We start from the raw sequence: 129,490 nt of genomic DNA, 5'->3' as shown, positions 1-129,490 counted from the left end.
TCAGGACCCAATGATCTATAGCAAAGTCCTTAAAGCAATAAACCTGGTCAATGCACCCAGGGCCCCCAAAGAGCTTTCTTCATGAGTCAGTCTTAAAAATTAGTGGCCAGTCGGTGTCCATCGAAAGATGAATGGATAAAGAAAATGTGGTTTATGTATACAATGGAATATTACTCAGCCATTAGAAACGACAAATACCCACCATTTGCTTCGACGTGGATGGAACTGGAGGTATTATGCTGAGTGAAATAAGTCAGTCGGAGAAGGACAAACATTATATGGTCTCATTCATTTGGGGAATATAAAAAAAAGTGAAAGGGAATAAAAGGGAAAGGAGAAAAAATGAGTGGGAAATATCAGAAAGGGAGACAGAACATGAGAGACTCCTAACTCTGGAAAACAAACTAGGGGTGGTGGAAGGGGAGGTGGGCGGGGGGGTGGGGGTGACTGGGTGATGGGCACTGAGGGGGGCACTTGAGGGGATGAGCACTGGGTGTTATTCTATATGTTGGCAAATTGAACACTAATAAAAAATAAATTTACAAAAAAATTAAAAATTAAAAAATTAGTGGCCAGCCAAATAAACCAGATATTTGAGAAAAACCTGCAACATGAAGGAAGTATGCCAAAACAGAAAAACGGAAGCCAGAGTCCTCAACCCTAGAAAGAGTAATCTAGTTAGAATCCCTGCTTCTGAGAATGTTTGATCAGCAGTGTTAGAACTACTATGGCCACAGAGTCTCATTGCTAAGATTACATTCAGTTGCAGGTAACAGAGAACCAGACCACAATTGATCAAATAGCAGTTTATCACATGAGAAGAAATTGAAGGTATTCAGCAATATCCTGCTAGAGTTCAAACTACAAATTTAGGGATCTTTGCTTTGTTTCTATCAACAGTGCCTGGAACAGCACATAGAATATATATAGTAGGACTCAAAAAATATTTGTTAACTGAATGAATCTCTTCCTCTATTCTCCTTGCTCCCCTACTCCACCTTCCACCTCTTTTGCAGAAGAAAATCACAACATTTCAGTCATGTGAGGGATTGTCCCTTAGTTCCCATTCTATGCTACACATTGTCCAGCCAGCAAAGGGTATTATCAATCACAACTATCTGAATGACTAAACTTTTAAGAATTATGCCCAAAATGTGATGAAGAAAGAGAATTTGTACAGCCTTATACTACTTGTACTTCTGCCACTATTGCTGGTTGTTTTATAAATAGATCCTTTGTGGGATCCCTGGGTGGCGCAGCGGTTTAGCGCCTGCCTTTGGCCCGGGGCGCGATCCTGGAGACCCAGGATCGAATCCCACGTCGGGCTCCCGGTGCATGGAGCCTGCTTCTCCCTCTGCCTATGTCTCTGCCTCTCTCTCTCTCTCTCTCTCTGTGTGACTATCATAAATAAATAAATAAAAAATAAATTCTAAAAAGTAGATCCTTTGTGACCACTCCCACCAGCAAATGCTCCTATGTTCTCTAGGCTGAAGTTTCAAGGAGAAAGTGGAGTGGTTATGATGGACTGTGATTAGAAGACCAAATAGGGGGCAGTCCAGGTGGCTCAGTGGTTTAGCGCCACCTTCAGCCCAGGGCATGATCCTGGAGACCCGGGATTGAGTCCCACATCAGGCTCCCTGCATGGAGCCTGCTTCTCCTTCTGCCTGTGTCTGTTCCTCTCTCTCTCTCTCTCTCTCTCTCTCTCTCTCTCTGTCTCATGAATAAATAAAAATCTTTAAAAAAAAAAAAAAAGACCAAATAGGACACAGATCTGAAGTGGGGCATTTTTAAACAGCTGTTTTGATGTAGCCAGGCCCAAACGGCCTATATAAATGTGAAATTACTATTTTAAAAATATACCAAGTAATGGATGCAGCAGACATTCTTAACTGTTGCACTATTATTAAGACGTTATTTTCAAACTTAATGATGATTCTGGGAAAGGAGAATAATGGATCCTGTTTTATATATATATATATATATATATATATATATATATATATATATACAGTCTAATATATATTAGATCAAAATCAAAGATAACTAATCATGAGGTCCACAGGATGTAGAACTATCTATCCTCTAGTCTAGAATAGTATTTCTCACCATTTTTTTTTTATCTTTCTCCCCTTTCAGTAAATACAAGAATCTCAGCTCCTGCAGAAATTCATTTCTTACCACCCAAGGAGACTTTGTCAGGCTTTACTTTCTTCAGTTACAATATGAAATTTGTTTTAACTAGCCGATCAAAAGTCTCTTAGGCTCAGCTTTTGAGCAGCCTCTTGGATAACTCAGTCATGAAGGCAGACACTCAGTGACATTCTGAGGATGGTGGTTCAATAATGGGGGATGGCAGGGTAGAAGGAGAGGGGGATCTCAGATCCAGGTGGTATCCAGGATCCTGCTAGTCTCTGCTATGAAAGGACTGATTTCTCAGGACTCTTCTCCCTGCCTGATGGATCCTGAGTGCAAATGTTCCTTCCTCTCTGGCCATATTGGGTATTGTGCTGCCATCACTGATGGAGTTGCTCATTTTGTCCATTTGTTTTGAGACCTAAAATCTCTGTGTATGTGGTTCTTCATCCCAGCACAGGCATCTATATTCAAGGGTGTACTGCGACATGCTTAACAACTATTTCCAACTCACATCATATCCTCAGGCACCTAACTGCACAGGGCGTGTTCTGGGATGCCTTTTCAGGGACCACATGTTACTCTGGCTATACCCTCATGAATACTCCTGAATCTCTGGCTGCTACAGAAGAGAAGAGCTTCTCAAAGATCTCACGGTGTTTTTTCCTGGTCTCTAGCTAAGCGAAGATGAGAGCTTGGGGTGGCCATGAGGGGACAGGGACTTCAGAGAGTTAGAGTGAGTAGATTCATGGTGATGTCCCACATCCACCTCTTCAGCCCTCTTCTCGTGGAAGATTGTCACTGGCCAAGGAAGAGAGAAGCTGAGAGAGCAGGAAACTTTGCTTTTCCCTCCTGGTCTCAGTCTCCAGTAGCTGCCCATCCATCTTGAAAGGTCTCATTCGCTTTTCAACAAATGTTCACTCTTATCAGAAGTCTTTTTTTTTTTTAAAGATTTATTTTATTATTTGTTTGAGAGAGAGAGCACAGGTGGGGTGGGGTGGAGAAAGGGAGAAGGAGAGAATCCCAAGCAAACTCTGCACTGAGCATAGAGCCCAATGAAGGGCTCCATCTCATTGTCCTGAGATCATGACCTGAGCCAAAACCAAGAGTCGGATACTTAACCAATTGTGACACTGAGGCACCCTGTCAGAAGAGTTTTTAAAAACATGAGTCAAAACTCTTATGTGGTCCTATGCCTCAGGTGCTTTGTAAGCATCTCTCATAACTCATGCAGCTTGCATTTGGTTTAAAAATTTGTAATTTAAAGAGCTCTGTCAATCAGCATTAAAAGATATGTAAACTAAACATGGAAAAGTAAAAATGATTAATTTGTTATGGTGCTGGAATTATGGGTGGTTTTCACTCAGTAGTTTTTATTTATATCACTATTACATAATGATGTTTATGAATTTTTTATGCTTTAAGAAAAAAGGCTAAAATTTGTTGTCATCTATAACCCAGCTCCAGAGACTGATTCCCAAGTTAGCCTAGTTCATCTCTGAATTAATCTCTTGAGGATCTGAGAACTCTATAGTGTCACACAGAACACCACCAACTTTACATGGTCATAGCAACATACTTTTAAACCACTTGAGGATGTTTTATGTATCATATACAACATGAAATACAGTTTTAAAATGATAAGTGTTAAACCTTTGAAATGTAATGTGCTCAGAAACAAAATCATACAAAAATCAGTTGTGTTTCTATGTACCAACAGTGAAATATCTGAAAAAGAAATACAGAAAACAGTCCCATTTATAATGGCATCAAAAACAATAAAATACTCAGGAACAAATGTAACCAGGTGAAAGAGCTGTACATGGAAAACTGTAAGACTTTGATGAAAGAAATTGAGAAGATACAAATAAGTGGAAAGATGTCCTGGGTTAATGGATTGGAAGAACAAATATTATTAAAATATCTAAAACCATCTATATATAAATTCAGTGCAATCCCTATCAAAATTCCAATGGCATTTGGCATAGGTCGCAGATTTTTTTTTTTTAAATCCCGATATTTGTACGGAACCACGAAAGACCTAAAATAGCCAAAGCAATCCTGGGAAAGAAGAACAAAGCTTTAGGCATCATCTGCCTTATTTCAAATTTTATTACAAAGCTATAGTAATCAAAACAATATAGTACTGGCATAAAAATAGACACATAAACCAATGGAACAGAATCAAAAGCCCAGGAAAAAAAAACATGTATCTATGGCCAACTAATATTTGACAAGGGAGCCAAGAATACTCACTGGGAAATGGACAGTCTCTTCAATAAATAGTGCTAGGAAAACTGAAAAAGCAATCATGAAAAAGAATGAAATTAGAATCCTTACATCGCTCAAAAAAATTAACTTGAAATGGTTTGAAGACTTAAAGATAAGGCCTAAAACTATAAAATTCTTACAAAATAAAACATAGAGGAAAAGTTCCTTGACATTGGTCCTGGCAACGACTTTTTTGGATATGATACCAAGAGCGCAGGCAACAAAAGTAAAAAGAAAGAAGTGGGACTGTGTCAAACTAAAAAACTTCTGCCAGCAAAAGAAAATATCAACAAAATGAAAAAGCAATCTATTGAATGGGAGTAAATAGTTACAAACCATCTATGGAATAAGAGGTTAAAATCCAAAATATATAAAGAACTCCCACAACTCAATAGCAAAAATAATATTAATAATCAGTTTCAAAATGGGTAGAGGACCCGAATAGACATTTCCAAAGAACGCATACAGGTGACCAACAGGTACATGAAAAGATGCCCGACAATACTAATCAAGGAAATCAAATCACAACCACAGTGAGATACCATTTCACATCTGTTAGCAAGGCTATTTTCAAAAAGACAAAAGAGTTAAGTGCCAGGGAGGGTTTGGAGAAAAGCAGGGCACCCTTGTGCACTGTTGACAGAAATGTAAATTGGTACAGCCAATATGGAAAAACGCTGGAGGCTCCTCAAAAAAATAGAACTAACCATGTGATCCAGCAACGCACTTCTGAGTATATATCTGAAGGAAACAAAATCACTGTCTCAAAGAATCATCGGTACTTCGATGTTCACTGCAGCATTATTCACAATATACAAGACACAGAAACAACCTAAGTGTCTGTGCACAGATGAATGGGTAAAGAACACAGAGAGAGAGAGAGAGAGAATATTATTCAGCCATGAAAAAGGAAGTTCTGCCACTTGGCACAACATGGATGGATCTTAGGGCGTTATGCTAAGTGAAGTAAATCAGAGAGAGAAAGATAAATACTCTATGATTTCTCAGATACATGGACTCTAAAGAAGCCTAACTCCTAGAAAGGTTGGTGGTTGACAGGGCAAGGTGGGGGAAATAGGGAGATGGTGATCAGAGGGTACACACCTGCAGGGATAAGATGAATACATTCTGAGGCCCTAATGTACAGCACGGTGACTATAGTTAACAATACTGTGTTATATACTTGAAAGTTGCTGAAAGAGGAGATCTTAAGTATTCTCACCACACACATATACACACAAAAGGTAACTTTGTGAGGTGATAATGGATGTATACATGTATCAAATCATCACCCTGCACACTGTAAACTTATACAATATTATATTTCAACTACATCTCAATAAAACTGGGGAGAGGGAATGATGTGCTTGCAGAACTCTTTTTTGAAGACCCATTTTACATTTTTTTTTAAAGATTTTATTTGTTTATTCATGAGAGACAGAGAGAGAGAGAGAGGCAGAGACACAGGCAGAGAGAGAAGTAGGCTCCATGCAGGGAGCCCAACGTGGGACTCGATCCCGGGTCTCCTGGATCAGGCCCTGGGCTGCAGGCGGCGCTAAACCGCTGAGCCGTCCAGGCCATTTTACTTTTTTTTTTTTTTTTTTTTTTTTTTGATGCTGATCGTTAACAGTCCCACATGGACACGGTAACTGCCAGTTAACTAGACAGAAAGTTTCCTTAGGGAAAGGAAAGGGTGTCAGCAGCAATACCATCTGCTAATTTACCAATGATCATTATTCTGATTACCTGTATTTAACAATTAGCAGTCTAAACCAAGGGTTCTCAAACGGGAATTGGGCTCTACTAAAACCAAGAAACAGGGAGCAGCCGGGTGGCGGTAGAAACCGTTACAGGAGCCAGAGCTGCTGATTAAGATGACAACCTCCCAAAAGCACCGAGACTTCGTGGCGGAGCCCATGGGGGAAAAGCCAGTGGGGAGTCTGGCTGGGATTGGTGAAGTCTTGGGCAAGAAGCTGGAGGAAAGGGGCCTTGACAAGGCCTATGTGGTCCTTGGCCAGTTTCTGGTGCTAAAAAAAGATGAAGATCTCTTCCGGGAATGGCTGAAGGACACATGTGGTGCCAATGCTAAGCATTCCCGGGACTGCTTCGGGTGCCTTCGAGAGTGGTGCAACGCCTTCTTGTGAGGCTCTCTGGATAGCCCCCAGTCCCAAGTCCCAGCATGGAGTCTCCTGAGTTTGCAGCCGCGTGGGAACTCCTCCCCTGTCCTCTACAAAGGAAGAGATTGCTGTTGTTGTACTCACTTCTGATGTACTTCAAGGTCTTTGGGAGTCCTCTTCCTCTCACCATTTCAACTTTTTTGAAATTCTCACTCTTGCATCTTGCATGCATCTCCCCACTCCTTCCCCCTGCCAGTTTCATGTCAACAATTATCAGCTTTACTGAGTGAGTTCCTGGCCCTTCCCTCACCCCCACCCCCACTAGTCTGGTCTGTTTTATGCTATTTGGCTCCTTTTTTGGCAGAACAGTCACTGTCCTTGTAAAGTTTTTTAAATCAATAAAGTCAGTGGCCTTCAAAAAAAAATAAAATAAAAAAATAAAATAAAACCAGAAACATGCCTCTGAGCTTTGGCAGCCATCAAGCCACTCCTGTTAACAACTTCCCTCACAACCTTCACAGGTCCCCAGCCCCCCAAAAAGGCAAGGGGCCAGCAGCAGCCTCTTCTCTGCTTTGGTCTGGGGTCCCCTCTGGAGAGACACTTGTACCACCCCCTCCCTCTCAGCAACCACACAGGTCTCCCCGTAACCTAAAACTTTCACGGAGGTGCTTAGGAGGTAGAGATCTCCACATTGGGTAGTGACAAGCCCAGGAACGTATCTGAATCTTGGTGGGAAGTCATGTTATAGTGGTGTCATATAATCCTTTGTGGCTTCACAAAGTGTCCTGTACTCGTATATTTGCAGCCTGACTGAAAAAAAAAACAGTAATAAAAATAGCATCTAATGTATTGAGAATGTACCACAGTGCCGAGTACTCTGTTAAACACTCCACATTTATTAATTCACGTTATCCTTAGAGCAATCGTGGCAAATACTCTTACTATCCCATTTACCAACATGTAAAGTGAGGCTAGGAGGTTAAATAACTCACCTAAAGTTACACAGCTAGTAAATAATTGTTAGAATTGGGTTTTCTTACATTGTAAGCAAGAGAAAACCACTTGAGCTATATTCAGGTCCATCCTCCTACACAAAAAGGAGATTTAACAGAGGCTATTACCAGGAACCCAAGGGTCAGGAACATCAGGCATCAAGATGGAATTGAATCAAGAATTGGAAATCTATTACGAACAATGTGAATGCCCAGAATTCATGTGAGGGTATGTTTGTGATTAGGAGTTCATCTCTCTCTTCCTTTCGATCTTCCTTAAGATCTCTTGCCTTATTCTCGGCCTATCTTCCTCCTTCTGTTTCATTCTTTTCTATGCTCCAGGCATAGCCTCTGCTGCTCCATATGTGCATAGCCAAATATAGTTGCCCCCCACCATAGCTTGCAAGTCTACTTGTTCTTAAGTGGGAACAACTCTAAATATTAGGAGAGAGAATTTGATTAATCTTGTTTCCTCCTTTGATCCAATTAAATATGTCCAGTCAGCTATGGGCGTTCTCAGAGGAGGCTGTGGTCTGGGAACATTTCCCAGACCAAAATGTGTATTCCCCAGTGTTTGAGATAGGATTAGAACCCAGATCTTTCTCACTCCAGAGCCAGAGTTCTTAACTACCATGTTATTCTAAAAGAATGAAAGTGAATACCTACGGGATTTCCACATTGCTAAAATCATAGCAAACAACATTTTATAAAGTTGATTTATTAAACTGGATGAAGATTCAGTACATTATTGCACACACTTTTGTGTATCTAAAACATTTCATCATTTAAAAAGCCAACGCATCAGTAGCAACAAGAAAACAAAGCACTTGCTCCCCAGTGGCTTCCCAAAGTTCCTAGTTTCACAAAATCAAGGAGCTTGAAGTGCTGCTGATGGACAACAAACCTCAATGGGCAGAGACTGCTCACAGTATCTTCCCCTAGGACCATGAAGCCATTATGGAAAGAGCAGCCCAGCTGGCCATCAGGGTCACCAAGCCCAATACCAGGCTACACAGCAAAGAAAGTGAATGGACAGATGGCTATGTGCACATCGTATTTGTGTTAATAAAACCGTAAAACTACAAAACAGACTTTCTTAAAAAAAGCCAAAGCATCATAAAACATTGATTTTTAGAAAAAAAATCAAAAGGTGCTTGGGTGGCTCAGTTAAGTGTCTGCCTTTGGCTCTGGTCATGATCCCGGAATCCTGTGATCAAGCTCTGCATTGGGCTCCATGCTTAGTGGGGAGTCTGCTTCTCCCTCTCCCTCTGCCTCTCCTCCTTGCTTGTATGCTCGCTCGCTCTCTCTCTCTCTCTCAAATAAATAGATCATTTTTTAAAAAGGTGATTAAGGACTATCCTTTTTAGCAGTATAGTGCCCTAACTATTCAGAGTAAATTTCCCTGTAAAGAACACCTAAAAATACTGGATAAAGTATTTCTTTTTAAAAACATGGTTGCATATAAAGGAAATCCATGGGGGCCAGAGACAACCAGAGAAGTTAAGTGGTGAGTGTTTGCCCTGAGGCATCTAATGATCCCTGATGACCTAATACTTGAGCTTTTAATAAACTTCTTGAGTATGAGGGCTGCAGGAGAAAAGCTGGAGTCTTTCACAAAATGGGAGATCAGAACAGAAGCTCTCAATGCTACAATGCTCTATGATAACCCACTAAATGGATGATGTAAGAAAAAAAATTCACCTAGTGAAGTGCAACAGGAAAATCCTCATCTGTTTTAGCGCTGAGATCTCCAAACCACAAACCATGTATTATCACATGAATCCTGGACATTCTCCCTATATGGCCTGAAAACTTCGAATCTGAAAACAGCTAAAGTGGTCCTAGACTGCCAGTACTTTCAAGCACTTAGTAGGTTCAAAAAAATTTCTCTTTCCTGGGACACACTTTATATACCCAGGCTTTGGAGAGTCCCATAAAGTTCCAAGGAACATGACCTCACCACCATACATGAAAGTTACCAGAAACAACAAAGAGCGAAATCTACCTACCACAAATGCAAATGGAAAGACCTCTTTTTTTCATAAGTAAGACATCATAAAGACATCAGTTCTCTCAAGGTGATATAGATTCTGTGCAATTTTGAATCATAACCCCTTCGGGTTCTTTCCACTGAACTTCACAAGTTTCTTCTAGCATTTAGATGGAAGAACAGGGTACCAAGTATAGCTAAGACACTCCTGCAAAACAGATACAGAGCTTTGTCCTACTGAATAATCAGATGCATTATAAAGCTATAATATTTAAAACTTTGTGATATTTACTCAGAGACAAATAGACCAACAGAATAGACTAGATAACCCAGAAACAGGTTTACATGTAGAGACCTGAAATATAATAGAACTGGCACTGCAACAGGTTACAGAATATGTATACATGCAATATGATTGCATGTATACAAAAGCTGAAAACAGGCCAAATCAAGCAATGTGTTATTTAGGGATACATAGTCCCTGGTAAAATTATTTTTTTTAAGATTTTTGTTTTGTTTTAAAGATTTTATTTATTCACAAGAAACAGAGAGAGAGAGAGAGAGGCAGAGACACAGGCAGAAGGAGAAGCAGGTTCCATGCAGGGAGCCCGACGTGGGACTTAATCCTAGGACTCCAGGATCACACCCTGGGCCAAAGGCAGGCCCTAAATCGCTGAGCCACCCAGGGATCCCCCCCCCCCTTTTTTTTATGGTTCAGTTTTGTTGGTTTGTTTTTTTTTTAAAGTAAGTTCTACACCTAACATGGGGCTCGAACTCATGACCCTGAGACCGAGAGTCATATGCTCTACTGGCTGAGCCAGCTAGGCGCCCCAAAGATTTTGTTTATTTATTCATGAGAGACAGAGACAGAGAGGCACAGACACAGGCAGAGGGAGGGGCAGGCTCCATGCAGGGAGCCCTACCCGGGACTGGATCCTGGGTCTCCAGGATCAGGCCCCGGGGTGAAGGCGGTGCTAAACCGCTGAGCCACCCAAGCTGCCCTAAAATTATTTGTTTTCTATTTTTTTTCCTAAAATTATTTTTAAAAGCAAAAAATGAAACGCAAACTTTCGCACCCCAGGGCTTAGGGAGAATGGGATTGGAGAGTTGCGTGCAGTTGTCAAAAGTATTAGTAATGCTCTCCTTAAACTGAGTGGGGAATACAAACTTGTTCAATTTATTATTAATCTTTAAACTGTACAAATATGTTATATATACTTTTTTGTTTTAATATCTCCATATTTTTAATTTATAAGATGACTTGAGTTCATTTTAAAAATCACTACATTTTTTTTAAAAGTTGAAAATGCATAAATAACACAGAATTAAAGTATCACTATTGTATACAGCTCATATAAATCCATCAGATAAATACTAAGACCATGTTAGACAATGGAACAGAAGTCAAGAGTCAATAAATTCAAATAAAAGGAAATATAAATAGCAGATCGAATATGCAGAGAAAAAAACAAAGTTTCATCAACCTAGTAGTAAAAAGAAATTAAATATTTAAGTGCTGTCATGTCTTGAATTTTAAAAAATATTAAAAATATATTCATTTTTGGCACTGTACTGCTAATAGATAAATTAATAGAATTTGTGAAAAGCAACTTATCAATACCTATCAAGATTTCTGAAGTGTTTATACTCTTTGGTTAAATAATATCATTTCTAGGAATCTTGTATAGAAATTATTCTTATACACCAGCAAGTATTTTTTATTACAAAGAGGGTGATATTTACTGAATGCTTATGCCATGCACCAAGTATGGTGCTAAAATCATATGAAATCGGAGGTGTCATAATCTCAATCTCACAAATAAGGAGACTTGGGCTACATCACTGCCCAAATTACTCAGCCGGCAGGTACTATGGCCCCATCCAAACCCAGGCAGTGTGATTCTATAACCCATATATTTTTTTTAATTTAATTTTTTTGAGAGAGAGAGAGAGAGAGAGCACAAGCAAGGAGGAGAAGCAGAGGGAGAGGGAGAAGCAGACTCTCCGCTGAGCAGGGAGCCTAATGCAGGGTTTGATCCCAGGGCCCCAAGATCATGACCTGAGCCAAAAGCAGAAGTTTAACTGACTGAGCCACCCAGGCAACCCTAGAATCCATATTTTTAAGTGCCACACTATACTGGAGCATTGCAGCATTGTTTCTAATTGTCAAAAACAAAACCGAACACTTCTTAACAATTCAATAAACAGCATGAGACAACTATTCATGGAGAAGAAATGAAAGGGAAGAAAAACTGGCAACAACCTTAATATCCAATAGTAAGCAAATAGCACAATAAAGTGTGGTACTATGTTTATGTGCAATAAGAGAAGGGAGATTACTCATTTCAGAAAAATGTCAGTACATGGGAGAATAGGCATCTTAGAAATGAAGAAATGTGGCATCATGGTTCAGTGCAAATGTATTACGGTTAAAATTAAACTAAAAATGAAACTCCTACTTATGGTAAATCAATAGCATCATCTTAGTAAGCAAAAGAGAGCACTTCTGCATTTATATTCTAATTTACTGTGAGCAGATAATACGTTCACATTGTCCAAACATCAAACAAGCATAAAAATACACACGGTAGAAAGTCTCAGTCTTGCTCGGTCCCAATTCCAGTCAGTTATCATCCCTAAACCCAACACAGCTCATCAATAGTAGCAGTTTTTTGTTTAGCCTACCATGGGATTGTTCCTGGTCAAAGAGGTCAACTTTTGTCCTCTTCTTTTTTCTCATATTATAAGATACTAGATGCATATTTCCAGCAACTTGACTTTTTTTCATTTAGTCTATCTTTTTTTTTAAATGCTTTTTTAAATTTTATTTGAGAGAGAGGCAGAGACACAGGCAGAGGCAGAGGGAGAAGCAGGCTCCATGCAGGGAGCCTGATGCGGAACTCGATCCCAGGTCTCCAGGATCATGCCCTGGGCAGAAGGCAGGCGCCAAACCTGCTGAGCCATCCAGGTGTCCCTCATTTAGTCTATCTTGAAAATCTTTCTAAATCAATACAAAAAAGCACCTACTCATTCTTTTTAATAGCTGTATAGTATTCCAAAGTAATTGTACCATAAATTCTTTAATGAAGCCTATATTAGTTGACATTTGTGTTGCTTCCAATTTTTTGCTATTACCAAAAAATGCTGCAATGAATAATATTTCTTAGATACTATCTCTAGAAATCATTGTTAAAAGTGGAATGTTGGGGGGCACCTAGGTGGCCCCGTGGTTGAGCATATGCCTTCATCAGCCTCCCCACAGGGAACCTGCTTCTCCCTTTGCCTATGTCTATGCCTCTATCTGTGTCTCTCATGAATAAATAAATAAAATCTTAAAAAAAAAAAGTGAAGTGCCAAGTCCGAATGTATACCAATTTATAGTTTTGATGGATCCTACCAATCCCTAATGCACTAAAACTTTATGCCATTAGGTCTTCCTACCCAGGAACAGGTCTGCTTTTCCATTGATCCCAGCCTTCATTTATGGAGGACAACACATTTTGGCCCACTACGGTTTTTTTTTTTTGTTTCTAAGATTTTATTTATTTATTTGTAAGGGAGAGGAAAAAGTAGACTCCTCGCTGAGTAGAGAGTGTGTGTAAGGCTTGATCTCAGGACCCTGGGCTGATGACCTGAGCCAAAGGCAAATGCTTAACTGACTGAGCCACCCAGGCACCCCAGGACCTACTACTTTTCAAAACACAATGCATATACAAAAAACAAAACAAAACAAAACTATATATCAATGACTTCAGTTATGCAAAAAGAAAAAGAGAGAGCGAGAGAGAGGTTTGGTGAGGTAAAAAAAAAAAAGTAGTTCATTATGTTAACAATCTATCAGGGCAGGTGGGATTATGAGTTACAGGTGTTACCTCTGTAACTACTCTAGTCTTTTTTTTTTTTTATCCTTTTCTACATTTTTCAATTTCTTGCTTTAGTTTGTTTTGATACAGTGAGCATGATTAGTTTTTAAATAAGAGCTTTTTAACTAAATGTCATTTGGCTCAGTCTTTTGCCTTCGGTCTGCCAGTGTGAGACAACTAAAGCAAAAACTTTTAAGTGACAGGCCTGGGGTCACATTAAACTACTCATCTTGGTGGGAGGACAGTTCAAGGTTCCTGCCTCCCAGCATGGGACCTCCCTCTCGCCCACAACTTCCCATACTTCTCTGAGTTATTTGGCAACTATGGAGGTTTTGGTTGCTTTGTAATGTTTGGGAAATTGGGCTCCATAAATTTCATTCTGTTTTAATGTAGTATTTTAAGGCTTGATTTAGTGCTGCATTTTTTTTTTTTGTTTATTTTAGTGCTGCATTTTGATACAACTCTAGGCTGTGTTTTTGTTTTGTTTAAGATTTATTTATTTATTTTTGAGAAAGAATGAGAGAGCTGAGGGGTGGGGGTGCAGAGGAAGAGGGATAGGGAGAGAAAGAGGCTCAAGCAGGCTCCCTGCTGAGCACAGAGCCCCACACAGGACTCCATCTGAGACCCTGAGACCATGACCTGAGGAGAAATCAAGACTCTGTCTGTCGGTTAGCAGACTGAGTCACCCAGGTGCCCCTAGGCTGTGTTTTGAAAATGATGTCATCACCAATATCCCTGCAATAAATGTCTCCTGAAAACCCCAGGTATCCTCATCACTTTCCTGAAGACTGAGCTGAATGCAGTTCAATCTGGCCAACTCTCACTGAGGCACATTTTCACTTCCCAAATGTCCACCTGGCTCTTCACACGTGATGTCTGCCTGCACTATAAAAAAAATATCAGGGAATCCCTGGGTGGCTCAGCAATTTAGCGCCTGCCTTTGGGCGTGATCCTGGAGTCCTGGGATCGAGTCCCACGTCGGGCTCCCTGCATGGAGCCTGCTTCTCCTTCTGCCTGTGTCTCTGCCTCTCTCTCTCTCTCTCTCTGTCTCTCATGAATAAATAAATAAAATCTTTAAAAATATATATCATAAGGCTTTTGCTTGGCAAAATATGGCCCAGTTTTATGACCAATAACTGAGGCAATAAATACACTGGAAATTCTACATTTCCAGGAAAGACATCATTTGATGGAAAAGGTGATGCATGGTAGAGGATAGGAAGCAGGTGGAACCAGGCATATGTGGGGTTTCTAGAAGCCTGAAAAGGAAACACAAGTCTGCAGTTATACCATGAAATTTTTTTCCTTTTTTTTTTTTTTTAATTATAAGTAAGTTCTACACCCAATGTGGGGCTGGAACTCACCACCCCAAGATCAAGAGTCATATGCTCCACCAACTGAGCCAGCAAGGTACCCCTATTTTTTTCTTTCTTTCTTTTTTTCTTTTTTCTTTTATGTAAGCTCTACACCCAACATGGAAGAAAAAAATATTTTATTTGAAATCTCAAATTAGTCAATAACTTTTCAAAGTAATAAGATTTAGCATTATTCATCAGGGGAAAAAAGCAAGATAAATCCACGAAAAATTGGCCCTGAGAGTTAGGTACTTTGAGATGAAATTGTAAAGTGTCTAGATAAAGCAAACTCCCTTTTTGTTCTTACAGCATCTTATATCAAGGGATAAATTCATGAAAGACCAATCAAGAAGCAGCTATATCCTTGCTCTGACTTTGACCTTTCTCAGAGAAGAATGTGGTTTTGCTAAAATAAGAAAAGAATCTATTAAGGTCATGCTATACTTGATTTTTATCTTTTAAAATTTGGCAGAAATTCTGACCTAAACCTACTGGCTGTGCTGACAATCCCATCGAAGAATTTATTTAAACTGGTGCCACTGTCACTGGTGCAGAATCTTGTCTTAGGAAACTTGACAGTTTTGGGAAACCACAGTTTAGAGATGTATAATTTGATTTTCTATGGGACAATTTAAATCAGAATTTTTGAAGGGAAAAATTCTAATATAGAGACTCATTAAGGCAAAAATTTGCTGAAAACTTCCGTTAGGGGATATTTGCTATGTGGCATAAGAGATTTTCCCCTCTTTGGTCAATTCTTATAATAATTCTTTTTTATAGAACAAAGCCCTCTGAACTTCATATTTGGGGAAGGAAAGGAAGGAAGAAAGATCTTAAAATTCGGGGGGAAATAAAAAAATGGCTACTCAGTTACCTTTTAGAGGCTCATCCCAGACAAAACTATAAGCAAGTTTCCTCTCCTGCTATTGTAACTCCCAGTACCCCTGTTTTGTTTTGGGGGTACTGTTTTTACCCCAGTACCCACCTGTTTTGTATTGCTTCAAACTTGTTCTGAGCCAGATGTTTTTTTATAAACAAATTCTCATTAAGATGACTTACCTTTCCAAGGAATACTCACATTTCAAGAAGATTTATAAAGACCGAAAGGCACATAACTCTGTGCCTTTAGACACTGTGCTTTAGAGCTTAGAAGAGGCTGGTGGGGAACATAGTAGGGAACCAAATCAGAATTCCTGATTATAGTACACAGGTTGGCCACACATGTCTCCTGCAGAAGGTTAGTGTCAGGTCACCAAAATGCCAAAGAAAAAGAATCTTGATTATTTCTACATTCAAATAAAGAAGGAAAAGTTTAAAACTGATAACATATACATTTTATTTTTAAATTTTATTTATTTCTTTGAGAGAGAGCACAAACAGGAGGAGGGGCAGAGGAAGAAGCAGACTCCCCACTGAGCAGGAAGCCTGATTCAGGACTTGATCCCAAGACCCTGGGATTTTGGGAGAAGATCACATGGCAGTTGCCCAACCAACTGAGCCCAGTGACCCTATTTTTATTTTTTGAAGCAAAAAAATCAAGCCATGGCTCCAAGTCATATATCATCCATTTCATTTAACACATTCAAGATATTTTAACTGTTAGGCAAAGGAGAGTCACAAAATATTCATAGAAAAATAATAAATGAAGGTATCTACCATGCCTAATACATACCTCAGTATGAGAAATAATTAATCCTTCCAATTATAAATTTTCTTTTCTGTTACTTGTCAGCTCTCTGGGTTTTCCTGGATTAGGAACAATGAAAACTCATACCGACTATAACAGATTGTTAGATTTTCATTCTCCTCGATTTAAAAAAAGTTGGGCATCTTAAAGAAATTCATAAATTATACAGTATAAAAATGTATAAATGAAGAACATTGAGATAAATGGAAATGAAGGTAAGAAAATAAAGTCATGTGATTAATACACAAAAGCCATGCCCTGAGGATCCTTCCTGTTAATAGAGGTGGGCTGTATTTTTGGTTTTGAGCTTCCAGCAGTGAAGAAAGAAAAAAACTCAGATCAGTTACTAAATCAAAAGCCAAGTTGGAGTTCTATTCACAGAGCCCAAGTAAACAGGGCCCAGATGTTGTTAGGTGCAGCACTGTGCATGTATTTGAGCTCCTGTATGAATCTGGAACTAAGGACCAAGATGCAGAATTGTAGTAGAGAGAAGACAAGCCATATTTAGGAAAGAGCAAACTCCTTATGAAATCTGGTAGCTCTAGGGTATTCACAGACCAGTTGCAGAGAGGGCCAGCCTCAGGGGCTTATAGCTGTCACCAGGCTCATCCCCGTACAGCAGCAAACAAAACAAACAGAAACATCCTAGGGGCCTCTAGATGGCTCAGTCAGTTAAACATCTGGCCCAGATCATGATCTCAGGGTTGTGCGATGGAGCTCCATGCTGAGTATGAAGCCTGCTTAAGATGCTCTCTCTCCCTCTCGTTCTGCTCCTCTCCCACCCCTATCTCCCCACCCCTGCTCATGCACGCATGCTCGCTCACTCTCTCCCTAAAAAAAAAAAAATGTCCTAGAGCAACCACCAAGAATTCTATACTAGGGCAGCCCCGGTGGCGCAGTGGTTTAGCACTGCCTGCAGCCCGGTGTGTGATCCTGGAGACCACGGATCGAGTCCTACGTCAGGCTCCCTGCATGGACCCTGCTTTTTCCTTTGCCTGTGTCTCTGCCTCTCTCTCTTTCTGTGTGTGTCTCTATGAATAAATAAATTTAAAAAAAAAAAAAAGAATTCTATACTAAAAAGAAAAAAAAAGAAGGAAAAAAGCATTCATGACAAAAAAGTGAGAAATAGTGAAAAATGAAGTCGAAGGATTCACAGCAAATGTATGGTTGATCATTGCAGAAGATGAGACAGAGATGAGCATGTGATGACAGTGGAGATCAAAGGTACTTTGAATGCATTGGGGAAGGTTTTATTATACACAGAAATACACATAAAGGTTAAAAGCAAATATGCCAACATGCTAACAACTCTCAATTCTGGGAAGTGAGAAAACTTTGTATTTTATACCTATCTGTATTTTTTAATTATTTAAAAATTTAAAAATAAAAATAGAGGAGATGGTAGTAAGAGGGGATACATTGGTAAAAGATTCCTGGAGAAGATGAGTTTTGGGGCAAATTATGAAAAACAGACTTTGGATAGCCTCAGGGGAGACTTGCCAGAGTGTAAGACTGAGGAGCTTTCTGTCTGGAAGCTAATTAGGGACATATAAATTATGTATGTGAAACACCTAGATGCCAATACACAGCCACACAGAACTAAAGTTCCAGCACTTATCATTAATAACAGAGAAAGCGGGCAGCTTGCGTAGCTCAGAGGTTTAGCGCTGCCTTCAGCCCGGGGCGTGGTCCTAGAGTCCCAGGATCGAGTCCCACATCGGGCTCCCTGCATGGACCCTGCTTCTTCCTCTGCCTGTGTCTCTGCCTCTGTGTGTGTGTGTCTCTCATGAATAAATAAATAAAATCTTTTAAAAAATTAAAATTAAAAAATAACAGAGAAAGCAAAAAAATTACTTCAGAATGAATAATTCAGAGTTTTCCACATGACTCAACCTCAAACACATTTCCATTTCTTTATTCTTCCTCATTCATCTTCACCCATACCTATACCATTACTATGTCACTGAATTTCTTTGGAATGGTCTAGAAATAAGAGAGGAAGGAAGGAAGGAAGGAAGGAAGGAAGGAAGGAAGGAAGGAAGGGGTGGACAGGGAAACTAAGGGAGACAGGGAGAGGAGAGAGAAGAGAGTTCAGCATATCATGCAAAGAACTTACTAATGGGCGAGATGATCATGCATCCTAGAAAAGAAAGAAAAACCAAATTAGTTCACAATAGGTGTTCCACAATATCATCTTAGAAAATGAGAAGTCTTAGATTTTGAGGAACAAAAGGAAAGGTTGCCCTAGAGGCCACATGACAAGTCTTCCACCCTGTGACTAAAATATACCTAAACATTTTTTACTTTGTTGGATTGGCTACTTTTCTGAGTATGTGGTTACAACAAAAAAACTCCACCTCATGTTTCTCAATCCTATTTATATCAACTCAAGTTCTTGATGTCATTTCTGTGTTAGAGTCCTTTTCTTTCTTTCTTTCTTTTTTTTTAATATTTTATTTACTTGTGAGAAAGAGCATAAGTATGGGGAGGGGCAGAGGGAAAGGGAGAAGCAGACTCCCCACTGACCAGGGAGCCCAATACGGGGCTTGATCCTAGGACCCTGGGATCATGGCCTGAGCCCAAGGCAGAGTGGGCTCACTGACTGAGCCACCCAGGCAACCCAAGTCCTTTTCTTTTTAAGGACAGTTCATTTTCTTGGTATCTCTGCGTACTGTGTATCAATTAACAGGGTAAGCCACGGGACACCTGGCAATAGATGCTGTTACTACAGCTGCAGAACTCATCTATGCTATAAAACTGCATTTAAATTTTGTCTTTTACAGTTTGAATGAAGTATGATTCCATTATGATGCTATTGAGCACATTTATAATGTGAGCATTCACAAACACTCTGTGGTAAAATGGCTCAATTGCCCTTTCTTCCTGAAGTGTTGAACACCGAGATCTGTTGCCTGGTTTAAAGCAACTGTAATGTGAGGTCAGAGTCAGATACTTTAAGTCCTGCAGATCAAAAAGCATAACACCATAGTGACAATTTTTTGGGGGGGAAAAATGCATATATTTTCACTATAATTACTGTATCTTAGTCCTTAATGAGGTATGTCTTTTCCAGAGAAAATTTAAAAAGAAAGTCTGATGCAGATAAAATGTTTAAATGAGGGAAGAAAGTGAGAACATTCAAATCACTCTGAAATAATGATAAATTATAACAGCTTCCAACAATTACTTAGTTCTTATGAAAAGTATTTACCATGGCAACCACTGCATCAAATTGCTCTTAAATAGGTCCCGAGCCATATGCAAAAAAAAAAAAGCAAGACAAAATTCGTCTCCTAGACCCATATTTGTTCAGTTTAGAGCAAGGAGGTAGCCTACGGTAGCATGATAATACATAATACATGTGTACTATGCTTTCTTTGTCATACAACACCTCACATATACCATCTTATAGTTGTGTTCGTGATGCAGAATCACTTTAATTATCTTGATCTCCTTCTTGATGTTTCAGACTATCTATTTAAGATTTTATTTATTTGAGAGAGAGTGAGAGCACAGAAGCAGGAGAAGGAGGAAAGGGAGAGGGAGAAGCAGGCTCCCCACTGAGCAGGGGAGCTCCACGTGGAACTAGATCCCAGAAACCTGAGATCTTGTCCCAAAGCCCAAGGCAGCAGCTCAATCAACCAAGCCACCTAGGCGCCCCTGTTTCAAACTACTTAAATGTGAAATAAGAGGTCTTCAGTAGCAAATGTGGAGGGGTCTCTCCTCTCATGGAATTACTGAAATAGTGTTAAATTCTTGAGGTCCTTTCCCCAACACAGGTCTCCCTCCACTTTGATTTCATATTATAAATGAATATATACAAGAATCTTAAGGAAGCACTCTAATTTGTGGACAGAGATATAAGAACAAAGATATACAGTGCAGCACTATAAAAATCAAGGAATTAGAGCATGTTCTTATTTATTAGGCCATCAGTCTGAAGGCAGACTGCCTTGTTTTAAAATCCAGATTTTGGGGGCAGCCCCGGTGGCCCAGCAGTTTATATGATTTATAAATCACATACCCTGCGTTTGGCGCAGGGTGTGATCCTGGAGACACTGGATCGAGTCCCACGTCGGGCTCCCTGCATGGAGCCTGCTTTTCCCTCTGCCTGTGTCTCTACCTCTCTCTCTCTCTCTCTCTCTGTCATGAATAAATAAATCTTTAAAAATAAATAAAGTAAATAAATAAATAAAATCCAGCCTTAGCTACTTCCGAGATATGTGACCTCCTTTTCTCTCAGTTTCTCACCTGTAAAATTGGGATAACCCTAATACCTATGTATAAGATTATTATAAGATTTCTTCAAGTCAATACAGGAACAGAGCACATGAACAATGCATAGCAAGTACAATGTGTTTGCTATCATTGTCATCATCATCATTAGTAAGCACATACCATGTGCCTGGCCACAAAATCCTTGATATACATAGGCTCATTTCATCATTGCAGAAAACTTATATAGTAAGTAGTATTAGTCACATTTTACAAATGGAATGTCAGAAGAATTACATAATCTGCCAAAATCACACAAGAAGTAAATGGTGCATAGCTAATCATATAAATAATTATTTATTATAAATAAATTTATTTATAAATTTATTTATTATAAATAATAAAACTGGCTCTGGGCCAGTTTTTGCCAAATTTAGGATAGAAGAGTTGTGAAGAAATATCTGACTTAAAATATAGGTTACATGGTTTACAAAAACATTCACTTTGGTAGGGGACTAAAGAGTAGCTACTGGCAAGAGCATCTGATACTGAAGTATAATGCAAGACCATTGGGAATGCTCACTGGGAGAGACACATGATATTAACAAAAAATTACAGTCAGAGAAAACATGGAACAATACTACACCCAAATTATAAATAGGGTCAGGTACAGCAAATTGCACTGTTAATGCGCAGAATTGTAACCTAGCTGTTTCTCAGATGCACAGCTCTGCACAGGATGGTCCAGGAAGCAAATAATCATTTATTATGTGACAACTGTTGACATTCTAGAAGGTCAGCAAACTATGACTCATGGACCCACTGCTTGTTTTTGCAAGTAAAGTTTTATCAGAACTCAGCCACACCTACGTGTTCATACACACTCTGTGGTTGTTTTTGAACTATAATGGCAGAGATGGGTAGTTGTGAAGAATACCATATGGCCCACCAAAACCTGAAATATTTACTATCTGGCCCATTACAGAAAAAATTTCCTGATCCCTGTTCTAGAGCAATGCTGGAAAGGCCAGCCTATCTATCTATCTATGTTTATAAGAAGAAATTACATCTGAATTAGAAAGAATTAGATTATTAAATAGATGACGTTCATATTTTGTAAAGAACAGTTTGTATGCCCAAGGCTTTTTGTAACGATGACACTTAGATGTGGGTTTTTTTTTTTTTTTTTTTTTTTAAGGAGAGAGCTGGGGAGGAAATAGCTTTGTCTTGAATAGGATAAGCATATGGTGGCAGTGGCACACCCAAGCTTCTACTTAGAATAGTTATTAGGCAGATGGAGATAGAAATCTAATGCCTGGGAGATAGGACAAGACTGGAGTTGTTGATTTGAGAGTCATGAGTCAAAAGGTGCTCTTTTGAGTTCATAAAGATTTAGAAAGCATATGAAAAAAATAAGAAGCACCTTTTTTTTTAAATTTTTTATTTATTTATGATAGTCACACACACAGAGAGAGAGAGAGAGAGAGAGAGGCAGAGACACAGGCAGACTCCATGCACCGGGAGCCTGACGTGGGATTCGATCGCGGGTCTCCAGGATCGCGCCCTGGGCCAAAGGCAGGCGCCAAACCGCTGCGCCACCCAGGGATCCCCAAGAAGCACCTTTTTTTAAAATATTTCATTTATTTATTCATGAGAGACACAAAGAGAGAGAGGCAGACTTAGGCAGAGAGAGAAGCAGACTCCATGCAGGGAGCCCGATGTGGAACTAGATCCTGGGACCCCAGGATCACACCCTGGGTCAAAGGCAGATGCTCAACCACCGAGCCACCCAGATGTCCCCCAAGATTATTTAATGTTTTGGATTCTAGTATATAAAAAGTTGGACAGTTATTAAAATTAGGATCTAATCTCTATTATTCTGACTTGTATTATTATATTTTTTTAAGGATTTCCTCTTACTGACATGATAAAACTCTATTCTTCCTAAAATTGCCTAGCAAATGTAGTAAATATTTGTATTAACTGTTTCTCTATTTTTTTAAAGATTTTTTTTTATTTATTCATGAGAGACACACAGAGAGAGGCAGAGACCCAGGCAGAGGAAGAAGCAGGCTCCATGCAGGGAGCCCAACGTGGGACTCGAACCCCTGTCTCCAGGATCACACCCCTGACCGAAGGCAGGCGTCAAACTGCTGAGCCACCCAGGGATCCCCAACTGTTTCTCTGTTTAACCATTGGAAAGTTCTTAGTATTTTTTACAGCTTTCACATTTAACAATTATACAATTAACAGCTTTCACAATTGTCAATTATTACAGCATATTCCTCTTGCAGTAATAATTACACATTTTTACTTCAACAACTGATAGAATTTCAACATACAAAACCATACAAAGATTCTTTACTCCAAGTTATATCTAAAATGCTAAGCTATATTTAAAAATGAATTTTCAGATATTAACAATAAATCCAAATAACATCTTGTTCGAGTAACTGATATGACAGCACCAGTTAGCTGTAATGTTGCCTATGAGATCACAACTCTTTTTCTTTTTTTAAGATGTTATTTATTTATTCATGAGAGACACAGAGACCTAGGCAGAGGGAGAAACAGGATCCTTGCAGGGAGCCTGATGCGAGACTCCATCCTGGATCCCGGCCCCCGGGATCACGACCTGAGCCAAAGGCAGACGCTTAACCGCTGAGCCACCCAGGGGTCCAAGATCACTTGACTCTTGATCACACCATGAGCCCTGAACTGAGTGCCAAAAATGATCTTTCAGTAGGTATTCAGCTATTTGGTTTCCCCAAAATCAATACTGACAGCGGAATTGTAGTGTCTCCATCTTGAAAAGTTTAAAATATGTAGACAAACCTAATTTTTGTTTAGGATATTAAGAAAAATTCAACTGAGTAGACTTTAAAGATCTTATTAACTATTTAATGATTCATGAATTGGGCAGCATCCAATCTAGCAGATAGAAGGTAGCTCTGAAGAGCTGTACAAAATAAAGGACTTTATAGGCAGAAGGTTACTGGGAACAAGGAGGTTGTACTAGGCAAATCGGGGAATGGTAATTGCATGGACATCTTTAGGGGATGGCAGGGATCTATCAGGCAGATTACCTAACTACTGCTGATCAGGTGATGCCTGATTGTTTTAAGATTCCATTGGCGGGGTGGGGGGCAGCCCTGGTGGCTCAGTGGCTTGGCGCTGCTTTCAGCCTAGGGTGTGATCCTAGAGACCTGGGATCAAGTCCCACGTCAGGCTGTCTGCATGGAGCCTGCTTCTCCCTGTGTCTATGCTTCTCTCTCTGTGTCTCTTGTGAATAAAAAAAAAAAGATTCCATTCCTGGGAGAGCCGGTTTCGGTTTGGTGATGTGGTGCTTAGCATCAGCAGCTCTATTTGGGTCCTTTTGTCTTGTTTTAAATAAAGATTATAATGATAAAGGCATATCTGAGAGTAAAAGCCAAAGTCAGACACAAATTTGGCTCTTCTGTGGGGAAAGATGGGGAATGCAGTAGGGAAAAAATACCCAGAAGGGCCAGTTTTGGGGCACCTGGGTGGCTCAGTGGTTGAGTCTTTGGCTCAGGGTGTGATTCCAGGGTCTGGGGATTGAGACCTACACAACAGGCCAACAAGTCCCCACAGGGAGCCTGCTTCTCCCTGTGTGTCTTCTGAGTAAATAAAATCTTTAAAAAAGAAAACAATTTTATTTGTTACATTTCATTTCTTAAGCAAAGATTTGAAACTTCAGTGTTTATTATATTACTCTCTACGCTTTTTCACATGCCTCAAAAGTTTAATAACAATAAGAAAGATAGCAGCAAATAAAAAAAGCTGCTTATTAAGATGCCCTTGCAGTTCTAGAAACTGGAAATATTTCTCATTTACAAACTTTTTAAATTGGAAAAAGATTCTAAAATAGGGATTTATCTTTTCTTCAAAGGTGAAATTATTGGTTTTTAAATCACCATTCAGCAGTTGATGTATTTAAATCTCAGAAAATAAAGTTAAAAATAAGCATAAAATTCACGTAGTAACGTAGCCACATACCATTTTTTGATGGCAAGCTGATACAAAACATTTTTCTGCTCTAGTGATAGTAATTAAAGGAAAAAGAAAAGAAAAAAGCTGAGAGGAAAAGAAACTGGGTAGTTTGATTGGGTTTGAAACCAAATGAACAACATTCAAATCTGCGGTCTTCAGGGTTAAGATCTCTACGTGATCTGGAACCCCATCTCAAAAGCTGGCTCATGGAAACGTTCCTCCCACTTCTATTTGGGCACAATTTTTCAATTTTCAGTATTACCTGGCACAAATTTTCTGGTTTTCTCCACAGATCCCCCAAACATCTGATCAGAAAGCCCTAGCCCTGGATATTCCTTGGTGAAGGTGGTTGGCCCGGGCAAAGTACCTGCCTCATTCGTTCCTGTTTTCTCTCTCATCTAGGTACAACAGGGACCCAGCAGAGCAGGATATGACAGTTAGAGGGAATGCTGCAAACAAGAATGAAAGCAATTACTCTGCATCTTAGGTACATTTGCTCGTTTGCATTTCAGTAGATAAGTGATACTATCTCTTGCACTTAAATGGGACAGGCTGTACCCCGTCAAGTAGAGAAGAAAAGGCACCTGCCTCCAGTTATCACTATCAATTAGCAGCTTGTTTGGCTTTCTTCTGGACTGCAGGGGGGGGGGTGTACAGGGCATGTGTTTTGTATTTTTTTTTAATGAAAGCCTTCCCCTTGGGGATCCCTGGGTGGCTCGGCGCCTGCCTTTGGCCCAGGGTGTGATCCTGGAGTCCCGGGATTGAGTCCCACGTCCCACGTCCTGCTCCCTGCGTGGAGCCTGTGTCTCTGACTCTCTGTGTCTCTCATGAATAAATAAATAAAAACTTTAAAAAAAAATGAAAGCCTTCCCCCAGTGAGTTTTTTGAATTCCAATTTTGAGTTTGTAACTTTATATCTACTTTATGTCTTTTCCAAGTCTCACTTGAAGAGAGATTGGAATAGAAAACAGCCAAGATTTAGAAAACAGCATGATACTTGTGGACAAAATGAGGAAAGGGATGAGGGGCAGAGAAATTCCTTCACTGAGTGAGATAATGAATCATTTCCTTCACACACACAAAAAAACTCTTACCACAGCAGATGAACTGCATTTCATGATATATTTAGATCTAGGTATCTACTCTGCAGCTCATTTTTATAATGCTTTCTACTGACTTCCTAGCAGAAAATCCCCCTTTAAACATTTGTTCTCAGTAAAATAATGGTTGCCTAGTCCTGGGGGTGCTGTGGGTGGGGATGAGAGTGACTTGCAAGAGGTTACTTTTTGGGATAATGAAAATGTTTCAATCTTAGATTTGGGTGGCGGCTGCATGAGTGTGAATATACGCTGTACAGACCTGAGATTTTTCCTAACACGCTCTCTCCCCACTTCCCATCAGCGCTTCTTTATAATTGATCTCATGGACAATCTAACCCAATATAGCCCCGTGATAGACAGGGGATTAGCAACCCCAAAGCCATTCATAGAATCCTCTTTTCCTGCCTTTTTCTTCTGTAGTGGCTGGAAAGCAAAATACCTGATTTTTTTCATTTTTGCTGTGAGGAGCAGCCATATGATTCAGTTCTGGCCAATACAACACAAACTGGACTCAATTACCTAGGATTTCCAGGAAAGTGTCACTTTCCAGATTCAAAGGGATAGATACAACTGGCAGATACAACTTCATCTCTGGTGCCTTCTCCCCTTCCAACTGCCTACAAGGTAAATATGAGGTGCAACAGCCAGTTGGGGTGGGGGACAAGAAGTGACAAGCATGAGGAGAAAAGCCCAGAAGCTAAGAAAGGTGGAGCAGAAAAACTGAAAAAGCCTTGGTCCTCATCAGCATTTCTTAGTGGCTATACCAGTGCTGGATTGCTCAGTTCTTGATTTCTCATTTTATAAGAAAAAGAAAAGTCTTTTGAGTTAACATATTGCTGCTATTGCTGTTGCCAACAGGTACCCTGTTATTTGCAACCAAAAGCACTCCTAACCAGCCAATTATGAAACTATTTAAAAATGATTTAAAGTGTCAAAGTGGTTTTATTTTAATGGCCAGGGGCTGCTTCTTGTGTATAGAAAAGACAATTTATAGTTAATTGGAGTTTAATTTATTATTTATTGAAGAATCGTATTTTGCTTAAACCTTAAAGTTTATTTTTATTATTTGTTTAAAGATTTATTTATTCATGAGAGTCACAGAGAGAGAGAAGCAGAGACATAGGCAGAGGGAGAAGCAGGCTTCTCGCAGGGAGCCTGATGTGGGACTCAATCCCAGATCCTGGGATCGGACTCTCAGCCGAAGACAGACGCTCAACCGCTGAGCCACCCAAGAGTCCCAAACCTTAAAGTTTAATTTAAAATATTTTATCTTCCTTACAGATCTAGTAAGGTAAGTGCCACACTAGAGATCTGTGCACAGATGAAGACAAAGAGTGGCTTCACAGAAAAGACACAGAGAAGAAGAAACAGAGAAGCATCTGAGCTAGGCCCAAAGAATAAAGGAAAAAGATGTTCCAGAATGAAAGAATCTATAAACTCAGAGGCACGAAAGAGTATGATGTGCTAGATGGGTACATGAGGCTGGAGAAGGTGAGATAATGTTAGGAAACCAATTGAAGCCAAATCCTTTCAAGTCTTGTGTACAAGACTAAGTTGCTTAAACTGTATCCTACAGAAAATAGAAGCTTATAGTGGTTTTGAAGGGAATGACATGATCATATGGATGTTTTATTCCACTTTATTTTTAAAGATTTTATTTATTTATTCATGAGAGACCCAGAGAGAGAGAGAGAGAGGCAGAGACACAGGCAGAAGCAGGCTCCATGCAGGGAGCCCGATGTGTGGGACTCGATCCCAGGACTCCAGGATCATACCCTGGGCTGAAGGCAGGCGCTAAACCACTGAGCCACCCAGGCGTCCCCATATGGATGTTTTAGAAAGTGGGGCACACGCTCAGTTGGTTGAGTGTTCAACTCTTGATTTCAGCTCAAGTCCTGATCTCAGGGTCCTGGGATTGAGCCCCAAGTCAGGCTTTGTTCTCAGTTTAGAATTCTCTCTGTGTCTCCCTCTCCCTCCCAGCTTATGCTCTCTTTCTCTTTTTCTCTCTCTAAAATAAATAATAAAAATAATTAATAATAATAATAAATAAAAATAAATAATAAACAAATAATTAAATCTTTTAAAGAAAGAAAGAAAAAAGAGATTGAAGGCCACAGTTAGGGAGGCTATTTGAAAAATACTGTAGAGAGAATTAGGAACCGAACAAAGAAAAGACCCCACTGCAGAGGCTGCGGGGGACCCCCAGAGTAGGGGTCCAATGCAGGACAAGGCAGAGGCTGAGGTTCCACAGTCAGAGAGAGCTGAGGGGAGGCAAAGCTGGCCAGGGAGAGGGGTTCAGTGTTCCCAGGAGGCATTGCTGAGGCTGTGAAGGGCCAGCTGTTAACTGCTGGAGCCTGCCACTTAGGAACCAGCACAGTGCATAGCAAACAGGTGGACAAGGCAGCAGAGGAGGCAAAGGACACCCCCGTTCCACCCTAGGACCTTGGCTCTTCCTGCAGTGGTAGGCTCCTAAGCCCCACCCCTCCCTCTTCTCCAAACACCTGCTCACCATATTAGGAAAAGAAACCAACAAAGGGGGAGGTTATCTGAAAATTACAATATCTTTAGCCAAGAGAAACTGAACATACCTATTAATTAAACAAGGAGGCCATTAGACTGAGGTGGCCCTGATGCCATGGCAGCCTATGTAAGCAAACCAAAATCTAAGCCCGTAAATGCCTCAAGGTTATGAAACTGAAACCTAAAGACATCCAATCACCAGCAGCCAACCAGACTAAACTATGGCCAATCAATAATTCCTTGCTTCACTTCCACCTTTTCTCCAGAAAAGTCTTACTCCTAACCACTTCCAGTTTGGTGCTGCCCATTCAAGTCGATTTTTTTTTAAGATTTTATTTATTTTTGAGAGAGAGTGAGAGAGAGAGCGTGAGTGGGGAGAAAGGTCAGAGGGACAGGGAGAAGCAGACTCCTCACTGAGCACGGAGCCCCATGGATGCAAGACTCGATCCCAGGACCCTGGGATCATGACCTGAGCAGAAGGCAGATGCTTAACCAACTGAGCCACCCAGGCACCCCTTGTTGATTTTTAATCAAATAAGCTCTTTAAATTTTTAATATGCCTCAGTTTATCTTTTAATACACCCAAGGAGATCATTTCAATTATCAGCATTGTCATGCCTTAAACCAAATCAGACATTTAGCTAATCACCACCACCACCATTAGCAGCTAACCATGTAATTAGGAGCGCTAGAGAGGGCCAGATCAATTATGGACAAAATAATAGGAAAGCCATCTTCTCTGCAAAACATAGGTATAGCACCGGTTAAATTATACACCTCAGATACAGAAGCACCAGGAAAGCAGAGTCAAACATACAAACATTGGTTGATTCTATCCTATACCGTCCATGGGCAGCACTGGATCTGGGGGACATTGGCAATTGGGTCACTATAGATAATTCCCTCTTAGGAAGCAGGTACATTTTGGAGGACCTGGCCCTGACCCGAGACTCTCCAGTTCTTTGCCCCAGTCTGTGTTCATCAAATGACCCATGATTATTATTAGTTCAATCAATTCTTTAATACTAGAGACTGGTATTGGAAAAGGACCCCTTTCCCCCTTACACGAAACAGGAATGGACTTTGATTTTATATAAACAGGACTTAGACCCTTAGTCCAGAGCATACGCCTCATGTCAGAAGCAGCCCAAGTTGGGATCAACCATGTTATAATCAGCATGAGAAATGCAGATCCCAGCAATTTCTAGAACTGCTGGCTGGGTTCTACCTTAGGAATTTGAGTTCTGCAAAAAGACAGGAAACATTTAGCAAGACTGGTGATATCCCAGGATGTATCTGAGAAATGACTGTTTCAGTAAGTAGCATCTGTATGGGCTGAAGGTGTTCATACCTGGTTGTGCAGAGATGCTGCATCAGCACTGCCCTTTCCATAGCAGTGATAATGGAGTGACTGACACTCTATTCTGTGGCTGCAGTGGCTCTAGCTCACAATCAGCTCGTACCAGCTCAACATGTTCCCTTTTTTTAAATGTATTTTTTTTATGTATTTACTTGAGAGAGAACAAGAGCTAGAGAGAGCACAGAGGGAGAGGGAGAAGCAGACTCCCAACCGAGTAGGGAGCTGATGCGAGGCTTGATCCAGGGACCCTGGGGTCATGACCTGAGCCAAAGGCAGGCACTTAACCACCTGAGCCACCCAGGTGCCCCTCGATATGTTCCCTTTTCGTTACTTACCATTTTGATGTAAGAAGTGGAGCTAGGCAGGCCTGAGTCAATACTCACTGTGCCTCCTCTGCCATAGTCTTCCCTGAATCTTGTTTTTTCTCAGCCTTGAGAATAACAATGGTCATTACCTCCCAGGCAGATAAACTAGGTAAAACACCTAACAATGCACAGCCTGGCACCCAACAGCCACAGACCACTGTTAATTCTGATTCCTTTTTCTGAGTTTCTGATTCCAAACTGAGGCAGACTCTCCAGGATCCTCAAGCTTGACCTCGGCTTGGGGTCCTCTGCACCCACTTGTAATTCTTTCTCATCCTTAGTCAGGGGAAGAACATAACCTGCAGTCAGACTTGGGGCCCTTTGTTTAGGGCATGATTGAACATACTTCTGGAAGGAATGGTGTTGGGAGTGTGGGGGACAAATCAAGGAAATGCATGATTCTCAAACTTCAGTGAGCATGGGAATCATTTAGGGAGTTTATTAAAAATACAGATACCCGGGGTCCTGGGATCAAGTCCTGCGTCAGGCTTCCTGCAGGAAACCTGCTTCTCCCTCTGCCTATGTCTCTGCCTCTCTCTGTGTGTCTCTCCTGAATAAATAAATAAAATCTTAAAAAAAAAAAATACAGATACCCAAGTCCCTCCCTCAATGACTAAGAAGAGTCACTGAGCCACTGAGAGTCAGACCCAGGAATCTATATTTTTAATACAGTCCTCAGAAATTCTAAAGTGCACCAAAGTTTCCTCCTCCTTGACCTTGGTTACTCCCTGAAGACAGAGTGGGTGGCAGGGCACAGTTGGGGGCTGTGGGAAAATAAAAAATATTTGGTCTCTATCTCTACTTTCTGGCACGTAGCTCCCCAAACCTTTGGACTTTCTTGAATGATAAGAATGTCTTAAGTGATGAGTGTCTTATGCTAATGAAACAACCCTTGGGCTGTGTCAAGGGGCTAAGAACTCCAGGTTGAGAACTGTCTGGAGAAAAACCAAGTAATTAGAGGGTTAGAATTTTCTACCTCACCCCTTGACTTCCAGGGAGGGAAGAAGAGTGGAAATTGAGTTCGATCACCAATGGCCAGAGATTTAATCAAATTTGCCTACCTAAGAAAACCTTGAGAAAAACCCTAAAGGACAGATTGGTGAAGACATTCATGTGCTTAGAGATGGCACTCCAGGAAAGAACATGGAAACTCTGCACCAATCCCCAGTCCTCACCTTGACCGCTCCCATAACTTATCCTATGTGTCTCCTCTACTTTGCTGTTCCTGAAGTAGAACCTTTAGAATGAACGGGTAAACCTATGTAAAGTGTTTTTCCTGAGTTCTGTGAGTCATTCTTGCAAATGATCAGATCTGAAGGGACTCATGGGAACTCCCAAATTTGTAGTCAGGGTAAACTCTCATAGTCCACTGGCAACTGGTGTGTGTGCCAGCCCATGGGACCGGGCCCTCTAACCCATGAGATCTGACCCAAATTCTAGGTAAAGGGTGTCAGAATTGAATTGTTGGGCACCCAGTTAGTGTCATAGAATTGGTTGGTATCTGTAAAAACATGATACATTTAGTGTCAGAAAAAAAACCACACAGAGGCCCTGTCGTATTTTATCTCCTTCTGACTTCACCTGGCCCTGGTACAACTGCACTTCTTTATAAAATGTGGGTAAGCCTAGAAGAAATGGCCAATTCTGTTGCAAATTCTCTGACCTAAATTCAGTGTTAGCTTTTTGAAGAGTAACAGAAATCGGGCTTAAATTTTCCCTATTCAAATCTACCCAAAGGAGGGCAGAATTTGCCTACGGACCTCTGACCTGCTGATTGTAATCCACACCACAACCAGTGGGCAGTCTTCAACAGGCCAGGGAGGAAAGGGCTCTCTCTGGAACAGGGCACAAGTCCATTTTCTGGAATCATTTTATGGGCTCACTGACCTCCTTGACTCTGGCTAAACCACTTGATATGCCTCTTGACCTTTTGAGCTAGGTCCTGTGGTGTTTGCAAGACCTCTTCCATCTACCCAGATTCTTTGCCTATTTATCAATAGTCAAGCCTCTCCTCATGCCCCAAAGTTGCTACAATAAATTTACTCAGCCATTTATTTCCACCAGAATATGCCACAAGAGTCCAAACAAAGGCTTTTTGGTAAGCTTTCCTGTCCTGGCTTCATGCCCAAGGTCTCAGCTGCACTGCAGTGTTTGTTATTAGGATGCTATACCTTCCCTTCCTTGCTTTCTCTTCCCTTTCCTCCTGGAGAAGCCACACCGTTTTATCAGTCAATGCCACCCATCTTGGTATACCACCTGATATTCCCAAAACCATTCAAAAGTCCCTTCATTCTTAGCCTTTTTTTTTAAATAATATGTTGTGATTTTTGGCAGAGACTTCTATTAAGACCCTGTTAGAACAAAGTTAACCTTGTCAGTGATTGTCTTGCCCACCTGCAGGGAGGGAGACATGATCAATTTGGTAAAAGTTGGCACAAAATCAACCTATTCTGAAGTTTGATACAATTATGTGAATAAGTTATAAGCCACTGTGATATGAGGGGAGGTAATGTATGGAACTTTCAAGATGTATCCTCAAAGGGAAGGGGCCTACTCCTTCTTCAATATCCCCTCCTCCTCACATGCTCCCCTTCAAGCTGTGACTCTCAATGTGGACATGGTGGCATACTTCCTTGGCTAAATGGACTTTAGGTCACACCCTTCAGGTAGTGAAGCAGCAAGCTAGAGGGAACTTATGTACCAGATGACCACATTGAGCAGAGCTGCCATACTAACCTTGGACTACTCGTTGAGAGAAGCACTCCACCAAGGCCCTGAGCATCCCTGAACATCCTTTTTGGGTATACTAAGAATTCAAAGCCTACTCTGGAGGCAACCATTTCTCGAGGTTGAGTTTGCAGTGAGCAGATCCATCTTCTCCTAAAGAGCAGGCTTGCTTACCACTCATTATAAAAGTGGTAGGTTCCAGTTGTAATGCAAATCCACTGTACACATCACGTCCACCTTGGTTCCTCTGTGTTGCCTCTGTGACTCTTGGGGGGCATAAGCAACCAGCCCCAGTAAAATGCATATGCTGCTTGCTATGCAGTGAGAAATGAAATCCTTTGTCTTAGACCCAGGAGTCTGTGTTTTCAGTCAGAATCCATGAAACAGTAATTTATTAACTTGCAAATAGGGTAAAATCCCAGATCTTGGGAACCCTGGGTGGCGCAGCAGTTTAGCGCCTGCCTTTGGCCCAGGGCGCGATCCTGGAGACCCGAGATCGAATCCCACGTCAGGCTCCTGGTGCATGGAGCCTGCTTCTCCCTCTGCCTTTGTCTCTGCCTCTCTCTCTTTCTGTGTGTGACTATCATAAATAAATAAAAATTTTTTAAAAATCCCAGATCTTTTTTTTTAAGATTTTATTTATTTATTCATGAGAGACACAAAGAGAGAGAGAGAGAGAGGCAGACAGAGACATAGGCAGAGGGAGAAGCAGGTTCCATGCAGGAAGCCTGATGCAGGACTCGATCCCCGGACTCCAGGAACACGCCCTGGACAGAAGGCAGACACTTAACCGCTGAGCCACCCAGGTGTCTCTAAAATCCCAGATCTTGACATACCTACCTCTGGACTGTTTTGGGGGAAAAAGAAAACTTGTATCTTTCTTGAGCCACCATTATTTTGGATCTCCATTATAGGCAGCCAAACCTAATTCTAAGTAATCAAAGAGTAACTTTCCAAAGCTCTAATTCGGAAAAACAACAACAATAACAAAACATGCGTGTCACATCTTGTCAGAAATTTATCCTTCAAGCAGAGCCAAATGTGATCCATTCAAAAGCAAGAAATTATAAAAGTAAGAAGTATATGCCCCTTGGGACCCCTTGAACATGTATGCTAGAGAAATTAAGACCACACTATGACTGGTTAGCAGGTATCACAGATACTGAATCAAAGTTTACTTAATCAGCCTGGCAAAACCGCAAGAGCAAATTCTCCACATTTATGTGGGTCAGATCATCTTTAAATGTTTTAAATGCTTGAATGTTACTTTCTGCCAAAACTTCTTTTCAGCCATGCTTTTTGATATAAGATTCCACATTATGAGGGAGGGAGTCCAGACAAACTCAGAGAGCAATTCTCTTGTTCATAGACGAAGAGGCAGGGGTGAATCTACTTCAGGCTTGGCTGAGTCTGAGCTCGTGTTCTTTCTAGAATGTTGGCAGCTCTTGTCCTTTGAAAAACAGCAGGGTGATTGAAGATGTTGAGAAAGGTTCAAGCAAGTTTGCGTCACTACCATTTTAGTCAGGAGACCGAAGCGGACAAAGATAAGAAGTGAGGATGTGGCACACCTGCTACGAAACCACTGACAAAGTGTTGATAGCTCTTCTTGAGACACAGGTATTTTGATGTGTCAAAAATTAAGTGCTTGAATTCTCTGCAAGAATTCCCTGTGCATTTATTTCTTATTTCTCTAACCCATTCACAATTCTCTGACAAAATTACCCCATGACTCTTCTTGGTGGGCAAATGCTGCTTTCGCCTGTTTGGCATCCATTATCACTTTGAGACTAGCATCTAGATCTTCCCTTAGAGAGTCGCTCCCCACTCTCCTCCAACCCACATTGCTATAAGTGAGGTGACTCAGCCCTACCAAGCACCAGGCAATTGGCTCAGAAGAGCACAGAACCTGGTAAGATTCAACATTGGATAATTTTGTTGATGCTATTTGGGAATGTGAGGCTTCCTATGTCCTGAGATTGCTAGTCTAGGGATAATATAAGCTTGGAGATGCTAGGAATCATAGGTAGAGAAAACAGTCTGAAAATGGGGCCAACACATCAGAAAACAGAACAAGAGGAAGAAAGAAACCAAGTTCTCTCTCTCTCTTTTTTTTTTTTTTAAGATTTTATTTATTTATTCATGAGGGACAGAGAGAGAGAGAGAGAGGCAGAGACACAGGCAGTGGGAGAAGCAGGCTCCATGCAAGGAGCTTGACGTGGGACTGGATCCTGGGTCTCCAGGATCAGGCCCTGGGTTGAAGGCGGCACTAAACCACTGCGCCACCGGACTGCCCCGAAACCAAGTCCTCTTGACAGAGTTTTAGCTCAGATCCAGCCATGCCTAAAGGTAGATTCATCCATAGACTTCACTATGTTATTTAATAATTTCCCTTTCCTTTTTTTGCCTAAGCCAAACATGAGCTGGTTTATAACTTGTGGAATTAAAAGAGTTCTGATTCTTGAAAGTATTGCTGTCACAAAGGACAACTCGAAGTGTTTATCCATTCTATATAAAACCAAAGAGGGATCCCTGGGTGGCTCAGCAGTTTAGCGCCTGCCTTCCGCCTGAGGCTTGATCTTGGGGTCCCAGGATCGAGTCCCACGTTAGGCTCCTGCATGGAGCCTGCTTCTCCCTCTGCCTGTGTCTCTGCCTCTCTCTGTGTGTGTCTCTCATGAATAAATAAATAAAACATTAAAAAATAAAATAAAATAAAACCAAAGAATGTGCTCAGGCCAGTTGAGGCTTTAGGATTTGTATAAATAAGTGCCACAATCAAGTAAAAGGGAATGAATGAGGGACTGGTTTTGAAGCTTCTTTACATGAAATTGATTAAACATCTATTATTCATATCAAAAAGTGAGGGGGAAGAAAAGACATCCCCCCCAAACCACTCCCTTGGCAACATCATTCACTCAAACTAAGGAAAGATCAACCAACAGGGTTTCCAGAGCACTATGAGGGTTTAATACATATCTGACTATCAGTGCTTACCTGAGGCTGAAGGATGTAGTAGAAAGTGCTCTGGATTAAAATCTTAGTTCTACAACCCCCTCAAGCTAAATGATCCTAGACTAATGGCTTAAATTCAGGGAGATCTAGCTTATTTTGCAAGGTTTAGTATTTGCTATAAATGATATTCCTGCATCCTTCTGTACTATTTTTTTCTTCCTTAACATAATTAGAGGCGCCTGGGTGGCTCAGTCAGGTAAGTGTCTGCCTTCAGCTCAGGTCATGATCCCAGGATCCTGGGATGGAGTCCCACATCCATCAGGCTCCCTGCTCAGCAGGGAGTCTGCTTCTCTCTCTCTCCCTCTGCCACTCCTCCTGTTTGTGCTCTCTCATTCTCTCTCTGTCAAATAAATAAATATTTTTAAAAAAACATTTAATTATGAAATTTATGCCTGAAGGCCTGTGGAGTCCCTAGTACATTTATTTTCCTGTTATGTCATATTGTGTTACATGGATATATACCAAAATCTTTTTATCCATTTTCAAATTGATGGACTTAGGTTGATTTCAAATTTGTATTCTTATGCATAATACTGCTATAAATATTCTTAAACCTGTATGCAAAAAATCATCTAGTGTATATTCCAAGACACGGAATTGCTGGGTTACATGCAATTTGACTTTATTAGATATTGACAGGTTGTCCTCCAACATGGTTTTATCAATTGAGATTTCTACCAGCTATGTACAAGAGATGCTTCACATACTGTGCCACATTCAAACATCATTCAACAAATATTTTTTAGTGTCTTCTAGTCTGTTCTAGTTATTGGGATATAGCAGTGAAAATTCTTGCTCTCCTGGAGCTTTCATTTTCTTGACAGAAGACCTAATAACAAGTAAACAAATGACAATATAACAGGTCTGGAGGCAATGAGAGCCTCCTTTCCAGAATGTATGGGTGCCAAGGACTAGCTCTTCTCCTTGGGCCCTTCTTAACCTACAGTAAATGAATGCAATACCCTCTTGAGCTCAATGTGACCTAATTCCAGAAACTCATTTTTTAAACTTGTAATTACCATAAGAATTAGGAGATGAACATTTTACACTAGTGTAATATATTAGAATTGCTTTGGAATCCAGGTTCTCAGTTGACCACAGTACCAGGCAGCATATACAGAAGTAGTTAAATGCTCCTATCTCTGCAGTCAAAGTGCTCAGGATCAAATCTTGATTTCCTGACTTAGAAATCATGTGACCTTGAACAAGTTACTTAACCTCAGTAAGTCTCAGTTTCTGTATCAGGTAATAGTGTCTGATTCATTAGAGGTGTTTATCATGGTGCCAGTACATTTTTAGCACTTTATATTTACTAGCAACCAATTAATAAAAATTGGATGGACCAATCCCAATAAAAATAGGATATTATTCCCATTTCATAGTTGAGGAAACTGAAGTTCAGAGTGGTTGAACAAATTGCCTGGCCAGAAAGTTCCAATGCCTTTTGGACCCAGGTCTTCTGATATCAGAGCCAGTTTTCCATTACAGCATTGTAAATATGAACGCATCATGTATTCACTCAATGATTATTTACTGAGCATCTAAAATTGCCAGTCCCCGTGTTTGGTGCTAGGAAATTCTAAAATAGTCCTAATAAAGCTGGGCAATCCTGAAACTACAACTCCTTTGAGGCCAGTCCCAGTGTTTTTTTTTTTTTCATTCAACACTGGTAATGAATTCTGAAGATTTTACCGAAGGCTTTATGGAAGATAGAGATGAGCATTGTATCATATTAAGACTGTAACCTTCTTGAAGGCAAGGATCCTGATTTGTTTTTAAAATTTATTTATTCATGAGAGACACAGAGAGAGAGGTAGAGACATAGCATAGAGAGAAGCAGGCTCTCTGCAGAGAGTCTGATGTGGGACTCGATCCCAGAACCCCGGGATCATGACCTGAGCCAAAGGCAGATGCTCAACCACTGAACCACCCAGGCGTCTCAAGGATCAGGTTTTACATATCAATGGGCAACCAGAGCTTAGCACAGTGCCTGGCACATACTTAATGAATCTTTGATGAATGAACATGTCGTACAGCAAAATTTAATCCATCTTCCTCAACAACTTTTCACCTGCCCTCATCATACTTTCCCCAGCAATCACTCCAAAATTATTGATGAAACAGGTGAGTTGAAGTGTGAAGAATTCTGCCTCTGGTGATCCTATTGGGGTTCTCCCAGGTATTCTGGGCTTCCAGATGAGTAGGTTTCTTCTGAAACCACATATAGTGTTGTTGAGGTTGCAAAAAGTGTATGAGTCAAAATATCAAGTCAGGGAGCCAATAATTGAGTAAACAGTAACAACAAAAATGTACTCCTGGAAAGATAAAGAATGATCTAAGACACTGCATAGTTGAGTGCCCAATGAAGAGAACTGACGATAAACACTATTCAAGTTCAGAGCAATGACAAAGCGAACAGGAAGATGGTAACTAATCAACTGAAAAGAAGCTATTCTGGGTCTCTTTATAGACAAACTATGAGGTGTGGTGAGTTGGTTTTATTATTATGGCTCAGAGACTTTCCTCTGCCTAACACCTTGTCAACGGCTTAAAGCTTTGGAGCCATTTCCACGGGCCCTGGGTCTGATGGATCCCAGGAGCAGCGCACCTGCAGTATCTATACAGAATGAGGAGGTGGGGCCCAGGGTCCAAGGACTCAGATCTCCTCATTCCTAGCACCCCAAGCACTCAACTTTGGAGATTAACCTCTAGCAAAGAAGAAAAACTGACCTATTCTTTACCTGTCTACCCTGGCACCACACTCTCTGGTTGAGAGAAAAGGTATCTATTTTAAGCAACTCCTCTTGACATAAATGTTACAATTCCTTCTCTTTTTACCTCATAACTTCACCCTTGGTGCCCATTCCAAAAATAAAAATAAATACTTCCTTGAATTTGACAGTGCTTCATTTTCAAAGTTACTATCTTACTTCTGACCTAATCCAACCTTGGAGATGGAAAATATTTCCTTAGATTTAGGGTGCCTCTTCCTTTTATTTTTTTAAGTTCACAAATATTCCTTTAATATATTTATTTTAAGTAGGCTCCACACCCAACATGGGGCTTGAACTCTTGACCCTGAGATCAAGAGCCACATGCTCTACCATCTGAGCCAGCCAGATGTCCCAAGTGTACAAATATCCCTTTAGAGTATCACTAGGAAAATGGGATATTTTGGTAAGAAAAGTCAAGGTTCAGGCCTGACAGCTGACCTAGCACAAGCTAGTTCTAGTTAGAACAATATGTTAAGCCCTTAAAAGTGAAAGGAAAGTGAAATAAAGAAATGTCCCCTTACATCTTAGAGAGACATCATAGTCTGTTTCATTTTCTACCAAGCCTAGCTACAATACCTCCCTTAGTGACACTTGGCTTTGGCCATTCAAATGCATTTATCTCTTTCTGTGACAACATGAGCTTGGCAGAACATTGAGAACTGGAGGCTGAGAAAAGAAAATGCAGTCTTCCTGCCCACAGAAGAGAGTCTGAGACATCAGTGCTAACACAGCATTGCCGAAAGGGCTCGTATATGAATCAGCCACAAATGTGAAGTGGGCTGATGAGGATTGCAGAGTTTATGAGAATTTCTGATGAAGCAGCACGCAAGAGCGCTATCGGCTATTGTGTGACGCTGGGGCAGTCTGTAATTTGACTTGTTTGGGTCTTTTTGTTATTATGTGTTTCGCTTCACCAAGGCTTGTTGCAAGCTCTCTTTTTCCTTTGCTATCACAATTCCCCTGCTTCATGAATGAGAATTGAGGCTTGTGGCAAGAATGTTAAATATTCCTTCAAACTGCAGACAGAGAGGGCTGAGAAACAGTTATGTTGCATTAGCATCTGATTCCAGGAACAGGATTCCAGTTCTCCTCATTTTCCAATCATGGATGCATTTTGGCGCTTACTGCGGTCTAGTTGGATTCCTGCTGCAGAACCTAGAAACCAAACTGAAAGCAGTGTCAAGCATAGATGAGTCTAAAGGTGGTCAATAAAACATGTCTTCTGGCTTCCAGCATCCTCCTCCTTCCTAGGCCCAGTACTGTCTAGATTTGACACATTTAGCAAAGAAACGGGCTCCTGTATTTTATATGACAATCCTGTTAAGGCCTTTAGGAGCTCTATCTTAGTCTTATGGCATCAGAGCCTATTTTGGGGGAAAAAAACCCCACAAGAGATCACTCAACAAACTGTTAAGTAGCATTTCTCAAAGTCTGGTCCCAGATAATCTGCATTAGAATAACCTAGGAAAGGAAAGGGGCAGATTCCTGAGTCTTGCCCTCGACTCACAGAATCAGAAATTCCAGGGATAAGCCTGTAAATACACATTCTTGAAAAATCTCAGGTAATTTTGAGGCACTCTACAGCATGATCTGTTGTCTTTTCCTCTCCCACCACCCCTTTTCTGCTTGTAGAAAAGAAATAATGAAAGTACAGTATGTGACATTTAGGGGGGAACTTAATAAATATTCCCTTAATTCCTTCTTTCTCTCTCCCTCTCTCTTTTTTTTTTAAAGATTTATTTATTAATTTGAGAGACAGAGACAGAGCAAGTGAGCATGTGAGCTGGAGGAAGGGTAAAGGGAGAGAATCCCCAAGCAAGCAGACTTCCCCTATGGAGGAGGGAGCCTGGGACTTGATCCCATAACCCTCAATCATGATCTTAACTGACTCAGCTACCCAGGGAACCCTCCCTTAATCCCTTCTTAAAGGAATTTTGGATTTCCTGAACCAAATGGAATAGATCCTCAAGGCCCTTCCCCAGAGCCCTGAGGTAAAGAAAGTCAGATGCTGTCTCTGACCACCTCCATGGAACCAAGCCCTACCTTATCTACACTTGATTCTGTCCAGCTGGGCTGCTACTGTGGGTCCACAGCCAGCACAAGCATGTCCAGAGCTTCACTGTGTGGGACAAACAGAATGACTCTTCAGTGTTCAGAGTCGCCTGCACTTATTTTCCCTTTCTCTAAATCACCTCTGCACTTCTGTACTTCTTTCTCCTCGGGATCAAAGAGTTCATTTAAAACCAGAATCTCCTACCCCACCCCCACCCCCCACATTCGTCTGTGTCTAATTCTGCTCTCTGTGTTTTCCAGGATTTCATCTGAAAGTCTGCCACCAACGTTAATGAACAGCTAGCTCACTGCTAGCTCACTGGCACCTGTTTGAGAACCGCGTGCCAGGAACGGGGGTAGCATCCCGCAGATTCAGGGTTTGGGTTTGGCCTGTAGAAAGACTACAGGCCCCAAGATGCAATTTCACCTTTCAAAGACTACCACTCCCAACATGCAATGCAGCCAGAGTTAGCAAAGGAAAAGACTGTCTGGAAATTTTGCCTTCCTGTCACCCTCAGGCAAAGGAAAGATTCAGAAAGTCGCCAGGGGCTATTTTTTGCAGGAAGGGTCACTCCCTGAATCTAGGCAAGGAAGGGGAGGGGCCTGGGCCGCGACCCGCCTCTTCTCCAGTAAACTTCTCCGGCTCCTGCCTGGGCGGCTGGAGTTCCAGGGCTGGGAGTCGCTGCACGGCCCTGCTTTGCCCATGGTCTCGGTGACTAGAGCCGTGTTCGGGGACCTGCCCTCAGGGGCAGGGACAGTGGAGAAGTTCCAGCTGCAGTCTGACCTGCTCAGAGTGGACATCATCTCCTGGGGCTGCACCATTACGGCCCTGGAGGTCAAAGACAGGCAGGGCAGGGCGTCAGATGTGGTGCTCGGCTTTGCAGAGCTGGAAGGTGGGTTGAACTCTGCCCTGGGCTGCGGGCCCCAGCCCTCCCGCTCAGGCCTCCCGCACACGTCGGGCTGCTGCCGGGACCCGGGGGAAGCCCCGAGCTTGTCGCCGTCAGGGGTGCCTGCAGCCGGCCGACTTTCTGTGTTTCCATCCATTGCCCGGGAAAAGACGAATGAGTGGGAACCGCTATAGGACATGGCCTCTGGTTGTCTATTTAGGCTTTGCTTTAATTAATTGAGAATAGTTGAAGGTAAGATAAAACCCCAGTAACCCAGGAGCCATCTTTGAACCCGAGGGCAAAAAGAAGGAAAAGCTGGCTAAGAAGGGGGTGTGACTCCCAGTTCTTCCCTCAGGTTCTTTTTGTAGAAGGACAAATCAAGACCTGCCTCCTCTACTTCCTTTTTTTTTTTTTCTTTCCTCTTCTACTTCCTCTCTTCTTCATCAACTTCTCTTGGAGGCCTCCTTCTCTTGGTGTCTCAGAAATGCTCCAACATGGCTCAGTGGGTGCAGACAATTTAGCCACTTGGGCTGGAGTAACATAGTGCCCAGCACTGGCTGGCTGCTGAGTGAAAAGCGGAAGACCCACTCATTGTCTAGCAATGAGGTGTCCCACTAGAATGAACCTCCACTTTATTGGAATCCATGGGCAATTGGGATGATGTATTCATCTGTGCATTCAAAAACTGTTCATTCAGTTATCTCATTCAGACAAGGTCCTCAGTCACCCTCACAGAGCTTGCTCTTCAGCTGGGGAGATAGACATTAGCCAAATAATCACATTCAGAAGTAATTGCAGTTGCAGTTTGATCTCAGCAAAGGAAAATGTACGCAGCGCTCTCTTGTCACTACCATGTAGCTAGGCAGGAGATGAGGTCTGAAATAAAGTTGGTGAAGGGAATCTGCTTGAAGATAAAGGCCCTTTGCTCACTGGAAGGGGCCGGGGCAAAAACTGCTAGAGGAGGTTTGAGGTTTTCCTCTAGGTGTGTCTTTCTATCTGTTTGGTTCTTTAGACATGTAACACGGCTTATGGTTAGAAGTCAACCGAAGACTCTGGGTCTTGGCTTTCTCTGGTGGGGGTTCAGATCTTCTGTCATCAGAGTCAGAAGGCAAGGGGGTTGACGAGTGACAAAAGACAATTCTTGAGAATCATTTTGCTGAGTCACCTGTTAGTAGCATAACTATTTTCTAGGCTGACACAGAATCACAAAGAGATTACTTGGCTGGTGCAAAATTGCCCAGTGGGATCGAAAAATTGAACATAGTGCCTAGAATTCCAGAGCCAGCGAAGCATTGGAGATGCTAAGCTGTCAGCATCTGCTTTTTTTTTTTTTTTTAAATTTTATCGCCTCTTCCATCTCTTCCTTATCACTGCTCAGGAGATAAACGCCCTCCCTCTGCACCTCTACACACACACACATTCACCTACCCTCACTCCTTACCACTTTTAATTCCGATAGAAGAGTCACACGGATCTTTTTTTTTTTTTTTTTTTTTTTAGATTTTATTTATTCGTGAGAGACACCGAATGAGAGAGGCAGAGACACAGGCAGAGGGAAAAGCAGGCTCCATGCAAGGAGTCCGATGTGGGACCGGATCCCAGGACTCCAGGATCACGCCCTGGGTTGAAGGCAGGCGCTAAACCGCTGAGCCACCCAGGCGTCCCAAGAGTCACACGGATCTTAAAAGACAAGGCGTCTTTGTGGACTTCTTATGAACCACGTGCCATGACATGACACCTGGGAAACAGCAGTGTCTTTGTAAGCATGGAAGTGTAGATTTTGTGAGGGGGCATCCATACAGTGGAGCCATCCCTAGGAGTCTGTGACTTCTGCAGGAGTCTAAGTGAAGAAAGTACTATCCCCACAGGTTCTTAAAAGGGAGAAAAAAAATAGATCCCCTCGGATTACAGTGATCTAGCTTGTGCTATATTGCCCTCCATGTTAGTAACATGTCTTGAGAACGTTAAATAGCATTTTCTTATTAGGCTTCACAAAAAAGGTTGAATCAAAGTGTCTAAAATATTCTGGGTGCTGAGTTGAGATAGACATCCTCATTCCTGAAAGCTTGAATCAAAATGTCTAACATATTTTGGTTATTGGGTGAAGATAGACATCCTCATTCCTATGCTATAATTTAGATAATTGAATTATTTTTAAGGCTTTTCAATTTTTTTAACTTTTTAAAAAGATTTTATTTATTCATTCATGAGAGACAGAGGCAGAGGGAGAAACAGGCTCGCTTCAGGGAGCCTGATGTGGGACTTGATCCGAGAACTCTGGTATCATGCCCTGAGCCAGAGGCAGACACTCAACCACTGAGCCACCCAGGCGTCCCTTTAAGGCTTTTTAAAAAATATATTTTATTTATTTATTTGACAGAGAGAGAGCGTGTGAACACAAACAGGGGGAGCCGCAGGCAGAGGGAGAGGGAGAAGCAGGCTCTGCCCCGGAGCAGGGAGCAGGGAGCCAGACACAGGACTTAGTCTCAGGACCCAGGGATCATGACCTGCCCCAAAGGCAGACACAACCGACAGAGCCACCCAGGCGCCCCTAGATAATTGAATTACTGATTTTAAAAGGAAAGCAAGCTATTTGCAGAAGAGGAGAGGTTGGAAAAAAGCCCTCACAATATCAAGTAATGCTTTCTAATATGTGTACCCATCTTCGTGGTTAATGCAAGTGGCCCTTTGTTCCCTTTTTACAGCCCTGTCTTTCAGTTTTTTTGTAGATTCTTTCAGTATTGCTGAAGATAAAAGAAGACTTCATATATGTCATAACAGGAAGCATACTTGTCTTGGTTAGAATAGTGTGAAATGGTGCTCTGCTACTATTTTGACCAATTTTTGTGTATTAAAACCCATGTTAAGAAACTGGCAGAAGTGGGGCACCTGCTTGGTTGGTGGAGCAAACGACTCTCCATCCCAGGGTTGTGAGTTTGAGCCCCACAATGGGTGTAGAGATTACTTAAAAAATAAAATAAAATCTTAAAAAAGAGAGAGAAATTGCTAACAGTGATTGTTAGAAGGAGGCTTAATTTTCACTGTTGATTCATTTTGAATATCTGAATATGTAAGTATTATATAAACAAAACTGAGGTAAATCATTTAAAGCTCTAACACATTACAGAATATGACAATAGGGGGTTATCTTGACATTACTATTTCCCTGAAACGTTTTGAACCACAGGAAGGAGCTAAGCATGGGTAATTCCATGAGACAGGGTCCTTTTGTAACTGCCAGGTTCGATGTGAACTCTCTCCAGTTTCCCAGATAGATTATATAAACTGTTTGGATCATGGCCATGACCGGAGGTCAGAATGGTTCAATTTCTCCCTGGGAAAATTAGATCTTTCTTCTGTAGAATTCTAAAGAGGTAAACCATATGATCTTTTAGTTATAGCCTGGAAAAATTAGTAATGCCTCCTATGAATTTTTCTGCCATTTTTTTGTACTTAAAATATTTAAAGTGCTTTTCATCTTCGGGTCCCACCCACAGTCATTATGACTTCTTTCAAAACCTGTGATGAGACTAAATGCGTGTAAGCCACAGGTATAAACAGCCTACCCACACAATCAGTGCCTGTTCTGCCCCCTTGCCTTCCCCCTTCCCCCCCCCCCCCCCCCAGTTACCACCAAATACCCAGCTATTAACTGCCATGAGAGCCATTATGGAAAAAGTAGAAAAAACAGACTTCGTGCTTTTAGAAAACCACAGTTCATAGGGGGTGGAGGAAATGAGACGGGTTTAGAGGCTGTGGTGTGGTACTCCACATGCCCAAGAGTGCCCTTGTAGGAGCACTGGGGATTCCTGATTTAAATCTCCACTTTGTCCCTTAAATCTGTGGGACCCAAGCAAGTTATTTCACCTCCCTAGACTTATTTCCTCACCTTAACTAATGGATAATGATGAGGAAACGTGTTTCTGGTTGCAATAGTGTCTGTCCGTAGTGAGCCATCAATAATTTTTATCTCCTTTCCTTCCCCTGCCCCCAAATATCTTCCCCTCACACTACTTGAACCTTTTACATCCCTTGCTTAACACTGAAAAAAGGGCAGGAAGAGGGGTACCTGGGTGGTTCAGTGGTTGAGTGGCTGCCTTTGGCTCAGTCCTGATCCCAGGGTCCTGGGATTGAGTCCGCATCGGGCTCCCCACACAGAACCTGTTTCTCCCTCTGCCTATGTCTCTGTTTCTCGCTCTGTGTCTCATGAATAATAAATAAAATCTTTAAAAGGGGGGGAGGGGAGGTGAAGATCCATGTGGACAACCAGCAGCCATTTGAAAATAGAGAAAATAGGGATCCCTGGGTGGCGCAGTGGTTTGGCGCCTGCCTTTGGCCTAGGGCACGATCCTGGAGACCCGGGATCGAATCCCACGTTGGGCTCCCGGTGCATGGAGCCTGCTTCTCCCTCTGCCTGTGTCTCTGCCTCTCTCTCTCTCTCTCTCTCTCTCTCTCTCTGTGACTATTATAAATAAATAAAAATTAAAAAAAAAAAAGAAAATAGAGAAAATATTGGGGACAATTAAAGTGCTTGTCAATTAAAGTAGTGTTTGTTTCTCTCCCAAAGCCAAAGGAAAGTCATTCAGTTTGGAGAAGCTTAGACTGGGATTGGAAGGCAATTTTATTTCAACTTCAGGGCACTTTGGCTGGTTTGGGCTGTATGAGGTGGACTGCCCAGCTGGGGTCTGTGGAATGCTAGAGGAGTGGAGAGATCCGTTAATACATTCTGGCCAGTCCTTTGCCCAGGAAAAGGGACAGACTATTTCTTTGCTCTTTACCCAACATGGGCAATTGGCTTGATTAAATCATCATTTGTGGATTGACCTGGAAAACTTTGTCCTTTTTACATGGAAAACACTATTTTCTGCACTTCAAAACAAGCTGTTTAGTCATGTCCTGTTCAGAATTTGAGGATTGTCACTTTTTATAATTCTGATTTGATATAAAAGCTTAGTAAACATATGAAGATAGTATAAAATCCATTTGTTCTAAGGAGTTTTTTGGAGACAGTTGGCAGCATTGGTTTCTGAAATACAATTAGTTATGAGAAGAATGTGGATTTAAACAGTCTGGCTCCTGAGTACTTGTTCTTAAGCATCACATTATTTGAAAAGCACAAGGCTTTCTGGTGAATTGAGCTTACAACCGTCTCTTCTCCTAGGCCACACTGACCTCTTCAACTCCCACCTCCCTTCTGATAACTAGTTGTATTTGGGGGCAAATTACTTCACCTATCTATCCTTAGTTTCCATATTTATAAAATGAGAGTAATAATTTTGTCTACTTCATAACTATCCAGAAGGTGAAATTAGTCAAATGTAGAGCACTTAGAAAGCAGCTGAGCCTTAGGAAGAACTCAGTGGCAACTATTATGATAGTCCATGGGCAGGACTCTGAGGACCTGCAGGTTAGCAAGGGAGTGAATCAGGAAAGATCTGGCAAAGAATGATTGATGTTTTACTTATGCCCAAGGTTGAGTAATGGAAACCTATGACCTGTAACTGGCCCAATGGTCCAGGGTCTGTATCCTGAGAGCCCCTTCAGCCATGGTAAAAATAATTTATATGCTTGAATTGTATACTCTTCTGATCCACATAGATGGGATGGATATAGAATCTACCTCCAAACCTTAGTCTCTACCATTGCAATCATATGGTAGAGGTACTTAGAGAAGGAAAGATCTATGTAACATGCCCATGCACAACTTAAAGTAAAAGGACTCAAGCACATTGCTTTTTATAGCCCCCTAAAAAGCCCAACAACAGTTTTGCTCATCAATATGCCATGTTGCCATCAAAAGGAATATGGTAGATGGATATGTAGTCACTTGGATAGATCTTAAGGCATTTGATAAATGGGAAGTTGCAAAATGATGTGCATAGTACAATTCTCTTTATATAAATATTGCATTTGGGTATTTGTATGTGCTTCTCTGTAGTTAATTAAACAAACAAAAATGGAAGTGTATATGCCAAACCATTAGCTGTGGTTGTCACTGGGAAAAAGAAGAGTTAAAGCATAAAAGAGGGACTTTCACATTTTACTCTTTTTTTTTTAAGAGTTTTATTTTTATTTATTCATGAGAGACACAGAGAGAGAGAGAGGCACAGACACAGGCAGAGAAAGAAGCAGGCTCCATACAGGGACCCCGATGTGGGACTCGATCCTGGGACTCCTGGGCTGAAGGCAGGTGCTCAACCACTGAGCCAACCAGGCATCCCCACATTTTACTCTTTCTTTAAAAAAAAATATTTATTTATTTATTTATTTATTTATTTATTTATTTATTTGAGATAAAGAGAGAGAGAGCCAGAGTGGGGAAGGGGGGGTAGAGGGAGAGAAAGAATCTCAAGCAGACTCCTCTGTGAGCATGGAGCCTAATGTGGGGCTCTATCCCACAACCCCGAGATCATGACCTAAGCTGAAATCAAGAGTTGGATGCCTATCCAACTGAGGCACTCAGGTGCCTCTTTCACATTTTACTCTTTCTTAAGTTTGCCTGATTTAGTGAGTGAAAATACAGGTGTCCTATATTTTTATTTTTATCTTGAGTATGAATTTGAGATAAACAACAAATGAGGGTTTAAAAAAAATTTTTTTAAGTTTTTATTCATTAATTTATCTCTACACCCAACATGGGGCTTATAAACTCACAGCCCCCAAGGTGAAGAGTCACAGGCTCTTCTGACTAAGCCAGCCAGGTGCCCCAGCAAATGGTTTTTAAGTGTCAACTATGTCTCATGTATAATAATAATGTGGTGTACTTATACTAAAAAATTATTGTTTATCTGATGTTCAGATTCAACCAGATGCTGTATTTCCTCTGACAAACCCACTCTGTATATTTGTTTAATGCTTTTTAAAGGATAGATTCATGGGACACCTGGGTGGCTCAGCAGTTGAGCGTTTGCCTTTGGCTCAGGGCGTGATACTAGAGTCCTGGGATCGAGTCCCACATCAGGCTTCCCACAAGGAGCCTGCTTCTCCCTCTGCCTGTGTGTCTGCCTCTCTCTCTCTGTGTCTCTCATGAATAAATAAATAAAATAAAATCTTTTTAAAAAAATAAAGGATAGTTTCATGAAATGATTGTATAATTTATTTTTATTTTTCATTTTAAAAAAAGATTTTATTTATTCATGAGAGACACATGGAGAGAGGGAGAGAGAGAAACAGGCTCCCTGTGGGGAGCCTGATGTGAGACTCAATCCCAGGACCCTGGGATCACACCCTGAGCCAAAGGCAGACGCTCAACCACTGAGCCACCCAGGTGCCCTTGTATTATTTTTTAAAAAATTAAGAAAGAAAGAAAGAAGAATTCTTGTCAAGACAATACAAAAATATAACCTAGGAGATTGGCCTAGAAATGAGCGGATTACAAAACAGCATGTAAACTAAGACTCTTTTTATAAAATGAAGAAAAGCACATGTCTGCATGTACTAAAAGACAGGAGCATATACATAAGAATATTAACAGTAGTTCTCTCTAGTGATGAAGTTAGGATGATTTAAGTTTCTTGGGGCACCTGGGTGGCTCAGTTGGTTGCACATTTGCCTTTTGGTTTTGGCTTGGTCATGACCTCATGGGTTGTGAGATCGAGCCCCAAGTGGGGCTCTGTGCTTAGCACAGCGTCTGCTTAAGACTCTCTCTCCCTCTGCCTTACCCCCCTCAAATAAATAAATCTTAAAAAAAAAAATGTCTTCTTTGTGCTTGATAAAGTTCTTTTAAATTGTTTATAAAGAACAGGCATTACTTTAGGAAAGAGAAAACATTGTGTGTAAAGAACATCATTTTTTCTGTGCTTCCCTGAGGACTTAAATATGTCCAAGTTGTTATTACTTTCAGCTTCTCTCAGGAGAAAGTGGTGTGCAGTACTGTGAGCCTGACCTTTGGTTTGAAGTTTTATTTTACTTTATTTTATTTAAAGGTTGTATTTATTTATTCATGAGAGAGGCAGAGACATAGGCAGAGTGAGAAGCATGCTCCCTGTGGGGACCCCCATGTGGGACTCGATCCCCAGACCCCAGGATCATGCCCTGAGCCAAAGGCAGATTCTCAGCCACTGAGCCACCCAGATGGATGCCCCTGGTTTGAAGGCTTTTTTGTTTTTAGAGATTTTATTTATTTATTCATGAGAGACACAGAGGCAGAGACACAAGCAGAGGGAGAAGCAGGCTCCATGCAGGGAGCCTGACGCAGGACTCAATCCCAGATCTCCAGGATCATGCCCTGGGCGGAAGGCAGACGCTTAACCACTGAGCCACCCAGGCGTCCCCGGTTTGAAGTTTTAAAAAACACTTTTATCTCATGTCCTGCAGGCTACCTCCAAAAGCAGCCCTACTTTGGAGCAGTGGTTGGCAGGGTGGCGAACCGAATTGCCAAAGGGACATTCACATTGGATGGGAAGGAGTACAAGCTGGCCATTAACAATGGGCCCAACAGTCTGCATGGGGGAATCCGAGGGTTCGACAAGGTGAGTCAGGGGCCCTGGACAGAATCCTCACCTAGCACCCCTCACGGAGTACCTTCAAACACACCATCTATTTGCCAGGCTCACTCCCAGGCCCTATAGCAAATGCATGGTGAGGTGATACAGGAAAGAGGCTGCTCCAGTGGTTGGAGGGAGCAGATGCATTCCCTGGTCCGGGACTCATCCTTCTGTAGCTCCTCTGATGGTAACAGGCAGGGGAGCCGTGAGTGAAAGGGCGATAGCCCTTGACTGGGGAAAGTTGGGGAATGACTTTCTCCTAGTGTCGGCATCAGGAAGTCCAGTGGACCTTAGGCACAACAGAAAACTGTACAAGGCATCTGCATGCATTCTCTCTTGTGCTTACTAGAGCGCTGTGTTATCACCAGATGAGGTATCTGAGGGTCTGAAAGGCCATATACCTCCTAGGTTGGGCTGTCTGGCCTGCAGCCCTCATTTCTTTCTTTTTTTTTTTTTTAAGATTTTATTTATTTATTCATGAGAGACACACACACACACACAACACACACACACACACAGAGAGAGAGAGAGAGAGAGAGAGAGAGAGGCAGAGACACAGGCAGAGGGAGAAGCAGGCTCCATGCAGGGAGCCTGACGTGGGACTCAATCCCGGGTCTCCAGGATCACGCCCTGGGCCGAAGGCAGGCGGCAAACCACTGATTCACCCAGGGATCCCCCCCCGCCCCCATTTCTACACTATACCTGCTGGTGTCATCCATGGCTTCTGTAGGTGCCCCCGGTCCAACACACACCCCTGAAACTCACTAAGCCCCTCTCCATGTGGCAGTGTGTGCCACACCCAGGCCTAGCCTTCCACTGAAGTGCCTCATGCCTCAAAATTACCTCAGATTCTTCCCCAATGACCCCTTTCCACATTAAAACTCCCATTCCCCAAGGGAATTCCTGGAAAAACAAGGTTAGGACAGCAAATTGATCAGACAGCTTCTCCCTGAGGTAGAAATGCCTGGCCTGCTTCCTAACTGTGTGGGAGTCTGAGGGTTAACACCCAGCAACTCTCTTACTAGTCTAATTTCAGGGAAACCATTTTGGTAACTAACTCTCCTTTATTTTATTTTATTTTTAAAAATATTTTATTTATTTATTCATGAGAGAGAGAAAGAGAGAGGCAGAGACACAGGCAGAGGGAGAAGCAGGCTCCATGCAGGGAGCCTGACATGGGACATGATCCTGGGTCTCCAGGATCAGGCCCTGGGCCAAAGGCAGTGCTAAACCACTGAGCCACCCAGGCTGCCCACTAACTCTCCTTTAAATTATACCACCCAGTTTATTCCCTAAAGAAGAACCAGAAAATACCGCAACATGTATGGCAGCTAAAGATCACCATTTCTTCTTTTCTGCCTCTTACTGCCACCTGTCCCTTTGAAGGAAGTTGGTCACTCTGTCAGCAACTTCCTTTCTGTGGCCGAGAACCATACTGCCCCTCTATTCCCCATTCCTCCATGATGGGATTCCTCATACCAGGAAGGCATGAAGGCAAGGGGTAGCCCCTGTCCTGGCAGTCCCAGGGCAGAGGGTCTCTGAAATATGGCAGGTGCATGGGCAAAACCCAACCAGAGGAGGTTAGGCCCAGCTGTGTTCTGACAGGGATCTTCCGACAAGCCTCAGAACAACACCTGTTCTGGCTTGTTCCTCTTCCCTCTATTCCACTGTAGTATTTTCTGTGATATTGCTTCACATGTGTCCCCGGTAAAAACACAGCAAGATAATATACACATCCTTCAGGGCACCATGCCTACTGATTCCCGTCTGTGAACCAGGGAGCATGACCCTTAGATAAATAGCTGCTATAGGCAACAAGCCCCATAATATGGATGTCAGTAGTGTGTTATAGAAACTGGGTGTGGACAAATTCATGGCAACTGGGGAGGTAGGATTTGAAGAAAATCCTTTGAAGAAAAAATAGCATTTCATTTAGGAAGTAGGTACTGGAAAAAATGGCTGTGCAGAAGCCCAGAGAGGGTGGGGAAAGACTTGGAATTTATCCTGAAGATATTGAAAGCTTTTGAACTGTAAACTTTTGTACAGAAACATGAGCAGTATCAGGTGAACTTTGTTTCAAGTTGTATTTCATCTCAACAGTTACTGAATAATAGCTGCTTTGTAGATATGTCTTTTTCTATTTATAGCAACACATTTTTTTAAAAGATGAAATTTGAATAACCTAACAGGGTTAGAAATGGTACATAAGTAAGCCTAGAGATGCAAATGTGAAAATTTTCAGGAAATTTTGAAACTGTAGGGTCAGGGATATTCTCGCATGAATAGGAATGGTTTTCCACATAATTATACTTATCTGATAATGACGGTTTACACAAAAAACTTTCCACTGTGTTCTTTCTCTGAAGGACAAAAACTAGGTAGCAAGTTAAGAACATTTTATTTCAAGTACTTTATTCTTAAAATTTTCCATTTGGGGGATTTTTTTCTTTTTTTAGTCATGCATATAACTGGCTTTGTATTTTTTAAGTATCTTGAAAGTTCAACATTTCTAGGAGATAACTAGGTGTAAAATTAATTTTTTTTACTAAGGTCAGTGAATTTGTTTCAGATACCAGCTTCTCTCACCATAGGTAAAGGCAGAGGCCTCCGCTCCTGCTGGGCTTCCCTTCCTGGTAAATGTGGGATCTCTCAACATCAGTGAGAGAGATCCAGGCCACACTAGAAGCAGGTGGGCAGAACCTGGGCTCAAAAGCCATTCTTATAGCCCACAGCAATTATTATCTTTCAAGTCTATTTGGAATGACAGTGTTCAGCCTCAACTCTTCCGTTGAAAAAAGGAGATTCAAACAAAACATTCACTGAAATGAAGATGTGAAATGGTGTAGACTACCTGCATGAGTTTGAATCCTAGTTCTGTCCCTAATGACATGTGTGAGTTTAAAAAAAATATTTTATTTATTTATTCATGAGAGACACACACAGAGAGAGAGGTAGAGACATAGGCAGAAGGAGAAGCTAGCTCCCAATGGGGAGCCTGACGCGGGACTCAGTCCCAGGACCCCAGGATCACGACCTGAGCCGGAAGCAGACACTCAACCACTGAGCCACCCAGGTGCCCCCATGTATGACTTTAAACAAGATTTCCTCCCCTTTAAACAATAGGCATGGGGCACCTGGGTAGCACAATGGGTTAAGCATCTGACTCTTGGTTTCAGCTCAGGTCATGATATCAGAGCTGTGAGATCAAGCCCCTTGTCCAGCTCCATGCTCAGGTCAGAGTCTGCTTAAGACTCTCTCCCTCAAAAAACAAACAAACAAACAAACAAACAAACACTGTCTCTCTCCCTCTTCCTCTGCCCCTCCCCCATTGCATGCACACTCTATCTCTCTGTAAAATAAATAAATAAAATTTTTTTTTTAAAAAAAGAGTTTTAAACAATGAGCATGAAGTATGGAAAGGTTCTACTCAACTACCCTGGAATATGGGAGGTGGAAGTGGGCAAAGTAATACCACTGAATTCAGTTTGCTCATCTGTAAAATGGGGTCATAGTATTAGTTGGAGCCATTTGAAATTGCCAGTGTTCAATTCTTTTGACCTACAAAGACAATCATTTTGTTTGGTTCAACCAAATCCTTACCTTATAAAATGATTTATGTAAAGCACCAGGTCAGTGACTGGTGAGCACCGAACAAATAGAGGTCTCATGTCAGCAAAGACCTCTTGATTAGTGAACCCACTAATCACTAATCAGGGCTCCCCAAAGGGATTGGGCTTTCCAAGCAGTATATTCTCTGAAAGCATAGAATAAGGAAACAAGCTCAGGATAAGACCACTGTCTTCCCAGCTGGAAGAAGCTAGGAAAAGTAGTATATTTTTTCTGAGCCCAGCTCTCTCAGCTCTCTCATCGTTAAAGAGGATAATGGTGCCTACAATGAGTCAGCTTGGAGACAGATAAGACAGTGTCTGTGCAGTTCCTAACAAAGTGTCTGGGCTCATCATGGGCACCCAGTAAATCCTGGTTGTCCCTCCCCTGTATGGGTAATCTTGAGGCCTCTAGGGCAAAGGTGAAAGGAACCGCTGTGCAAATCCAAGATACCTATTTCCAAAAGCAAAAAAACTCCTGGAACCTTCTTTTTCTTGCCACCCTTAGAATCATATTTTCTAGAATGAGAAGAAAACTTCAAGATCATTTTTTCAACCCCTTTGTGGCAGGGACTCATGCCCACCCGACATCACACACTGAGCTAAGAACAAACCTGGCACCCAAATCAGGACTCCTGACTTGTGGGCAGAACTCTTCCTAACAGAACAAGTGCCTTCTTATTTGTTTGGAACTCTGCCCAGGGAATACAGAAACTCTTGAGGCGTTTTTTAAAATAAATATTCATAAATAGTATTTTCCTGGAAAAGAGGGGCTGATTTATTAAGGTCATCTTTTAATACCATTGGCAGATATTGCTATATGACATTTATCAGAATGAGGTACCAAGATTTAAAAAAAAAAACTTTTAAAGAAGGGGAGGAAGAAAATGTTGTAAACACATATATCTAAGTTTAGGGAGAAAGAATATAGGGAATATGAATACATAAAGAGAAAGAAAAAAATTTTTCTCTCAAAGTCTACTTTTTTGTATAAACAAAATTTTAGAACAACTAATATCTAAGCTATTATTTAAACATCTTAAAAATCATACAACCATTTTTCTTCCTAGAATTAGCTAGCTTTAATATTGAAATGTGGCATTTAGCTCAAGATTGCAATGACTGAAAAGCTTTGAAAACACTTTTTTCTAGGTCCTCTGGACCCCTGAAGTGCTGTCAAATGGCGTCCAGTTCTCAAGGGTCAGTCCAGATGGTGAGGAAGGTTACCCTGGAGAGTTGAAAGTCTGGGTGACATACACGCTGGATGGTGGGGAGCTTAAGATCAACTACCGAGCACAGGCCAGTCAGACCACACCAGTCAATCTGACCAACCATTCTTATTTCAACCTGGCAGGCCAGGTAAGTGAACTTGCCTCTGCTCTCCTGCTGTATGCTTTGTGGAATGGCCTAGGGAGTGGCTGGAGAGACCAACCCAGGATAGAATTACTCTTGCAATGGGGTCAGCCCTGGCAATGAGGAAAAATGTCTAGCAAGGCAGCTGACTCATAGTAGGTGCTCAATAAATGGAAGTTATAGAGAAAGATAGAAAGAGTACATTTATTACCCAGAGAATGATCTCTTTCCTACATGTTCAGACAAGTAACTAGCTAATTCAAGAATTCCCTCTCATCTAACTGTACCATGAGCTTACATTTGTTTCCTCATTCCACTCCTACCCCTAAAAAATTCCAGTGAAGGCAGTTTCCACCCGTGGGACTTTAAAAATGGGCTTGGCTCTGTCCCTTTCAACATGCTGCTAACATTTGTGTGCCTCCACTGTGCCGCCCACCCTAAGAGTGGTGGAGAGACACTCCCCACCCCTCAGGTAAACCCCTCTATGTTACCCTATTCCCTCCTAATGGTAATATTTCGGCTTGTTGAAGAAGCTGTTACATGAGGCAGAGTAGAAAGTTTAGCTAAACTCTGTAGACTTCCTCTTCATCATCATTGTCTACTATACTTGAATCGCTTTGGCATGATTTCCTACCACAAGATGATGTTCACAGCCAGCTAGTAATATCTTGCATTTTTACACTCTTTTAGGAGTCTGCTGATGATGTGCTGCTTTTTTTTCTAGGATCTTTCCAAGTAGCACGAATTAATTGGTTCTTATATAATTTCCAAAGTTCTCCCTTTAAAAATAAGATGATTCTAAACTTGTCTATTGCTTATCCTCAGAAACTTCCACCATCTTAAGATCTTAAAGACAAAGCAAAAATCAAAACCAAAACAAACATGCCCAGCCATAAGAGACTCTGCAATAATGTGCATAAAGACCCTACTTTTTATAGTAAGTTCAGAAAGAAACTTGAAGAAATAGGACAAAATATTAGTGGGTTTTTTTTTTTTTATAGGTAGTATATCATGGTCATTTTTCACTATTTTCTGCATTTTTGTATACTTAGGACATCCTATTTTATAATTGGGGGCAGGGGTAGGTGCTCTAAAGAAATAGATTCAGAAATGGAAATTACACTAAGTATTACATCTGCTGATATATTCCAATCAAGGAGACAAAATGAGAATGCAGTTCACTAAAGCTCTTTCCATTTACTTGGCAAGAGGACCCTCACAGATCACAGACCCCACCCACAAGGGTGATCAAGGTTAACTGCCTTCTGTGTACTCTTAGTGAGTGCAACTCAAATCCACAGCCACTAGCTTCAGGGTTGAGGATGGCAGGGGGTCATTAGCCCTTTGGGGCATTTTGATAAGAGTGGGTGGTCATTCACTGGGCCTCGGGTCTAGGGGCCTCTGCATCTTTGGAACATCTCTTGCTCTACCCAGGAAAGTGTGATTATGTGTCTTAAACCCTCCCCAGGGAAATAACTCAGAACTTGATCATTTAAAGTAGTTGACTTCATCTTATATATTTCTTGTTGCTTCTTTATTGGTTTTTAAATTTAATAAGCAATATGTTTGTTCTACCTGGGGCCGAATTTTGACTCATCACTTCTGAGTGTCAGTGGCCTGGGGGGAGGAGAGAACTGTGTTTTTCAAAGAATGAAAAAGGTTTATAGGTTGCAGGTTGTTTGGGCTTTGTTGTTGTTGATGATGTTCCTTCCTTATCTCACCCCAAACTGGACAAACATTCTAAGAGGTACGAAAGTAGCCTGGGGGAATTAGAGATGAAAAGCCATAGTGGGGTTCCAGCATGACTAGGGGATGGGGTATGTCAGCAAGGACCCTGGTTCTTCCATCTTTCTATTCTGCTTCTTCAGTATTTTGGCTTCTGTGTTTGGGCTCAACTTCTCCTGTTCACAAGATGGTTGGCACAGCTCCAGGAATCACTTCTTCATATAGTCACATCCAGAGGCAAGTGAAAAAGGGACCTATTCCTATTCCTCCAATGTTCCATTTTGAAGATTAAACAGAAGTCTTCCCAGAAGCTTCCCAGCAGACTTTGCCTCACATTTCATGGGCCAGAAGTGTGTCCCTGCCCTGCCTAACCCAATACTAGCAAGGGATTTGGACCACCATGATGGGCTTAGGCCAATCAAAATTCACCCGGTGGGATTAGGGGGGCCATCCTTTCCCTGAGTACATGGCCTACCACAGAATGAACCAACAAGTCACCATTCTGCCAGGGAAAAGGGAGGGTGCCAGTAAAGGAGCTGCTGTGGCTTTTGGGTAGTATTGTAGTGTTGGTGATAGCCTGCTAGAGGTGATGAAAGCTGAAGTAAGGCAGTGGTAGTAGCAATGCACGGAAAGGTCTGTAAAGCCCCGTGCAGGCCACAGTGAGCTCTGTAAATGCTTAATGTCCTGAACTAGTAGCAGCTGAGCAAAGCTAACCAAACACTGAACCCAGAGGTGGGCCTCAAGATCTGTTGGTGGATCCGCATTCTTTTGCCAGGTTTTCATCAGCCTAGAAAGGAAATGAATCCAGCAGGAATATTCCACCAGAGTGGATCATCGCATTATTCCAGGTCAGAAGAGTTGTAAAATGAAGCATGCTTCCCTTTAATAAAGGAATGTAGGTGTCGCTTGGTGACCCAGTGCCCATTAAGAGAGTGGCTCTCTAATAAATGTTCCTTTCCTTCCCCCCCAGCTTCTTCCTAACCTCTCAGACTTGTCAATTTATTTGGTGAATCATTTTCTTCCTGCCCTAGAGCTACAAAGCAAATAGAAGAAGGAAATTCCTAAGCAGCTTTATTCATAATAGTAAAAAACTGGAAACAAGCAAAAGTCTGTCAACAAGGGAATGGACAAACAGATTGTGATACATTCATGCAATGGAATACTACTCAGCCTTCGACTGAGCACTGAGCAGATAGAGCCAAGGAGGAGCACCTGGGTGGCTTAGTTGGTTACGTAGCTACCTTTGGCTTAGGTCATGATTCCAGGGTCCTGGGCTTGAGCCCCACATTAGGCTCCCTGCTCGATGGAGAGCCTGCTTCTGTCTCTCCTGCTCCCTCTGCTATGCTCTCTCTCTCTCTCTCTCTCTGTCAAATAAAAAAATAATAAAAACTTTTAAAAAAGAGAGAAAGAGAGACAAGGAAATAGCTCCCAGTTCTCTTCCCTCATCTCTGCTCCCCTCAGAAGTAGAGGCCTCTTCAGTGCTGGCAGTACCCCTGAGGCATGAGGAGATGGGAGTAGGGAGAGCCAGGCAGGAGAGACCACTCTAGCCTAGAGCTGCTCTAGGGGATGCAGTAGACCCCTTCCATTTTGGACCAACCTTCTCACGTCAGAATAGGGGCTAAACGAGTGGCTAAGCGTAGAAACTGTGGGCAGAAGAGAGGCCTCTGCCCTGGTCTTGTCTCCCGTCCACTCCTATCCCTGCCCATATGTACCCATGGGGAGGACACAAGACCATGGCTGTTCTTCAGAAACAGAGCCTTCCCGGGGTGTCATTAAAGCAGTTTCTGGCATGTTTACACATAGATTCTCAAGGTCTCTAAAATGCTGGCATTTGTCCTCAGGGTCCTCAGGACAACACCATTTGATTATGTGGGCCTAAGTTTTTCTGACTAGAGAATCTGTTTCGGTTAACCTGCAGGGTTCCGCCTCCTTCTGCTTGCTTCTCGAGAACCCAGCCTAGCTTTCAGTTTAGCTTAGCTCAGTCTCTCAACCCGAGCATACTAACACGTTGGGTCAGGCAATTTCTTTGCTGCAGGGGTGCGTCTAATAGGGTGTTTGGCAGAATTGCTGGCCTCTTCCCACTAGATGCCAGTATCATTACCACCCCCAGTCATGACAGTCAAAAATGCCTCCAGAACATTGTCAAATTTTGTCCTCTGGCGAAATCATCCCTAGTGGAGACACACTAGTTTAGCTTATTTTTGAGCATTCACTAAGCAAAAGCCCTCTCCTGGTTGCCCTTACACATCTTTTGCTGTGAAGCTTGAAAATATACTATTAAAATATAATCCTTTTTATCAGAAATCTGTATGTGTCTTTTCCAATTTGCAAGTAGCACAACACAGCTTTACTAAACTGTTCTTCACAAGAACCCTGGAAAAGATGGGAGCATCATTGGCCCAGTTTTACCCTGAAAGACAAGAGAGTAAAGGTTAAGTGATTTCCCTGGGGCCACTCCATGATAACCAGAACTAGACCCCAGGCCTTCTGATTACTGACTGGTCTTTGACTCCCACTGGGAAGACAGGCTGCATGGTTAATGGAAGTAACTCCAGTTCTGACTCCCAGGCTTTTGTCATTTGGTACAGGGTGGGTCCTCTGGATGAGAGTTGAGCCAGAGAAAGGAGAGAGATACTCCTACCTCCAAGCCTGCTGGTGATAGTTGGCCATCCAGCACTTGTGTGTTTCAGGTCAACAGCTCTTATTCTTCTGTTTGCGTAGCATGTGAGGAGAGCGTGAGAAACCCCTCTGCTAATAAGTCAAAGTCCAAAAGCCTTTCAAAAACACTGATGTCTCTGACTTTTCACACTAATAATTCTATTTAGAAAAGAAAATACATGCTGGGCTCACACTGGAAAACTTTTTTTTTTTAAAGGATTTTATTTATTTGACACAGAGCACAAACAGGGGGAGCAGCAGGCAGAAGGGAGAGGAAGAAGCAGACTCCCCACTGAGCAGGAAGCCAGACCTGGGGCTCAATCCCAGGACCCTGAGATCACATCCCAAGCCAAGACAGATTCTTAACTGCTGAGCCACTCAGCCACCCCATGGAAAATTTCTTTCAAATGTACAGTTGCTATGTTGAGAACCTAACTACCTACATTTAAATGAACATATTAATCATTGCCGTAGGTCAAATGGGATTTCTTTCTTCTTCTTCTTTTTTTTTTTTTTTATTTTTTTTTTAGGGATTCCTGTTTGGTGCAGCGGTTTGGCGCCTGCCTTTGGCCCAGGGCGCGATCCTGGAGACCCGGGATCGAATCCCACGTCGGGCTCCCAGTGCATGGAGCCTACTTCTCCCTCTGCCTGTGTCTCTGTGCCTCTCTCTCTCTCTGTGACTATCATAAATAAATAAAAATTTATTTTAAAAAATATATATATATTTTTTTTTTTATGAGAGAGAGAGAGATTATGAGCTGGGAGAGGGGCAGAGGAAAAGGGAGAAGCAGACTCCCTGCTAAGCAGGGAGCCTGACATGGGGCTCAATCCCAGGACCCTGGGATCATGACCTGAGCCATAGGCAGACACTTAATCAACTGAGCCACCCAGGTGTCCCGAAATGGGATTTCTTTTTTTTTTTTTTTTAAATTTTTTTTTATTTTTATTTATTTATGATAGTCACAGAGAGAGAGAGAGAGAGGCAGAGACACAGGCAGAGGGAGAAGCAGGCTCCATGCACCGGGAGCCCGACGTGGGATTCGATCCCAGGTCTCCAGGATCGCGCCCTGGGCCAAAGGCAGGCGCTAAACCGCTGCGCCACCCAGGGATCCCCGAAATGGGATTTCTAAAGTGTTTGTCAATGCCTAAAAGTATTTCTGCAAGAGAAGTTAAAAAGCAAAAGTACATGGGGCACCTGAGTGGCTCAGTCGGTTAAATGATTGACTCTTGATTGTGGCTCAGGTCATGATCTCAGGGTTATGGGATTGAGCCCTACATGGGGCTCTCCACTGAGTGCTGAACATGGAGCCTGCTTGGGATTCTCTTTCCCTCTTCCTCTGCCCCTCCCCACTACTTGTGTTCTCTCTCTCTCTCAAATAAATCTTTTTTTTTTTAAGGCAAAAATACAAAATAAGACTAAGCATTAGGTCTTATTTTCTTTCTCAACCTTTCCCTTCCAGGGTTCTCCAAACATATATGACCATGAAGTCACTATAGATGCTGATGCCTTTTTGCCTGTGGATGAAACCCTGATTCCTACAGGTTGGTGAATTTAAACTTTTTTATGGGAATGCAGAGCTGGGGTGTGATTGGGGGAGTACTGAAACTTCATTTACCTAAATGTATTTTCTCTGTTGGCTTCCAAATTACATATAATTACCATGATTAGTCATTTATGTTGGTTAAGGTTGGGTGATCATATAATTAAACACCCAAGTCAGGACATTTTTGAGAGGGAAAGGGGATGCTATTAATAATTAACCCAGGGCAACAGGGCAATTCTAAACAACCTGGGCAACATGGCCATCCTAGCCAAGCCTAGACGGCAAGAATTCTCTGCTAAAATGTAAATCTGATACTTCTTAGCACCTCACCAGAGCTAAATTTATCTAGGCATTACTTCACCAGTGCAGGACACTGATAGAGCCCGATGTGGTTTTTGATGGAGGAGGAAAGGTTGTACCCTGGGTAAGACAAATGCATATGTCACCTTTAGGACAGAGTTGGGTGGATGGGGTAGCATGGAGAGTTCAAAGTATGACAAGGCGTGGTGAGGTGTTGCCAAACTCAAACGTTATGAATGTGTGAGTGTGTGTGCCTCCTAGGTCAACTGAATTGAGATCATCTTGGTTATTATTATTTGGGATCAAAACTACCTTAGCTTGGGATGCCTGGTGGCTCAGTGGTTGAGCATCTGCCTTTGGCTCAGGGCGTGATCCTGGGGTCCCAGGATCAAGTTCCACATCGGACTTCCTGCATGGAGCTTGCTTCTCCTTCTGCCTGAGTCTCTGCCTCTCTCTGTGTCTCTCATGAATAAATAAATAAATTCTTTAAAAAAAAAAAAAACTACCTTAGTTCAAATAGGCAAATCCATTGAAATAGAAAGTAGATTAGGAGGTTGTAGGGGCTGGGGACAGAGGGCAATGGAAAGTAACAATGGCTACAAGATTTCTTTTTGAAAAAAAAAGAAAAAATTTCTTTTTGGGCTGATGAAAAGATTCTGGAATTAGGTAGAGGTGATGGTTGCACAACCTATAAACATAGTAAACACTACTGAACTATGCACTTTAAAAGGGTGAACTTTGTGGTATGTGGATTATATCTCAATTAAAAACAAGAAAAAAAACAAACAACCTTGGTTCATGTGTTGCCTCCAGGATTAAGTGGTATAGATTTGTACTAGATTGTAGGTGTACCACCCATCTGTGTCGAGGGGACAGGTGGATGACCTCAAGATGGCTGACAGGGGTGCTATTATTTGTGGCAGCTTATGGGAATTCATGTAAAGTAATTACCCCAAAGCAGGGGTCCAGAAATTCTTACTGGAATTTTATTAAAATCAGAGCTGAGGTAAGTGTAGAAGGCTTAGTCAAAGAAAACCAAAGTAAACAAAGTAGAGGATGAAGGGAAAGAAGAACAGATATCTAGAAACACACACTTTTGTATCAGCTCCTCTCCCCCTGGGAAGAAGGGCAGCTGCCTGCTGCCCCTTGACAGGCCAAGATCTCTGGTCTGTGTCTGACAGAGACTTAGAGCACTAAATGTCCTGTGTTGCCTGTGTTGAGCTCCAACCTTCCATAAGTCCATCTGCTGGCAGCTACATGTGGGAGGTCAGGAAGGTCTTTTCCTCTCTTCCCACCCTGTGTAGGGGTGCTATTACTTTGGTTATCACCTCTGCTAATGAAGAGCTTAAGAATGATAGATAATGAACAGTTTGAAGCCAAGGGCACCTGTAATCAAATAATCAAGGTTTACATCATCACCAATAAGTTGTATTGTGTCCTCTTCGTATGATATACTGAAAAAGCACATCATTTGTGTCGTATTCTGTCAGAAATGCCTAACCTCATTTCATTTAGGACAAGGCATCCCATGAACCCAATTGAGGGACAGTCTACAAAATAATTGACCAGGACTCTTCAGTAGTGTCAAGGTCATGAAAGACAAAACAAGCCTGAAGAATGGTCTCAGAAGAGAGTAGGGAAATGGGACAACTAAATGTAGTGTGAGATCCCGGACTGGATCCTGAGCCAGAAAGAGGACTCTAGTGGGAACATTGGTGAAATTCTAGTGAAGCATGTAGTAAAAAGTATTGTACCAATGTTAATTTCTTGTGATTATTGTACCATGGTTATATATATGATATCAGCATTAGGGAAAGGACAGGTATACAGAGATGTACTATATTTTTAGATTTTATTTTTAAGAAGTCTCTACCCTCATTGTGGGGCTCAAACTCACAACCCTAAGATTAAGAGTCGCATAGTCAACTGACTGAGCCAGCCAGATGCCCCCAGAGATGTACTATTTTTGTAACCTTTCTGAAGTCTAAAATTATTTCAAAATTAAAAAAAAATTTTAAATCCCAGGGCTCCAAGTAAGATATTACTTTAATTTTCCTGGACACCTGCCTTCCTTTATAGGTAAGGGCTTCTGTTTTATTTTGGCGTCTTTCAAATAATGGGGTTGTGTTTATGGCCACTAATTCAAAATGTTTATAAGAAAATGGTAAGAATGTGAGTCTCCATACAAAATAGCAACTTCCATGAACAGCAGGAATTGGAAACCCATAAATACAGGGACTGCAAAGCTAATTAGAATAATAATGCGAAATCAAGATAAATAGATTAAAATTTTTTGCATCACAGTTTTGAACGTTTTCCTAGCTCCAGGGCTGAGTTTAAAGACTTTTACATTGGTCTTGGTAACATGTGTCATCTTCTGATATTTACATGACTCAACGTGAGGATGAGTAAGCTGGCCCATCTTGTCCTAGATGCGGCAGGATTGCATTTAAACTCTTAGGTTGTGAGCTGCAAGAAAAAAATGGTGGCGGCTGCTGTTTCGTAACTGATAAGAAAATGAATTCAGTAGCTTCTAGGTGGAGGTGATGAAATTAGTGCATATTTATTTGTGTACATTTATAAAATCTTATCCTGTCCTGTTGCGTTTTGATCAGATGAGAATCACAAAAATGCATAATTCATGCCATGTAAAGATTATTTGTCACGATGGTAAGAGATAATGGTGGCAAAACACAGTAGAGCTTAACATGTAATCTGCTGAGATGTGGAAAACTCATTCATCTCAGGTCTGCACTGTGAATGGTTTTAGGACCAAATTCTATACTTTGTACTAATTTTGAACACCTGTGAAGCTGAATAGGGTGTAAGAGCTCTGGATCCTGGGAGGCAAGAGCCCCAGTTGTAGTCTGGGCTCTGTTGTTAACTAGCTAGGCAACCTTCAGTGTGGGTGTGTTTGTAGCGCTTTAACATTTAACTTCCCTATGCCCTCATTTCCTTTTCTGCAAATGGGAGAGATGCTGAACTCAATCCAATTTTATGAACTAGTAAGTTTTCTTTAAAAAATAATTTCAGAGACTTACATGGGGTTGCCCAACTTTTCATTTTGCCAGGTTAGAAAGCCATGATAAATATAGGGCTATTAAAACTAATGGGAATGTATGTATATTATATTTCAATTAAAAATAATTTAAACTAACTGGGATAATAATGAGGAACAGAAATAAATAGACCAGTGATGCTTGGCTGACTCAGTCGGTAAAGCATATGACTCTCAAACTTGAGGTTGTGAGTTCAAGTCTCATGGTGGGCACAGAGCCTACTTAAGAAAAAAAGGAAGGAAGAAATAGACTACATTTTTTTTTAAACCCATGCTGCCATTTATAATCACCAGCTTTTCATAAAAGAAAATATTTTAACACCACAAAAGTGGGGAATTTTTTTTTTAAGATTTTATTTATTTGAGAGAGAAAAAGCCAGAAACAGAGCATGAGCAGGAGGGGCAGAGGGAGAAGGAGAAGCAGACTCCCCCCTGAGCAGGGAGCCCCAAGCAGGACTTGATCCCTGGACTCTGGGATTAAAACCTGAGACTAAGGCAGACATAACTGACTGAGCCACTCAGGTGCCCCATAAAAGTAGGGAAATTTAAATCTCAGGATAAATAACTACCCTTTAAATTGAATTCATCTTGTTTTTTAAAGAAATGTGATAGGGCACCTACAAGGCTCTTAATATAATATTTTACTGCTATTTCTACCACCCTTCAAATCCATTAAAACACTATCATGAAAGTAAATAAGTTGCAACAGCTTCAGAGCACATAAAATCCCTAAGTCTCTTTAACTATGTCTGTTTGCCCAGTGACACTTCAACTGAAATTATAGGGTTATTTCTTCTCCCCCTTTGTCAGAAATGCATGAGAAACAAGTGAATTGTATGTTTCCTTTGGAACTGCCTCCAAAAATGAGTGTTAACTGCACTGTGTACTGCCCTAATGGAAGAATTCATGCATCTGGCGCTCTTTCAGCCAAGAACGAATCTCTAGGAGCCCAGATTTCATCAGACTCGTAACACTGACCCAAAGCCCATGAGCATGTGGCTTCATTCTGAGACCAGTCCGGGTCATTTGGTCATTTGGAGAGTTGACAGTCTAGTGGAGGAGTCAGCCAGAATATTATTCATTAACCTGGAAAATGTCAGGATAGATAGAACTCGAAGACTTGCTACAGAGGGAAAGCACTGCCTGGGGGCTCCCAGATCAAGGCAATGAGAATTAAATAACAACTGAAAGGGCAAGTGGAGCTTTGCCAGGCAGTGAGGAGAAAGATGTTCTGGATAGAGATGAAGAAGAAAAGGGAGTGCAGGCACAGCAGGACTGTCCCCAGGAAAGCGCTGGGCTTCTGAAGCATTCAGGGCATGCTCTTAGTGTCAGAAAACTAATGGGCCTAGAGAGGTTGGCTGGGACCATGTTAGATCTGCACCAGGTTCTGGTATGGCTCCAATCCTGGATGACCCTAGGTTGCCCTGGACTTTGAGTCTGATTTACACAGGCCAGACTCACAGGTGTACCTGAGTCCAGTCTTAAACATCCGGATATTCAGCCAGAAGTGGACTGAACCACAAGGCCACTTCCTTGAGACATGGTACAAGAAACCCATTAGACCAGCCACACTCTGTTAAGAGTTCTGGGGATTGATATGCAGTATCTAGAGATTGTGGTTGTGCTGAATTGAGAAAAAGGAAGATACTGTTTATTTGTGAGATGAGGTGAAGGTTTATGATAATAATAGCTAATATTTCAGAGAGGAATTTATAAATGATAATCTACACTAGATTCCCATAAGGTAGGTTCTGTTAATTTTTCATATTTAACAGATATAGAACCTGTAGCCCAAAAAGTTTAAGTAACTTACTGGGGATCACCCAGTTATCAAGTGGTGTGAAGCTGGGATTCAAACCTAGGGAGACCAGTATTTCAACTCAGACTCTTAACTAGACCCGTACTTTGCAGACCCTACCATGGGGTTAGATGTCAAGAAGGGTTCTGGGATAGGGAAGCGGGATGGGAGGGGAAAGAAAGAAAAGTAAACTAAATTCTTGATAGTATAGATAGCCAAGATTACCATGTAGTCATGACCTGGGAAGTAAGCCAGAAAGAAAAAGCTTCAACAGTTGTCAGTTCTCATTTCCTTTCTACCTTTTATATAAGTAGCCTTACAACATCTCCATTGTCCTCCCTTTATTTTGACTTTTCTGCAAAGAAAACAGAAAATAAGTTATATTGGAAAGGGGGGAGGGGAGGAGAAAGACAAAGATGGAGGCATAAGAGGCTTTCCTGAGACTAAAGAGCATGAATAGAAGTGCCTGGCCGTGTTAGACTGACCAGGAAGGGAATGTGGAAAAGGAACAAGTCGAGAAGAGTCCAGTTTCAAGCTCAGAATTATTCTCCGGGTCCCCTCAGTGACCTCGGAGGTCATTGTGCTGTTGCGATGTAGTACCTTGTTTGGTAATGCATCCTGCTGGCTCTTGGTCTTCTCATCTGCCAAATCTTGTCATGATCAGGCTATTGTTGCAGGTCTGCTGTCTTCAGGTATTCACACTGGTCATCTCTGTTGAAGGTGGTAGGAAGTTCACCAATATAGTAGAAGAAAAGCTTAACCATGTACCTGGGTAGCTTTCAGTTATCTGGAAGGTTTACTTACAATGAGATGCCTCGTTTCACCAGCAGGGTGCTGGGCAATGACTTCATTCTAGATCCTTTGGCTGTCTCTGGCTTTCCCCAGGGCTGCTGCCTGGTGGTGGGGAATCCTCATTATTTTTACTTGGAGCTCCCAGAGAGAAAAGTCTCTCTTACCATCATTGTACCAAAAAAGAAACCAATGACTCCTTACCTGAACTCACTATCACAAGAAGAGACAGCTGCAAAACATGTCTGAAAGAGTGGCTCACAAAGGAGAATTTGTGGTGGATTTGGAGGAAGCTCGGGGCAACATTGTAACCATGAGGACTTTTATCAGATCATTCTTTGAATTCTGTAGGGGTTTGTCCCAAATGCTTTATCTGACAAATTGCAATTTCTTTTTTCTTTTCTTTCCTTTTCTTTTCTTTTTTTCAAATTGCAATTTCTGTAGCTTCATTTAGCCAGCCTCCTTTTGACTTTCTGCCAAGGCCCCTTAGGCTCGCTTCGAAGCCCATGTCTTTCTGTGGTACAAAGATGTTTAATGGTCCCAGGCCCTGCCTTTTGGGACTATTAATTTATACATATGTTTGTTTTTCAGCTCCTTCCTTTTGTTTGCCCTTCATACAACTATTTCTGAGAGAAATGCTGATGCAGATCTAAACTTTGCGGGTGTTTTTCACCTTGGTTATAGATATTTGGTAAATAATTTTTCAGGTGAAGGGAAAACCCATTGCCATAAGAAAGTAGCACCTCTTATTTTACAGTAGCTGTGAGACTGTGGCCGAGGTACTCAGTAAAAAGGGACCTTCCCCCTGTGTGTGTTTGGGGGAGGGGCGGAGTCTTGGCCTCCATTTTGCTTGTTGCAGGCTCACCTCACCAGTTGGGCGTTATCACACAGGAAGGAAAGGGATATGTTGCCATGCAGTTTTCAGGAGCCAGAACAAGCACATATCATGAAATCCCCTTGTCTTAAACTCATAGCCCCCGTTTATACCTCTACCCCAGGCAGGGCCCTCAGACCTAGCAGAGTCTGGCTCTCGTTTTGCTCCTACCTTTCTTCCTGTTAGCAATTTGGGCAACATATAAAATGTCTTCAGCCCTTTCAATCAGTAAAACACAGAAGACAACAGCCTGTATTGCGTGGCTTCTTCATTCTCCCCCTTTCTCTGTGCATCTACTGAAAAGCTATCCTCCTACTGAAAAGCTATCCTTTTCCCAAAGCTCAGTGAAAAAACCTCAGCAAATATGGGGGTAGCAGAAGCCTTCAAAGGGGCCCATTCAAATAATTTAGTCACACGCACACCCCCTCTCTCCCCCTGGAAATTTCTGCCATTTTGCCATTCCTGAGGGCTTCTAGGCAAACAATATTCTTTGTGTGTTGTTAGGCTGCAAGACTCCAGCATCTTTGCTGTTGTTTTTTGGGAGGGGTGGGGGGGTAAGTTAAAAAAAAGAAGAAAATATGTTGAATAAAATAGGAGAATGCCTCACCTAGCTTCTGAAGCTACTGCTCTGGATGTAATTCTGGGCACTTGGGTGTTGGCAGTGCTGTCTGGGTCACATGGTCCTTGCTCACAGGTGTCTCTCCCATGCCACGGCTGCACCACCACCGGAAGGCCTCTGCAAGGCTGAGAGCTTGGTTCACCTGTAGACCAAGAGCAGAATCTGCAGCTAAGCTGTCAGGCTGGGTTTGCATATCAGCAGTTAGTTTAGCTTTGCTTCTTCTGAGCAGTTGTCCTCCCTACTTAAAAAAAAAAAAAAAAAAAAAAATGCAGCCCATAAAGCATTTGCCACTACTTAGGATGGGCTCCTACTCTGTTACTGAGGCATCTTCAGAACTTCTCGAGTGTGTGTTTATGTTTGTTGTTGTCAGGGCTGTCTGTGTAGTTTCCCGAAAGTGCAACTCCTGGAAGCAGTTTATCAGGAAGGACCAGTGTGTGATCGGTGTCCACAGAGAGAGGACATTCCAATGCCAGATCTCTGTACTGCCATGTCGGGCATTTAGCTTCAAGACCTGAGTCTAGTGTCCTGTCCTGTGGCAACCAGAGAAAACTGGTTCCCAGGAACCCTACTCAGGTGGGAAGCCAGCAAATATGAGCAGGTGAGAAAATTCAGGCCTTCTGTTTCCCCAGGGATTAATTCATTCCCAGGGTTGTAAACATTACACGTCCCCCTTTCGCCTTCCAGAACCGTGAGACTCGGAGGCAGTGTGGGCAACCTGCCCAGCAAGATATTATCATGTACACAACATTGTGCAGAACCAAGCACGTGTCTTTCATAGGCATTTTTGGCACATGGCTTTTTTTTCCCTTTAATTTTGCTGTTCTTTACTTGCAGTCGTAGATAAGGAATTTAAAAAGCAAAAAAAAGGAATGCTTTGACTAGGTCTTTTGCCTCTTAAAGTAACATTAGTAAAATTCTTATTCTTTTCCTTGAGAAAAGATACCTTTTATTTTTATAGAAATCTACCCAGCCGACTCTGTCCCCCAGCCCATCTGTGTTCACTCGCTATTCTTGCGGCTCTTGGTTTTTGAAAGCGCCTTCTAAAATTACATGAAAGCAGCCCCATTTTGACAAAATTAGAATTCTGGTATGAACAGCTTACCGTGAGGCTGTGGAGAAAGGCCCAGCAAAACCTTTGTATTTTCTTCCACCGTGTCTGAGTTCAACCCATAGTTCAGTCAATTTTATAATTACTTCCCTAGGGCAGGTCTAAAGTCTCTGCTCTGGAGAAATAACAAATTCCAAAATAGTCTCCTGTTTCAAAGATGGTGCAAACAAAGACTGTTTTGATCTACATGTTTTAATCATTCTGGAGCTTCTTACAGAAAATTCCTTTAGACTTTCTATGATTCTAAAATGTTGGACATAAGACTAGCTTCAAACCTACATCAGCATGGGTCCTCTTTCCTTTTCCTCCACTTACCCCTTACCCAGTATCATTAGTCATAACAATATCCTACCATACCATTTCTTAAACTAAGACTGTATTTTTTTTAGAGAAGTTTTAGGTTCACAGCAAAATTGAGCAGAAGTTACAGCGATTTCCCGTATACCGCATGCCCCCCCATGTGCACAGCATCCCCCTCTCTCTTCCACATCCCCCACCAGGAGTGGAACATTTCTTATAGCTGATGAGCCTACAGTGACATATCATCATCACCCAAAGTTCATAATTTACATTAGGGTTCACTCTTGGACATATGTATAATGACATGTATCCATCATTATGAGAGCACACAGAGTAGTATTCACTGCCCTGAATATCCTCTGGATATAACAGTATTAGTTTCAACCAATCCTTCAGTACGCTTCCTCTTTCCTTTTGAGTCTCCCCTCCCCCCAATATTGTTAAGTCATCAGGATCTGCTGATTTTTAACTCCTAAGTATTTCTCAAATCTGTCTCCTCATTGGGTATCATTGATTATAGGGTTCTGTTTCCATTGTCACTATCCTGGTTAGGCTGTCTTTTCTTGTCTAGATCACTGCCCGGCTTGTATTATGAGTTTCACAAATTGAGAGCAGTGAATGAACAAACGAATCTGGAGAATAGCTCTCTAACTGTTGGGGAAAAAATCTCTTTAGATCTATCCTCCATCTGGTTACTAAACTTATCTATCTAAAATGCAAATCTTACTTTGATACCCCCCAGCTTAAAAACCTTTTACGTGGCTCCCAGGCCACACACCAGCTGCCTCCCAGACCCATCTCCCAGCGTGCCTTACTCATGCCCCACACTCCTGCCACCCACAGGCACCACCCAACTCCCCCTTCTCTGTTGCATAAACCCTCTGCTCTTCAAGGCTATATACTTCCTCCTTAGAAATCCTTCCCCGCCTCCCTCCTGCTTCCTGGAAACAATAGATTCTTTGTTGTTCAAGGTTTTTTGTAATGACAGAAACTCAAGGTGTTTGAGTTTTAGCTCTTTAGAACTCACCCTGTGCCCAGAGCTCACCTTTCTTATATTCCCCTGCACAAGTCTGCCTGGGATGATCTATCAGGATGTAGTTACAGATCTAAAGTAGGGAGCTGGAAGGGAGCTTTAGGCTTGATCTCTTTAGCTTCAAGCAAAACTATGCTGAACACAAAAATGAAACCCAGTAAGAGCCAGGCTATACATTCTAGGAAAGGTACTCCTTCCTTTCCCTACACTCAGTCTCTCTCCTGTCTTCTCTCTTCTTGACATTTGTTTTCAATAGAGCATATTAACACAATACTGCAGGATAACCAGAATTCAGAAATCCTGGGCACGGGTCTCCCTTTTGCTACCTACCAGCTATACGCTCAAGTCAGCCAGGAAAACTCACTGGGCCTCATAACCTAATCTGCTACCGTTCATCAGATGGGGGTTACATCAGTTGAACTCTGAAGTCCTGTTGGTTCTAACTCTGATTCAGAGACCCTGTGGAATCTCTAACCCAGATATTCATCACCAAGATCCATACATGTATGTCTGGGAAGATGAGAGATTTTCAGGGAATTGCTGGCCCCCTGAAATTCTGTGTAAAGCCCTGTATGAGCTGATGGCATCATCTTGGTTCATAGAGGGTTTGTCTTTTTTAAGGCGGTGGGAGTGGTTGTGTGGTCCTTTTTTCCTTTCAAGGTAATGATAGTTTATGGTTATCCTACTATGTATTATTATATATAAAGATAGCCATTGTTTTGGAGATGAACACTAGTGTGTTTTCTTTTTTGTAATCTTCAGGGTGGCTTTAAATTTTTTTTTTTTTTCTAATTTATCATCAGTTGATTTTCTGAAGGGATCTAGAAGACTAGCTTAGCTACAGGAGGAAGATAGCACTCCAGGAGAAAATAACTTCTCCAAGGTTCCATCTGGAGGAACAGCAACTGCCAGGGGTGAGGATTGGATGGCTTTTCTGTTTCTGTTTGATCAGATGAATGAAATTGCCTTTCTGTAGCCACTAGCAGTCAGGACTCCAGGCCAGGCCATCAGTCTGTGGAATGTAGGAGCAGGCAGGCACGCTGGGGCCCTGCTGTAAGTGAGAAGCCAGAGCATGGTGCATGGTGTCCTGGCTGTCACCTTCAACTCTGCATGGAGACAAGCACCTCGAGCTATGGGTCTGCTCCCCAAGCTTCTTCGTTTTCCATTCTTATCACCGGCCCACACCGAGCACCTGCTATGTGTCAGGTACTATGCAAGCCCCAGGGAAGCAATGTGCCCTGCCTGCATGGAAAACATGCAGCCATGTATATAGCACAGGTCCTGTGCTTGAAGAAATAAAACTAGTGTTATTAAAGAAAGAATTTGAATAACACTAAAAAAGTGAAACTCATGATATTGGTACTTATGGAATGTTAGTTACCCTGGAGCTGTTTCTTCTATGACAGGTCCCTCCTAGACAGTTGAAGGAAGTTCACTATAAAAACTCTCCTGGTAGCAATAATACTCTCCAACTGGGTGCATTACTGAATCCTTCTCAATAAAAGGGTCCCAAGAACAGTTTTATGAGGCTCCAGAATAACCCCCAAAGCAATACTTGTGTTCCCTGCTAGAAAACACATCACTGCTACAAGATTGGCAAACACAAGCCAGCCTGGTGGAAATTTGGCAGGAAGAAAGCTCAGAAATTAGCACTTGGCCAGGCATTATGTAATTCCTATGAAAATTTCAGACTAACAACAAGTAAATTTGCCAGAAGAGATGTTATTTGCTAGAGCTCTGACTAGCTGGTGTTTAACACCCACTCTCCCCACCCCGGATCTGGACAGGGGCTGGCTGTGGTTCATTCCTTCAAGGTCACTCCATTCTGAAGGACCTTAGAGATAACTGTGGGTTTTGCACCATGGGCCTGAGGCTGATTCACACAAGTACTCAGAGCAGATTTATATTCAGTTCAACCAACATTTATAGAGCGCCTGCTGATTGCTACCTGCTTCCTGAGGCATTGGCCATGGAAAGATGATTGAACACTATCTCTGCCCTTGAGAAGCTCACAGGGAGTAAAGAATCTAATGTGGTCAGGACAGTGGAAGAGGTAATGCCCATGGGGCTAAGGGAGTACAGAGGCAAGGGTAGAAGGAGGCTTTCTCAAGATCACCCTGAGCTGCAAGAAGTTTCTTAGTGTGAGGATCTAGCAACAAGGAGAATGGGATACATTTGTGAAGGCACCACCAATATTTAAGGTATAAGACAAGCTCACACGAAAAGTACTGAGGGAGTTAGTTAGAGGTAGAAGGCAAACAAAAAGAAAAGGTGAATGGAAGTCATGAATGGCCAACCTCATCAGTACTCCAGAGAGTACTCTCCCTAGGGAGACCTGGGGAGAATGTGTTGGGCTGCAGTGGCTGTTCCTGCTTACCTCATTTTACAGAGTAGTGAGGGTAGAAGCCAGGCCATGACAGCTAGAGAAGCCACTGAAAGTGAGGAAGGAGAATCAAGGAGCACAGGCCAGAGAGGAGTTCCCAAATAAGGCAACTTTCTTGAGTACAGAATTTCAGGCTCCACCTCAGAGATTCTGGTTCATTTACTTTAGTGTGGGGCCAGGGAATCTGGGAACCACTAGTGTTGAATTTGCTTTCAGGAACCTGTGAAAGGAAGAAGACAGGGTGCCTTCATGAGGTGGAGACCCTGGCAGGGTCAGGAAGAGGTTTTTTCAGGAGAGAGGAGCTGATGGAGGGCAGGTAAAATGTTTGTCGAAGGGTACCAGGTGAGGATGGAAACCAGGAATCTGTGGTGGCCTCAGTTGGTGCTTCTGGGAATTTTCTCCAGATTTTCTCAGAGAAGGCGAACTGTGAGATGATCCAAAGCTGGAATTTTGTAAAGTAGGAAGGGCAGAAGGACAGGGTATAAGACAGGTCACTAAGAGTGGTACTAACCAAATTGACTCAGATCATAGACACTGGGCCCAGGCAAAGAGCGAAGGACATGAGGGACCTGATGCACACTATAGCAGCGGAACCTGGAGACCAGGGGAATGTAGTGGCACTCTGGAGAACAGGTCTGTCAGGAATGCCCCTTCAGGAAGGCTGCAGATTGACAGTGGGCGAACTTTCCACTGGCTGCAAATCCCTGGGGGCCATCTTGATGTGAGTCTAAGATGGAAAAATTTTCTGCATGAAAATGCCTCGTTTGGGCCCAACTGTGAAGTGTAAAATTGCGTCCTCACCTGAAAACAACATGTAACTGGGTTTAGCATTTTATGCTTCAGATGACATGTAATATCCAGAAGCAATACCCATTGCAAGTCAAAGTAAAATCAGAAAATGCTCAGTGAAAAGAAAAAGAAAACAGCAGAGAATAAAGCCACAAACCCCAAAGCTTTGGCAGAGGAAAGGGGGAAAACTGCCATAGAGACAAGCTTTGAGGTTGTGTGATCTATGAAAATTTATAGAAATGTTACCTCAAAAAAAAAAAAAAAATCCCAGGGTGCTTTACTTGCCAACCACTGGAATGAAGACAAAATTCCCACCCAGGGTGTTACTTTTAATTATCATTCTCTTTATGTTGTTTCTTAAAATAATAACAGGCATTCTAGAGATGATATACCAAGATGGCTTAATTAGGTGTCAGATGAGTACCTGTGCCCACGAGCCCCATTACCGCTGGCTTCCTTATGCAAATTTGACTGACTTCTGAACCTGACTAGATAAAGAAACAGACAGAACTGGAGCAGCTGGGCTGGAAGCACAGCTGGACTGTCCCCACGGAGACCAGACTCCCATGGCAAGGCGCTCTTCCCATTGCCCCAGCATTCCTCACCCGCCCCACCCCCACCCCCACCCCCACCCCGCCCTGTGCTTTTTTTTAACTCAGATGAACGCACAGCACATCCAGCCTGGGTCTCCCTTAGATGATCTCCACAATCGGTGCCTTTCACCTACAGGGCACACATAGAGCTTGTTAATATGCAGATTATGACTCAGTTGGTCTGAGGTAGAGCTTCTGCGTTCCATGTCTAAAAAGCCCCTGGTGATGGTCCAGGGTCCATCCTTTCTCTAGGCACCTAAAAAGCTCTAAAAAGCTTTTGCTCTGCCTAGCCTCAAGTTTATTAGTTTTTCCCTCTTGGGGCATCTACTTCTCCCTTCCAGCTCTCCTCCCCAACAACCCTGCTGTCCTCCTACTACCCCCTGAGATACCTTTATTCCCTGCCCTCCTTCAACTTTTCATCTCCCACTTCTGGACCTCTCTGTAGGTCATCCTATAAAGAGCTGCTCTCAGCCAATGGCCTCCCTAGATAAGACAAGCTAACAATTATTTATTTATTCATTTATTTATTTATTTATGAGCTAATTTTATTTTATTTTATTTTATTTATTTATTCATGAGAAACACAGAAAGAGGCAGAAACAGAGGCAGAGGGAGAAGCAGGCTCCCTGCAGGAGCCTGATGTGGGACTGGATCCTGGGACCTCAGGATCATGTCCTGAGCCAAAGGCACACAGGCTCAACCGCTGAGCCACCCAGGCATCCCTAAAAATTTGATTTTAAAAAGAGAGAGGGGGCGCACCTGTGTGGCTTAGTCAGTTAATCATCTGTCTGCCTTCTGCTCAGGTCATGATCTCAGGGTCCTGGGATCGAGCCCCACATTGTCAGGCTCTCTGCTCATCAGAGAGTCTGCATCTCCCTCTGGCTCTCCCTCCCTCTCTCTCTCTCTCTCTCTCTCTCTTTTTTAAGATTTTATTTAACCATTAATGAGAGACACAGAGAGAGAGAGGCAGAGACACAGGCAGAGGGAGAAGCAGGCTCCATGCAGGGAGCCTGACATGGGACTTGATCCTGGGTCTCCAGGATCACTCCCTGGGCCAAAGGCAGGTGCCCAACCACTGAGCCACCCAGGGATCCCTGGCTCTCCCTCTCAAATAAATAAATAAATAAATAAAATCTTTTTTAAAAAAATTAAAAACTAAGAGGAGGGAAATAACTAGATGTGTCCCTAAGGGGAACAACCTGCTTCATCGTGTTTATCACCTGGGCCAATGGATCTACAGCCTTGGAAGGTCATAGTTGGAAAAGTTGAAATCCCAGACTTTTGGGCTCCATGGGCACTCAGGTGCCTCTGGGTCAAGATGTTCATGGTCCATCCTGGGTCAACACATCAGAAAGGCCTTTCTGAAATTGAGCTGGGATCCATCTACCTAGACCCAGCCTCAGTTCTCCTACTTCTTGTCTCAAGCCTCAGAAGTTAGTTGTGATGGTGCCCCCCAAGTCATTTCTTCTTCAGGAAGAGCTGTTCTTCTTATGCCATGAGTTGGCCATTCTGGTCATGGTCCTCTGCTTCTGCTTCTGTAGGTCTAGGCCTCTCCATCTGTGATGCTCGCACTGCAAAAAGTAATCAAAAACTGTCACCACCTCATTACACTCTTTATGTAACTCCTTTTGAATTTACTGCCAACCACATCCTTAAACTCATTTTCACACATGCTGTAGCTGAGCTACATCTCCCTTGTCAGTAATAATTGTAGTCATTAGACGTAACATTTATGAGAATTAGTATAACATGATAGCTAAGAACACATGCTCTGGAACCAGACAGCCTAGATGTGAAGCACTTAATGAAGAACTGTGTCATTGTTTGTTATCACCATCATGACTATCATCATCACCCCTGTGCTAAGCACTTGCCCACAATAACTATTTTAATCCCCATGACAACTTCCTGGGATTTATTGGGCTATATTGTCCTGATTTTACAAGTAAGGAGATGCAACCTCAAAAGATTATTTTTTGTGCCCAGGGTTAGAGTTATGGTGCAAAGCTAGGCAGTGTCCTTTGCTTTTTGGTCTTTGGCTTTTGGGACACAAGTACAGGACCATATCAGTTGCCATTATCCACAAATTTCATCTACTTATCAGTGCTTTACTCCCACTTTGTGCTGTCTTTTATATTCCTGGTTCTGTTTATTCCAAGTGAATCTGCCTCCTGGCTTTGTGCTGTCTGTCCTAATTTGAGAAGAGTATATTCTGTGTCTTCATCCAGATCACCCACAGATCAGAGGCCACGTGACAACCCCCTCCAGATTCTGCTCACTGCAGCCCAGGTGGTGTTCCATTTCCTGAAGCTCCCCATGCCACCAGCTTTGTGATCCTGTCAGAGAAGCCTAGGGGGTAGCCTGGGAATTATTTGTATTTGAATATATCTGTATTTGGTTCCTAGTGATCATGCTTCATCTTGCCTTCCAGGTCTCCATTCTAGAATTCTTCCAAGACAGAGAGCAGCTCCTAAATTTATAGTTTGTGAAATATTCCCTCCAGGCAGGGCCAGTTGCAAAGATCAGGTCAAATGCAAGGTCTGCCGAACACGCACAGCAGAGAGGATACTGACCACATGCTACAGATAGTGAGACCTACGAGGCTGGCTCTGCATTTCAAGGCTCCCTTCTTTTGGACTCCACAGGCCTTCTATGTCCTGACTAAACCATAGGAGGCTGAGCAGCGAGGTTGAGCAGTCGTGGTGGCCAATATATCTGTGCAGGGAAAACATGGGGCAGCAGTCTCATTAGAAGGGAGACTGGAGAGGACCTTGAAACTTAAATCATAGGTTTATTTGGAGCGATTTGCAAGAAAGGGGAGCACTGATGGAGATCTGAGAGGCTAGAGCCCCCACAAAAAGCCATTTCTTGGTACTGCCACTGCGCCAATTGACCAGAAAGGCTGGACTAATTTCTTCCTTCTCTCTTCTACTGTACTATTGCCTGACCATTCATTCAATTTGGCTATCTTCAGTTACCACCCTTTTCAATGTCAGGATGTCAACCACCTGTGTCTGGTGCTCTTCCTGGCTTCCTGTGAGCCATAACTGTGGGAGCCTCCTGGCTCTTGGAGGACAGCAGGAAGCCATGGGTCTGCCATGAGCCTGGGCTCCCTAATTATGCCACTGCTGCTGGAGCCTGCCCAAGCTACTGTAAAGCAGCAAAACAAGCGTGCTGGAAAATGCTTCTGCCCCAAAGTGTTCCCTTTTGAAATCATCAAGCAAATGCCAAATACTTTCTTTCTGTGTGGTCAGGCAGCAAAGCTGTCCCTCTCATGCTAGAGCAATTAAGGTGGACTGAGCCCGGTGGATCTAGGATGATTTGGGGAAGGCAGTCTTAGTTCTCAGATCAGCATGTGGCCCTAGCAATGCACCTACTCTTGGGCAGTGGGTCCCCCAGGATGCCATGAAAAATGATGGGGATGGGTGAGGGAGCTTCCACTGGAAAGAGAAGATGCCTCTGATCTTAGTGCAGAGAGTCCTTGGTATGCCGTTGAACACTTAAATGCTGACTTTAACACATCAGGAAAACAAAGTGGTTAAAGGCATGGACTCAAACCCTGACTGCTTAGGTTTAAATGCAGCTCTGTGACATTGGATCATTTATTTAACCTCTGCAAACTTCACGTGTAAAGCAAAGGTAATCGCTGGACCTATCTCACTGGTTGCGAAGATTAAATGAGGTGTTACATGTCAGGTGCATGGAACAACAGCTCCTGACATTTCATAAGAGCTTTGTAAGGATTAACTACTATTATTACCATTATCATTATCCTCACCATCACCACCATTTCTGAGTGTTGAATGCGTACCAGCTACTGAGTTAAGCACATACATGCATTAGCTCGTTTAACTACCCTGTGAAATAGGTGTAATGCTTCAATTATGCCTCAGTCGAGGAAATGGACATTTGGAGAGGTTAATTAACCCGCACAGAGCTAAACAGGTAAAAAATTGGTGAAGTCAGGATTTGGAGCCAAGTTTCCCTAACTCCAGAGTCTATGCTATTATCACCCCTGGCCACGGTCCATAAAAACAGCTGTTACGGAGTACTTTCTGCACACTGGATAGGATGCAGAGCACTCTACATTCCTTATCTTGTTTAATTTTCATAATCCTATGAGGTAGATACTCTTCTTATCCCCAGTTTACAGATGAGGAAAGCAAGGTTCAGAGAGCTAAGCAACCTCCACACATTTTTACAGCAAAGAATTTAAATCCAAGCTGCCTAATGCTTAAAATCCATTCTAATATCTACTGGGATTGACTGCCAAACAAGTGAGCAAGATGCTGCTCCTGGGAGGTTGATAACAGTCAGAGATCTTGACTCCTGAGAGCCACGGTAACCCAGGGGGACACAGTTTGCCGATCAGCCCTTTTCTGAGCTATCATTAGGAGCAATTTGCACTTTTTCTTAAGCTTCACGTTCCTGCAATTTCTGTAAACTGTTGATTTGCTCAGATTAAGATGCGCTCCTGTGCATTTCACATATTCCTTTATTGTATGTCCTGCAAAAATGTGCAAGAATCATAAATAGTCCAGAAGGAGGCCCTGATGTATTGTGCATTGCCATAGGAGGAGTCTGCCGGATTCCCAGACTGCATTTCTTGACCAAAAACACCTGCGGTTGGACGACTACAACATTCCAGATGCGCATTTCAGGATCAGGTCATGAGAGGGCAACTTGCTTGGTGATGAGTAGTGGTCTAGATTTCACCACCCTGGAAATCAGGGATTCTTTACCAGTCATGCGTGACTGATCTTCATACGTTCTGAGAACATTCTTTACGTTCGTGTGCATTTTCCTAGAGAGAGAGCCCATAACTCTTACAATATTCTCAAAGGAGTACATGATTCAAAAAACAGTTTAAAAACTACAGTTCTAGGGATGACTGGGTGGCTCAGCGGTTGAGCGCCTGCCTTCAGCCCAGGGTGTGATCCTGGAGTCCCGGGATCAAATCCCACGTTGGGCTCCCTGCGTGGAGCCTGCTTCTCCGTCTGCCTGTGTCTCTGCCTCTCTCTCTCTGTCTCTCATGAATAAATAAATATAATCTTAAAAAAGAAAAAAAAAAGTTCTAGGTTTAAAAATCACTAAGGGAGGAAACTTCAGAAACAAAACTAAACCAAAAAATCCTGAATCCTTTTTAATGGAAATGGCAGTGCTCCCTGAAGGCAGAAATGCACCTTCCTTTTGCATCTGTGATTTATGCTATAATGAATAATTGTTCTCTCTGTTCTCTATTGAGAGGGGGAGAGGGAGAGAGAGACAGAGAGGAAAGGAACAGAGAGACAAACCACCATGTGCCAGGTACTACCCTAAAGATAAGACTTCCTTTAATCATTCGCTCAATTAAATCTCACACTATCTGTTGTAGGTAGATACCAATATTAACTCTGAATCTTACAGAGGCATAGAAACTTACCCAAGGTCAATTACTAAATTCATCTAAATCCTAAGATGTCTTACATAGATTTGTAGATCAAAATACAGGACAAATCATATAAAATAATTTTCAAATAATATACTTAATTTTACATACTTGATTTTTAAAATATTTTTTTTAATATTTCTTTTCTAAGCGAGAAAAAAATATTGGAAAGAAATTTCTCCTCTCAAAATTTTCTAGAAAGTCTATGCCAGATTTCTTTTTCCCAAAATAATTTTTAATTATTATTATAAATGAGACTTTGCTGAGGACTGTCCAATGGGACTATAATTTTATGGCTGTGCTTGTGTTACTGGGTTGTGAGAAGATGAGAGAGAAAAGGGACCTGCCAGGAAGGGGCTAAAAATGAATGAACATGGAAATGCAGTGACTCTTGCAGTGACCATCTGTTCATCTTCTCAGAGATTCAGGCACTAGGGCCACCAGGCAGAGGAAAAGAGCAATTTCTGATGATGAGAAATTAAAAGCATTGAATTAAAATTCACCCCAGGTGAATTTTCTCAGTCAGACACATGCCTCAGTGTTCATGCCCAGATGTTACAAAAAGACATTTCACTGTAGTCAGTGTTTGATCATGAGTTCAAAGGACTAATTCACCTTCCACTCCACTTTCTTAAGTCGTTTGCCCCCCAAATTAATTCAGAGCTAGGGGCTTCTAGGGTATGTGTAATATAAATGCATCTTGCCTATGCTCTACATACAACTTCACAGGTGACAGGAGTCCATGCCTATGCTTGTTTGGTCTTATACCTTGTCCACTGAGCCAGTCCTGACTTCTTTTTCAAGATAAGGCTCTGTCACCACCTCTGGAAAGCCTTCTCTGCCCCCCACAGCTGCACTGGGAGCTGCTTCTGTCTGTTCCAGGAGAGCCCATTGGATGCCACTCTCACTGCCTTTGTCACACTCCCCTATCAGTGTTAATTTTTTTGTCTGTCTCCTTCACCAGATTCTAGGCTCTCAGGTCAGCTGCATGCCTGGCACTTAAAGCTGCTAAAAAATGTGTGAACCAACAACTTATTTGTTTCTTCCCCACCCAAAAGTAATTACGAGGATTAGTGTTCTTAAGGAAGAACCAGTTAAGGACGCTTCTATGTGATAAAGGGAGGGGAAGGGTGCATTAATTTCCTGTCAAGACCAGTCAAGTGCCAAGAGGTGAAAATATCCTAAGGCAGTGTACTAGTTATCTATTGCTATATAATAAATTACTCCACACTTCATGTATTATCTTTCATTGTTTCTGTGGTCAGGAATTCAGACAGGGTGTATCCTGTGTCTGCATGTGATGTCTGGGGCTCATTTGTTCACATGCCTAGCTGAGGTCATCAGCAAAATACCCCACACGTGGCCTTTCAATGTGACTTGAACTTCCTTACAACATGGCAGCTGGCTTCCAAGAGCAAATATCCTGGAGAGCAAGGGCCAAGCAGAAACCACTTCGTTTTTACAACCTGACCTCAGAAGTCACACAGCATCATTTGTGCCATATTGTATTGGTGGAGGCAGTTACAAGGGTCCTTCCTGGTTTAAGGTAGGGAACAGACTCCACCTCTCAATGAAGGAGTGTCAACATCATATTATAAGTAGAACCTGTGGAATGGCATACACACTGGCGTGGCCATCTTTGAAAAGTAAAATCTGGTGATGCCTGGGTGGCTCAGTCAGTTGGGTACCTGCCTTTGGCTTGGGTCATGATCCTGGAGTCCTAGAATCTAGGCCCACATTAGGAAGATGGCTTCTCCCTCTCCCTCTGTCCCCCACTTGTGATTGCTCTGTCTCTCTAGTGCTTACTCTCTCTCACTCTCTCAGATAAATAAAAATCTTAAAAAAAGAAAAGAGAAGAAAGAAAGAAAGAAAAGAAAGAAAGAAAAAAGAAAAGAAAAGAAAAGAAAGAAAAGAGAAATCTGCCACAAGCAGTCATGGGGAAAAGGCAGAAGTCAGTATAATAGAATACATATAAGAACCCCTTATGTAAGATAAGAGATATGAATGAAGGCAGATGGATTTCATGAAGGCAGTGAGTCTTTCCTTTGCTGCCAGAAGGCAGGTAATTATAACTCTGTCAGGATGCAAATAGGAAAAGGAAGATTTAACACCTTGTGAGAGAGTCACTGTTTTCAGTTATTAGATCTGCATCATCATCTTGCAAAGATGGGGCAGCTGTAGTTGCCAGAGTGACACATCTCTTGAGGTCATCTATAGACATCACCTCATTCCTGGCTTACTTTCTTTTTTTAAAAAGATTCTATTTATTTATTCATGAGAGACATAGAGAGAGAGAAAGAGGCAGAGACACAGGCAGAGGGAGACGCAGGCTCCATGCAGGAAGCCCAATGTGGAACTTGATCCAGGGTCTCTAGGATCATGCCCTGGGCTGAAGGCAGGTGCCAGACCACTGAGCCCCACCCCAGGCATCCCCCTGGCTCACTTTCATTCCAACACCACTCTTGTTGTAGTCCCTAATTATTTCATTATCCATATTGATGATACTCTGACCTCCCAGTTTCTTGACATCGTCTCTTCCAAAGATCTTGTCCCCAAACCTTCTCAGTTACTCACTCCCATGGTCATTGGGTCATACCCTTGACTTCATCGTCACCTCTTACTGTAGCCATCTATAATCCCTAGTTAAATGTCTATTCCATCCCCAACAATTCTTTGATGCCACACAAAGTGATAGTCCCTTGATTTTACCGTCATTTCACTGCCCCTCACCTGCTCATGAGCTCGCTCCTACCTACTGCATCAGAAGTCTGCCATTAGATTCACTCTTTTGCATGTGCTCTGCACTCCCTCACCCACCTCCTCTTTCTGTGTCTTCTCCTAACAAACCCAATCAGCCAAATCCTCCACACCTGCCACCCCGCAGGGCCTGGTCTCTCACTCTAAATTCATGACAGTAACCTCAGGTGAGTGCACAGCGGTGCCTGCAGTCAGTGGGGGAAGTAGAAATGTCACCTCGAGCTGCTCGCCCGCACCAGAGCTGTAACCCCATACCTTTGAATCAGAGCCCACCATCCACTCAGACATCATGGCATTGCTGCTCAGACCCTAAGGCACAGTCAGCCAACCTCCAGGAACATTAAGAAATCCTCTTCAGGAACGCCTGGGTGGCTCAGCAGTTGAGCATCTGCCTTTGGCTCACGGCGTAATCATGGGGTCCCAGGATTGAGTCCCGCATCGGGCTCCCTGTGGGGAGCCTGCTTCTCCCTCTGCCTGTGTCTCTGCGTCTTTCATGAAAAAATAAATAAAATCTTAAAAAAAATATCTTCTTCAGACAACAGCTTCTCTCTGCTGACACCTCAGCTTTCTGGTAGCTTCAAAACTGAAGTCTGGTGATGTGACATCCTCTCTGAGGGCACCCTTTCCATTTCCGCTTCATTTTCTGTACACTCAGCGTTGCTGAGCTATTTTGACATCTTCTATTCTTAGCACCAAAGCACAAAGTCACATATGCAGATATACCAAAATTAGAAGAACAGCACATTGATTTTCCAAACCCTTTGAAAAATCAAGAACACTTGGGGGCTTGGTGGTGGAAGGGGCTGTGACCAAGTCACTTCAGGGTGAGGAGCCTGGAGACTGACACAAAGGAGACGTGTCACCTTGGGCAAGTCCTTTTAGCTGTCTGAGTCCCAATCTTATCTGCGAAGCAAGAGGACTGCATGAGGTAATTCGGAAGGCCCTTTCTAGATCGTTCATTCTGACTTTGACACAGGATGCTACAACATTCACAGTTGTCCCTGCTTTTTCTGCCTCTACTTCATTCATCAGTTTTTCAATCAAGTAAAGGGCCAGTTGCATGCTTAGAGGGTACAAAGATAAAAGGACACAATCCCTGCCCTCTAGGAGTTTGATAAAATCCTATAATTATGCCTAATGTGATAAATGTTTTGAAGAAGGTATGTTTCGAAGTGTGATAGGAACAAAGTAGAAAAGGAGATTAGTTGTAGCTGTAGAGCTTGAATCCTTCACAGAGGAAATGGCTTTAGAGAGTAAGTATTCTTACACAACTTTGCCAAGGTGTGGTGGAGGTAGGCACAGAGAGGACATTTCAGTTATGAGAAAAGGCCCAGAGCCATAGTGAATCTGGGAGACAAATTCCATGTTTTCATTATGCCCAATTATTGGGTACCTGAGGTACATGTTTCAGGGCATGAGGCTGGAAAAAGATGGATTGGAATCCCTCTCTCTTTTTTCCTTCTCATTCAGCAGAAGATCTCATTTTAGATTTATCCCAAGTTTCTCAAATTTAAGTCAGGGTTTCTCTGCCATCCTTGAAGTCTTATCCCCTCTAGGCTCTCCTTTGTGTTACATATGTTATCCTGAAATTTTACCTGTTTATTGATGCCACCCACCTGAAACAATTTATCATTTATTCACATGTAATATATAAAGCTGCAAATAATAGCTTCATTTTACAGAGAAAAAAGTTAACATAAACATTGATTTGTAGATCAATACCAAGTAAATATGCGCTGAAATGTGCCCTGGCTCCCTCCTTCATGAAAATTTCATGACATAAAGTGAGGAGAAATAAGTAATCTTGGCCGATTTGTGCAATATTACATTGGGACTGTCATATAAGGGTTAGATTTTAAGTCAAGCATGGTTTTAAGGAACTAAATATTGTGAATACCATATAAGGGTAGGGAAGAAAGTGTAATGTAAATTAATACTCAGAATATGGGTTGGTAAGACTAAAATAATCTTCTGGAACCCATGAAAACAGCTGCTACTTTTTCCCAGATTAATTCTTTCATAAGGAAGCATTTTACCTTTTTAAAAATCAGTGTGGGGGGGTTGGTCACCCAGACTTTACAAGACAGTAGCACCTGCAGGGTCATTACCATCAGGATTTGGCCTTGGGCCTGTGGTATCCAAAAAGTTCAATTATTCATTTTTGCAGAACTGATGAGGGTTTAGAGGACTATGAACCCCGAGGCGGATGTCTAAAGCAAGCTCTTTATATTGTGTCTCTCTAGCACCATCTACTGGGAAACAAAAGTGGCTTTATTAGGATTCTTAAGAGTTGAAAGCATCAGAACTCAAGTCAGGTAGCAAAGAGAAGGAGAGTGAGAAAGGAAAAGCTTAGCAGAGTCTAAGAAACAGAGGATTAAGTATATTGAAGTTATTTATATATAGATAGATGTAACTACTTAAACAAAATTACAGACTTTTGAACTTATAAGACACACACACACATACACAGACCATATAATACAAGATTTTAGAAAGTAAGCAACAACAAAATACATAAACACAGAAAGCAACCAAAAAATGTAATGACAAAACTAAGAATACTTAGAACATATGTATGTCATAGTAATGCCATAAAATGCCTCTATTAAAGTTTCTCAGATTAAATCACAAAGCAAAACCCTAAGGAATGCTGTGTACAACCAAGTTGTGGGGAAGGTTAAAATATGAGATTTCAAAAGCAAACCAAGCAGATGAAAGCCAAAGTGGCAGGGGTCTCAATCTTAATATCAGTAAAGACTGATTTCAGGAAAGAAAGCATTAAATTTATATAAAAGGAAGACACCTTGTAATGATAAAGAATACAATTCACAAAGTTCACCATATCTGAGACCATAAAGAAAACCACAGGTAGCTTCACAAAATAGAGGAATAATAGAGCCAATACTGACCTAGAAATGTTTTAACTCTTAATAATTCTTGGATCAAAAGGGAATTCAAACCCTGAAACTAGTAACATCTAGAAAATCACATCATAATTATATATAATGTAAATATATACACAATATACATTGGAATATATAATAAATGGAAATATGTTATAATTATATATAATGGAGACTCCTACATGTGATATAAAGCCTATTGCTCAGAAAAACATTGTAGCACTAAATACTTACACTAATTTAAAAATATGTGAAAATATGGGATGCCTGGATGGCTCAGCGGTTGAGCATCTGCCTTCGGCTCAGGTCCTGATCCTGGAATCCGGGACCAAATCCCACACTGGGCTGGCTCCTTGAGGGGAGTCTGCTTCTCCTGCTGCTTAGGTCTCTGCCTCTTTCTCTCTCTCTTTGTGTCTCCCATGAATAAATAAATAAATTCTTTTTTAAAAAATAAAAATATGTGAAAATACGTTAATTAGGAACCTATCCAAGATATTTGAAAAATAACAAAATAAACCCAAAAGAACAAAAAAAATAATACAAATAAAAGCAGAAATTATGATTTTAAAAAGAGGAGAAAAAAATAAAATAGATAAAGCATTAGCTAACTTATTCAGTGCACAGTTAGAAAAGAACACAGGCCAATAACCAGAGGTGAAATTGAAAGGATCATAAGTTACGGTCTTCCTCGACCCTACAAATAAATTGGAAGTAATATAGATGGAATGCATACATTTCTAGAAAAATATAAATTTGTATTTATGACACTAGAAAATAAATTTTAAATAGATTATCATAGAAAACAGAAATATGAATGCGTTGAGTTGTCTAATGCATAGGAATAAATTTAGCAGCAACCTCCAAGACAAACTGAGTAAAAAGATCAAGGTGGAGGGACACCTGGGTGGCTCAGTGATTGAGCGTCTGCCTTTGGCTCAGGTCGTGATCCCAGGGTCCTGGGATGGAGTCCTGAATCGGGTTCTGCGCTGGGAGCCTGCTTCTCCCTCTGCCTATGTCTCTGACTCTTCAGTCTCTCATGAATAAATAAAGTCTTTTTTTTTTTTTTTTTTTAAGATCAAGGTGGAAACAAGCTGTATCTTTGTGTATGCGTGCATGGGTCTGCATTTAGTATTTGGATATCTTTGTAATGTCTCTGGAAGGATTTGTGAGGAACAAGCAACAGTAGTTGCTTCTGTTGAAGTTTGATCTGTGGGCAACAAAGATAGAGATTGTTTTGGTTTTATGGTATTTTGTACCTTTTACATTTGTTACTTTTTAAATTGATTACATGTGCAAATATTACCCATTCAAAAATTCTTTTTCAGACAAGCAGAACTAAGGTAAAGGAAACAGATGGTTTTAAAGGATATTTTCAAAAAGAATGCTACTTAATTTTTCCTAAAGCTGACTCTGGTAAGGGAAGAATTCTTTTGTGTGCTTCCCAAACTCCCTTGGTCAAACAGTGGGACACCAGATGTGCACTAGGATGGCATTGGCCAGGCCTCTGTGTCCCCCTTGAGTGCTTTAGACCCCAGGCATCCTCGCAGCTCAGCGTGAACTCACAGATTCCAGTCCTCACATACCAGGACTATGTTTCTGAACAGCAGCTCCAAGTCTAAGAAAAGGATGCCTCCTTTCACCCAAAGATAGCAAATTTGTGTTTCCTCTTTAGTATTTAGGAACACACAAAAGCAGAACTAAATTATTATAGTGGCTAAAGTTGGTTCTCCTTTTACTTGTTTAAATCTTTTAATGGTAAGGTACAAGTTCCTGATTTTTCCCAGCCTCCTCAGGTTTCAGACCCATTTTGCATGCTACCTCTCTCTCCTCTAAAGTAGCGTAGAAACCAAGTTCCTAAAATATCTCCATCTGGCCACATGAAAGGAAAAAGTATTTGTAGCCCTAAAAGAGTATGTTAACTAGCATTTGTATTCACTTTTTTTTTTTTACTTATTTATTCATGAGAGATACACAGAGAGAGAGAGAGGCAGAGACACAGGCAGAAGGAGAAGCAGGCTCCACACAGGGAGTCAGATGCGAGACCCGATCCCAGGACCCCAGGATCACGCCCTGGGCCGGAGGCAGGTACTAAACCGCTGAGCCACCCAGGGATTCCCTGTGTTCGCCTTTAAATATATGATACAGTTCTAGGACAAAAGAAAACTTTTAAAGAAACTAAACTGGGCTTCCAGTTATGAAATGAATAAATCATAGGAATGAAAGGCACAGCATAGGGACTAGTCAGTGGTACTGTAATAGCGTATGGTGACAGATGGGAGCTACACTCATGGTGAGCACAGCATAATGTAAAGAAGCGATTCACTATGTTGCACACCTGAAACTCATGCAGTATTGTGTTAACTATGTTCAAATTTTTGAAAAAAAATAGAATAAATACAGAAACTGAACTGGATCAGGGTGTAAGGCTCTGAAATAGAGTCCCTCTCCTCTTTCAAGAAAGCATGGCCAGAGGAAGAGTACTCCAGCCTGCTGCCCTTTTATCTGCCTCTTCCCACCAGGAGAAGTTGCTCCAGTACAAGGAACAGCGTTTGACCTGAGGAAGCCAGTCGAGCTTGGAAAACACCTGCAGGAGTTCCATATCAATGGCTTTGACCACAATTTCTGTCTGAAGGGATCTAAAGAAAAGCACTTTTGTGCACGGTAGGTCCTTTCCACTTACTGTCTCCGTAGGGAAGAAGAGATTCCATCTCCTATACGAGGAGCTTCTGCTCTGGCCATATCAATAGCATTTACTATGCCGCAGGGACCAAATACCTCATCATCGGTCTTCTCAAAGCTCCTGCTCCACAGAGTAGCTCCATGGAACCATCCCCCCATCCCCCACCACGCCATTATCCCTGGGCTCCCACCTAGCAATCCTGCCTCTCTTTGCTCCCTCTCTCCCTATCTGTGCCTGTTCTTTAAGGACCATCTTTTATTAGAAGCCCTGATTCCTCCTGACTGAAGTCACCTCTGCTTCCCTTGAACTTCTGGAGCCCTCTGTACTTTGTTCATTTGTGATTCGTGCCCTGTCTACTTCCATGGAAAGTCAGAGGCTGCACTTCTCCCAGAGCACCCGCCACCGGCAGCCTTGTCCGATAGGCATCTGCGTGCACTCTTCTCCTCACTAGACTCTGAGCTCCTCATGCCGTCTCATCTCTGTGAGTCCCCCCATCTCTGCCCTAGTCCCTAACACCCTGCTTGGCACTAGCAAATAACAAATGTCTGTAGAAGAAATGGATGTTAAGTAAAGCAGAGAAAATGATTCAGACTCTAGTAGAAGCTTCGAAAGCTTTCTCTCTCTCAGAGCCCCAGTCCCTGTGTTCTTCCAGATGGAGTCTGCTCTCCTCCGCTTGACTAATGTTCACATTTCTCTCTCTACTGCCCCCACCTCGAGGAGACTCTCCTGCCTCCTCTCCAGTATTCAAATCCTGGCCCTCCCCTTCCCAAACAGCTTTCCCTGAACCTTTTGACTGACTGTGCATAGTTGGAATGTTTTACCTCTCAGTAAGAGGGTAAGACTGAAGCTTTCCTTTATCCATATCCCTTCAATGCCAAGTATGGGACCAGGTGGCTACTCTCAGCTCTGTAGAGGCCTGCTTAAAAAAAAAAAAAAAAAAAAAGGAAACAGTGAATCTAGCAGAAACTGATGGTACAGCTGTTCTCAGGAGAGATCTGACCACAGAGTACGACCTGTTCTAGCCTGAGGGAAAGGGAGTGGTTTAATTTAGAAAAGCATCTCTTCTCTTTCAAAAGACATAGCTGGTGGTTTTGCCAAGCCAAGCCGAGAGCGCCAACTGTTTAAGAGAAAGAATCTCAGCCCCTCCAGAACCTGAAAACTACGTCTTTTCAACCTGACTGCCCCAACAGACATACATACATATATATCTAGCTGGGGTGAGCCTTCCCCAGAGAGGCCAAGATCACAGTGAGAGCTTGCTATTGAAGGATCTTCAGAACCACCTGCTCACGCCTCACCCAGGAGACTGCGAGAATTGCCCATCATGCTCTCATCTTTGTCTCCCAGTCCCTGCTCTGGGGCTGGGTCTGATTACTGTCTCAAAGGCTGCTTCCCAGCTTCTACTTGTCCCAGCTAGCTTTTCTGTCCTGTACTTATGTGATTTGCTTTCTTCCCAGGGTCCATCATGCTGGAAGTGGCCGTGTCCTGGAAGTGTACACTACCCAGCCTGGGATCCAGTTTTACACAGGCAACTTCCTGGATGGCACGCTGAAGGGCAAGAGTGGAGCAGTCTATCCCAAGCACTCCGGTTTCTGTCTCGAGACCCAGAACTGGCCTGATGCAGTCCATCAGGTAAAGCTCCAGCCCAGCTTTTCAGTGCTGTTGTGTCCAAGGTCACTCTGTATGACAAGGGTCATGACACTCAAATCAGGTCTGTATGATTCAAAAGTTCATGTTGGTGGTTCTCTTCTCCAAGTTATGATAAGGAAACCCTTAGCCAAGTTACTAACACAGCATTTATGTATTTTTATATCTATTTTGTGCCTTCAAAGCCTTTATTCAGTTTAATGTTGCTCCTTGTTAATACCTGCTCATCTTTTGAACCACGCTTTTTGTGGTGGGTGTGTGGGGGAGAAGGGGAGGGAGAAAGAGAATCCTAAGCAAGCTCCGCGCCCAACATGGAGCTGACACCCTGAGATCATGACCTGAGCAGAAATCAAGAATCAGACGCCTAACTGACTGAAACAATTCTCAGAGCCAGTCTAGAGACCAGTCTAAAGCCATCCTGAATGGTGAAGGGTGCAGCCTGGGCTGGCAACGTATAACCTGTATTGTTTTTCCCTTCATAGCCCGACTTCCCTCCTGTGCTGCTGAGGCCTGGGGAGGAGTATGACCACACCACTTGGCTCAAGTTTTCTGTGGCTTAAGGAAGTGTAAAGATGTGACCTCCTCCAGGGCCAGGCTGGGAGCCTCTTCAGCAGCTTGTCTCCTGCCCAGAGAGATGAAGATTTAGAGGCTTTAAAAGTGATCCTGCAGGGATCCCTGGGTGGCGCAGCGGTTTGGCGCCTGCCTTTGGCCCAGGGCGCGATCCTGGAGACCCGGGATCGAATCCCACATCGGGCTCCCGGTGCATGGAGCCTGCTTCTCCCTCTGCCTGTGTCTCTGCCTCTCTCTCTCTCTCTGTGACTATCATAAATTTAAAAAAAAAAAAAAAAGGTGATCCTGTGAATGAAACCCACATAAAGGGTAGCTTCCTAATGATTAGTCTGAGTATTGATTTTTCTTTCCCAGTGACTGGCTACAGGTCAGGTCTATGTGCAGCTCTCTCCTCTGTGTAGTTAAGAGGACTCACTGGGTGGCTCAGCGGTTGAGCATCTGCCTTCGGCTCAGGGTGTGATCCTGGAGTCCCAGGATCGAGTCCCACATCGGGTTCCCTGCACAGAGCCTGCTTCTGCCTCTGCCTATGTCTCTCCCTCTCTCTCTCTCTCTCTGTGTCTCTCATGAATAAATAAATAAAATCTTAAAAAAAAAAAGAGGACTCCTCCATTAATGTCATCACCTGAGCCCTGACCCTAGCCCAGAAGTGGTATCCAAGCCCCTTGTACCGTTTTGGCTCCATCTCTTCACCCTGTTGCTTTCTTCTCTACTTTTTACTTCCTTTGATCCTTTCATTCCTTTTCTTTGTCCTCCTCCACCTCTCCCCTGTGCAGCACTGTGGAGTTTACAGTCACATTAGCTCATTTTTACATGCTAGCAGATGGACTTGTCTGCCTTGATAAGGCAGGAGATGACGGACAGCCAGGGAGCTGGGGCCTAGGGAGGATAAATGACCCTCGTAAAAAGCATACAGCTAGGAAAAATTTTAGCCAGGACTTGACATCAGATCATGCACATTCAGCTCCCCTTCTTTGCTTCCATTTCAGCCCGCCAGGGCACCCATGGTCACTGATGGGCAAAGGAGGGGAGGGGGCTGACCTTCCTCTCTTAGGGCCAGCCTTTCTTCCCAGATTTACATTTATAATCATCAGTCTGAGTTGAGTTTACCAGATCTTACTTAAAGGGCCAGGTCAAAATATCAAGAATCTAATTTTGATTCTCTGCCTTTGGGGTTGAGAAAGTCCCAGCCCAGCAAAGGCATGGGAAGAAAGTCAGCCACTAGAGATGAGCTGTGTCAGTGTGGAGACAAGACCTTACCTTAGGACTACACATTGCTCCTGGAGCAAGACATTGAGTTATGTAGATGAGGCTGGGGCTCCCCCCTTTCCTGAACAATGGAAATCACTAGTTATGGGTTTGAGGTGATGGTTACTTTAGGTTTTTAAAGAAATGAATCTTATACTTCTGTATACTAGCAACCAGTTGAAATAAAACCAAAAGCTGCACCTTCAGAAGACTCCCAATCTCCTCATTCATTTTTAAAATGTCTCAGACACGGACCTTTGGGAAATTGACCAAGTGTATAATGTATTCTGGATCCCACTGTGCTCTCCAGTACAAGCCCCAGCATCTTCCTAGAAAAAAGCCACCTAACTGGTAGCCTGTTGCGTTCCCATGCTTGTTTCTTAGCAACAACAATAAACCAAAAATAGTGTTCATTTTTTAATTCATTTCATCACAGATATTCTGGATACCTTTTGGGTCCATGGTTCTCTGCTGAGTCTTTTAAGGAATTCAAGAAGTAATGTTTAAGATACAGTGTAGTCCCCCTCAGGGACCTCAGTCTCTCTGGGGAAGACAAGACCAACAGTGACAATAACATGATCTAGATTTGCACCACGAAAGACCAAACCTTGAGCACTAACTTTGCTACTGGTATTTACCGCACAGCAAACTAATTTTCACTTGTCCTCAATTTTTCTCACCTATAAGGCCAAAGATATTAGACTTGAAATGTCTGAAAGGCAAATCTATGTCTGCAGAGCTAGAATGAACACTGGCCACTAGTCACATTCTTTTTCCACAGGGCCCTCCTCCTGTGCCCATGACAAAGGACCCGAGAAGGTGGAGAGCAAATGCTTAAGCCAGCCAGAGCACTGAGCAACCGACCTTGAAGGCTAGGAGCTGTGACCTTGGGTTTGAGCAGGCACTGAACTCTAATTATTGTTTGGGGCCCTGCACAATGTATACTTCCATCACACATTCTTCTAGGAAACTCTGTGGACAGTTGAATTCTTACCGTTACCGGGATTGCCAGGATTCTCCTCCTTCATGGCTCATCTTATTTTATGATTGTCAAAAATATGTTTCATCTGATCATTATAACCTATAATGAGGTAGCAAAATCCTCATTTTAAAAAAAGGTCGGGATGCCTGGGTGGCTCAGTGGTTAAGTGTCTACCTTCGGCTCAGGGCGTGACCCTAGAGACCCGGGATAGAGTCCGTTGGCCTCCTTGCATGGAGCCTGCTTTTCCCTCTGCCTATGTCTCTGCCCCTCTCTCTGTGTCTCTCATGAATAAATAAATAAAATATTAAAAACAAACAAACAACAACAAAAAAAACAAGGTCACTAGCTAGAGAAAGTAATAGTGCCAGAAAGTGGCAGACTAGAACACAAGCCCTTCAATTAGAAATCCAATTATTTTATTTATTTTTTTAAATTTATTTATTTTATTTTATTATTTTTATTTTTTAAAGATTTTTAAAATGTTTTATTTATTCATGAGAGACACAGAGAGAGAGAGAGAGAGAGAGAGAGAGAGAGAGAAGCAGAGACACAGGCAGAGGGAGAAGCAGTCCCCATGCTAGGAGCCCAATGCAGGACTCAATCCCAGATCTCCAGGATCATGCCCCGGGCTGCAGGCAGCGCTAAACCGCTGGGTGCCCTAGAAACCCAATTAAAAAAAAAAAAAAAGGGTGGGGGGCAGCCCAATGTATATTCTAGTGGCACTACACTCCAAAAAAGTCCCCAATTTTTCCTTACAAAGGGGAAAATCTAAGATTCATAACAAAAAGTATTAGTAAATGGAGAATTTTTACTCAATCACCATCAGTAGCAATGTAAATAATACCACTTTTTTAGAGGAAAATTTCACAGAATCTATCAATATTAGCAAACTTGCAAAACTCCTAATCTAGCAATTCCACTTTTAAAAATCTTTCCTAGGGACGCCTGGGTGACTCAGTGGTTTAGTGCCTGCCTTCAGCCCAGGGCATGGTCCTGGGGTTCGGGGATCGAGTCCCACATCAGGTTCCCTGCATGGAGCCTGCTTCTCCCTCTGCCTATGTCTCTGCCTCTCTCTGTGGCTCTCATGAATAAATAAATGAAATCTTTCCTATAGAAATATTAGCACAAATCTGTAAAGACAAACATTCAGACAAGGATGTTCATTGTAATCTAATTAGCAATAATATAAAATTGAAAATTACTTAACACCCATCAATACAAGAATTATTAGCCATATAATGGAGTACTACTGAAAGACCATTAAAACAGATGAGATCAAATTATACACTATCCTGCTTTTGTAAAATAAAATAAAACAAAAATTTACACATATTTGTAAAGTCTAGAAGGGCTAATTAAGTTATTAAGAATTGTGTCCTCTGGCCAACAGAATTTGGAGGGGAACTGAGGACTTTTTACTTTTTTGATATTGTTTGAATTGCCAAGCATCTTCCTTTTGTAATTAATAATTTAAGTTTGCAAAATGAGGGGGGAAGACACATTTTTTTAAGACACATTTTTGAAAACAATATTTCAGACTTACAGGAAAGTTGCAAAAACAGTATTAAAAAATTTCCATATACCCCACACTCAGAAATCTCATTCAAATTTCACCACCTGTCTCTATGTCCTTCCTAGTAAAAGGGTCCAAACCAAGAGCACAAATTGTACTTAAGTTTCTTCAGTTTCCTTCAATCTGGCACAATTCCTCAGTCCTCTAGACTTGACCTTTATAACCTTCATTTTTGGAGACTGCAGAAAAGTTATTTTACACAATGTGCCTCCATTGGGATTTGTCTGGTGTTTCCTCTTGATCAGATTGATGTCATATATCTTTCGCAGGAATATCACTGAAATAATGCTGTTCTTCACACCGCAGCCTCTCAGCTAATGCCAAGTTCCAGGTGTGGCCTCTCACCGATGAGATTAACTTTGTTCACCTGGATAAGGTGCTGTCTACCAGGTTTCTTCAGTCTAAAGCTACCAATATATACGTTAGCCATGGGGCCTTAGAGATGAAATACTAAGCTGACTGCAATGTATCTATTAGTTTAATTAATTGTTCAATGCAGGGTTGTAATATTCTAGGTGCCAGAAATCATTTAGGAAACCTTAGAGGAAAAGAAAGAAAAAGAGTATTTTTTTATTCACAGGTAAACATAACTACAAATTAGTTCCCAATTTAAGTGGCCTCTAGGTTTGAGAATACATTTATTACTCAAGTACAGTTGACCGTTGAGCAATGCAAGAATTCAGGGCGTCAACACTCTACGCAGTCAAGAATTCACGTGTAAATTTCGACTCCCCCAGAACTTAACTGCTAATAGCCTATTGTTGATTGAAAACCTTACTGATAACATATAAACAGTTCAAAAACACATAGTTTGCAAATCTATCACATATTGTATTCTTACAATAAAATAAGCTAGAGAAAAAATGTTATTAGGAGAATAAGAGAAAATACATTTACAGTACTATGATGTATTTTCACATATATGTGAACCTATGCAGTTCAAACCCATGTTGTTCAAGGGTCAATCATACTTTGTTTTCCTTTTTTTTAAAAAAAAAAAGATTTATTTATTCATGAGAGACACAGAGAGAGAGAGGCAGAGACACAGGCAGAGGGAGAAGCAGGCTCCATGCAGGGAGCCTGACGTGGGATTCGATCTCAGGTCTCCAGGATCACACCCCGGGCTGAAGGCGGTAATAAACAGTTGAGCCACCCAGGCTGCTCTGTTTTCCTCTGTTCTAAAGAGTTGTCTTTCATAATAAATAAAATAATTACAAACAAAAAACAAAGTAACATCTTCCACTCATTAAAATAATAAATAAATAATATAAATAAATAAATAAGTAAGGTGCCTGGGTGGCTCAGCCAGTTAGGCATCTGACACTTGATTTTGGCTCAAGTCATAACCTCAGGGTTGTGGCAGCGTGCCCCACATCAGGCTCCTTGCTCAGTGCAGTCTGCTTATCCATCTCCCTCTACTCCTCCTCCAGTGAGCTCACTCAAATAAATAATAAATCTTAAAAATAAGCAAATAAAAAGTTACTTAACCCCAGTAAGGATATGCACCTTTAGGGCAGCTGGAAGAAGATACTGGTAATTAATTCTGTTTATGAAAGACAATAAAAAGGCTAACTATAGGGACGCCTGGGTGGCTCAGCGGTTGAGCGTCTGCCTTTGGCTCAGGGTATGATCCCGGGGTCCTGGGATAGAGTCCCACATCCGGCTCCCTGTATGGAGCCTGCTTCTCCCTCTGCCTATGTCTCTCTGTGTGTCTTTCATGACTAAATAAATAAAATCTTCAAGAAAAAAAAAGGCTATGTCAAGCAACAAATCTGGTGAAAGTAAAATTTTAGAAAAATTGATCTTTTGTGGTAGAATCCATAAACGTGGTTTCTATCCTTTCTTATGAAATACACACATAAAAGAACTTTGATTTGCCTGAGAAAAGACCTTCCATATCCTTATGAGACATGTAGAGTGTGACAACATGTGAGCTTAATTCTGGCATTTTATGATGAACTTAATGAAGGTGTCAGGAAGAAACAAAACTTTACAGTCTAATAGGACAATTTTAGTTCATGTGAAATGGTGAAGAGAAACATGGTATTCAATATGAAAAATCACCACACAACCAGTTATTAAAGCCTTGTTGAAAATGCAAACATCCACTAAAAATGCAACACAACCTATCCCACCCCCACAAGAATAAATTTCTAGGAGAGCATGCCTTCTTTACCATACACCCCTAACCCACAACCAGACTAGTGCTATTATTCTGAGTTCTGACTCTTTACAAGATGATCATATCACTGACTTCAGTTCAATGATCTATGGGTTCCTGTTTCAAATTCTTAGAAGTTCTTATCATTTGCTGTGGGATTTTCATTTTTCCAATTCCCATCATTTTGCCTAACAAAGTAAGATGTGGTAATAACTGCACAAACATCGTTGTAAAGACTAAACTAGGGATCCCTGGATGGCTCAGCGGTTTAGTGCCTGCCTTCAGCCCAGGGCGTGGTCCTGGAGTCTCGGGATCAAGTCCCAAGTCGGGCTCGCTCCCTGCATGGAGCCTGCTTCTCTCTCTGCCTGTGTCTCTGCCTCTCTCTCTCCCTGTCTCATGAATAAATAAATAAAATCTAAAAAAAAAAATAAAGACTAAACCAAGATGCCATGCTGTGGAGGTTGAACTGTTATGACCGCTAGGTAACCAATGACGTCCAATCTCAAAGGATTAAAGGAAGTCAGTGTTAATGAATACAAGGAGAGTTTGTGAAAAGTAAAAATACAGAACTACTATACTAGCAGAAGACAGAAGGGAGACAGAGCATGTACCTCCTGTTCCCTAGCCAGTTCCCATTATCAGTCACAACCATTTTAAACAACTGGACCACCAGTTTGCAGTGGGTTATTCACAGTTTTGACAGGAGTGCAATCCTTTTCCAATTGAGCCATTTATCTTTTTCAAGTTTCAACTTCTCCTCCAATTACTCAAATCATAACTCAAGTGTCAGGTGCTTTGGGTAGCACTCCCAAGTAGCCAAGTAAGGAGGATCAGCAGATCCTCTCCTCAAAAAAGCAACTATAATGCCGAAAAAAAAATTGACAAAACAGCTTTGGTGCTCTGGAAACCAGCCAAAAGCATATAACAGTCTGAGATGTGTTTATGTTTGGAAAACTGTAGGACTTGGGCAGCCCTGGTGGCGCAGCAGTTTAGCACCACCTGCAGCCTGGGGTGTGATCCTGGAGACCTGGGATCGAGTCCCACATCGGGCTTCCTACATGGAGCCTGCTTCTTCCTCTGCCTGTGTCTCTGCCTCTCTCTCTCTCTCTCTCTCTGAATAAATAAATCTTTTTAGAAAAAAAAAAAAGCACATTTCTTTAAAAAAAAAAAAAAAAGGAAAACTGTAGGACTTTGTATAGGAATAGTGGGACACTATGGCATTCTTACCTGGGGCTGCTGCCATTCCCCTATTGCCCCAAGCTTAATCACTATAGAGGTTCTACCAGGGGCAAAACAGAACATGAGGCCCAGCAGGTTGCTGTGGTGGAAGGGGGAGGGCTCACTCAATTTGAATGGTGGGTGACATCAATGCCCAACAGCTTTATCAATAGAAGTAACGATCTGATTGCTATGCAAGCAGGGACAGCTGATGGCTCTACTAGCCTGTTGTTGCAATCTGGTTGGAATATGCAGATTTCAGGCTGATCAGACGCTGCACACATGCATAGTAGAAACCAGACAGGGTCCAGGCTGCACTCTCCTGGCCAGCTCTGAGGCTGCATGCATGTGCAGAGAAAATTAAAAGGGGTTCAGCAAAAAGTAAAAGCCAGGACTTGATAACACTGAATTCACTCTCCACCTACAAACCGATCCACCAGCAAAGGGCAGAAATCTGACTGACTGGTTGAGGTGTCTGAGCTACAACCTGTCTAGTGATTGGCTCACCACTAAGCTATGCAGACACAAGGCAACCCCCTAGAAAGCTAAACTTAAAAATGAACACAAGAGGGGCACCTGAGTGGCTCAGTTAAGCATCTGCCTTTGGCTTAAGTCATGATCTCAGAGTCCTGGGATCAAATCCCACATTGGGCTCCCTGCTCAGTATGGAGCCTGCTTCTCCCTCTGTGTGCTGCTCCCCATGCTTGTGTTCTTTCTCTCTCAAATAACTAAAATCTTAAAAATAAAATAAACAGGGCAGCCTGGAGGGCTCAGCGGTTTAGCACCACCTTCAGTCCAGGACATCAAGGTCTATTAACACCTTATGTGTGAAAGTCCAAAAAGGAGAGGACACTTTCTGCCTCCGATGCTGCCAAGCTTGTGGCTAAGGGGGACAAAAAAGGGAGGACCCTTGACTGCACACATTCTGTAGAGGATGGAATCGTGGGTATTACCAATTTTGAGCAGTTTCTTCAAGAGAGAATCCAAGTGAATGGAAAAGGTGGGAATCTTGGTGGAGGGATTGTAATTATAGAAAGGAGGGATAGTAATTGTTTAACTTCTGAGGTGTCATTTTCCAAAATGTATTTGTAATATCTCATCAAAAAATATTTGAAGAATGATCTATGTGATTGTTTGCACAAAGTTGCTAACAGCAAAGTTATGAATTGCATTACTTCCAGATTAAGCAAGAGGAGCATTAAAACCCATTTATCTGAAATATTTTGTATGAGTTCTTGAATAAAACTTGAATACCAAAAAAAAAAAAAACAAAACAAAAAAAAAAGGAGAGGAAAGGATCAGAAAAATATTTCAAAAAATAATGGCGGGACGCCTGGATAGCTCAGCAGTTGAGCATCTTTCTTCGGCTCAGGGCATGATCCCAGGTCCAGGGATTGAGTCCCGCATCAGGCTCCCTGCAAGGAGCCTGCTTCTCCCTCTGTCTATGCCTCTGCCTCTCTCTCCGGGTTTCTCATAAATAAAATCTTTTTTAAAAAATGGCAAAAAGCCTCAAATCTGACAAAAACCACTAACTGATAAAATAAAAAAGCTCAAATAACTCCAAGAGGATAAATACAAAAAGATCCCCACCTAGATACATAATATTTAAACAGATGCCAAAAAGCAAAGAGAAAATTTGAAAGAGATAAATGACTCATTACTACAGGGACCACCAATACAAGTAATAACTTCTCATATCAAACAATGGAGTCCAGCAGGCAGTCCAGAATGACATAGTCAAAATGCTTAAAACCAAGGATTCTATATCACTTAAAACTACCATTCAAAAACAAAAATGAAATGAAAACATTCCCAGATAAAAAATCAGAGAATTCACTGCTAGCAGACCTGCCTTACTAGAAATACTAGAAGTCCTTCATGCTAAAAGGAAATTAAGTAGCAACTTGAAACCTTGGAAAGAAATGAAGAATATCAGATATGGTAAATAGATGGGTCAGCAAAAAGAGTCTCTATATTTTCTCATGTCTTCTGTATAAGACTGTATAATGCAATAATTATGACACTGTATCACTGAATTTATAATACATTCAGCACACAGGAGAAGTTCAAGAAAAGGAAATACATTGGAGCAAAACTTCTGTATTTTACCAGAATATTAATCTGAAGTAGATGGTGATAAATGAAACTATGACAACTAAGGAAATAACTCACAAAAATAGTAAAAAATAAAATCAAGAGGAATTAAAATGACACACTAAGAAACCACTTAATACAAAAGAAGGCAAATATGAGGAGAGGAAAAAAAGGAGACATATAGAAAACAAAATGGGAAATAAAATGTCAACTGTAAATCTAACCATATCAATAATTCCATTAACTATAGATGGCTTAAATACCCCAAAAGGCAGACTGAATTAAAAAAGCAAGATCTAGCAACTAACTATATGAATTGATAGGCTGAAAGTAAGTGGATGGAAAAGAGATCCCATACAAAACAGTCATCAATAGAGAGCTGGAGTGGCTGTATTAATAACAGACAATATAGACTTTAAAAAAAGAAATATTCATAGAAACAAAAATAATATTTTTTATTTATTTTTAAAGGATTTTATTTATTCATGAGAGAGAGATTTTTTTTTTAAAGATTTTATTTATTTATTCATGAGAGACTCAGAGAGAGAGGAGAGACACAGGCAGAGGGAGAAGCAGGCTCCCTGCAGGGAGCCCGACGTGGGACTCGATCCCAGGACTCCAAGACCATGCCCTGAGCCGAAGGTAGGTGCTAAACTGCTGAGCCACCCGGGAATCCCTCATGAGAGAGAGATTGAGAGAGAGAGAGGCAGAGACACGCCGGCCCCATGCAGGGAGCCCGATGTGGGACTCAATCCTGGGTCTCCAGGATCATGCCCTGGGCTGAAGGCACCGCTAAACTGCTGAGCCACCTGAGCTGCCTGAAACAAAAATATTTTGTAATAAAAGCATTATACCAGAAAGAGATAATTATAAATGTATGTATGCAACCCGAAGAGCCATAGATGCTTTGAAGAAATAATTGTGATCAGAGGCCATGTCTGGAATTGCCTTAGTGTTGGGTAAAACCCAATAGTTCTAGTAAATACTGCTTCAGGTTTTTCCTGAACAGTACATTAACTTTTTTTTTTTTTTAGATGAATATTTCTCTGAGCACAGTGACCTCTGCTGGTATTTATATAAACTAAAATGCAGTTTCTACCACTTGCATAGAAAGGTTCCATTCCAGGGTCACTTGGGTGGCTCTGTGGTTGAGTATCTGCCTTCAGCTCAGGTCATGATCCCAGGGTCCTGGGATTGAGTCCTGTATCAGGATCCCTAAAGTGGAGGAGGGAGCCTTTGTCTATGTCTCTGCTTCTCTCTGTGTCTCTCATGAATAAATAAATAAAATCTTAAAAAAAAGAAAAGAAAGGTTCCATTCCAGCATAAGGTCATTTGCTCAGAGAAAGGATCAGAGAAACATAAAGGATACATACATATTAGAACCTTCCTTTGAATCACATGAGTATTGCAAACTTTATTATAATAGTAATAAGCCAATCTGTCCATTAACTAGTGAACTAGGAGTGGGCCATCACTAGCCCCAACAGCAATAGTTTTCTCTTCTGGCTAAATATTGGAATCACCAGGAATATTTTTAGAGTATTGATGCTCAGCCATCACCCTCAGCAATTTTGATTTCACTGGTAAGTTTCTAAGCCTTCTGGGTGATCCTAATATGTAACTAGGGATAAGAACCACTGCCATAGAGTAAAAGGTTTCACTGATATTATAAGTGCATAAATGTTAAGCTAGAATTTGCCCCCTAGCTTCATAAAGCACTTCCTCAAGAATGAGTCACAGAGAAACAATCCTCCCAGACCAAAAGTATGTCCTGGGAAGGCTGTTGCAACCCTACCAGCAATGGCACCCAAGATCTTCAGAAATAATTATATTGAAAATTATGAACAGTTGAAGATAAATGTCTAAACCAGAGTGGCAAACATTTTCAGTAAATGGTTTTGTGCCTTAGCCACTGTAACACAAAAAGTCAAGAGATGAGATAGGTAAACAAATGAGCCCGGCTGCAATCCAATAAAACTTTATGGATGCTGCAACTTGAATTTCACATAATTTTCATGTCATTAAGTGTCATTACACTTTTAATTTTTTCAACTATATAAAAATGTAGAAACCATCTTAGCTCATTAACCATATGAAAACAGCAGTGGGCCAAATCTGGCCTGTGGGTCGTAATTTCCAAAAATCCTGGTCTAAATAAATATTTTGCACTCTGAAAGATTATAAACGTTAAAGCACAGAATAGCCATCCTTATTTAAAGAAAGCAGTATGCTCTTATTATAGGAGCCCAGGAACTCTGGTGATGGTCATCTTGACAATGACAGAGATAACGAGCCCATCTACCTTTACCTCTGCCATATACGTATTTTCTTTATAGCCAGATTTTTTTTTTTATGCTTGGCATTGAACAGATTCATTTTCTAGAATCCAGATTTCTTGAAGATAAGCTACAACCCAAAATTAAAACTGACAGGGTCTTTCCTATAGAATCACAGTCAAGTCACCTTCACTTTGGTTATCGAGAACAACCCAGGGAAATCTGTAGAACTGGAAAGGATTACAGGATATACTGGGTGGCCCAGGTGGCTCGGCAGTTTAGCACTGCCTTCTGCCCAGGGCCTGATCCTGGAGACCCGGGATTGAGTCCCACATCGGGCTCCCTGCATGGAGCCTTCTTCTCCCTCGGCCTGTGTCTCTGCCTCTCTCTGTCTTCTCATGAATAAATAAAATCTTTAAAAAAAAAAAAGAAATAGGTGCTGTTGGTCCAATGACTTTACCTCTCTTAGATGGGATAAGGTGACTTAACTGGGCTCACTAGCTCTTGGAGTGAAGGTAAGTCTCCACCCTTGTATGCAGAGAACTTTCTGCACAGAAATTTTCCACACCCTTTCAGAGCAGAACTCTTGAAGTTTAATCCAAAGGAGAAAAAACCCTTGCACTGGAATTGCAGAGTAGACCTGGACATTATAAACAGCGGCTATGGATCCATCATCTGCTTGTCTGCAAGCAGATTCAGACTGTAGTCAAGAGTCAGTCTTGGAGGTGGCTAGAAGGAAATGTGAGTTTTTATAATTGAAATGGTGATTATAAAGGTCTCAGAGTTGAGGAGGAGGTTCCAATTCTATATGCTTATTTTAACAGATTAAAATTCATTAATTTATTCATCCATTAATTTTTCCTTCAAATATTTAAGTATCAGGCAACAAGGAAATGGAACAAACAAGGCCTAGTACCTGCTATCACAATTAGACTTTGGTGGCATACCTGCAGAGATGGAAATAGGCAATTACAGTGTGAATAGGAATCTGACTATAGAAGTTCAGTGTTGCGAGCAAGGGAATGTAACCTAGACTTTTGAATCTGTGGAAACTGGAAAGTTTCCAGAATGGGAGTAAATACCATTCTGCCACAAATTAAAAAACAAAAACTATGCTGAGACACCATTTCCCAACATATGATTGGTAAAATTAACAAGTGATAGCCTACCATGTGGTTACACAAAGTATACCATGTAGGTAAGAGTACAGAGAAACAATCATATACCTTGTCACCAAGGCAAACAATACAATGCCAGGATAAATGCACGTATTCTTTGACCCAGCAATTTAACTTCTAGGGATTATCCAAGATATGCAGGGTCACGTGTGCAATGTATTGTACAAGGCTATTTACTACAGCATTGTTACAGTAATTAGAAACAATCCTCAAATCCATTGATAGGGAACTGATTCAATTCCTGTTACTCTTTGCTCAAAAATGCTTGGTGGAAAAAAAGCAAAAATGCTTGTCTTCTTCGTATACAAGGTCCTATACGATCTCTATATATCCTATACCCCTCTCCCTTTCTATGCCATCTCTTCCTATTCTCCCCTCTGGTTCGCTTCATACTGGCCTCCTTACCCAACTCAAACCACTTCATGGCCTTTTGAGTTTACTGTGTCCTATCCAAAACACTCTATCCCCACAAGCTGATGTGCCTTACTCTCTCACTTGCACAAATGTCCCACTTTCGGAGGTCTCCCTCCAACATCTTTTACCTAATACCAACTAACTCCCTCTCTCTCCCTCGGCTTCACTGTTGTACATATACGTTATTACCCACCTGACGTTTGTTCATTTGTCTCTCCAGAACTCAAGCTCCATGAAGATAAAGACTTTGTTCACCTGTTTTCCAAGGGTAGCAGTACCTGGCACATTGAAGGGGGCACAAGTTAACTATATAAATTACACAACACCCAGGAACTAAATGGTATGCAATGTAAAAGAATGAGCAAATGACATTTTACGTGAAAGAACTCTAAAATGTTAAGTGAGAAAAACAGGGTATATCTATTTTGTGTTAAAAGGAAAATGGAGAAAATACGTTTACTTGCTCAGGCTATATAATTGTTTGTTTACCTTTGGGGAGATAACTGGGCAGCTGAGTCAGAGTTAGGAAACCTTTTCATTGTATACACCTCGAATATAAATTACCAAGTCAAAAAATAAAATGAAAAATAAGTTGAGTCAGTGGGAAAAAGGAAAAAGAACCAGATTTGAAAATTGGTCTTAAGGATCTAACAATTAATTTGCTACTGCATTCCGCATGCTTGTTATCCTTCTATCCAGCATCTTTTCCTCATTAAGTCGAAAGAAAATAGCCTAGTTATTAACAATGGTGTAATCTACAATGGGCAGAATGTTATATTTTCTGATTTTCCCCTATAGTTTTAAGGGAGCAGTAAGAAGCTTTATCAATTAGAAAAGCAAGGGCTTTCAAACAATAGGTAGGATTCAAATGTCTCCTCCCTAATAAGAGAATAGTACAGAATTAACTATCTCTGAACCCATCTCCTCTCTCTGAGATGGGAGTTAACAGTATTACTTTGTTGTGGGGACAAAATATTCCTTTGATATTTTTTACGAGAATGGTAACAAGAAACCTAGAAGGTGTGGAAAAATAACCTATCAGCCTTTAAAACTGTCTAGTGGTGCTTCCCTGCCACCTTCCCTTCACTTTAGTTCTGGATAGAACAGCTTTAATACTACCATACCATAAACCTAGGCATTTCACCCCATTTCTTTGGCTTGTCAAGTTTTCACCACCCTCCAGACACTCGAAGACTAGCCAGGACCCTAGTAAATCTGTTACTTTGAACTTTACTTATCTTTCTAGCTATGTAATTATATATACATCTTGTAGATTGTATGGCTCTCCCTTCTAAATGTCTCCAAACAACGGTTGCTCAGTTAAGAGCCAGATCTAGTGAATTCTTTGTTTTTACTCTTCACTCTGATTACTCTTTGCCAAGCTGTTTCCGAGCTTTCCATTTATCTTGGAAATCACCATGCCCCTTTAGACTTCAAGATAAGCTACACAAAGATGAGAAACAATCCTACACCATTCATTTAACCAAGTCTCAAGTGATGGCATTTCCACACTCCCAATTTTCTTCCTCCTCAGGAAAGAACATGGCAAGGTGGTAGGACCCCTTTTACAGGATACTTAGCCTAGCTCTAAATCCAAAGGAAGACTACCATTGTGAAGTTAAGGGTATGCATTACCTACCTCCCAACACCTTTCTATAGGTGAGAGGATCAAAATATTGTGTCCAAAGTACTGTCTGATGTGTTCAATTAGCTACTAATACCAGGTTTAAAATTTAGAATGAGCCTAGACTAGCACTGACCAAGTCAGTCACATAAATTTAGCATTCCTAACATCTAAAACTGCAAACAGAAAGTACACTGCATCAAAGTGTATCAAATATTTTAAGATGTATGCTAATCATAGTAGTTCCTGTCAAGCATGTGATAAGTACTGGCCTAGATACCCAACATTCTTTCTCATTAAGGGCAGCACTTTCTGTGCTTGTTTCTTAAACCCATTTTTGACCCTACCCCTCCCTCCATATCCTTTCCATACTTCTGCACTAATCTCTAGGATGCTGCTAGTTAATCCATTCCAAAGCTACAGGATTAGATTCCTACTCTAGGCTCAGAACTCCCACTTCCAAAAATTGAGTATCAGGATTGTTTGTTCTCTGCAGATTTATTAAGTGAACTTATCTTTATATTAATACAGAACAATTAAAGCTGACCAAGTCAACAAATAAGCCTGCCGATTATACACAAAGCTTTACACCATTATAATTCAGCCAGTTGTCAAAATTCTGAAAACAAAGCATCCAATCTTCCAATGCACTAGTGATCAGACCAAATAAATTTGATGCAGACCAGTATTCCCCTTTTTTGTACCAATGCTAATGAATACCTGGCTAAAAAAAAAAAAAACTTGACCAGAAAACTCAAAATTAACTATTACCTGCCCTACTAAAGATATTTAAAGTCTCAACAAAGAATCTATTGGCTATATTTCTAAGATCTACCAGATGCTACCAAAACAACTACATGAGGTGTTGCTAAATGTAGGTGAGATTTACATAACTCCTTTAGTCTCATTAACATTTCTAATTAACATCTTTTTCTTTTGACATCTTTAATTACTTTTGCACCAGCCTGGCAAAATAAGATGTTGGTAGTTAGGAACTGAAAAACCTAAGTTGGAAATTAACAGATCTCTGCTCTGAATAAGGCAATTCATTTTAAAAGACAGATTATCTGGACTGGAAAATTTTGCAAAGCTGGTTTACATGAAGCTGTTTTGTCCTAAATTCAGACAATTCCTTAAACATGCAAAAGTTGTGGTATAAAATGAATGTTGGAAACCAAAAAAAACCCAGAGTATTTATTAAAACCAGGAGTTCTAATTTGACACCGTCCCATCTAAATAGCCTGAAAGCCTTTGGAATCAGTGGTCCCTCTAGGTTGACAGACTGAGATTAGAGCTTGATACCTAATAACACCAACTCCAAGAGATTAATGTAGGAACTTGTCAGATATGCTATTAAGGAACTTGAGTTCTAAAAAAAAAAAAAAAAAAAAGGAACTTGAGTTATCTCACCCAAAGCTCTAATAAAAAGGAATTTTCTAAGTGTATGTATTCTATAGCTAACGATGTTTAAGACTCAAGTAACACCATTAAACTTTGAATGTAGGTCTGTATGAATATGGTTAATATCAAGGTTTACCCCTGAAGCTTAACAGAATATTGATATTGAACACAAATCAAAAATCTAGTTAGAAACATTTTATTTAAATGTGCCAAATAAAAACCCACATTTTCAGACCATAGGATGTTAATACATTCAACAAAAATTTATATTATCTTACTGCTGTGAATTTACAGAGTAATAATCCAGATCCATTTTGATTAGATGGTTGAAATACCCTTCCTAGGTTACACTTTACAGACATCACAAATCCCTTATAATAATGTAAACAAAATAACTTTTCCCTAAAAGGTGAACTTGAGAACTTCAGTCCACTCTCTCAGGACTTGCACTTCTTCGCGGACTTCCTGATGGGGAACGACTAAAAAGAAAAACATTAAGTTCGGAACTGATTAGTATTTACTGAAATTTATTCTATGTACATGTCAAGGGAAAACTCAATTTCAATGAACTCAAAGGTGGCCAAAGGTACTATACACATCAGAGAACAAAAAAATTTTAAGATTTACATATAAATCCTTTCTTCCTGCTTAAGATTAGGTTTAATAGCCTTGCAAAAATTCCAAGTTAAAGAGAACAACTATTTGAATTCTGGGAATTTTTTATTATTAAGTAGCAACTAAGCAAGATAATGCTTTAGCTGTAAGATTTCAACCTAAACATTTTTTTTTTCCTTCATGTGGGTACCTCATTTACCTATCGTTCCATGTGGAGGAAAAAACACATTTCTTAACATGAAATTATACAGTTAAAGGTTCACAGGGCAAAACATCTTAATAACCATCTTAACAATTTAATGACTAAATATTCACCAAAAATACAAGCTAATGTTGAAATGGGAAAAGCAATCACCTAAGAAACTTAGTATCTAGTAATACACACACACACACACACACACATATATATAGCACCAATTCTCCAAAGAGCTCAAAGCCTGTAAAGTAAGCAGTAAGCAAAACATATTCTGCAGAGGCCACACTTGACAGTTAACACTTGGCAACAAATTATGTAGCTTACCTTCTTTTTGGAGATGGAGATCTGGACTTTGATCGGCTGTCAAAACATGAGAAATTCTATTAAGAAAAAGTACTAACCAATCTCTTTCTTATAATCACAATATCATGAAATGAACCCCCAAGTTGCCCTGAGCTTAAAATTAAAAGGTCAGGCTGCAGTTAAACTGAAAAAGAGCCTACCAGTTTGCAAACAAAAGCCAATCTTCCAACACTGTTCTTCATAAAATGATTGAATTGCTTCACTGTATCACTATTTTTACACTCTGCTTTATGCACAATTATCTCAGAATGCTTCTCTAGGGCTCATCAGTTCTAAGAAGGCCTCTTCATATACCCCAAAGTCAAACTTCTGTCTCACCATAGCTTGACATTTCCTTGTCCAAAAGTCAACCGTAACAGGCCATGTATAAGTCAAGTTCTAAAGTTTGATATACTAGAGTAAGGTACAGGTAACTGAGTTCCCACTAACCCCTAGACTTAAATTTAACACTTGAAATTTCAACAATTCAAAAACACTTTGAACTCTTTGGATATTGGTGCCATATAACTAGAAAAGCATTAATCAGATTTTTACCCTACCTGCTTCTTGGTCGTGAAAGAGATCTGGATCTTGATCTTGACCTCGACCGAGATCTTAACAAAAAGAAAAACAATTATACCAATTAGTTTATGGGAATAAGCTCCTTAAACATCTACTGAGCACTTGTTAAACTAAGAACAGAGAAACTAAAGTTAAGCAAGACACAGGGCACCTGGCCAATTCAGTGGATAGAGTGTATGACTCTTGATCTCAGGACGACTTTGAGTCAGAGACCATGCCAGGTATAAAGATTAAAGAAATTTAAAATCAAGTATTAAAAAAAAAACCCCACAATCTAAGCTCTGGTACCAAAATAAGCAACCACACACTTCAATTATTTAGTTCTATCATACTCCACCACTGGGCTGATTGTCACAGTTCCTGCACAGAGGTACAAAATTCTTAAACAGCGTATAATATCCAAGAGAAAGAAATGGTTTTAAAATTGGTGTGGTTTGGTTTAATTTTATCTTGAATCAAACCAGTATTACACAGATCCCTAAACGGAGATTTCAATTATTCTGGTAATAAGCTCAGTATAAAATCACAACTCTGGAAGCACATGAGTGGTTCAGCAGTTGAGCATCTACTTCTGGCTCAGAGTCCTGGGATCAAGTCCGCATCAGGCTCCACAGGGAGGCCTGCTTCTCCTTTTGCCTACGTCTCTGCCTCTGATGAATAAGTCTTAAAAAAGAAACTACAAAAAAATGAATTACAACTTGGTCTTAAGACTTTAATCTTAGATCAATAAACTTTCATGGTTCAGGACTATTGATTTGTCACACAAACCAAGTCAAGTTCTAAAATACACACATTGGGGTCCGACAACCAAAGGCATTTATCTAGGCAGAGTCCAGAGCTTTCAAGTGGACCACAAATTTAGAATACCTGCATTTAGAGATTTTGTGCTATTATTCAACAGTAGTAACTCCCAGTGGCATTCCCTACTAATGACTCAACTGTAGTATTGTCAACTCCTTATTTTACAATCTTATCCATTTCTACCACCTTTAAAAGACTTCTACGAAGGAACAACAACAACAAAAAAGCTAGGATTCTTAGTTATTTTTAACTCCTTACATTTCAGTGTCTCTGGTTAAAAAGCAGGCCACACCCCCCAAATCTACACAATTACTACTCTGAACAACTTTCCAGTCTCATTCATCATTCCAAAAAGGAGAAATTTAGGTGTCATCTTGCTTCTGAATCTCCTCCTGGTTCTAATGGTTCTCTTCTTACCAGAGATCAAGCAACTATCCCCTCTTAGAGGTAGCATCATTTACCTATACAGACATAATCTGTCTGACTTTCGAAAAGCTTTAGGCAACATGTCTACCCAGAGTGTTCACTGGAATGACTTGGGGATTTGTGCTTTGGACCTTCCTCTACCATGGCCTCTCAAACAACCCTTAAAAAAAAAAATCTTTGAAAAAAAAAATCTTTGATCAGGTTTTTCTTTAACTGTATAATTACAGTAATATCCATTTACAAGTCATGTATAAATTCAACTTTTTTTTAAGATTTGAGAGGCACCCATGGGGGTGGGGGGGTAGGGCAGAGGGAGAAGCAGACTTCACTGAGCAGAGAGCACAACCAAGGACTCAAACCCAGAACCTGGGGATCATGACCTGAGCCAAAGGCAGACACTCGACTGAACCACCCAGACACCCTAAAATTCAACTTTTAGATCTCCAAATATTTTCTGAAGCAATCCATTTCAATTATATCTTTAAGACACTCCTTAATGGTCTTAAAGTGCAGTCATTAAGACGTGACAATCCAAATACAAGTAAGGGAAAGAAAGTGTTACATACTGGAAATACCTCGATCCTTTTATAGAACCAGACCTAGATCGTCTGAGCGAAGCTGATCTTGATCTACGAAGAGAGACAGATCTTGATCGTCGTGGAGATGCTGATCTTGACCTGATAAACAAATCAAAGTTTAAGTCTTAAGTCCAACTAAAGATTAACACTTGTTAAAATTTAAATTAAATATTTCTCACCTCCTTCCCCTGCTCCTGCTGCGTGAGCGGGAGTATCGCCTACCCCTGGATCTTGAATGTGATCTAGATCGTGACCTATTTTTTAAGTCAGAGAAAAACAAAATGTTAGATGGTAACTCGTTTTTAGAGTTTGTGTGCCTCTGCTGAAATCAAATCTCAAAACTATTTAAATTTAGTGTCTCATTTGGTAATAAACTCTGGGCCTATTAGTTGTTTTTTTTTTTTTTTTTTTTTACTACCTAAAAAAAGATTTGTTAAAAGCTGAATTACATCTTAGAATTACATAATATAAAACACTGTAATGTGTATTTAAAATAAACCTTGCAAGTTTGCAGGTCGACCCTCTTTGGCCCATGGTCTAGTAGATCTAGACGATCTAGAAGTATCTATAGCCGATCGCTGCATCTAGATGTTTTCTTCAATCTAACGACGATCAAACTGACAGCCAAATGAGCCAGGTGAGGCTTGATTGACGCAAGAAGATTTTTCTAGTTGGGAATGTGGTCAATCTGGTGTTCCTCTTTCTAAACCGGAGGGGGCCCCAATTGTAAGCCAAATTTACTGTTACGGCGATCACCGTCTCAAATTTTCTGCCCTTTAAAGAATAAGGTGAAGCTAGGTGTAGATGACTCGAGGGGATCTGGCCTCTTATGCTGATCACCTCAAGGTCTAGGAGGATCTTAATTGTCGGATTTGCAAGGCGCCTCAGCATGATATCATAAGGCTCGTGACATTCTGAATCAAGGCGACTGACTCAAACGAAGAAACCTGAAAGGTTTTGACCAGGTTGATTATTAACATATTAACATTTGTTTAATTAAACAAAAATTGTAAAATACACCTGTACAATTAACATTCAAGTTTATAGAAAAATACTAGTTTCTGCCTTGCTAATAAAAAAATTACTCGATTAACTAGTATACCAACCATTCCTTTATTAAAATAAATACCTGCTTCGCCGCCGCCGGCTATAACGATGACAATCATAAGCATAATGTCCCTTTTCGCCACATTCATAGCATCTATCATTGGGATCAAAGGGACGTCGGGCAGGTGGTCTATCAAAACGAGATCTCCGAGGCATGCCTGTTGATAATTCAACTCTCACTCGGGAACCACAAATCACCCTACAAAAAAAGGCAACAAAATTCTAATGCTAAAAAAATAAACAATTCTAGATTTAGAGCTTTCCAACCATTCTTTTCCCTCACAAACTTCAGCTATCTTTATAAACCTTTCCAACTCCACCTTTGTGCCTCCTTCTTATCTTTATCTTAAGTATATAGTCATGATTAGCTACTTAGTCTCCTCTACACTACAGAATCTACACTTGTCACCTAGCTCACTACTCAATCCACAGGAATGTTCTAATAAACGTCAATTTCATAACCAACTCTTACTTACTTCCCATCCAGGCCTCGCACTGCATCTTCTGCATCTCTAGGATCTTCAAATTCCACAAAGGCAAATCCTGGAGGATTTCTCGCAATCCACACAGTTCTTAAAGGACCATAATAACTGAAAGCCCTTTCTAACTCTCCTTTGCCGGCACCGGTTCCCAGATTACCAACATACACCTTGGTTTCTGTTTAAAAACGCAAATAGAAGAATGAATGTTATGCAAAATTTTGCCTACGTCTGAGTGAATTTCGTGCCCCAAACAGACCATCCGTTAAGATTGTGCCAAGCACGTTCAATGCTTTATCAAGGATTTAATTTAGTCTTAAAGCCAGCGAAGCCCATACATTTCTGAAAAGCCAGGCGTGTGACAAAGTTCTTAACATTCTAATAGGGAAACGACCTCCAAAACAGAAGCAGACACGTGGTAGGATATTCCGAGGCGTGGGGCGGGCTCCGCCCCGGCCCCGCCCCCGAGTCCCGGCAGCCCCCGGCGCGCGGGGAGCGCGCGGGCCGGCAGCGTCGGCGGCGGCGGCGGGCGGGCCCCGGCAGGGGCCGAACCGGGAGAGCGGGGCTGCGCCGGCTCTCGTCCTCCGCGGCAACCGCCCGAGGCGCAGGCTCGCCCAAGACTCCAGCTCCCCGCCCCAGAGCCATAAACCGCGCTCGAAAGAGCTAAAAGAGAAAAGAAACCAGCCGCCAGACGAAAAGATTAGGTCTCCATTCCCACTCAATTCGACCGACTGCCTGACGAGAATGCGCAGCTCGAAGCTGCCCCACTTCTGTTCAGTCTCAAATCCATCCTTGCTTTTAAGGCTGCGACCCGATCTGTCTGCTAAAGTGGCGGGAAAGCGCCAAGGAAATGCGCCACCATGGTCGTCAATGTGCGCAAAATGGCAGCCGGGAGCGGGGGGGTGGGGGGCAGGCGGGCGGCTTCAAGGAGGGCAACGGGGAAACCGTGATCGTGGGCCTGCCGTGGGCTGTGGTTGAGACGAAAACGCCCGAGAAGGAATACGGAACCCACCCCAGCCTTGCACCCGCCACCCCCCGGCTGCCTCCGATACCCCGCCCCCGCGGCCTCCGGCTTCGTATGGTGTACGCCGAGGCCGCCATTACGCACGCGGAATAACCGTCTCCCAACCGCCGCGCCAACCCCACGGCCTCGCAGTACTCACTGCATCCACAGCAACGCCCCTCACTGGGCCCTGGCCTCTTACCTCCTCCGTACCGCCCGTAACGCGACATGATGCTGGCCCGCGAGCTCGGCGCTTTCAGCTCGCAGTGCCCAGGGAGCGAGGAATACAAAAGCTGCGAAACCCAGTGAGTGGCCAACGGTCCCGGCGGCACTACGAGGAAGAGTCTGGGTTCGCGCTTATATACGCGGCGGCGGCTTCTCTCTGCGCATGCGTCATTTCGACGTTCTGCGCGGCACAAAGGAGCTGGGCGGAAACAGCGGAGGGGCGGCGCGGAGGGAACTGAAGAGGCTAAGACGCTGGGAACGGGCGGAGGGATACGTTTCCATGGGAACGCCAGACCTCGCCGGTAAACCCGTGGACTTCCCCGCCGCGTCCCGCCCCCTCCCCTCCCCCTTTTGCTTCCTTCTCCCTCCCCCTTTTATTCCCCCCCAGTCTAGGAACCCGCAGCTCTGGTAGTCTCACTACAGGTACACTACACCGGCCTTACGAAAGGCTGTAAAATTTAACCGCTGATGTTGCAGCTGTCGCCGCCTTTCTGCTGGGGGACCTGGCTTAGACTGCTGCTCAGTCGTCTCCGGGGCTCATCAGAGGTAATCGGGAGTTTGGCCAGGGTGAGAGCTGCGCAAACCCCTCCATTCTGAGTAGTGGTCACTGCGCCCTGGGCCTCAAAAGGAGTGCGGTGCCCAGGGACTGCACCTGCACCGACCCTCCGGCCGCTTCAGAACCAGTTTTCACCCACACCGTATGAGTTCTTGGACTCTGGGGCACAGAGGAATAGAGTTGTATTTCGTTTTACGGTTATATTGAAATTGTGCAAAGCCCCTAAATCCTTAAAGCATTCTAGCTAGTGGCAGTTATGAAATTATTTGCATTTGAAGCCCAGATTTATTTGTGCTTTCTTTCTAGTGCTTTCTGCTCTGAATTGTAGTAACACATCTCATCCACTAATACTCCTATCCTGAGGACTGGGACTTTAAGTCGTCTTCGAGTAACAGCCTTGCTGCTCAGCCAAACTCTATAGAAAATAAATGTAAACCCTTTCTTTAGATAGAATTGCTTAACATAAGTTCTGATTGTATTTTTATTAGGTATAGTTGACATACAATGTTATATTCATTTCACATGTACAGCATAGTGTTTCAACAATTCTTTGCATTACTGGATGTTCGCCCTAAGTGTAGTCACCACCTGTCACGCATACAACATTTTTACAGTATTATTGACTATATTTCCAATGCTATACTTTTCAGATTTGATTTTATACAATGTATTTTCCAAATGCCAAGTCTACAAATACAGATTTAACTCCTTTTTCACCAGCTACAAAAAAAAAAGACATTACACCATAAATAATAAATACTTGGAATATTTGAGTTGGAATTGTTTCACATAAAAGATGTAATCATTAGCTATTTGTATCTCTATGTTTTTCATCTGTAACTTCACGTGATGTATTTGGATGTGTGATACAGACTATGGAAGACAGGAGATTTAGTTGGTGAATAAAATATGGATCCTCTCTTGACAATGCTACAAATTTATATATGTATTTTTTTTCAGATTTATCAAATTATAGAAAGAATACATCCATTGCAAGAAAATTCTAGCAAGAAAATAGAAGTTCTATAGAATGTTATATTTATTCTCCTTTAGTTTTATTGATTGTGTTTTCTACTTAACTGGGTTCTTCTCACAGGATTAAATGATAAAGATCTTTTTATATACTCCCTCGAAGACTGGGTATCAATTCTGTAAAGGCTCACTAATTTGACTTTGTTCTATTAAGAAATTATGGGGGCGCCTGGGTGGCTCTGTCTGTTAAGCATCCAACTCTTGATAGACGCCCCACCTCAGGCTCCAAGCTGGGTGAGAAGCCTGCTTAAGACTCTCTCCCTCCACCCCATCCCCGCCTCTCAAAAAAAAAAAAAAAAAGAATTTATGAAAAGTGTTGTTGCACAAAGCACAGGTAACTTATTGGAAGATAGTACTTATTATACTATTAGGCCTCAATACATTTTTTTTTGTCTCTGAATACAAAGTTTATTGTACTAAGGAGAATTCTGAAGGATGTCATACTATAAAAAATATGAAAAGAAGCAATTTTCCAACTTACACAACTGCTTTCAAGAACATTAAAGGAAAAGTGATAAACCCTGCCTGGCTTGCCTTCCTCTCTAGGAAATAGGTGCTTTGATAAGCTAACTACATGTTATTTATCTGTATTAGAAAAGGGCCAATTCTAGGCTGAGCTTTGCTATCCTAGGTACCATGAAAAAACAATAGTTCTGAATGGTATTTCCATACACTAGTCTACTGAACACTCTAAGAACACATAACCAATTCTTTTCACTAAATGTCAATCCAAATCAGGGAGATAGTATTGTACAGAATACTTTTATTTCCACTGATTCTTTTGAAATCAGTTTCAGCCACATAAATTTCTGCCTATAGGATTATGTGTTAAATTAAGATCATTTTCCCAGATTCAATTGGAATATAAAAGGTACTTTATTCAACGAATATTCTAAGATTTCCTAATATGAAATTTTAAGTAATTCTTAAGATATCACTTTTTTTTTTTTTTTTTTTTTTTTTTTTAGAATTTATTCATTTGAGAGAGAGAGAGAAAGAGAGAAAGAGATCAGGGGGAAGGGTAGAGGGAGAGGGAGAAGCTGACTCCTGACCTAGCAGGAAACCTGATGCCAGGCTTGATCCCAGGACTCCAGGATCATGACCTGAGCCAAAGGCAGACACTTAACCAACTGAGCCACCCAGGAGGCCCTGTATTACTGTTGTTAAATAATATTGATTATATTATTAATTTATGAGAGGGTGGGTTAATTCTTAATCCTTTTACATCAGCTTTCGAAATTTATCTGCATTTCCTAAATTGAGTTTTTCCAGAGAGGCATTAAAGGAAAAGTTCACCCTTTCTCTTATTTTCTATTCCATTTTAGTTTCACTATTTTTTTTTAAGATTTTATTTATTTATTCATGAGAGACACAGAGAGAGAGAGAGAGAGAGAGGCAGAGACACAGGCAGAGGGATAAGCAGGCTCCATGCAGGGATCCCGATGTGGGACTCAACCCTGGGACCCCAGGATCATGCCCTGAGCCAAAGGCAGATGCTCAGCCACTGAGCCACTCAGGCATCACAAGAGTACCTTTCTTTAAAAAGCAAATAGAAACCTATTCCCAAGCCAATGATAAATGGATACATATACTGTGACTCAGATAAGTTTAGACTTCATAAGAAAGAAATGGTTTGAAACACATAGAGAAACAAGGAATTTTATTAAATCATTAGTCTAACCACCTCATTTTTCAAATGAGACTAAGACCTAGAATTGTAACATGGTGAGTGCAGTGGTACCCAAATCTTGCTATGAAGACTGTCAGAACTTTGATAAAAACATCTCCAATTCCAGGGATGCTGGGGTGGCTCAGTGGTTGAGTGCCGGGATCAAGTCACACATCAGGCTCCCTGCGTGGAGCCTGCTTCTCCCTCTGCCTATGTCTCTGTCTCTCTGTATGTGTTTCTTATGAATAAATAAATAAAACCTTGAAAAAAAATCTCCAGTTCCAGAAAAATAGTTACTACTGCCAACCACTCTTTCTTGGGAAGAACCATCTTTTATTCTGTGAATATGTCACATTTATTTATTTATTCATTTATCTTTTTTTTATCTTATTTTTTTAATGTTCCTCTGCCTCCCCCCCTTTTTTAGGTGGTTCTGTTTTTAAATTTAAATTCAATTTGCCAACATATAGTGCTGCCCCTTTTAATGAAAGGATGCTAACAGTAATTTTTTTTAAATCTCATGTTTTCTTTTAAGTTTGTTTGTTTTTAATAATCTCTACACCCAACGTGGAACTCAAACCCACCACCCTGAGATCAAAAGTCAGCATGCTTCTCTGACTGAGCCAACTAGGCACTCCTCTTCATGTTTTCTTGATAGAAAAAGTTTGTACCCTCCATCCTCCAGTATTTTTCAGATCTACCTAGTTCCCAAAATCCAAGACTGTGGAATCTCTAGTTAAGAACCAAGTCTGATAGGGTGCCTAGCTAGCTCAGTCAGTAGAACCTCTGACTCTGGATCTCAGGATCTTGACTTCAAGCCCCACTTTGGGCATACAGATTACTTAAAAAAAAAAAAAAAAAAAAAGACTTCACCCAGTAAAACGTAGGAAAACAAACCCCACAGAAACAGACAAGAAAAAAGGCCCCCCAACGAAAAAATTGTCTGTCCTTACTAAAAATGCAAATTAAAACAACATGCTATTTTTGTCAGGAGTGCAGTTAAATTGGCAATTATATACACTAAATATTTGAGGGTCAATTTAGCAATAGGTTGTTTCCTTTTTTTTTTTTTTAAGATTTTATTTATTTATTCATGAGAGAAACATAGAGAAAGAGTCAGAGACACAGGCAGAGGGAGAAGCAGGCTCCATGCAGGGAGCCTGATGTGGGACTTAATCCTGGGATCCCAGGTTCACACCCTGAGCCGAAGGTGGCGCTTAAACTGCTGAGCCCCAGCTGCCCTAGGTTGTTTCGTGAATTAAACACTTTTATATCCTATGCACTGCCCCCTGCACACACACACAAACTTCAGAATATATAAAATTTAATTATTCAAAAATATCCTTTAACTTTTCACTAATTCAAATATAACATTTATAATTAGTATGTAATTTTTTAATTTTATTTTTAAATTTTAACTAGGCTCCATGCCCAATATGGGGCTTTAACTCATGACCCTGATCAAGACTCACAGGGTCACATGACTGAGCCAGCCAGGCACCCCAATTAGTATATAATTTTGAGATAGTACTGGGTATGGGCACCTTTGTGACTGTTCTTTTTTTGGAAAAACAGTCCCAGCAATTTTCACCTCATTGGTAGGGAGTATGATTCCCCACAGTCCATAATCACTGTCTCAATCTGTGGTTACAGCCATATTCCAACATGAATATGGTGAACTGGAAAAAGTATTGAGTTCAGAAGTAAGGCAACATATGTTCCCATCTTTATTACTAAATAATTATTTAAATATGTTACAAACTTTCTGGGCCTCATTTTTCTCATATCAAAAGAGGTTTCTAGCCTCCAATTATCTTACTAATGTTAGTATTTGCTGAGTATTTACTATGTGCCAGACACTATACTAAGTGTTTTACATATGTTAACTCTTTTTTCACTTTAAAATCAAAGCAAACTGCTCTTTTTTTTTTTTTTAAGATTTTATTTATTTATTCATGAGAGACACAGAGAGAGAGAGAGAGGCAGAGACATGGCAGAGGGAGAAGCAGGGAGCCCAACGCGGGCGTGCGACTCAACCCTGGGACTCCAGGATCACGCTCTGGGGTGAAGACAGGCGCTAAACCTCTGAGCCACGCAGGGATTCCCCCTGTTTGTTAGTTTGTTTTTAAGATTTTTAAATTTTTATTTATTCATGAGAGACACACAGAAAGAGGCAGAGACATAGGTAGAGGGAGAAGCAGGCTCCCTACAGGGAGCCCAGTGTGGGACTCGATCCCAGATCCTGGGATCACGCCCTGAGCCAAAGGCAGATGCTCAACCACGGAGCCATCTAGGTGTCCCCAAGCTGCTCATTTTTTAACAGACCTCTGTCCCTTTCCTTATGCTATTCTTATCCTTATAATATTAATATTCCTTGACTGTTCCTGTGAACAATCCTACCTATGAAAGTCCTACTCATAGTTAAAAGCTTAGCTTAAATATATCACTTCCTAGAATAAGAGAAGTTAAATGATTTGCCCAAGGCCTTCCACCTACCTCTTTGATGAATATAGTCTGAGTTCATGAAAAGAGCAATGACCTGGGACTTAGAAGACTTGAAATTGAATACTGTCTCTGCAATTTACTGCTTGGTTTTAGACAAATCACTTAAATGTTTTAGACATTGATTGTTTCATGTGTATTCATTCATGTAATATACATTCAAGTATACTTTGAAAAATGATTCAAAGCTAATAATACAATTCAAAATTTTGAGTTATTTTGGACAGCAATGTTGTATGTTCTTCTGTACTTAGCTAAATTATTCCACTGGATTATACGGATAAGGTTATTAAGTATCCAGGGGTGCCTAGGTGGCTCAGTTAGTTAAGCATCTGCCTTTGGCTCAGGTCATGATCTCGGGGTCTTGGGATTGGGCTCCATGTTGGGCTCTCTGCTCAGCAGGGAGTCAGCTTCTCCCTCTCCCTCTGTGATCTCTCTCTCTCTCTCAAATAAATAAAATCTTTTTTATTTTTATTTTTTTTAAAGATTTTATTTATTTATCCATGAGAGACACAGAGAGAGAGAGAGAGAGGCAGAGACACAGGCAGAGGTAGAAGCAGGCTCCATGCAGGGAGCCCAACATGGGACTCGATCCCGAGTCTCCAGGATCAGGCCCTGGGCCGAAGGCGGTGCTAAACCTCAGAGCCACCGGGGCTGCCCAATAAAATCTTTTTAAAAAGATTATTAATTATCCGTGTAATATTAAATTCAGAATGCAAAAACTTTCTTAAGTTATAAAAATAATTTACTTTTGCTATAGAAAGTGGAAAATATAGAAAGCAGAATGAAAAAAACAACAATAATCCTACATGGCTTAACTTTCCCAATAAAATATGTCATGTTCACTGCTATAGATAAATAATTGCCAAATAATCCTACATGGCTTAACTTTCCCAATAAAATATGTCATGTTCACTGCTATAGATAAATAATTGCCAAATGACGTCTTTTAAAAGAAAGAGGTTTGGGGAGCCTGCCTGGCTCAGGCAGAAAAACATGTGCCTCCTGATCTTTGGGTTGTGAATTTGAGCCCCACATTGGATGTAGAGATTAAATAAATTTTTAAAAATTAAGAAATAAGATTAAATAAATAAGTTAGCTCATGTTATACTGTTGACTATGACTGCCAGCTCTGCAGTCCAACCACCTGGGTTTGAATCCTGTTCTCTGTACATACATCAACTCTGATTTTGGGCAAGTCACTTAACTTCACTTAGACTCAGTTTCCCCATACATAAAAGAGAAATGACAATAATACCCACTTCATCCAGTTGTGAGAATTACATGAAATAAGCATGCAAAACTATTATAGGCTTTTCCCTGCCCTGAATATAAGTAACATATTGATTGTGGAAATTATAAATAGTACAAATACCAGGCTGTGAATTTTGTGAGGGCAAAATTAGGGTCCAACTCTATTTCATTAACTAGGTTATGCCTATTTCATAGCATAGTCCTTATATAGTAGGTGCTCAATATTTACTGAATGTTGTTAAATAAAGAATATACGGGGATCCCTGGGTGGCTCAGTGGTTTGGTGCCTGCCTTCGGCCCAGGGCGCAATCCTGGAGTCCTGGGATCGAGTTCTGCATTGGGCTCCCTGCATGGAGCCTGCTTCTCCCTCCTGTGTCTCTGCCTCTCTCTCTCTATCATGAATAAATAAATAAAATCTTAAAAAAAAAGAATATAAATGTTATCCATAATCCCACCACTCAGATATAATCATTATAATCTGAAATTTATAGTTCCAATTTTTACCTATGCATATATCACTTCTTTGGAAAAAAATCATATCATATAGTTTTGTAAAAACCTTCTCTTTTTACTTAGTATATGTGATGGTTAATTTTACGAGTCAACATGACTGGTCCACAGGACCAGACATTTGGCCAAATATTATTCTGGATGTGTTTGTGAGGGTGTTTGAATGAGATTAACATTTGAATCAGTAGTAAGCAGTACTGAGTAAAGCAGATTGACTCCCCTATTGTGGATGGACCTCATCCAATTAATTGAAGACCTGAATAGAACAGAACAAAAGACTGAGCAAGATAGAATTCCTCCTGTGTGACTGTCTGAGCCAGAACATCAGTCTTTTCCTGCCTTAGGACTCTACTTGAAAAATTGGCTCTTCCTGGATTTTGAGCCTGCTGGCTTTCAGATTAGAATTTATACCATGGGGTCTCCTGGGTCTGCAGTTTGCCAATTACAGATCTTGAGACTCCTCAGCCTCCAGATCTGCATGAGCCAATTCCTTATTTTATGTATTATTTTGTATATATCTGGCATTGGTTATGCTTCTCTGGAGAACCCCAACTAATACAGTACATTATACCATAAACAATTTCTTAAGTCATTAAATAGTCTATAACATTATAATGTTTGCGATAGTATTCCATCAGTATCCACTGTTGTAAGAAATTTAGATTTTCATTTTTGTATTATAAATAATGCTGAAGTGTATATACCTTCTGTAGATATTTTTATACATCCCTGATTATAACCTTAGGATAATTCCATAAGTAAAATTACTTGGTCAAAGAGTATTAAAAAAAAAAATTAAATGTTGGGGCACATGGGTGGCCTAGTCAGTTAAGCAACTGATTTTTGCCTTCAGCTCAGGTCATGATTTCAGGGTCATGGGATTAAGCCCCACAACAAACACAACAAGCCCCACGTTGAGCCCCATCTCGAACCCCATATTGAGCCCCCATCCCGCTCCATGCTCAGAGAAGAGTCTGCTTGGTATTCTCACCCTCTCCCTTTGTCCCTCCCCCCCACAATAAATAGATCATTTAAAAAAATGTAAAAGCTTTTAAAATATGTTGCCAAATAGCTCTCCAAAATGGTTGCACCCACCAACAAGTCCACAAAGGTATTTGGTTTTCTGCACCTTCATTAACACTGGATGAATTTTTTTAATCTGCCAAATTTCATTTTTAAGATGGAGATATTTTTAAATTTTTCATTTTATTATTTATAATGAGATTCAACATTATGCTTATTGGTAATTAATTTATTTACGTCCTTTGTTGATTTTTCTGTTGGAGTGTTTTTCCTAGCTTAGTGATCTCTAGGAACTCTTACTATATTAAGGACACCAATTCTTTGTAGTATTCATTGTTACATTTTTTAGTATCATAGTTTTATTTATTTATTTTTTTAATTTATTTATGATAGTCACAGAGAGAGAGAGAGATAGGCAGAGACACAGGCAGAGGGAGAAGCAGGCTCCATGCACTGGGAGCCCGACGTGGGATTCGATCCCGGGTCTCCAGGATCGCGCCCTGGGCCAAAGGCAGGCGCCAAACCGCTGCGCCACCCAGGGATCCCTAGTATCATAGTTTTAAAAGTAAAAGGATTACTTCATCTTGAATTTATCCTAGTATATGTAAATTGAAAACTGTCATAGCCATTTAATAAATGCTAATTTAGTTTGATGACTAAGTGCCAGTCATTATACTTGATGAAGATATATATAAAAGACGCAAAAAGGGATCCCTGGGTGGCGCAGCGGTTTGGCGCCTGCCTTTGGCCCAGGGCGCGATCCTGGAGACCCGGGATCGAATCCCACGTCAGGCTCCCGGTGCATGGAGCCTGCTTCTCCCTCTGCCTGTGTCTCTGCCTCTCTCTCTTTCTCTCTGTATGACTATCATAAAAAAAAAAAAAAAGACGCAAAAAAAAAAAGACCAATGTTTAAAAATATATATATATATTTTATACCAGCAAGTGCTGGTATAGAGGTAAGCACAAGGCATCATGGGAATACATAGGATGTTCACTTATCTTAGTCTGAAAGAAGAGATCAAGAGATTCTCACATCTTCTATATCTCTCCTCAAATGTCACCTTATTAGGGAGGCCTTCTCTGACTACCCTACATAAAATACCAAGTACCTTACACCCCATCACTCTCTAAATTTCTTATTCTGTCTTAATCTGTTTTAGTCTTCCTCATAGCATATATCAACTGCTGACATGTTGTTTATTCATTTGTGTTTTCCTCCACATCACAACATCCTTCTCCCTGCCAAGAATGCCCCTTCCCTAAGAAAACCAATTCCATGGTAGCCAGGTCTTTATTTTGTTCATTGCTGTATCCCTAGCACCAAGAATAGTGCTCAGTATATTGAAGGGGCTCAATTCAATCTGTATTAAACGAATAACAGAAAGGAAGGCTCTTCTCTGTTAGTGTAAGAGGTTTTTCTCATCTCATCCAAGGATTTCCTCCCCACATTTGTGCTCTGTATCCCTCTCTGCTTCCTCTCTATCTTACTCAAGCCCCTACTCGACTGATCTTCCTGGCTCAGTATTAGTGCTCCCTAATCCATTCTTACTAGACTGATATTTTTTAAATTTTAATTGTTTAAAACATTTTATTTTGTTGAGAGGGAGGGAGGGAACATGAGGGGCAGAGGGAGAAGCAGACTCCCCGTTGAGGAGGGAGCCTGATGTGAGTCTTGATCCCAGAACTCTGGGATCGTGACCTGAGCCAAAGGCAGATGTTTAACTGACTGAGCCACCCATGTGCCCCTGATCCTTAAAAAACAAAACAAAACAAAAACAAAGAGATTACATTTTTAAGTAATCTCTACACCCAATGTGGAGCTTGAATTTACAACCCCGAGATCAAGAGTCACATGCTCTACCAATGGAGCAAGTCAGGCACCCTGCTAGAGTGATCTTTTAAAAGTAGACAAGTGGACAGAGGTAAAGAGGACATCTCAGACAGAACATTTTAAGCAAAAGAATGATAAAATGACTCCACTTCTATTGCCAAAAGCTATGAAACTCCTCAGACAACAGTCTGCATCCCAAACGTCATTTAAAACAATTTGGCAAAAAAAAAAAAAAAATTAAATAAAACAATTTGGCAAGCACCTGCTATATGCCAGGATATGAGGGGATTTGTATAAAATAATATATTGAGTATTTACGCTATATGCCAGGTACTGTTGGACTGCTTTCCATATATTATAGTATATGGACTGCTTTCCATATATTAATCTACCTAATTCTCCCAACCACTCTTTGGTAGAAGTATTATTATTCCCTATTTGCAGATGAGAAACAGAAGCACAGTAAAGGCAAGCAAGTGGAGAATGAGGATTCAAACCTAAGCAGTCTAACTTAACAGTTTGTGCATTTTACCATATCATACCATTTTACCGTATTATAACCTCATTAAAGAAGAATGTCCAGGGTGATTTGGAGGACAACAGAGAGGTACTGCATTCAACAAAGTAGATCTGACAGGATTTGGTCACTGATGGATATGGGAGGAGAAAAAAAAGAGAGAGATCTAGTGTGGATGATAGTACTAATCATCTAAAGAGAGAATACAAGAGTTAGAGGAGGAGGATATAGTCTTAAGGGTCTATAAATAACATGCCTTTTCCTGTCTGAGTTCAGAACCAATGGAATATAGATGCAAGAGTCAGGCCGAAGGACCCCAAAGTTGATTTTTGATTGAGTTGACAGTTACTGTGGTTTCAGATGTGATGAGCTGCCAGGACGCCTGGGTGGCTCAGTAGCTGAGCATCTGCCCTTCGGTTTAGGGTGTGATCTCAGAGTCCCATATCGGGCTTGCACAGGGAGCCTGCTTCTCCCTCTGCATGTGTCTTTGTGTCTCTCATGAATATATAAATAAAATCTTAAAAAAAAAAAAAAAGACGTGATGTGCTGCCAACTGGGCTCACCGATGCTTCACCCCCTAATTAAACCTTTGCCCATCTGGTCCCAGGCACAGGTAGAGAGCAGAAAACAAACTCTTTCTGGTTGTTGGTTTCAGGCCAATTCCAAAAGGAGGAATTCAGAAGGCATAGAGCAACACTCTTCCAGGTCTTTTTATCAGCTCCCAGCCAGAAGTCAGCCCAGAGTATTCCTCTAGCAGAAAAGTCCCCTTATGGGAACATTAAGAGCAAGGGATTGGGGGGGATAGGAGAAATAGGGAGAAGCTGGTAAAAGAATACAAACTTTCAGTTATAAGATGAATGAGATCTAAGTATCTAATATATGACATGGTGGCTATAGTTGATAACATTGTATTGTATAATTGAAATTTGCAGAAAGTAGAAAAATGTTCTTATCACCCCTAGACCATCATGTTATATACTTTAAATATCTTACAGTTTTGGGCAGCCCTGGTGGCGCAGCGGTTTAGCGCCGCTGGTAGCCCAGGGTGTGATCCTGGAGACCCTGGGTTGAGTCCCACGTCAGGCTCTCTGTATGATGCCTGCTTCTCCCTCTGCCTGTGTCTCTGCCTCTCTCTCTGTCTCTATGAATAAATAAATTAAAAAAAAAATCTTACAGTTTTGTCAATTTTTTCTCAGTGAAACTGAGTGGGAGGGCAGAGAATAGAGAGTGTATCAATTATACAAAAAGAAAAAAAAATTCTTAAAGGGAATAAGCCTTCCCCCATCAACATTTCTGAAAATGTGTATTATTGCTGAAAGAACTCTTTGTTTATAAAGGATTTACTTCACATGTTTTCTATATATTACAAATGATTTGAATTTCTCAGAAATACCTCTTCTGAGTAAATAAAATTCTTTCTCTCCCCTCCCCATCTTGTCTGCCATAGATGAGAATATCCTAATGCTGCACCCACACTGTTAGTTTGTCTGCCTCCGTTGTAACAGCGACACCTCAGGCTGTAGAAGAAGTGAGCTCAGTTGGGAGAGCAGGAGCTACCCTCATTGCGGCCACATCACTCCCTGTCAGATACTGCCCATCTCTAAAGTAAGGAAGCAAATATGTCACTTACTCTAAGTAAAAGAGAAAATGATAAGGAGAATGACTTTACATCATTTACTCTAAGTAAGGCAGAAAGTGATGAGGACAAATTTGAAGATGCCTATGAAACTATCCCTGTGGCAACAACAATGAATCTAATGTCTTCCTTAGAAGAATGCACAACTGGATTGTATTTATTTCTAAATAATAGATTCTCAGAGGCCATAGATCTTATTCATCCATGGTCAAAAAACAGTATATACCATGCTCTAATTTATAATATCCTTATGGTTGTTAAGGCCATCTTGACTTTTGATCCACTGGATATACAGATTGGAATGACTACCACAAAGGAAGCTTTGAAAACCTGCAATGGTTTCCGAAGAAAATCTAGGATGACAAGTTTTTCTCATCTAGTGAGTAAACAGGGAATAAAGGCTATCAAAGAAGAGGAATTGCATGCAGAAGTCTGCTATGCTGAGTGCTTGATTCTGAAATCCACTGTAACATTTATACAAGACGACAGTATGTTTGCTTTCTTTAAAAGTGCAATCAACATCGGGTTAAGTTATCAAATATACAAAGACTGTCAACAAGTATTAACACAGATACCTAGCAACCAGAGCAAAACCTACAGACATCTGGTTGGAGGAGTAAAATTTGGACTTGGAGCATTCAATCTGATATTATCACTTGTGCCACCAAAGACCCTTAAACTACTCAATATTGTTGGATATTCTGGTGATAGAGACGTGGGCTTGACTTTGCTTTATGAGAGTGCATCTGAATCCCATATAAACAATATCTTAAGTGTTCTGACTCTACTCTTTTATTACAGTTATATCTATGTAGCTTTTGGTGTTGAAAAGGGTCACAGTTCTGCTATAGAGGACCTCTTCCTAATCTACCTCCAGAAATTTCCAAACTGTGTCATACTTAAATTTTTTCATGCACGTTTTAGTATGCTGAAAGGAAATTTTGAAAATGCACAGTTAGTATTAGAGCAATGCATTTTTATTCAAAATGAATGGAAGCAGGTTCATCACCTCTGTTATTGGGAACTCATGTGGTGCCATGTTTTTCTGCGGAATTGGAAGCAGGCTTACCACTATGCTGACCTACTGTCTCATAACAGCAGGTGGTCCAAGGCAATATATGTATACAGTAAAGCTATGCTACTCGCCTTGCTTCCTTCTGAGTCTGTCAAATCAGAGAGTGAGGACCTAAACTCTCTCTTCTTAAAAGTGGATAGCCTGAGAATCAAAATTTTAGGAACTTCTGTGCCAATAGAAAAGTTTGTTGCTGAGAAGGGCCAGCGCTATGGCACTACTACAGGCTGGTTTACTGCACAGCCCATCCTGGAATTCATTTACGCCTGGAGTGGTTTCCGAGTCATGAGTAAAAAACTAGACCTTATTTCAAGCTGGCTATCAATAATTAATAGAGGAGAAGACCTTTTACGAGAAAATCCAAATAAAGAGTATGGCACAGATGACATAAGTTTGTTAAATTTACTGAAAGGTCTATGCCTGAAACATTTAGGCAGATATTCGACAGCTGAGCATTACTTTAATCGTGTCATTCAAAAGGAGAAGTTGTTAAAATATGACCACTATTTGGTGCCATACACTTATTACGAACTAGGAATTCTTCACTACCTAAAAGGAGATTATGAGAGTGCAACAAAAAACCTAGACAACATAAAAAACTACAAAGACTATTCCATGGAAGCCCGATTACAGTTTAGGACTCACGTAGCTCTTGAACAAATAGCTAAAGAAAAGCGATGGTTTTGACACAAAGTGTGATTTTGTTTATTATGAGTGAAGTATCTGCAATCAGCAAGGTAATTAGCAGTTAAAAAATTATTTCTTTGTTGAAGAAATCCAAGAAGAGGCAGCTGCTAAGAATCTGATCAGTAACAAGAAAGGAATTGGCCATTACTTTTCCCTCTTTCCCTCTCCTTACCTATAAAATGGAATGTCTTAGACTGGCAAATGGAGTGATGCACATTTTCTTGAAAAAGAAAAGGCAAATAATGTACAGTTGACCCTTGAACAACACAGAGATTATGGGTGCTGACCCATGTGCAGTCAAAAATCTGTGTATAACTTTTGACTCCCCAAAAACTTAACCACTAGTAGCCTACTGTTGACTAGAAGCATTATCAATAACAAAAACTGTCAATTAACATATATTTTGTGTGTTGCATGTATTACACACTGTTTTTATAATAAAGTAAGCTAGAGAAAAATTATTAAGAAAATCATAAAATACGTTTATAGTACACAGTACCATATCAAAAAAAGTCCATGTATAAGTGAACCCACATAATTCAAACCCATGTTGTTCAAGGGCCAACTGTACATTATAAAATCTACTCTCTCTTCTATGTTATGAATTTTTCTATTATGTTAGATAACATTTTCAAAAACTCAAAAAATATTTTTTAACATCTCACTTGATTATATATATACACTTGCAAATAAAATAGGAAAAGTAGCTACACCAGGAATCCCAGTGCCCTATAAATGTTTTTACCGTTAAAAGAAAAAAAAACCCTTAAGGTCTTACTGACATTTCAAAACAATGATGTACCAAACAGCATGGACTCTGAATAGTTTTCTCTTTTATAGTAAATTCTATTGGCTTTTTATACCAGAGAAGATATTTTTCCCCACGTTTACTTTACCTTTCACCAGTAGTCTATTTTACCTTTTTCACTAGGAAGCTCAAATAGGGGTCTATAATTTGTCACAGGGTAGAAAAGAAAAGGCCCCCCTTACATACACACACAAGCAAACCCTTTGTAGAGAAGTGGAAGAAGCCAGGGAGGATATTCACTAGGCAGGAAAAGAGAAAAGACTAGGCCCATGGAGGCTTGAATTACTGCTGGCCTTCCCTTAGCGACCCTCCCTAGGGTGTTAAGAAGTGACAACATAATTAAACCCTTGCATCTATCCAGTTGCCATTGTTAGCGAGCTAATCTGAGAGTAAACGGCAGCTGTACGAATGGGATATTGCTTTACCTGCCTTGGGGGTAAAATCAGTACCTAGACCATTTAATTTCCAGACCATTAAATCTGGCTGGGTGTATCCTCCCTTGGAAAGTCACCCTTGGAAACAGACCTTGCTGGGAAAGTCTGGTTTGCTAAAACAGGTGAGTGAAACACGTTATGTTAATGTTTTGGGCATCCAAGCAATTGACTGGATCACAATGAGGAGCTAGGATTTCAGATTTAAAATGCTTTACTTTGAAAAGCACATTTCTCCTTAACTAAAAATAGACTGTCAGGTGAAGACCTGTGCTTAAGTTTTCTCCATTATTTAATCAGTAGGGTAAAGTGGTTAAGAGGGCAGGCTCTGGGCTGGTGGCCTGGATTGGTACCCCTGCTCCCACATTAGCTAGCCATATGCTCTTGGGCCTCTGCGCCTCAGTGTCCCCTGGCTATAAAGCAGGGATAATAGATCCTAGTTGTTCATGTTTTTTTCTGGGTTAATTAAGATTGAGTTAATACACATGTATTATTACTACTACTCTTCTTACTAATAGTAAGAAGAAGAAGAATACATTGTTACCCAGTGCAGAAGATTTAAATTATTTCCTCAGAAAAAGCAAAGGTGCCCTTGTTACTGCTTTGCCAATCTGAAGCTTGACCTGTTACTTTGCTTTTTCTATTTTAGTTGATCTTGGTCACTTATGAAATAAGTAACTGCCTAAATTGGGCAGCCCAGGTGACTCAGTGGTTTAGTGCCGCCTTCGGCCCAGGGCGTGATCCTGGGGTCCCAGGATCGAGTCCCATGTCAGGCTCCCTGCATGGAGCCTGCTTCTCCCTCTGTCTGTGCCTCCCTCCCTCTCTCTCTCTCTGTTTCTCATGAATAAATAAATAATAAAATCTTTAAAAAAAACACCATTAAAAAAAAAAAAGAAACTGCCTAAATTATGGTTTTGTGTTATGTCCCAGCTTCTTCCAATGAAGAGTAAATTTATTAATTGGTTAAATAAACACATGTCGAATGCCTATCATTTGCAGCACTGAACAGGGTAT

At 41.4% G+C, this 129,490-nt stretch overlaps 4 protein-coding genes across 10 annotated transcripts; 3 read left to right on the top strand and 1 right to left on the bottom strand.

Moving 5' to 3' along the window:
• The first annotated feature begins 6,245 nt into the window (after positions 1–6,245).
• LOC121490740 (barrier-to-autointegration factor-like) lies at positions 6,246–6,969 on the top strand. Its single transcript, XM_041754697.1, has one exon. The coding sequence runs from the start codon at positions 6,279–6,281 to the stop codon at positions 6,546–6,548; it is 270 nt and encodes an 89-aa protein (XP_041610631.1). The 5' UTR covers positions 6,246–6,278; the 3' UTR covers positions 6,549–6,969.
• A 34,061-nt stretch (positions 6,970–41,030) lies between these two features.
• Positions 41,031–92,082, top strand: GALM (galactose mutarotase). Its single transcript, XM_041754696.1, has 7 exons — positions 41,031–41,434; positions 49,745–49,899; positions 54,672–54,878; positions 60,716–60,797; positions 88,051–88,192; positions 89,669–89,843; positions 90,341–92,082. Exons 1-7 carry the CDS (start codon positions 41,245–41,247, stop codon positions 90,416–90,418), a joined length of 1,029 nt encoding a protein of 342 aa, XP_041610630.1. The 5' UTR covers positions 41,031–41,244; the 3' UTR covers positions 90,419–92,082.
• A 14,692-nt stretch (positions 92,083–106,774) lies between these two features.
• SRSF7 (serine and arginine rich splicing factor 7) lies at positions 106,775–113,100 on the bottom strand. Of its 4 annotated transcripts, none has more exons than XM_041756593.1 (8): positions 112,926–113,100; positions 111,718–111,898; positions 111,264–111,440; positions 110,314–110,388; positions 110,123–110,233; positions 108,308–108,361; positions 107,730–107,765; positions 106,775–107,073 (listed from the first exon to the last, which is right to left on the bottom strand). In XM_041756593.1, the coding sequence occupies exons 1-8, from the start codon at positions 112,951–112,953 to the stop codon at positions 107,019–107,021; spliced, it is 717 nt and encodes a 238-aa protein (XP_041612527.1). In that variant the 5' UTR covers positions 112,954–113,100; the 3' UTR covers positions 106,775–107,018. The 4 variants fall into 4 exon arrangements, with proteins under 4 accessions (XP_041612527.1, XP_041612528.1, XP_041612529.1 ...); XM_041756594.1 differs by having other exon boundaries at positions 110,132–110,233; XM_041756595.1 differs by lacking the exon at positions 107,730–107,765.
• Positions 113,101–113,152: 52 nt separating this feature from the next.
• Positions 113,153–128,036, top strand: LOC121491557 (tetratricopeptide repeat protein 39B-like). Of its 4 annotated transcripts, none has more exons than XM_041756589.1 (3): positions 113,153–113,250; positions 113,361–113,494; positions 125,290–128,036. In XM_041756589.1, the coding sequence occupies exon 3, from the start codon at positions 125,462–125,464 to the stop codon at positions 127,235–127,237; it is 1,776 nt and encodes a 591-aa protein (XP_041612523.1). In that variant the 5' UTR covers positions 113,153–113,250; positions 113,361–113,494; positions 125,290–125,461; the 3' UTR covers positions 127,238–128,036. The 4 variants fall into 4 exon arrangements, with proteins under 4 accessions (XP_041612523.1, XP_041612525.1, XP_041612524.1 ...); XM_041756591.1 differs by having other exon boundaries at positions 113,173–113,250; positions 113,426–113,494; XM_041756590.1 differs by having other exon boundaries at positions 113,173–113,250; positions 113,372–113,494.
• The last annotated feature ends 1,454 nt before the right edge of the window (positions 128,037–129,490 follow it).

The sequence above is a fragment of the Vulpes lagopus genome, chromosome 5 (assembly GCF_018345385.1).
Source record: "Vulpes lagopus strain Blue_001 chromosome 5, ASM1834538v1, whole genome shotgun sequence".
Lineage (NCBI taxonomy): Eukaryota > Metazoa > Chordata > Mammalia > Carnivora > Canidae > Vulpes > Vulpes lagopus.
This window is presented reverse-complemented; position numbering and strand designations above follow the sequence as displayed.

Bases quoted from the DNA above. Each gene is read 5' to 3' on its own strand.
- GALM (XM_041754696.1), top strand. From the start codon at position 41,245: ATGGTCTCGGTGACTAGAGCCGTGTTCGGGGACCTGCCCTCAGGGGCA. The intron at 49,900-54,671 runs GTGAGTCAGGGG...ACTTTTTTCTAG, and splicing joins GAATCCGAGGGTTCGACAAG to GTCCTCTGGACCCCTGAAGT. The intron at 60,798-88,050 runs GTTGGTGAATTT...TCTTCCCACCAG, and splicing joins TGAAACCCTGATTCCTACAG to GAGAAGTTGCTCCAGTACAA.
- LOC121490740 (XM_041754697.1), top strand. From the start codon at position 6,279: ATGACAACCTCCCAAAAGCACCGAGACTTCGTGGCGGAGCCCATGGGG.
- SRSF7 (XM_041756593.1), bottom strand. From the start codon at position 112,953: ATGTCGCGTTACGGGCGGTACGGAGGAG. The intron at 108,362-110,122 runs GTATGTAACACT...CTTTTTGTTAAG, and splicing joins AAAGGATCGAGGTATTTCCA to ATCTCGGTCGAGGTCAAGAT. The intron at 107,074-107,729 runs GTAAGCTACATA...TTTTCTTTTTAG, and splicing joins TCTCCATCTCCAAAAAGAAG to TCGTTCCCCATCAGGAAGTC.
- LOC121491557 (XM_041756589.1), top strand. From the start codon at position 125,462: ATGTCACTTACTCTAAGTAAAAGAGAAAATGATAAGGAGAATGACTTT.